Source organism: Peromyscus eremicus, chromosome 23 (assembly GCF_949786415.1).
Source record: "Peromyscus eremicus chromosome 23, PerEre_H2_v1, whole genome shotgun sequence".
NCBI lineage: Eukaryota > Metazoa > Chordata > Mammalia > Rodentia > Cricetidae > Peromyscus > Peromyscus eremicus.
In genome coordinates, this window is record NC_081438.1 from 34049850 (window position 1) to 34167268 (window position 117419).

The window sequence follows — 117419 nt, forward strand, 5'->3', positions numbered from 1 at the left end:
CCTCCTGTCCATGCTTCTTCCAACACCAGAATTGTAGGAATTCGAGTGGTTGCTTGTTACACGAGTCTTGGGGATTTGAACTCAGGTTCTCACGTTTGTGTTTTGACCTGCTGAGCCAGCTCTCCAGCCCTTCTGTCTCATTTGCAACTTATTTTTTATGTGTATGTGTGCATGGTCTGAGTGTTTATGCACGTTTGCGTGGGGCTGTTCACAGAGGCCCAAAGAGACGTCAGATCCCCTGAAAGTGGAATTACATGAAGTGTGAGCTACATGATGTGGATGCTGGGAATCAAACTCAGGTCCTTTGCAAGAGCAACAAGCACTCTCACCACTGTGTGTGTGTGTGTGTAGGTGTGTGTGTAGGTGTGTGTGTGTGTGTGTATGTGTGTAGGGGTGTGTGTGTGTAGGTATGTGTGTGTGTGTAGGGGTGTGTGTGTAGGTGTATGATGTGTATGTATGAGTGTTGACCCATGTGTGGTGGTTAGAAGACAACCTGTGGGAATTGGTTCACATCATCTACCAGGGGTTGAACTCAGTTTGTCAGACTTAACAAGTGCTTTCCTATTGAGAAACCCTGCTGGCATTCCACCTTCCTTCCTTCCTTCCTTCCTTCCTTCCTTCCTTCCTTCCTTCCTTCCTTCCTCTGTTTTTTTTTTTTCCAGAGCTGAGGACCAAACCCAGGGCCTTGCCCTTGCTAGGCAAGTGCTGTACCACTGAGCAAAATCCCCAACCCCCCTTTTTTGTTTTGTTTTGTTTTGTTTTGAGACAGGGTTTCTCTGTGTAGCTTTGCACCTTTTCTGGAACTCGCTTTGGAGACCAAGCAGCCCTCGAACTCACAGAGATCTACCTGCCTCTGCCTCCCAAGTGCTGGGATTAAAGGAGTGCGCCACCACCACCTGTTTTTTTGTTTTGTTTGTTTGTTTGAGACACGGTTTCTCTGTGTAGCTTTGGAGCCTGTCCTGGAACTCACTCTGTAGACCAGGCTGGCCTTGAACTCACAGAGATCCGCCTGCTTCTGCCTCCCTATGGGATGGAAAGTGTGCACCACTACCACCTGGCAGAAGTTCTTGTCTCAAAGAATGAAGAAATCTGGGGATGTAGCACAGTTAGGAGAGTGCCTGGAGTGCAGGAAGCCCTGGGTTTGATCCCCAGTCATGCATACACAGGGTGTGGTGGATCAGGATTGTAATCCAAGTGCTTGGGAGGTGGTGACAGATGGAGCTGGGTTGAAGGTTATCTATGGCTACATAGGGAGTTTGAGGCCGGCCTGGGATACTGTGAGACCTTGTCAAAAAAACAAACCAACCTGGAGGAGGAGGAGAGTGCTGGGTTGTAGCTTGCAAAGGTTGAGTTGACTGAGGAAGGAAAGGAACGGGGCATGTTTCTGGAAAAGGAAAAGTCCTAAGTGTGACCATTGAGACCATTTAGCAGGTACACACACTTCACTGTGCAAGCCCGAGGACCTGAATTCAATCCCTGGAACCCATGTGAAAAAGCTGGATACAGTGGACCCACATCTGGAAATCAAGCACTCCTACAGCAAGATTGGAGGCAGAGACAAGACAATGCCTGAAAGTTCAAGGCCCAACCAGTCTTGAGTACACTGCATGGTGGCAATAACAAGAAAGAGCCCACCTCAACAAGGTGGAAGTCAAGAACTGACCCCTGAAATTTACCCTCTACCCCCACATGTGATGTGTGTGCATGTGCACTTGCAAATCTTACACACACAATTAAAAAAAAAAAAACTACCAAGCAACACTTTCCAACTTGACTCTTTTTAAGATTCATTTATTTTTATTTTATATGCATTGGTGTTTTGGGTGAATGTATGTCTGTGTGAAGGTGTCGGATCCCCTGGAACTGGAGTTACAGATAGTTGTGAGCTGCCATATGGGTGCTGGGACTTGAACTTGGGTCCTTTGGAAGAGCATCCAGTGCTCTTAACGCTGAACCATCTCTCCAGTCCCCCACCTGACTCTTACCAAGGCTCCCAGGATGGGTAAGTAGGTGGATATTAGAAGACAGCTTCATCATGCCATGGAACACCTCCCTGTTGCCTCCTTTCTCTATTTCTTCTTTCTTTTTGGGAGAGAGCAGGCAGTACTGAGGATCAAATCCACAGCTGTGTGCATGCTAGACAGGTACCCTACCACTGAGCTATACCCCCAGCCCCTCATTCAAGGATTCTAGGCAAGCATTCTACTTTTGAGCCACGTCTCAATCTCTAACTGGTAGATCCTAGGTAGGTGCTCTACCACTGAGCCACACCCCAGCCCCTCAGTGGGGATTCTAGGCAGGTGCTCTACCACTGAGCCACACCCCAGCCCCTCAGTGGGGATTCTAGGCAGGTGCTCTACCACTGAGCCACACCCCAGCCCCTCACTGGGGGATTCTAGGCAAATGCTCTACCACTGAGCCACACCCCAGCCCCTCACTGGGGGATTCTAGACAGGTGCTGTATCACTGAGCCACACTCCAGCCCCTCACTGGGGGATTCTAGGCAGGTGCTCTACCACCAAGCTACATCCTCAGCCCTCTCCATTTCCTCAGTATGTGGTGGTGGGTGGCTACATTTCCTAGTCCAATAGGCACAGTGCCTTCATTCTCCTTGTCTTGCGTTTCATAAGAGTAATCTTTTTTTTTTTCCATTGTTTTCCATCCTCCAGGACAGGCGAGGTCAACATGTATAATTAAATGTGTCACTTATTAAATTTCACACCTAAATGAGTAGTTCTTGCTGAGATGTGAGGAGTGCAGTATACCTCAGAATCAATGAAGATGCAGCCTTGCCCGGTGGGATGGAAATGAAACCTCCTCCAGGGGCTGGGTTGCAGACCATGTCCTCTCCGTGGGATTTCTCATTGTGGTAATATGCCACTCTTTGCTCTGAGGGAAGAATGTTGGGGATTTTAAATGGATAACTGAACATCAGGTTTTAGTTGTCCACAGTGGCTGGGGATGGGATGATAAGTAAATAAACATATCATAATCAAATTGCATTGCATTTCTCCCCTCCTTGTTCTCTCCCTCCCCCTGCCCTCTCTTGATGGGCTGTCTTCAAACTCTCTGTATAGCCCTGGACAACACTGAACCCAGGTCCTCCTGCCTTCACCTTCCAAGTGCTGGGGTGACATGTGTGTACTATCATGCCTGTCTTGCCCTTCCTGCCTCTTTTTTTTTTTCAGACAAGGTCTCATGTAGTCCAGACTGGCCTTAACTTTCTGTGTGGCCCAAGTCACCATGTAACTCATGATCCTCTTGCCTCAGCCTCCTGAGTGGTAAGATTACAAGTGTGTACTATTAGCTGGGTGTAGTGGCACACACCTTTAATCCCAGCACTTGAGAGGCAGAGGCAGGTGGATTTCTGGGATTTCAAGTCCAACTTGGTCTATATAATGAGCTACATAGTGAGACCCTGTCTCCAAACAAACAAACAAACAAACAAACAAACACATCAACAACAAAACACAAGTGTGCACTATCACATCACATTTTGATATGGTACTGGTGATTTGATGCAGGGTCTTGTACCACACCCCAGGCCCCTCTTTTCCCTTCTATTACTTTTTATTCTTCCGTGATAAACTTGTAGGGTCATGTGGTAGAGCTCCTGCCTAGAATCCCCCAGTGAGGGCTTGGGGTGTGGCTCAGTGGTAGAGCACCTGCCTAGAATCCCCCAGTGAGGGCTTGGGGTGTGGCTCAGTGGTAGAGCACCTGCCTAGAATCCCCCAGTGAGGGCTTGGGGTGTGGCTCAGTGACAGCAAGTGTTCTAGAATGCACAACTTCTAGTACTACAATAAATAAGCCTAAGATGTCACATGTGTGATCTTCTGAAAAGTGGAAATTCAGTTTGTTTTATGTACCACCCACCTTCCTTAGCTCTGGAATTTTTCATGGGAGGGAGGCTCATACTATCGTGTATTCAGAATTAACACCTAATCTGTTTCATATCGTGTAGGTGACTTGTTGGCCAGCTCCTCTCAGTTTCTGGTTGAAGGAGGTTTAGATAGGAGCCAGAGAGTGTGAAGGCTTCAGAGGGGAAACAGTGTTCCCTCTGATTCCCTCTTCTTCCCCATATTTTGGTTATGAGCAATTGTTTTATTCTTTTTAAAAAAAGACATACTTATCTTTTATTTTATGTGTATATGTGTGTACATATATGTGTGTGTGTCTTGTGGGTGTAGGTGCCCGTGGAGGCCAGAAGAGAGCACCTGGTTGTGAGCTTCCTACAGAGTGTTCTGGGAGCTGGACCCAGGTCCTCTGCAAGAATGACAAGTGCTCTTAGTCACTGAGCCATCTCTCCAGCCAGCCCCTCACTTTCTTCTTTAATTCTCAGTATGTTGGCTAATTGGAGGGCACTGTGTGTGTGTGTGTGTGTGACATAGTGTCAACTTACGGGAGTCAGTTCTCGTCTTCCACATGGGGCCTGGGATTGAACTAAGGTCCTCAGGGTGACAGCAGTATCCTTTATTCACTGAGCCATCTTGCTAGTCGACACCCTTTCGCCCTGCCCCTCCCCCAACATGCTTGTTTATTTGACACAGAGCCTGATTATATAGCCCTGGCTGGCCTGACACTAGTTATATAGACAGACTGGCCTTGAACTCAGAGATCCACCTGCCTCTGTTTCCTGGGTGCTAGGATTAAGGGTGTGTACCACCACTAGCCTCACTTCACTTTTTGAACAAAAATATTTTTATTAATTCTTTGTGTGTTTTATACAATGTATTTTGATTGCATTCTCTCTTAACTCCACAGTAAGAATGCATTATACAGATATACCGTTTTTCCTACCTACTCTCCAACTGATGGATGTTTTGGGGTTCTCTATAATCTGGTGTTATTAATAATGTTTGATGAAGTGGGGTGGGGTGGCACAAGCCTTTAAATCCAGCACTGGCGAGGCAGAGGCAGTGGCAGATCTCTGAGTTCAAAGCCAGCCTGGTCTACAAAGCAAGTTCCAAGACAGCTAAGACTACACAGAGAAACCTTGTCTTGAAAACAACAAGAACAATGGAAATAATGCTTGATGTGCATGGATGTGGGTGGTGCAAGCCCTGAGCAGGTGGTCCTGGGTTCTATAAGAAAGCAGCCTGAGTGAGCCATGAGAAGTAAGCCAGTAAGCAGTTCCCCTCCATGGCCTCTGCTTCAATTCTTGCCTCCAGGTTGCTGCTCTAAATTCTTGCCCCGGCTGCCTTCACTGAAATACATTCTTCCCTCACTTTACTGTTTGATGTTTCTTTTCCTTCTAATCCTGGAGTCCCGCTAGGCTATGCGGCTCCTTCTGAGAAGCCTGGCGATTACAAGAAGGCTGTCTGTTGCTCTCGCTTCTCTTGTAGCCTCATCATAAATAATTAACCTGAAGTCACGCCCAGGAAACTAATGGACCGGGTACCATCAGTGGTGTTACTTGGGAGGTTTTTTATTTTGTTTTGTTTTCCTCAGGGGTCTCTACCCCATTCACAAAATCCAGGAAGCGGATATGGCCCTTTCCATTAGGGGGATGACATGTCTGCACCGAACACTTAGACTAGAAACCACAACACAAGTCACATTTCCTTTTGTGCGCTTCAACTGGAGGTTTAGCCATGAAGAGATTTTTCTCAGACCCTGGACCACAGTTTTCTCCTGTGGATATCTCACAAGCCCCCTAAGGAAAGGGCCTGGCTGAATTACGTTGTTTGGTTGGTGTTTGGTTTGGTTTTCTGTTCTAAGTCAGGACCAGGGCCTTGCACACGTGTGTGCTCTACCACTTCATTGTCCCCTCAACCCTCCTTTTACTTTGTGTGCGCGCGCACAGGTGCATGCATGTCATGGCATGCACGCGGGGGTCAGAGGACAAGCTGAGCCATTGGTTTTGCCTTTCACCTCATTTGAGGAAGGGTTCCTTTGTTGTTGACCACTTTATATCCCACACCACCTGGCCAATGAGCTTCCGGGGCGGTCTGTGACTCCTCATAGGCAAACATTTCTACACCCGGCTTTTATGTGGATTTTAACTCAGGTCCTCACACTTGGATGACAAGCAAGTGCTTTACCCATTGACCCATCTCCATGACTTCCTGCCTCCTTTGAGACTGAGTAGCCCTGGCTGACCTCCAACTGGATATGTAGTTAAGCATAATTTTTAACTTCCTGTCATACTTCTGAGTGTTCGGATTGCAGGCATGTGGGCTACCATAGTGGGTTGTTTTTTTGGGGAGCGGGAGGGTGTGCTGATCCTAAGGCTTCATGCAAACTGGTGAGCATGACTGCTGAGACACTGCCCCTCTGCTCCTTTTCCTTTTTCTGTTGACACAGGAGCTTGCTAGGCTACCCAGGCCCTGTCTTGAATTCATGTATCCTGGTCTGGCCTTGAGATCCTCCTTCCTGGGAATTACAGGTGTTGGGTCAGCACATGGCTAAAATCTTAAATTTCATATTACAGCCAGTTCCCAAGTCTTTTCAACAAAGAAAACCTCATGCCCACTCCAAAGTCATTTCCTCCTTCCACCGCCCCAGTTCCTGGCAGCCACTGATTCTCTCCCTGTCTCTATGGATTTTCTTATTCCAGCTATTTCCTATAAATGGAATCACACAATCTGTGGTCTTTGTGTCTGGCACTGTCACTTAGCATGTTTTTGGAGTTCATCCATCCGGCATCATGAATCAAGCTTGGTTTTGTGTGTGTGTGTGTGTGTGTGTGTGTGTGTGTGTGTGTGTGTGTGTGTATATTCACATATATGCTTGTGCATGCACGTACCTGTGAGTGTGGAGGGTGTAAGTAGATGTCAAGTGTCTCCTAGATCACCCTCCGCCTTACGTATCCAGGCACCTGAACACAGAGCTCTCTGATAAGGCTAATCCAGCTATCTCCAGGGATTCCCTGTCTCCCCATCCTGCATGCTGGAATTACAGGTGGCCTGCCAAACCTACCTGGCATTGATATGGGTGGTGAGGGTCTGGATTCTGGTCCCTTCCATCGTTTAGAAAGTGTTTTTACCTGCTGAGTCAGGGTTTGAGCCCGAAGGCTTCCTTTCTATAGTTAATATTCCATTACACAGATAGATTACCATTTGTTCAGGCGACTATACACTCACGGGTAGATGTCTGGGTAGTTTCTTCCTTTTGCAGCTTACAAACGCTGCTGCTTTGAGCGCGTTGTGCAGCGAGGATCCGCCTCGATGCCTCTTGCTACCTTGTCTGACTGCTCTTTGCTCTCAGTTTCTGGCTTGGCCAAGAAGCTCGCTCCCAGCTATGGAGAAGGTGTGGTGGCATGTGTGTCTTATTCTAGCACTCAGGAGGCACAAGTTCAGATATAAGGAGTTCAAGGCAAACCTGAGCTACATATCAAGTACCTTCCACAAAAACAAAAACAAAAACAAAAACAAAAACAAAACAAAACAAAACAAAACAAAAACAACAAAAAAACCAGGGGGCTAAGATGCTAAAGATGCCACATAAAAGAAAGCGCAGGGGTGTTGTCACAGGCTTGTAAACCCAGTGCTGGGGAGGGGACGGGGTAAAACCCTGGGGGTTGCTGGCTAGCCTAGCCTACTTTAATAGTTCTGGGCCAGTATAGGACACCATCAAAAGAAAGAGAATAGCCGGGTGGTGGTGATGCCTCACATTGTTAATCCCAGCACTCAGGAGACAGAGGCAGGCAGATCTCTGTGAGTTTAAGGCCAGCCTGGTCTATAGAGCGAGATCCAGGACAGCCAGGGCAACACAAAGAAACCCTGTCTTGAAAAACAAACAAAAGAAAGCTATTGAAAGAGCAAAAACAAAAGGCTGGCACTTGTAGCTGGCTGATCCTGCTGTGACCTCCCAGACGGTGTGCGACAAGTAACCCTTCCTGGCAAACCTGATGGGTAACATGTCTCAGAGGGTCACAGCCCTCAGTGGCCACCCATTAATTAGCAAGCTGCCTTGTCATATGTCCTGGGAAGGGTGCCCTCGGATGTGGCTGGCGCTTCTGTCATTAGTTTTCCAGAAGCATGCAGAAGGAGAAGTGCCAGACTCTGTAGGACAGGTGTGACGAGAATCCACCGTCCTGAGTCACCTCTCAGAGAGCCCTAATTTCAAGTCTCTGGTCAATCTCTCTTACCCTGGTTAGTTTGCGTGCTAACCAGATTCTGCCCGCATGAAGACACAGGAGTGGGAGGGGCCAAGTGTGACTGAAATTCTCTCCCTGCTTGGCTCTTGGGGATTTGTTGTCATGGCTTTTCTTGGGGAGATGAGCATGAACTCACAGCTAGCTTAGCCACCAGTGAGCTTATTTGGGTTACTTACAGGAGTATGGGTGAGGGGTTTCTTACAGTAGCATGGGTGACTCAAAGGCAGCTGCCTCATTGAGAGGCCCCCTGAGAAGCATGGTGAGCATCCTCTCTCCCCAGCTGTCTTGTGAGTGTGTGCAGTGAATGTGTACAAGTGTGTGGAGGATGTCAACCTTGGGTATAGTTCCTCAGGAGACAACAACTTTTTAATTTTTATTTATTTATTTTGATTTTTTTTTGGGGGGGGACAGGGATTCTCTGTGTAACTATGGCTGTCCTGGAACTCACTCTGTAGACCAGGCTGGCCTCGGACTCAGAGATCCACCTGCCTCTGCTTCCCAAGTGCTGGGATAAGGGTGTGCACCACCACTGCCCAGCTCACTTTAAATTTTTTTAATGGGCACAGCTTCCTAAATATAACACCCGTAGCACAGACACTGAGAGCAACAATTAATCAATGGGACCTCATGAAACTGAGAAGCTTTTGTAGGGCAAAAGACATGGTCAATAAGACAAAAAGACGGCCTACAGAATGGGAAAAGATCTTCACCAACCCCACATCTGACAGAGGACTGATCTCCAAAGTGTATAAAGAACTCAAGAAACTAGACATCAAAATACTGAACAATCCAATTAAAAAGTGGGCTATAGAGCTAAACAGAAAATTCTCAAAAGAAGAATCTCACATGGCTGAAACACATTTAAGGAAATGCTCAAAGTCCTTAGTCATCAGAGAAATGAAAATCAAAACGACTCTTAGATACCACCTTACACCTGTCAGAATGGCTGTAATCAAAAACACTAATGACAGTCTATATTGGAGAGAATGTGGAGCAAGGGGAACACTCCTCCACTGTTGGTGGGAATGCAAACTTGTACAACCACTGTGGAAATCAGTATGGCGGTTTCTCAGAAAACTGGAAATTGATCTACCTCAAGACCCAGCCATACCACTCTTGGGCGTATACCCAAGGAATGCTGATTCATACCACAAAGATACATGCTCAACTATGTTCATAGCAGCATTATCGTAATAGCCAGAACCTGGAAACAACCTAGATGCCCATCAACTGAAGAATGGATTAAGAAAATGTGGTACATATACACAGTGGAGTACTACTCAGCAGAGAAAAGCAATGACATCATGAAATTTTCAGGCAAATGGATGGAACTAGAAAATATCATCCTGAGTGAGGTAACCCAAACCCAGAAGGACAGACATGGTATGTACTCACTCATAAGTGGATACTAGATATAAAGCAAAGAACAATCAGACTACAACCCACAGAACCAGGGAGGCTACATAGCAGGGGGGACCCTAGGATGACTGTGGCTTATAATAAGTTTTGGTTTTACTCAATCACTGGGCAAGCTTCAGTGAAACATTTCACTATTAGAATAAGAATTTGTACTATATCAAGCTGATAATAGAAAAAATAAAATTAAAAAAAAAGAAAATGCCAAAAAAATAAAAATAGAAAATAAAAATAAATTTTATTTTTATTTTATGCACTTTGGCATACATATGTTATTGTGAGGGTGTCGGATCCCTGGAAATTGGAGTTACAGAGAGTTGTGAGCTGCCATGTGGGTGCTGGGAATTGAACCTGGCTCCTCTAGGAGAACAACTAGTGCTCTTAACCACTGAACCATCTCCCCAACCCCTCACTTTTAAATTTTTAAAAGAGATTTATTTTTCATTAGTTCATTGTGTGTGTGTATGTGTGTGTGTGTGTGTGTGTGTGTGTGTGTGTAAGTGTTTTTCCTGCATGTCTGTAGGTGTACCATGTGGGTGCCTGGTACCCAGTGGAGGTCAGAAGATGATATAGGATCCTCTGGAATTGGAGTTAGAGATGGTTGTGAGCCGCCATGAGGATTCTGGGAAAAGAACCTGTGTCCTCTGTAAGAACAACCACTTAGTTTTTTGAGACCATATCTTGAAACCTTTCTTTCCTTTTTTCTAAGGCAGGGTTTCTCTGTGTAACAGCCCTGACTGTCCTTAAACTCACGCTGTAGACGAGGCTGGCCTTGAACTCACAGAGATCTGCCTGCCTCTGCCTCCCAAGTGCTAGAATTAAAGTGTGTGCTACCACTGTTCAGGCCCCTTTTCTTTCTTTTAGGGGTCCAGGGGATTGAACTCAGGAACTGTTTCTTTGCTTTAAAACAGTGTCTATGTAGCCCAGGCTGGCTTTGAAAGCCTGATCCCCATACCACCACCATCCAAGAGCTGGAGTCACAGGCTTGTAGCACCAGGAACCCATGATCTTTCATGTTAGGCAAGTGCTCCACCATTGAGCTGCACCCTCAGTGAGGCCACAGACTATTTCTTTTTCTTATTTTTTTTCTTCTTCTTTTTTAGACAGGGTCTCTATGGCTGTCATGGAACTGGCTGTGTAGACCCGCCTGGTCTTGAACTCACAGAGATCCACCTGCCTCTGTCTCCCAAGTGTTGGGATTAAAGGAGGGCATCAGTATGCCTGGCTGGGTCCACAAACTATTTCAAGTTCAGTTTTCAGCAGTGTGGAGGTTGACACCTGAAATCCCAGAAGCTGAGGCAAGTTGACCACTTGGGGTTCAAAGCCAGCCTGGGTTATGAAGTGAGTTCCAGGTCAGCATGGGCTATTGACAGAGAGATCCTGTCTCAAAAAAAAAAAATAAATAAATAAAAATAAACTTAAAGAGGAAAGGAATGAAAAGAAATTCAATCCTTATGTTAAAGTCCAGATCCTGGACTGGTATCTATGCCACTTGATAGTGACAAACAAAGACATGAGGGGCTGGAGAGCTGGCTCAACAGTTTAGGACACTGGCCACTCTTCCAGAGGACTAGAGGACTTGGGTTCAATTCCCAGCACCCACATGGTAGTTCACAACCATCTGTAACTACAGTTCCAGGGAAATCTGATGCCCTCTTCTGGTCTCTGTGGGCACTGCATGTCTATAGTACACAGACACACATGTTGGCAAACATCCATACACATAAAAATAAAAAATAAAGCCGGGCGGTGGTCGCGCACGCCTTTAATCCCAGCACTCGGGAGGCAGAGCCAGGTGGATCTCTGTGAGTTCGAGGCCAGCCTGGTCTACAGAGTGAGATCCAGGACAGGCACCAAAACTACACAGAGAAACTCTGTCTCAAAAAAAAAAAAGTTAAAAGGGGTTGGGAATTTAGCTCGGTGGTAGAGCACTTGCCTAGAAGGCCTTGGGTTTGGTCCTCAGCTCTGAAAAAAAAAGAGAGAAAAATAAAAAATAAAATTAAAAGTTAAAATATAAAAAACATTATTTTTAAAAAAAAGGCATGTCCTCAGCTCGGGGTGTGGGGGGGGAAAGACATGCTGAATGGTGGTGGTGCACACCTTTAATACCTGCACTTGGGAGGCAGAGGCAGGCGGATCTCTGTGAATTCAAGGCCAGCCTGGTCTACAGAGTGAGTTCTAGGACAGGCAGGACTACACACTCTACACAGCAATACTACACAGGACTTCAAAAAGAGAGACAGAGACAGAGAGACAGAGACAGAGAGAGAGAGAGAGAGAACAGAAGATGGGGAAAGAGCTGGGCCTGATGTCATAGGTCTGGAATCCCAACTCCTCTAGAGGCTGAGTAGGAGGATCACAAGTTCAAGTTCTGGGCTACAGAGTGGTTTCAGGGCCTATTTAGGTGGTTTAGTGAGACCCTGTCTGAGAATACATGGAGAAAAAAAGCAGTTGGGGCTGTGGCTCAGCAGTAGACCACCTGCCTAGAATCCCCCAGTGAGGGGCTGGGGTGTGACTCAGTGGTAGAGCACCTGCCTAGAATGCCCCAGTGAAGGGCCGGGGCGTGGCTCAGTGGTAGAGCACCTGCCTAGAATCCCCCAGTGAGGGGCTGGGGTGTGGCTCAGTGGTAGAGCACCTGCCTAGAATCCCCCAGTGAGGGGCTGGGGTGTGGCTCAGTGGTAGAGCACCTGCCTAGAATCCCCCAGTGAGGGGCTGGGGTGTGGCTCAGTGGTAGAGCACCTGCCTAGAATCACCCAGTGAGGGGCTGGGGTGTGGCTCAGTGGTAGAGCCCCTACCTAGAATCCCCCAGTGAGGGGCCGGGGCGTGGCTCAGTGGTAGAGTCTTTCAGTAAAGGCCTAAGAGCATGACTCAGCTAACATTTGTCTAGCATATGAACCACCCTGGACTCCATCTCCAACCCTGGACGCTGGAAAGGAAAGAATAAGGGGGAAAGAAAAGGTAGACAGAAAATATTTGCTGGGACGGAGCTATTTCCCTTCTCTTAGATTCCAGAGGAACAGGGCCAGTGGAAGCAATATGCTTGTTGGCTCTTCTCCTGTCATCTTGTGTGGTCTTAGTCGAGTTACTGTCTGGAACCTCACTTCCCAGGCTCTAAAAGGGACAATATATGCCTTGTTTGCTGGATGTGGAGAGGATGGGGAGGGGGGACCCGGGGAGGGGGGGCTCCAGGGAAAGTGTGAACTTCACTTAGTCTCCAGAAGGTCCTGAAAGGTAAAGGTAGCCACGGTGACGGTAACTTGGTGCTGGTGTTGGACTTGTCGGTGTGGGCAGAATCCAGCCTCCAGCTGTTTATTTTGTATACTAAATCTAAGGGAGAAAAGGGAACAGAGGCAGCTGTAGTGGTGTGTGCCTTTAGTCCTAACGTTTAAGAGGCAGACAGATGGCAAGCAACTTCAAGGCCAGTCTAGGCTATGTGGCAAGACTTGGTCTCAAAACAAACAAACAAACAACATAAAAAGAGGGGTTGGAGCAATGACTCAGTGGGTAAGAGCATTCATATATCCGAGTTTGAATCCTCAGTCCCCAAATTAAAAAAAGCCAGGTATGATGGTGTGTGTGTGTGTGTGTGTGTGTGTGTGTGTGTGTGTGTGTGTCTGTGCCTGTAACCCCAGCACTGTGGGGGAGGAGACAGGAGCCTCCCTTGGCTACCACCCTAGCCTCAGGGATAGTGAAAGACCCTGGTCTCAGGGGAATAAGACAGAACATGCTAAAGCAGGACCTACGACATCCTCCCTTGACCTCTGTGAGCATGCACACAGGTGCACATCCGTACACACATGTGTGCATATATCATACACATATATTGCACATACTAAGATACCAAAAACAATGAAAGCCTTTTCGTTTTAAAAGGTAAAAGGGAAGCTGGCTGTGGTGGTGCATGCCTTTAATCCCAGAATCCCAGAGACAGAGGTTGGAGGGTCTCTGTGAGTTCCAGGCCAGCCTGGTCTATATAGCAAACTCCAGGACAGCCAGGGCTACAGAGAGACTCTGTCTCAAAAAACAAAACACACACACACACACACACACACACAAACCAACCAACAAAACAACAACAAAAATGAAAGGGAGGAAGGGGGGAGGGGAGAGAAGGGGAGGAAGGGTTACAGACATCCTCTCACCCTGCCTCACCTGGTCCTTCCACATGTCTCCCTGAGCCTCTGCTCTACCTCCTTTGAACTTGGCCTTGTGGAGGAGGATTGAAGAGTGATGATTATTAAGCTCCCAGCCAGCAGACTTGGAGCCTTCTGACAGAGAGCAGGCTCCAGGGGAAGAATGTGCCCTGGGCACAGCATTGATGTGGTGTCGCCTCTAGAAAGTGATTTTCCTTTGCTTGTTTTCAAGGCCCTTCTTACCCACAGAAAAATGCCGCCTGATTGAGGGAGTTTCCTTCTTCTTTTTTAGAGGACAGCGCTTCAGCTGCAGATAGAATCAGGACTCGTTCTCCTCCAGAGCAAGCTCCAGTAACAGCTCCAGCACAGCCCCCTAGAAAACCTCAGTTTCTCCCTTCAGCATCCTGGTGTACTCTGTCATCCCAGCACCCAGGAGGTCAAGCGAGGCAGGGGGATCTTGAGTTGAGGTCAGCCTGGGCTACATAGTGAGACTGTCCTGAGCATTAAAATAATTAAAAAAAAAAAATAGCCAGCTGTGTGGCACATGCTTTTAATGCCAGCATTCAGGAAGCAGAGGCCGGCAGATCTCTGTGAGTTCTACGCCAGTCTGGTCTACAGAGTGAGTTCCAGGACAGCCAGAGCTATGTAGAGAGACTCTGTCTAAAAAAAAAGGAGGGGGGGGAGGAGTTTGGGGTGATAGAAATAGAGTAGGGCCAGGTGGTGGTGGCGGCTCACACCTTTAATCCCAGCACTCTGGAAGCAGAGGCAGGTGGATCACTGAGTTCGAGGCCAGCCTGGTCTACATAGTGAGTTCTGGGATGACCAGGGGCACACAGAGAAATCCTGTCTCGAAAAACCAAAAAAAAAAAAAACCGAAAAAAAAACCAAACCCAAAAACAAAAAGGTATTTCCATTGTCAGTGTGTCTATCTAGTATGGCAAAGCTCTGGGTTTGATCCCTATCACCACGGACAACCAGGTAATTCCAGCAGTTGGGAGATGGAGTCAGGAGGACCAGAAATTCAGAGTTAGTCCTCACAATAGTGAGTTCAAAGCCAGCTTGGACCACAAGAGATGCTGTCTAAAAACAAGAAGGAGAGAGAGAGAGAGAGAGAGAGAGAGAGAGAGAGAGAGAGAGAGAGAGAGAGAGAGAGAGAATGAACAGTGACTGAGCCAGAGGGTGTTAGTCCCTATGACTGTTGTAACAAACAAGGACAAATGAGGTGGATTAAAAATAACAAAGGGCTGGAGACATGGCTCAGAGGTCAAGAGCACTGGCTGTCTCCCAGAGGACCTAGATTTCCAGAACCCCAAATCCTCTGCCTCTGTTTTCCAAGTACTGAGGTTACAGGTATATACAACCATGCTAGAGTTTGGGTAAGTAATTTCTAATAAATTATGTGTTAGGAGACTCTTGGTCTTCTAGAGTTATTCTGTTAAAGTGGGCACATCTTCCTCATTTAGGACTGAGTGGGGGTGGAAGTTAAGGTTTTCCACTTGATTTCTGTTGACATACCAGCCTGGGGGCGGGTATATTATTATGTCTGAGTATGGGTGGACTTTCTGGCTACCCCAGGCCTTGGCAGGTGGGAGAGTCCTGAATTTCCCCTAGATCTTCCCTAACATCACCTCAGTGGGGAACAAGAAGAGGCTGGAATCAAATCTCTTTTCCTGTTTGGCCTTTTGGGAAGGGAGGCATGGGCTTGCCATGTGTCCTGACAGCCCAGGGAGGGTGGGAGACAGGGCTCCCTACTCAGCCTTTTGTTTATGGTGGGAGTGGGGTGGTAAGGCTTTATTATCTAAACATTCTCTGTCCTGCCCAGCTACGCCTTTCCTGGTCCTGGCTGAAGAGAACAGCCTCCCCCGCCCCCCAGAGGTCACTCCTCTCCCTCCGCCGGCCCCGACCCCTAAATGCCAGTTAGTGTTTCTGAGCATTTGAAGGTCTGGCTTCACCAGCATCCACTCTAGGATAGATGGAACAGAAAGAATATGAAGGAATTCACCGCCTGGTGTTTCTTGAGTCCCTATGTCCAGAGCCTATCTGCTGACTTCTCTCTACATTTTCCATCTTCTAATGTTGGTTTCATATATAATGTTCATCCATGTCACTCGTATTAGTGAGAGGATTAGAGATCACGTTTACTCCAGCAGGAATTAAGAGTCTGTCTAAATGACATATTTTTTTTCCCTAATGGAACTGAAGATTGAATATAGGGCCAGACACAACCCAGCTCCTCACTGGGGGATTCTAGGCAGGTGCTCTACCACTGAACCACACCCCAGCCCCTCACTGGGGGATTCTAGGCAGGTGCTCCACCACTGAGCCACACCCCAGCCCCTCACTGGGGGATTCTAGGCAGGTGCTCTACCACTGAGCCACACCCCAGCCCCTCACTGGGGATTCTAGGCAGGTGCTCTAGCACTGAGCCACACCCCAGCCCCTCACTGGAGGACTCTAGGCAGGTGCTCTACCACTGAGCCACACTCTAGATCCTCACTGGGGGATTCTAGGCAGGTGCTCTACCACTGAGCCACACCCCAGCCCCTCACTGGGGGATTCTAGGCAGGTGCTCTACCACTGAGCCACACCCCAGCCCCTCACTGGGGATTCTAGGCAGGTGCTCTACCACTGAGTCACACCCCAGCCCCTCACTGGGGGACTCTAGGCAGGTGCTCTACCACTGAGCCACACTCTAGATCCTCACTGGGGGATTCTAGGCAGGTGCTCTACCACTGAGCCACACCCCAGCCCCTCACTGGGGGATTCTAGGCAGGTGCTCTACCACTGAGCCACACCCCAGCCCCTCACTGGAGGACTCTAGGCAGGTGCTCTATCACTGAGCCACACTCCAGCCCCTCACTGAGGGATTCTAGGCAGGTGGTCTACCACTGAGCCATACCCCAGCCCCTCACTGGGGGATTCTAGGCAGATGCTCTATCACTGAGCCACACTCCAGCCCCTCACTGAGGGATTCTAGGCAGGTGCTCTACCACTGAGCCACACCCCAGCCCCTCACTGGGGGATTCTAGGCAGGTGCTCTACCACTGAGCCACACCCCAGCCCCTCACTGGGGGACTCTAGGCAGGTGCTCTACCACTGAGCCACACCCCAGCCCTCTTTTTTTTGACATAGAATCTCATGAAGTTGCCTAGGCTTAGTACTTCTGTCTAACCCACTCTAGCCTTGAACTTTTGATGCTTCTGCATCAGCCTCCTGAGTACCTGGAATTACATTCTGGGACCCTGGAAATCTTGCTGGTGATGTCTGCAGTGAGCACTAGGACATCCTGGTCATAATCTTTGAAGTCAAAAGATAGAGCAGTTCCAGAGCAACAGGATCAAGGCAAGAGCCTATGTTGGGCTACTGACCATGCAGAACAGACTACAGGGATTTTGGAACCCCAGGATGCTCTCTGGAGAGCAGAGGGGAGGACTAGGGATGGGCACAATTCAATTAGTTAATTTTTATGTGTATGGGTGATTCGCCTGTGTGTGTGTGTGTGTGTGTGTGTGTGTGTGTGTGTGTGTGTGTATGTATGTATGTATGTATGTATGTATGTATGTATGTATGTATTTGTGAACTATTTACATGCCTCCTGCCCATTTAGTTCAGTAGTGGGCATCAGATCCCCTGGAACTGGAGCTATGGATGACTGTGAGCTACCCTGTGGGTGCTAGGAATGCAACCAAGAGCAGCCAGTGCTCTTCCTGGTCCTAGCCTGAACTTGATGCTCTCACTTCAGCTTCCCAAGGGCTGGGATTACAGGCATATACCACCATGCCCAGTTTCACAGCATTGGTTTCTCGTGGCATCTTTATGAACCAGGGCTTGTTGTTAGTCCTATTTCATGGACATGAAGGCACAGAGAACTGAAACAAGGTCACACTTCTCGAAAACACAAGTGTCCTGTCCCTTTGATTTGACAGTGTGGGTTATTCAGGTACCAGTATGGCTGGGGCCCACAGGCAATCACTGGGTGTGATGTGGCCAGAACTCATGATTGGCTTCTGCCCTCCTTCAGGCCAAATTACAGAATCACATTTGCTTGGGTATAGTTAAGTCCTCTTGAGTCACAGTCGTCATAGTCCTTACAGTACAGGACCATTGAGCATCCTGTCCCTTGCTGGCAAGGAACACACTTTCTGTGTAGATGACCTTAATCACAGACAGATGCTCTATGTCTTTATATTTGTCATTTTACCCTTTATCTTTTTAATTACCTGACTGAAATATACACTCTGAACTCCAGGACAATATCTGATGACAGTTTTAAGCTGTGTACCACAGACTTGTGACTAAGTTTTTTGTGTGTGGAAATTTTTTTTTTCCAGTAGGTCAGGGACAAACTATAAAAACAAAGAATTAGGTAAAAATAATAACAACATTATTCAGTGTGGTGTGGTGGTACACATCTATGATCCTGGCGATCAGTGAGTGGAAGTAGGAGAATCATGAGTTGAAGGATTGCATGAGCCACTGCTGGGTAAGTATTCCTAGGGAGACATGAAAGAACATTATTCACCTCCTGATAAGTCAGTGATGACAGATGAAGGAAAGGATGCCACCCAAAGTCTAGCTTAGCAAACCAGTGAATTTATGGAGATTACTTACAGGAGCATGGGTGACTCAAAGGCAGCCGTGTCACCAAAAAGCCCACTCCACCATGGGTTCTGACTCATGAAAGCTGTGTTCCCTGGAGTTCCTAGGGGAATGTTCTTTCCCAGAAATTCCTGCTGCTTACATAACCTGGTTGGGGGAGGGTATCCTGGGAATCCTGTTAAATTTCAGGAACTTCCTGGGACTTGCACATTTTACTTTCTAAGTCCTGGTGGGATGATTCAGTTCAGAGGCAATAGCCACAGCAGACATCCTATCTCAAAAAATCTGGGTGTGGGGCCTGGGGACATGACTTAGCAGTTAGGGTATTTTCTGTACAATCATGATAACTGGAGTTTGGATGGCCCCCAAATCTGAATAAATAAATGCCTGATGGGTGTGGTGGTCCACCTGTAATTCCAGCCACAGAGGAACAAGATAGGGGTAGTGAGGGATATATGTCCTTAGAGGTCCTTTCTGCAAAAACAAATGACCAAACAACTGGAATAAAGAAGCAAAATAAAAAAGCATAGCATTTTATTACTGTAGAAGACAATTTAAGTTATAATTACAATAATTGGTACCACCTAGCATGCCTTTCTTCCAAGGACTAACAGCTGGGAATAGGAGTCAGTTATTCTTTCCAAGCTTACCATGAAAAAGAAATCTGGCCACCTTTGTTCCTGGAAAAAACCAAAAAGAGAGCCCGTTAGGAATCAATCTAAAACAAATTAAGCTGCCCTCAGTAATGTGAGGCCAGGGAACTGATGTCAATGCTGGATTCCAGGGGGAAATGAGACCAAGGTGGATGGCACCAAAACGGTCTGAAAGACAGAGCTTGAAGGACGGAGTGTTTGGGCTTCTGAAAATTTAATGAAGGCTATGACTTGCCACGTGAAATCCTCTGTTTGCTTGGGCAGAGTGGAGCCTGCTAATCTGTTCAAGATCCTCTCTATTCCTAGGTGAAATTAGATTTATTTATTTATTTTATTTATTTTTTGGAAAACATTACTTTCCTTTCGTGACTGTGAGCCCACAGGGAGCTAGCTGGCTGCCTGTATGTGCCTTCCTTCTCCAGACTGGACCAGACCCCTGACCACATGTAACAGATTAGTCGAGGTCTTGGTCTGCTGATTGTCACCACTATGTCTGCATTCTTTGACCGTTATCAAAGGAGCTGGGAACTGCTCTGTCCCGGATCTGGCAGCAGCTTTAGCTCAGCGGTGTGGGCGGTCTTTTCCTGGTCACGCACAGAGAAAAGGGAGAAAAGAGGAGGGCATCTGAGAGCAGTGGTGTAGGTTTGTTAATACCAGCATCCAGAAGGTTGAGGCAGGAGGATACTGAAGCCAGCCCGGGTTATATAGGAGGTGTTGTTGGGACAAGGGAGAAAGAAAGAGTAGAGGTGGAGGGAGAGAGAGGAGGGGAGAGAGGGGGGGGGGAGAGAGAGAGAGAGAGAGAGAGAGAGAGAGAGAGAGAGAGAGAGAGAGAGAGGAAGTAGATATAGCTTCATCCCAGAGGGCAGAAGGCAGGAGTTCAAGGTTATCTTCCAATGTATTGCAAGTTCAGGGCCACCCTGGACTATATAAAAGAAAGAAAAGAAGATAGGAGAGAGGGAGCGGGGAAGGAAGGGAAAGAAGAAACTGGTTCAGGCAGGCCTTGGTGGTTGTGCCCTTAGTTTCAGGAGAAGAAACTTCTGTCTGCTTCCACAGACTTCCTTGGGCAAGAGAAAGATGAACATATAAAAATGACGTCCCAGCCTCGACGGAATGCACAGTCTTGATTTCTTCAACTGTTTCCTCCACGGTTAGGAGACTGATCAATGGGTTTCAACACGTTTGCAGAATGTCTTCCACTTTTCACTTGCTGCCTGCCCCTCCAGCGATTACTGTTCTTCTCCGCCCTTTTTCATATGGCCACACCCTGCAGGAGAGGGTAGAGACAGATTGCAATCTCTGTAGGGCTGCAAAGCTAGCAAGGCATGCAACAGCAAACGAAAGAACGGTCATAAATAGGAGGGGCATTAAAATTATAATGGGTAGAGTGGGTACACCTGCCCTCGGTTCCATTCCCAGAACTGGGGAGGTGGGGGGCGGCGGCACTGGGATGGGTAACTAGTTATTTGTATAATTACTTCCTTCCATATTCTATCCCTTCTAGTCCATCAGTCCAAGGAAGACAAGAGCTGAGTCTCTTCCTTCCTTCCCTCCTTCCTTTCTTCCTTCCTTCCTTCCTTCCTTCCTTCCTTCCTGCCAGTCTCCCTCCCTCCCTCCCTCCCTTCCTCCCTGCTCCTCCTTCCCCCAGTTTTTCAAGAGGGGATTTCTTTATGTAGCTCTGGCTATCCTGGAACTCACTCTGTAGACCAGGCTGGCCTCGAACTCAGAGGTCTGCCTGCTGCTGCCTCCCCAGTGCTGGGATTAAAGACATGTGCCATCACTGCCCGGTGGAGCTGAATCGTTTTCATCTTTGTGTTCTGAGCACCCAGGCCAGAGACTGGAATGTAAGAGGTGCCTAAGGGGTCTGCCTGCAAGGTAGCTCAGTGGATAACAGTTCCTGCTGTTGAGCCTGAGGACCCAAGTTCTATCCCCAGGACAAGCCTAAGGGCTTGAGATTGATTCCCTGGGACCCACAGGGTGGAATGAGAAGGATCAATTCTTGAAAGCTGTCCTGTGATCTCCAAACGTGTACCACATGAGTGTCCCCACACATACACAATTAAGAAATGTAAAAAATAAAGTGTACCTATTTATATTTCCTACCCAGTAATTGCAAAAATGCAAGAATTTTATTCAATACAATTATCTCGGGGCATGTCTTTTTATAAGAGTCCTTTTCCTTACAAATTGACTTAGAACACTTTCAATACCTCAGCTGGATGAGTATAGAAGGCACCTGCTACCAAGCCTGACAATCTGAGTTTAATCCCAGGACTCACATGGTAGAAGGGGAAAACTGGCTCCTGTAAGCTGTCCGTTGATCTCCACACCTGTGCATGGCATGCATGCACTGCCCCCTAAAAATAAATAAATAAATAAATAAATAAATAAATAAATAAATAAATGTGATAAAAACATTGATTTAACATTTAAGAAAAGCACCCAAAACTAGCCATAACTGAGTGTCTTAATGGCTAATGACAGCTTTAATGTCCCTATATGAAGGCAGAACAGCTATCTTTGTGAGATTTATGAAATACCAGAAAACACCACTTTTCAAGAAAGAAAATGTATTTTTTTCCCTGATATTAACACCTGTGAATTTTGAAGGTCTTCATATAAAGGGCAGAAATGACGCCCTAAGCCTTTATTCTCCCATTGTTCTTTTAAAAATTTGTTTAAGATTTATTTATTTCATTTTATGTGAATTAGTGTTCATCTGGATGTACATATGTGCACCTCTGCACGTATGCCTTTTGCCTGAGGAGGTCAGAAGAAGATATTGTATCTCTTAAAACTGGAGTTAGGGATGCTTGAGACTTACCATGTAGTGCTGAACGTGGCCCTTTGTAAGAACAAGTGCTCTTAACCGCAGAGCGGTCTCTCCAGCCCCATCTCCCAACATCCTTGTGTGTTGTGTGATACCCATGAGGAGGCCGGAGAAGAATGTTATGTTAGATGCTTTCATCTTTTTTTTTTTTTTTTTTTTTTTTGGTTTTTCGAGACAGGGGTTCTCTATGCAGCACTGGCCGTCCTGGAACTCGCTCTGTAGACCAGGCTGGCCTTGAACTTATAGAGACCCACCTACCTCTGCCTCCTGAGTGTTGGGATGAAAGGGGTGCACTACCACCACCCAGCCAGGTGCCTTCCTCTTATCACTCTCCTCCTTAATGCCTCGAGAAGGGGTGTCTCCCTGAACTGGAAGCTTGCCAGTTTGGCTAAGCTGGAGGCCTGTGAGCTCTTGGGATCAACCCGTTTCTATTATGCTTTCACAGTCATGCCTGGCTTTCCACGTGGGTGCTGGGATTTAAGTTCACATCCTCATGCTTGCCGGACAAACACTTTTGCACACTGAACTGTCTTTTCTCCCAACATTCTTTCAGGCTTTGTCAAAATGGGGTCTTAGGCTGACCCACGGGGATAATACTCATTGTTTACAAATAACTTCTGTGTGCTTTATGCTAATGCGTTGGACTCCATGGATATCAGAAGCAGTTTTTTAGATTCAGACTCTGAGAGAAGTGCCTGTAGACCACGCTTTAAGAAAATGGAAGCATTAGGAATGAGTATTAGTATATATTAAATTGCATTATTACTCGGTGTGCATGTATATGTGTGTTATGGCGTGTGTGTGTGTGTGTGTGTGTGTGTGTGTGTGTGTGTGTGTGTGTGTGTAGGTCAGAGGACAGCTTGCTGGAGTCAGGCCTCTTCTTTTACCACGTGGGTCCTGGGGATTGAACTCAGGTACAAGTGCCTTTACCCACTGAGCCATTCCGCCAGCCCAGGGATTAATATTGAAAAGCATTTATAATTGATGATATCTGAGTTCAAAGCTCCACCCTAGCACATTATCATTTTCAAAGAGTGCTGGTTTTTTTTTCTTTTTTTCTTTCTCAGATAGGAAGCTGTTATCTTGAGATAACAAAACTGGCAGGAACAGGATCAGGAAGTCACATTTTCATTCATCAGGACTTGAACATACCTCTCTTGACTCCCAGATCGCTTCTCTATGCATCTCTGTCACAAGCTGCTAAACAGCTTATCAACTCGCAGAAGCATACCTTCTGGTCTAGGAAGCAGCAGAATGTCCGGGGTTATAATTCTTGAGGTTATCAGGAAATTGGAGTCTTTGAAATCACCCCATAACCTTGAGCAGAAAGGTGAAGCCTGTCTGCTTTGATAGATAGAGGATGGGGGAAATATCCTTTGATTCAATGGGCAATTTGTAAATATAAAACAGCTGCTGGAAAATTTTATTACAGATGAACTATCTCCTCCCTTACAATGTTTGCTTTTCTTTAATGCAATTTAACTCGCGCAGAAAGGCTCGGGAGGGCCACATTCAATGCTAAGGAGAGGTTGCTGGAATCGAGACACACGGCATGAGAAAAGCAAGCCATAGATTTGGAACAGAGGCGAACTGAGGCCGTCTGCTCAGCCCTGGGCTGTGCCCACGGGAAATTGAATTCAGAGCTTCTACTGCATCATAAATCCAGGGCAGCTGGCAGCAATCCAAGGGAGACTAAAGCTCAACTCCAAGGGCATCTGACGCCAGACTGGCCAACCCCTATAATAATGCTTTCTGAGAGCCGGGCCCCAGCTGTGCTGGACTGGGATTAGGGCTCAGCATCTTGACTACATTCATTTACAAGCCTTATACTTCGTTAATTTTAAAATGCAACCAATCCGCAGGAAAAATGAGACTCCATTGCTATTATACACCGGAAGGATAAACGGCTGGAATTATCCTCTCCTAACATCCTGAGGATGAAGAAGGGTGGGGGTGGGGGTGGGGAGAGGCTGCATTCTCAGTGGGCTCATTTTCAGGTTATTATTATTATTATTATTATTATTATTATTATTATTATTATTTCAGACAGAGTCTCTTTAGGTAGCGCTGACTGACCTGGAACTGACTATGTAGCCCAAGCCCACTTTGAATTCGTAGAGATCTTCCTGCTGGAATCAAAGTTATTCACTACCACACCCAACTTTTATTATTTTTAAAAATAGGCACTTAAAAAAAAGATTTATTTAGCTGGGCATCGTGATACACCTTTTTTTTTTTTTTTTTTTGGTTTTTCGAGACAGGGTTTCTCTGTGTAGCTTTGTGCCTTTCCTGGGACTCACTTGGTAGCCCAGGCTGGCCTCCAACTCACAGAGATCCGCCTGGCTCTGCCTCCTGAGTGCTGGGATTAAAGGCGAGCGCCACCACCGCCCGGCATCGAGATACACCCTTTTAATCCCAGCATTCGGGAGGCAGAGGCAGGTGGATCTCTGAGTTCGAGGCCAGGGTAGTCTACAAAGAGAGTTCCAGGACAGAGAAACCCTGTCTCAATTTTTAAATTTTATTTTATGTGTATCTGTGTTTTGCCTGTATGTATATATGTGCACCACAAGCATGTCTGGTGTTTGTGGAGGCAAGAAAGTGTGTCAGATACCCTGGAACTGGAGTTACAGATGTTTGTGTGTCCCCATGTAGGTGCTAGGAATCAAACCAAAGTGATCCCGAAAAGCAGCCAGTGCTCTTAATCGCTGATCCGAGCCGTCTCTCTAGCTTCTCATTCTCTCTCTCTCTCTCTCTCTCTCTCTCTCTCTCTCTCTCTCTCTCTCTCTCTCTCTTTTTCGAGTCAGGGTTTCTCTGTGTAGCTTTGTGCCTTTCCTGGAACTCACTTTGTAGACCAGGCTGGCCTCGAACTCACAGAGATCCGCCTGGCTCTGCCTCCCGAGTGCTGGGATTAAAGGCGTGCGCCACCACTGCCCGGCTTTCTTATTCTTTTTAAAACTTTTATTTTCTTTTTAATTAGGTATATGTGTGTGGATTATATGCATGTGAGTGCAGGTGCCATTGGAGGCCAGAGTATTGGATCCTTTTTGGAGCTGGAGTTACAGGGAGTTCTGAGCTTCCCTATGTGGGTGCTGGGAACCAAACTCTGGTCCTCTTCAAGAGCAGCAAATGCTCTTAACAGCAAAACTATGTCCCCACACGATCATCTGTGTGTATGTAATATGTGGACGCTCACGCGTGCTGAGGTCACAGTAAAACTTTATAGTCCGGTCTCTCCTTCTACCTTTATACGTGGGAGTGGGGGCAGTTGAGCCAATTATCAGCTGTCACTTCTATATCTTTTCCCATTCACCTACTCCGTGCACGCGCGAGTCGCAACCCTAGCCGCCCAGTTTTGTAGAGTGGGGCGTTCCCGTGCCCCTGATTGACACATCTTCGTCTCCGGGATGCCCTGGAATGAGAGAATGGAGGTTTGAGGGAGGGTGCTGCTCTGCAGGATCCAGGTCTCTCGGCCAGCAGTTACAGCAGCTACTGCAGTTACAGCAGCTACTGCAAGGCCGGGCTGGAGTTGGAGGGCGGGGACCGCTCGGCGTCGAGGCTCCGCCCACACCGGCCAGAGGGGCGTGGCTTCGTGTCACGTGACCGCGCTCGAGCAGTGGGGCCCCGCCCGGCCCTCGGAGGAGGCCCGGCTGCGACCCGGGCCGCGCGCGCCGAGGAGCTCCTCGGATCTCCTCGCGGCCGCGTCTCCTGGTCCCGGCTTTCAGCCCAGTCGCTCCCGGCGGCTCCGGGCTCGCCGGCTGGCGGGGAGTGGCCTCAAGATGGACGAAGGCGGTGGCGGCGAGGGCGGCAGCGGTGAGTGATGGAGGTGTGGCCCGCTCGCTGGGCGGCCCCGAGGCCGGGGGTCGCGCTGTGGAGAGCCCAGGCTTGGAGGCGTGTAGCCGGGTGTCGGGGAGGGTGGCGGCGACCGCAGGGAGGTGTGCGGGGTGAGGCCGGGGCGCAGGCTTCGCAGCCCTGGTGAGAGGACAGGTCGGAGACCGCGGGGTCGTCTCCCGGAGCGGTCGCGGGTCGCGGGTTCGAGGCCGGGGTCTCCGCGGCGCAGCTCCAGGTCACCTTTCCGAGATAGGGGCACACTGCGGGGCGACCTTCCCAGTGTCTCATCGCCAAGGGCGTCCACGCCCTCCGGAGCCCAGCTGTTTCGGAGGGCCCCGCTCCTTTTCGGCTCTCCTCAGGTGTCTGGAGCCAGGGAGCTCGTGGGAAATAATGGGGAGGGGAAAGTTTTCAATTTGGGTGTCTCGGGGGTCCATCGAGAGAAGAGGGGAAGGTTGGAAATCATGACCACGTCTCTGGTTTTTAGATCAGAAGTGTTCACTGCGAATAGCTTAAACGACAAGAGGGGCAGGCAGCTCGAGTCCGGGTCTGAGCATGCATTTTTATCAAATTGAAAAAAAAAAAAATGCTACGGGGAAGGGAGAGGTGTAAAAATAAAGAGGGGGATAAATAGCTCAGCGATAGAATCCATGGCTAGCTTGCCCAAGGCCCGAGGTTTGATCTCCAACACTACCAAAAGCAAAATATAATTAAGAAATTAAGGGATCAGGTGGGATCCCTTTAAAGCCGAGGGTGGGACTCAGGAGCCATAGCCAATGGCTCTAAGACTCCAGGACAGGTGCGTGTGACATACACCTTTTCACAAGTGGGTTATCAGTTCTCGGTGTTGCTGAGGCTGTTTGTGCCTTAAGTTCCATCCTGCTGCAAATGTGCTGTTGGTTGTAAACTACTCAGTGGAATACGAATTATTGTTGTGTCATCTTGTGAATTTGGAGTTTCAAAACAGCAAGAGTCTCCGTATGTGGAGTGGATCGTTGGTTGAGAAAGCGAAGGGTTAAGTACTCCTCATTTTTAGCCAAATACCCCAAGTTGAAGCTGTCTGGACTTTGAGTAACGATCTTCCTTTTTGCTGACAGAATGATCAGAATCCCATGTAATAAGGGAGTGTTTAGGGAAAAAAAAAAGTCTTAATTACAGGCTGCTGGAGCAGCTGCCCGTAAGAATCAGCAGTATTGAAGGCTTCCCCGTGAAGTGGGTAATCAAGGTGCCTTATAGAATTCCAGAGCTTATCAGATTTTTTTCCTCCCCTGGAAGAAATGAGGTGGCTGGGCTGGTAGGAAGTTGGCACCCCTCGTGGCATTTGCCAAGTTCAGTTCTCATAGTAAAAGCCAGGGGTAGCACAGTGGCACCGAGTGGGTGTTTTGTTTATGAAAAGAAGGAACCCAGTTACAAACCCTCCTACATACCGGCTGCCGGTCTGGAGATATTAGATCTCTGTGGATTCCTTGCCTTTCGCCTATATCACACTTTGACATAGTAGTTTGGACAAGACAGTGGCAGTATTTAGACATTTGATATGGAATCCAGGAAGCCAGCTGGTTTGACGATTGCGCTGTGGTGCTCCAGATTCTGTGAGTGCACAAATGCAAATATTTGAAGGTAAAAGCCAGCTACAAAGGGGAAAAACTTACAAACCAATGTGTTTTTAGCAGTTTATAGGATTTGGGAATTATAATAAAGGACGATATTTATATCAAAAGGGCTTAAAACTATCCCTGGGCTATTGAGATCTCTTCTGGGACTATATCCCAGAGAAACACTCTTAAAATTAAAAAAGATGTTACATTCAATGACACTGCATTCCATGGTAAAAAGTAAAAAAATGAGAAACAGTGATGCCCGTCAGGTAAGATGACTTTGATGAGACGTTAAAAATAAGTAATTAAGGGGCCTGCTGTCAAGACAGCCTGACAGCCCGGCACATGGTGGAAGGAGAGAACCCACGCCCACAAGTTGTCTTCTGACCTCTGTAGGCAAGCAGCAACAAGCTTGCACAGACACACAATTTTAAAAAGTTACCAAGAACAAGTAGTTATTTTGTAAATTCCCGTCTAGACAATGTATACACTGATAGCATTCTGGATTTTTCTTTTATATTTCCCAGGTTTCCTGAATAAGAATACATGCATTACTTTCAAATTTGGAAGAAAAAAAAACCCTCAGCTTATGAAATATGTGGATATTTTAAATGTACAGTATCATTTAATTTACCTTCCTGGAATATTCGACAATGAAAAGATTTACTGATTTTTCTATTGAAATGCCAGACAGCATGCTAGGTGATAGAAAACAACTTTTTAGCTTTCATTGATTCGACTTATCAAAATCTTTCCTCCTCATAGTGTGGAAACACAGAAGTAGTTTTGGCAATCTTAGAGTGTTTAATTTTGAACCAAGTGAAAATCTTTCACAATTTTGAAATGTGAGTCATTATATACTTATTGTATGAACTTGATAGGCTTCTATGTAACTCTTGAGCTATGGAGGTTTGAAGTTAGCATACAGTTCCTTGTAGTAATCTCATTTCCATTTTCAAAAACTGCTTCGCTTTGAAAAAAATTTGATTTTTTTTTTAAATCAGCCCTTTGATAAAACTGTTTCAGTTACCAGGGAGTTACAAAGCATAGCATTATTTGGCATATTATTAGAGTATAGGAGAGACCTTTAATCTGCATCTGAGAACTCTGTTTCAGCTTGCTTAGAAGATAAAAGTTAAATTTATTCAAATAGTAGTTATAGTGGAGGCTGAGGATAATTTAAAAGATCTTTTTATTATTCGTGTGTTGGTCAGGTAAAAAGGACTTCAGAAATTGATTCCCACTTGAGTTTTTATAATTGAACTTTTTGTCCAGGCTTTAATTATTTGTTCTTTGCAATGCAAGATAAGGAAAGGATGGCGTATGAATGGCTGGATGGCCGTTACAAGAAGGAGCCAGTGGGTACAAGATTACAAGAACACATTGTTCCCTGTGACGTGTGCAGAGTGTAGTTAACGGGTTTTTACTTCCTTTGGCACTTGGTGCCTTTCAGATGTTCTAGAACAGTTCTTGAACTAGGCCTCTGCTTAGAAAGTAACTGCCTAGTTTGGCTCCTTGCCGCCACTTGACCCATGTTTCTGAATGTGCCATTGGGGCAGATGAAGTGGTGGGTGCGAGTTGTACCCACTGCATTCCCATCTGTGTGGGTGCTGATGCAGCCTGTGCTCAAGCGTTCTGAAGCCCAGGATACTCAAATAGGAAAGTAAAGGTAGCGGGAGATCCCAACTTTCACCTGTTTAGCCCGTGCTAAGCCTGAAGTTTGAAAACGGAGTGTTGGTAAGGCCATTTTAGCCTTTGCTGGCCACTGCACGTTACTCAGAGCTCTCAAAAAGGCTTACTGTACTCTGGGTCCTGGTGGCTCAGCTCTGTTTCTTGCCCTTCCCTCCTGCAGCAGGTGCATTTCCTAGACTCTTGGGGAGTGGTCTTGCAGGGCTGGGTTTGGTAGGTGAGAGCTTTTGGGGGAGACTAGGGGCAGAAAGAAGAAACGGTTTTCTTGTAACCGTTCTGCCTCAGGCAGTTTCTCTGCAGCTGCTCTTCCTTTAGATTTCAGCTCCTGCCATAGGGTCTCTGCTCTTCTAGCTCCTGTCCTTCCTAGCCCCCAAGCTCTGGAAATGCCTTCTGCCTTCATCCTTCCAACAGAAGGGAGAGCTTGTGGCTCCTCCTGGTCTCTGGGTTGTCTTACTGTTTCCTGTTTTTCTATCACATGTGTAACAAATTCCCTACACCAATTTCCCTCTGCTTTAGATCCCTAAAGAGATGCCTGTTTCCCTGTTTAGACCCTGATGTCAACAGGAGTAATGGGGAGTAGCTTTTAAAATCACCTTAAGTCCTCAGACTCAATAATGGAGTTCCAGGATTTAACGTGGAGATACATTACATTTGTACCTTTTTTCCAAGACAGATTTTCTCTGTGTAGCCCTGGCTGTCCTGGAACTCACTCTGTAGACCAGGCTGGCCTCGAACTCATAGAGATTCACCTGCCTCTGCCTTCTGAGTGCTGGGAGTAAAGGCGTGCGCCGCCGCCGCCGCCGCCGCCGCCGCCGCCGCCGCCACCGCCACCACCACCGGGTATATTTGTACTTGCTTAGCATGGGGATACATTTGTACTTGTGTGAGGCAATAAAGGCAGAAGATTATTCATTGCCCTAAATGTCCATCAGCAGGAGACTTGGGAGAGTAACCCTTACTAGAGGGGATGGTGACTGAGGTTACAAAGTTGAGGAAAGAGGCAAATGAGTTGATACAGAAAGACCTCCATGACGTTTTATTAAGTTACAAAAGCACAGTAGGAAAATATGCATTGTGTGCTAGTTTCTGGTTTTGTGTTTTTTTTTTTAAGGAAGTTCTTGAATACGAATGAACATTTTCTGGAAGGTTAAACAAGGAACTGAGAACAATGATCACCTGTTCAGAGAGGTTGATGAATTGAAGTGGGGAGGAAATGCTTCTTATTTCTTGAAATTGGATAAAGTTGAAATAAGTCTGTCTTCACCTTTGCTAAAATTAGAAAACAAGTTTCAGGGAACAATATGCTGTGCTGGTCAGAAAACACCCTTTTTTGTTTGGCACAGTGGATGCCTGTAATCCTTGCACTTGAAGACTGGAGTGGGGGTGGGGTGGGGCTTGCAGTGAGTTTTAAGTCCAGCCTGAACTACACAGTGGGTTCTAGGGACAGCCTGGGCTACAGAATAAAGCCTTCTTTAAAAATTTTTTTTAAAGATCTATTTATTTTATTTATGAGTGCTCTATCTGCATGTACACCTTTATGCCAGAAAAGGGCATCAGATCTTATTACAGGTGGTTGTGAGTCACAATGTGGTTGCTGGGAATTGAACTCAGGACCTTTGGAAGAGCAGCCAGTGCTCTTAAGCTCTGAGCCATCTCTCCAGCCCTATAAAGCCTTCTTAAAACAAAAACAAATCATCCCTACAAAGCCGAGTGTGATGCAGCACACCTTTAATCCTAGTACAGAAGGCAGAGGCAAGTGGATTTCTGTGAGTGCGTTTGAGGTCAGCTTCATCTATATAGTGAGTTCCAGGACAGCCAGGGCTATGTAGAGAGACCCTGTCTCAAAAACAAAACAAATCAAAAAACCCCAAAAAAACTAAATGCCAAAACAAATAAAATACAAACCTACCCCTACAATAGAAAGGAAAACACCCCCTTTACAAAGAGATATCTCAAAAACACTTTTTTTTTTTTGAGGAAATTTACTTAAGATATTTGTTAAAGCCGGGCGGTGGTGGCGCACGCCTTTAATCCCAGCACTCGGGAGGCAGAGCCAGGCGGATCTCTGTGAGTTCGAGGCCAACCTGGGCTACCAAGTGAGTTCCAGGAAAGGCTCAAAGCTACACAGAGAAACCCTGTCTCGAAAAAACCAAAAAAAAAAAAAAAAAAAGATATTTGTTAAGTATAGTATGTTCTCTCCATGCATTCATTGTATTTATAGGAGACTAGTAACCGCTCTACTTCTGAGAGCTTAAGAAGTAGATGGGATAGATGCTTTTAGAGTATCCATAGAGCATGCTCCAGCAGTAATTGAGATATTGATATGGTCCCTATCAAGTGGCAGTCCCTAGGCTTGGCACAAGGGTTGTCATCATGCGTAAGGCAGGTGAATTTCCTGTGTTCATGGAGCTTATGTTTGCATGGGGAGACAGATTTAAAAGGAAAATAGATCTCTAAAATAACCACAAATTATCCTAAACGTGTGGAAAGAGATCAAGAGGCGACAAGGAGGGTGTTGGAGGTGGGGCATGGAAGTGGTGGGGAAGATGGAAGAAAGCTCTTGGCCTGGACAGCCCCTTGGAGGAAGGACTCCTTCAGGTACAGTCTGTAGGGCTGGTGATTCAGGCAGAGCCTTGTGTGTGGCTTGGAGCAACTGGCAGCAGATTTCACTCGCAGTGCAGGAAGCCGTTTCAAACAAGATACCAACATTAGATTTATCTTTCAATAATTTTAGCTAATGTTTATATAATGCTCTTTGTCAGGTCCTGTCTCCTGTGGTTTACATATCTCATTTACTCTTCCAAGAATTACCAGTTACAGATAGAAAAATGGAGGGAGAGGGGAAGCTAAGTAGTTTGCTTAAATTTCACAGCGCGTAAGTGGTAGAGCCATGACTGTCTTGTATCTGTGTTCTTGTCAGAGTCTATAGTCTTTGGTTGGTTTTCTGGGACAAGCTCTCCTTATGTAGTTTTGGCTGACTTGGAATTCCCTGTGTAGACCATGCTGGTCTTGATCCCCCTGCCTCTGTCCCTCAGCTGCTGGGATTAAAGACATGTGCTACCACACCTGCCTTGAGTCTATAGTCTTAGCCATTGCTCACTTTAAATTTAAGAAAGGTATTCCTGGGTCCCTAGTGAAGAATGGGTTAGAGGAAGAGTAGAGGGTATGGGGACAACAATGAGGAAGTTGTAGTGGTCCAGGTGATAGTTACAGGAGCTTGCAGGATTGGGAAGTAGTGGTCAAAGGGGATGGAATGACATATGTGACTTGTCTCCATTAAAACTTCCAGTGTAGTGGTGCTCTGGAAGCAGAGGCAGGCAGACCTTTGTGAGTTCCGGCCAGCTTGGTCCACATAGTGAGACTCTGACTCAAAACAGACAAACTAGTAAGCACTATGCATAGTGTCCCGTTGGTCAGAATTAGTATAATAGCTGTTGACAGTGTGCAGTATGATTTTAGGTATTATTGCAAATAAGTCCTTCCATCTCAGTCTGTAGCAGAGGCTTGTCCTCTATCTCAGTTTACAGCAGTGTCGTTCTCGTGGTTGCTCCAGCCCAACTTAAGGTGCTATCTTCACTTCTCTGCCTTAGCCTTCTAACACCCTCCCCCACCCAACTCCTCCTCATCCTTGTTTACAGTACAGCCAGAGTGTGTTCCACTAGTCACAGTCTGCCCCGCCCTCGTCTTAATGGGACTCCTGCCCTCAGACCTTGCCATGGCCCACATCCCCCAGAGGGCTACAAGCTGTGTCTGTCAAAGGTTCAGGTTCAGAAAGGATGCTCTGTAGGCTTTGTGGGCCACATGCAGTCTGTCAGAATCTTCCTCCTCCCTCCCTTTTAACAATTCTTTAGTATATACCAAATATATATATATACATGTACATATATATACACACACACATATATACTAGTTTATATACTTTGATATATGCTACATTAAAAAAATCCATTTGTTCTCCTTGATCCCTTTGTAGGTTGTGTTTTGTTGTTTTTTTTTTTTTCTTTTCTTTTGGCAAGTTCTTACTGTATATGCCTGGCAGCCTGGCTGTCTTGGAACAGAGACCCTTCTGCTACCTCCCAGATGCTGGGATTAAAGGCACTTGCCACCACATCTGGCCCTTGTATGGTTCATTGCCTTTAAAAAAAAAAAGTTGTTTTTTGTTTGTTTGTTTTGTTTTTAACTTATGTGGATATGTGTCTGTCGAGGCAAGAAGAGAGTGTTAGAGTCTTCGGAAGTGGAGTTACAGGTGGTTGTGAGCCTCTCGACACGGGTTCTGGAAACTGGACTGGAGTCTTCTGCAAGAGCGGCCAGTGCTCTTAGCAGCCTTGCCATCATCTTCCCATTTCACTCCAGTTTCACTTACTGATCTCTGCTAGGTACACCCCTGCCTCAGGACCTTGTACCCTAGCTGCCTTCCTGATCTCATTCAGGATTTTGTGGTTGCACTGTCTCCTTACCCTGAGGCCCCCCAGACAGCCTGTTTGAAGCAGCACCCCATGTCCTCTTCCCTCTCCTCAGCTTCCTTTTTCCAGCTCCCTTTCTCTCAGCACCCAGCACCCCTTGCCACTGTGTATTGGTTTATTGTCCACTTCTTCTCCCATGTATAAGTTCCAGCCAGGCGTGGTGGCCTGTGCCTTTAATCTGAGCCCTTGGGAGTTTCAGGCAGAAAGATTGCTGTCAGTTTGAAGACAGTCAGGGCTGCATAGTGAGATCCTGTCTCAAAAAAAAAAGTTGTATGAATGCAGAGATATTATCTGCTGCTATGCCTTTAAGATCTAAAATACAGCTCTGTGTGTCTGTGCACATCAGGTCCTTGGTAAAAATTATTTTGGTATGGTCTGTGTGTCTATATGCATGTCTGTGTAGAGGCCAGAAGTTGATGTCAGATGTTTTTCACTCATACACATAAACAGACACATGCACATTTAAAAAAAGATAGAACTATACGAGGGCTCTCCACCTTATCTGTTAAAAATTTATTTTTATTTTATGTTTGTGTTTGAATGTTTATCTGTGTACCATATACATGCAGTGCCCACAGAGGCCAGAAGGGGGCGCAATTTCACCTGGGATTGGAGTTACAGATGGTTGTGAGCCATGTGAGTGCTGGGATTTGAACTCAGGTCTTCTGGAAGAGCAGCCAGTGCTTTTAACTGCTGAGCCACCTCTTCAGCCCCTCACATTATCTTTTGAGAAAATTGCTCACTGAACACAGGGCTCACCAGTTGGCTGTGGAGCTCCTGCAATTTGCCTGCCTCTAACTTCCCAGCACTGGGCCTGCAGATGTACAGGATCATGCCCAGCTTTTATATGGGTGCCTGGCATCTGAACTGGAGGTGTTCACTCTTCTGCAGCAGGCACTTCAGCGCTGAACCCTCTCCTAGTTCTCAGTAAATACTTTCAAGTCAGTTGTGGTTACAGGTATGTAGCAAGCTCTGGTCCTATTCTCTATCATTTTCTGTGGGTTGGAAACAGTGGTTAAAATTTGCTGTGGGGCCCTGTGGTGTGTTTTTCATGCTTAGACATTGGTGTGTATTTATGTAAGTCTCTCCTTTTTAAAGATAAAACTGGTGTCAACTGTATGGATGTTTGGCAGCTTGCATGTAAATGTAAGATGACCCACATAATGGTATATAGACTCATAGATCTTGTTTCCTTTAACTTCTCTCACATGTCCTGTGCTGAACTCTGACGTGTTGATTCTCCACTGATGTGGTTACAGACAACACTGAGATGAGCTCTGCAGACTTGTCTGTCCATAAACGTGTGAGGGAGGCTTCCTGGGTCTGTTGTTGGCGTGGCTGGCACCGCTTATAGGCCTGCTTTCAGTTTTCCTAGATTCCAACAGATTGTCTTCTCATTAGGAGCTGGTGAGTACTACTCTGATTCCCAGCGGCCTCAGCATTTTGATCCACATTCTGTTAGGCTGTTAAATGTCTACCTGTCTCAGGAGTAAGATACGTTGTTGTACCTTTTTTATTCTTTTTAAGTATATGGGTGTTTTGTCTGAATGTATGTCTGCACACCAGAAGAGGGAATTGGGTCCCATTACAGATGGTTATGAGCCTCTGTGTGAGTGCTGGAATTGAACTCTGGACCTCTGGAAGAGCAGCTGGTGCTCCCAACCTCTGAGCCGTCTCTCCAGCACCATAGCTGTAACTCTTGTGCTTTTCTAGAAGTGAAACGTGTTTTGGAGGCAGACAGATACACTGACAGCTTGGGGTTAGCAGTGCAGGAACCTCAGACTGAAGATGACTTTGGGTGTTTAGCTTATTGTGAGTAGGCTTAGAGAGCAGAAGAGAGAGATCCTGTGTATGTGTAGCTAGCTAGCGTTTTCTGGTCCTGCCTGGCCCAGGGTCAGGACAATCTCTCTCACCCGCCAGTCCCGCAGTTGCTCAAACCCAACCAAGTAAACACATAGAGACTTATATTGCTTACAAACTGTATGGGTGTAGCAGGCTTCTTGTTATCTAGTTCTTCTATCTTAAATTAACCCATTTCTATTAGTCTATAAGTTGCCATGTGGTTCGTGGCTTACCGGTACCTTACATCTCGCTTTTCATGGCGGCGGCTGGCGGTGTCTCTCAGACCCAGACTTCCACTTCCCAGAATTCTCCTTTCTCCTTGTCCTGCCTATACTTCCTGCCTGGCTACTGGTCAATCAGTATTTTATTTATTAACCAATCAGAGCATCACATTTAACATATAGAACATCCCACAGCATGTGTGTTTTGTCAAAAATGTCTTTGCCTTCTCCTCCTTCAAAGGCTCTTTTATTATTATTATTATTATTATTATTATTATTATTATTATTATTTTTACCAAGTGTACAGTTGTAGGTTACCAAGTTCATTCCCAAGATGTTGGAAGGGACCTTTCATCCACTGCCATGGGCTGGTGCAGTGCCTCTGTGGAGGAACCAGCTGAGTCTTACTGCTCCTTTGAGGCTAGAATGTCTCTCTCCCACCTCACCTTTGGCCATCTTTTTCACTTCGTAGCTGTGCTGGGCCCAGAGGTAGTTTTCCTCTAATCTGTCCTGCCTGGGATTAGTTGCTGTTGTTTTTCTTTTTGGAAGGACCATGCCAAGACTTGATCTTACATGAGATGTGCAGAATTCATGGTCATTGTCTCTTCATTGATTCCTTTTCCTGGAACTCTGATTACATGTAATTAGACTTGTCTTCTGTGTTGTCATGTGTGAATCTGAGACTAGTTTCTGTGCTTTTCAATATTTAAAATTCTGTGTGTGTGTGTGTGTGTGTGTGTGTGTGTGTGTGTATGTGTGTGTATGTGTATAGTCATGGTAGGGAGGTCTCTTTCCACCATGTGTGTCCTGGAAATCAGTTCAGGTTATCAGACAGGCAGCTTTTGGCTGTTTGGATCTGTTGCTGAAATGGAAGCCTGGCCTGTGATAAGTAAGATAGAGGGGGAGGCAGAGATGTTAGAACTCAGGGAGGGGAAGGGGTGTGTGTGTGTGTGTGTGTGTGTGTGTGTGTGTAAGAAGAAATCAGTTTGCAAGGACCCACAGTGATCCCTTATGCTGAGGGTATAGGTGTGCACACTGTGCTGTTTACGTCAACAAAACTGGTAGGAGTCAGCCCTTCGAAAAAGGTAGATGAGTTTAAAGAAATCAATGGATGTGGGTTTATATCAGTTTCTAAACAGGACAATTGTAAATTTTAAAGTGCCTCCCCCCCACACCCCGAGTGCTTTTTTGAGACAGTTCTCACTGTGTAATCTTGTTTTCCTGGAATTTGCTGTGTAGACCAGGCTGGCCTCAGACTCCTGTCTCTGTTTCCGGAATGCTGGGATTAAAGGCACGCATCACCACATTTGTTAGAGATTTTCTTTCTTTAACCCCAGCACTCTGGAGGTAGACACAAGTGGACCTCAGAGTTCTAGACCAACCTGGTCTATAGAGCAAGTTCCAGGACTAAACAGAGAAACCCTGTCTTGAAAAACAAAAAACAAAAACAAACAAACAAATTTTTTTTTTTTTTTGTGTGTGTGTGTGTGTGTGTGTGTTGGCATAGGCCAAAAGAGGGTATTAGCTATCCAGGAGCTAGAGTCAAAAGGCTACTGTGAGCCACTGATAGATATTAGGAACTGAACTTTGGTCCTTTGCAAGAGCAGTAAGTGTACTTAACTGCTGTGCCGTCATCTCTCCAGCTCTTTGAAGTGAATTGTCTTGTCGGACATCCCATGTCCATGTCTGGGTCTCCCCTGCCCCGCCGCCGCCATCACCACCATCATTACCACCACCACCACCATTAGATTTTATCAACTTATCCTAAAATCTGCTGAAGATACATAAAATATCTTGACCTTTTGGGAAAACAGTAAATGATTTAAGTAAGGCTGGAAAATGGTTCTTGTCTCCATCTGACTTTTGAAATTAACTGCCTTTAAAGTTGATGTCTGGCTCTCAAATGATGTGATAGGATAGACTCTGGGATTCAGAACTGTTGTATACTCTGCCTAGAGACAGTCCAGTAAGCTATTTATTTCAGATAAATGTCTTTCAGCCCTATGTAAATATTAGGAGAGACTCACTCAAGTCAACCCAGTTGGCTAAGATGATTCTGTAATTTACTTTCACAGAGAAAATTGACTTTCTCGGCTGTCTCAGTTGTAGTAAGTCACCAGGAGCACTGTTCAGTAGGGGATGGTAAAGCCCCTGCTGTAAGCTCTCAGCAGGGCTGTAGTCAGTGGCTAGGCTCCTTTCTCCCCTCCTTTAACAAACTTATTTCTGTAATTGATAAATAAAAGCAGCAATTTACTATAAAACTAAGCATTTTGATGATGACTGAAAGGTAATTACTGATTACCCCTCCCCTGTTTTCATCCAGATGTTTGGCAACATGGAGAAAACAGACTTATGCAGTTTCTAATTCACTTACATGAGAACATATAATATTCTCCTTTTACTTTGGACAGTGGCATTTCCTATTTCTGTGGACAGATGCATATGAAACACATGCTCTTGGAGTGGCGCTTGTGGTCCCCCGAGGATTCTCAGAAGGAGGAAATGGGTTGACCTATTTGGTTGCTATGAAGTAAAAACAATCTTGTTTTCTTTCTTTTTTTTTTTTTTGTGAACATCTGGGTTGCATTTATTATTTTCACATTCTGGAGGTTCTTTAAAAACCACAATTTGATAGTATGAGAGTTCATTAAAGCAGTAATGGTTTAGCTGTTTCTAAAATTGATTTAAATAATAGGGTGGCTTATGGAGCTAAATAATTTTTTTCTTTTTTATAAAGCAGTACTTAAATAATGCTTTGTGGTTTGAAACCATAAAAATGGGACCTAGGTATTTGCTGGGGAGGAGAGCATGAGAGAAGGATTGGTCTACCTGTTGATTCCTCTGTTCTCTATTCTGTGTGGTTTGTGATCATTATTGTGTTTGATCCCCTATCACAAGTCCACCCTGTTTTCTTCTTTGTGCACAGAACCATGTACAGAAGATACCTCCCCATCAGGACAGGGTCCTGGTCACCCAGTATGGGTAATCCCACTTTCCTATCACCAGTCCCGGAGGAGGGCCAGCATGAGGGCCCCTTGTAGAGGGGTTTCTTGGAGGAGTTTTCTCATCTTAACTATCCAGAGGATATGATTCTTTTCCTTACATTGGACTTTATTGAGCCTTGGTGGCTAGCCCATTGAGCTCTAAGCCCACACACTCTTCCGGATGATGGGTTTTGCTGAATTAACCCTGCTTGTAGCATCACTGTCTCTATACTTCCTGTCATATCGGGCAATAAAACCCTTCTTATTAGAATGGCCAGGAAGAGGTGTTGTCATTTAGAGCCAGAGGCGACTGGCCTGAGGCTGTGGGGCAGCAAGCACATTTCCTTTTCTCTCGCTCAGCAAGGATCACATCGCTATAGATTACAGAGAGAGAAGCATTTTCCTTTCTTGTAAGTATTCATTAACCATATATATTTGTCTTTTTAAGAATTGAGGTAGGGCAGGGCAGTGGTAGCACATGCTTTTAATCCCAGCACTTAGGAGGCAGAGGCAGGTGGATCTCTGTGAGTTCCCAGCCTGGTCTACAGAGTGAGTTCTAGCCAAAGCTGTTACACAGAGAAACCTGTCTCGAAAAACAAACAAAAAACCCTGAGGTAGGTTATATTTTCTTTTTGAGATTAACACTTTGTTCTTCTGCATAAAATGTGTAAACAAAATTATATTTTCATATGCTTAGGATATTTTTATAGTTGCATTTGGCAGACTTTTATGATTACAATTCTTTCAGCATAAATATTTTTTTAAGCACAGTAAGTAAGAGTGATGCAGACATTGGCAACTTAACATTCTATTAGAAGACAGGACTCCCTTGTAGTTCTCAGTAGAGAGGAAATAAAAGAAAATGATCAAGAATGCCCTTTGCCAAGTTTCACTAATTAGATTAAAATTTTTTTGAGTTGAGAAAAGATCAGACAAATGAATTCATTTTTGTTTGTGTTAGAGTATGGGAAAATAGAGGATTTTAGCATCTTTTAAATGTTTGGCCTGTTCATGTGACAAGGCTGTATATCCCAAATGTGGGAGGTTGAGTGATTGCAGACTTTAATTCAATACGTGACTGCATTTCTGAGCATGAAAGCTTTGAGAAGAAAATGATGCCTTTCACTGCCATATAGAAAGAGAATCTTCATAGGGGACAAACTTCTACAGCACTGCATTTTCTCAGGAATCATAGGCTATCTGTGATTCCCAAAGGAGCATAATTTTAAAGCTTTGCTTTCTTCTTTTTTAGAGACTGACTCTTGCCCTATCGCCCTGGCTGAACCTTTGTTTTTTCATCTAAAATAGGGGCTAGGCTCTATGCTAGTCTTCACTTCAAACTGGTCTTTGCATACTCTGCCTCTTGCTCCCCAGACCTTGTCCCATGGCCTTCACTCCTGGTGACAGCATTAGAGGAGGACATATGTGTCCCACCCTCAGTTAGCTGTTGGGGTGGTAGTTCTGTTTCATAAAATGCCTTATAATGTGGCTGGACATGCAGAACATGACTAATTTTTCTTTTTAAATCTGGAAAGAACATAAGCTATTTCCCCTGGGATTCTGCCACTATTAATGCTTTGACATTTAGTTTTTAGATTTTAAGTTTCTGTTAACCTTCACATTGCCTCTACCTCTCTCCTTCATAATAAAGGATAGTTGGACTTGCTTGTCGTCCTGTCAATTATTATGGGTTATTTTGGTCTTGCATTTGAAGAGGGGTGGAGGCCATCTATTTTAGAATTGTTTTCATGAATTCCACATCAAAACTTTTATTTGACTTTCCCAATTTACCTATAAAGTATTTGTTTTTGGTTCTGGTTTTTCAAGACAGGGTTTTGTTTTGTAGCCTTGGCTGTCCTGGGATTCATTCTGTAGATCAGGCTGGCCTCTAATTCATAGAGATCTGCTTGCCTCTGCCTCCTGAGTGCTGGCATTAAAGGCCTGTGCCACCACTGCCACCCAGCCAAGGTTTCTGATAGTGTAGGAAAAAACTTTAGTCTGGCTAGGGATGTAGCTCAGTGATGTGAAGCTCTGGGTTCCGTCCTCAGCACCACCACAGTGAAGTTTGCTGCTGGCTGCCCAGGAGTTGAGAATTCAGAAGTTTGCTCTTGGGGCCACTGCTTTAGCAGAACATTTCTTAGAGGAGCCCTCCAGTTTCAGGAATTTGGTGTGGCTGGTTACTGGTCAAGAAACATAGCTGGTTGGATTAGTGCCTGGAGATTTCAAGAACAGATTTTTACAGGTGTGCCTTTTCCTTAACGAAAGAGTTGTAAAGTTGTTGGTGGCACTGATTAAAAGGGAAGAAGGCTGACCTGCCTGGGCTTCACTGCTAACCACCTGAGCATTATCCCACATGTAAGCTAGAGAGGGTGGCCTTTACTTTATGAGAATTGAACCTGATGTTCTTAGTTCCTGATGTCCCAAACATGTCTCTTTCTTATCTCCATGTGGAAATAGTTTCTTCCATACATTAACTGGATTTTGGAAGTGTAGGATTGCCACAGCACTTGGTAGGCAGCCTTTTCCATTACCAGCTCTCATTTTGGCTGACATGTTGACATGGTGTCATGTTGCTGGAGATAGCCATGCAACCATTTTTTTCCTAAATAGGGTCTGGACAGGCACCTACCACCTCTTGTTGTCTGTAACTTTACAGTTTTTGCCTGTTTCCTGTATTCTAGGTCAGCCATTGAGAATAATTCCTCCTTCATGGCAGAAGAGTCAACTGTCTAGGCTGAGAGTTTGTTCTGAGTCTTTGTGCTTAGATACATAGAGAGACATTTTGAACCCAGTTGTTAAACTTGGCATTGACATGTATATTGTTTCTAGTTTCCTGATTTGCATAAGTTATGCTCCCTGAACTTCAAACTTCTCATTTGTGAAATAAATGTTTAAAAGTCTAAGTGAAATTGTCAGATAGTGGGCACTCAGATCTACTAGCCCTCAGTGTACTGAGCCCCTTGCCTGCCCCAGTTCACAGAGCCAGCAGAGTGAGCTTCTGTTTTTGGGGTGCAGGAAAAATTTGTGATTGGCAAGACAATTAATGTAATTTTTCTCTCCAAACTTGGTATTTTGAAAGTATTCAAATATATAACTTTTTTTTTCAAAGAATGGTACAATAAATAGTCCCATACATTTACCATTGGACATCTAAGTTCAGAGTCAGCGGTTCAAATTTCATTTGTATGTTTTCTTCATCCTAATAGCTGGAAACCCTCTGTCTTTTTACATTAATGAATTGCTAACGTTTTGTTCATTTTCTGCCTCTTCATATAATTTAAATGGTGTGTGTTTGTGTAGGATCTATTTGAAAGTTGGTTACAAGTGTCATTACATTTTCTCCTTAAATACTTTAGTGTTTGGTTTGCTGTGGACAGTCTTCTGTAGAACCACAACTCTAGTTCCACTTAAAGAGTAACAGCAGTTCCTGTCGGACACTGGGTCTCAGCACTTGGGAGGCTGAAGCAGGATGCTGCCTGTGCTACTCTAGTGAGTTTTAGATCAGCCTGGCAGTCAGACCTTGTTTTAAACACACACACACACACACACACACACACACACACACACACACACACACACACAGAGCAATTTCATAGTATTTCACATATAGTGCAAATTCAGTTTTCCCTGATTATTCTCAAGGAGTCTTTTCAAACTGTTTTTCTTTTTAAACATTATTTATTTTATGTGTATGGGTGTTGTGTCTGATACCACATCTATTTACCACCTGTGCCTGGATACCACATGTATACCGGATACCCATGAAGGCCAGGAAAGGATGTCAGATCTCCTGGGACTGGCATTACAGAAAGTTGTGAGTTGCCATGTGGGTGCTAGGACTCTAACCTTGGTCCTCGGAAGAGTGAGCTAATGCTTTTAACTGCTGAGCGATCTGTCCAGCCTCACTATTTTTCTTACATATTTAGCCTCTAATGAAGATTTACATCATATCGTTAGTCTCTTTCAGTTTTCCACTTTTTTTGATGAATATAGTCCTAGTGTCTGTTATTCTTTGCAAACTATAGACTAGATTATGCACATGAGCAAGAGAGAGGTGTGTGTTAGTTTCTTCTTTAATGCTACTTTCATTATAAATACCTTAAAGTCATCTTCTTAATTCGAGGTCAAAGTTGTATTCATTTCTTGTGTTTTTTGGTAAGTGTGGCCTAAGTTGGTAACCAAAAGAAGTGACTAAAAGGCTCAGATGTTGATGAACTGTGTGTGGGTGAATTGGGAACCAGCATGCACAATGGTTTTTTAGACCCACACCCATATGGAGGTGATTAGTTGTCTGGCTTAACATAGTAAAGATTTTATTTGAATATTTGGCCAGGGTTTTATAATGAAATGAACTTTAGGATTGGAGAATTTTGACAAACTGTAGTTACATAACACAAAAAAGATGCTTTGCTGTTGCATCCTTGGATATAGAGCAAACTGGAACTCCCTTGGGAATGAATCTGTCTTTTTTCCCTCTCTCCCTCCCTCCTTCCCTCCCTCCCTCCCTCCCTCAGTGCTTTCCTGAAGGCTTTAAAAATAAATTAGCTTTAGTTGCAGCTGAAGCCAATACAGGATCCAGCTGTAACTTTTTGTTGTTGTTCTTACATCCGGTGATGGTCATAGCAAACTCATTGTATGAAAATTCAATAAAGGAAAAGGGCAGGGTGGGAAAAAAATGACACCCTATAAAAGCATTCAAGAAATAGCAACAGGATCTAGGAGTCTCTTGTTCAGATGACTGGCTTAAATTCCATTCTGAAGTACTAATTCTGTTTGTGACTAGTCTAGTAGGCGTTTTAGTTTTTTTTCCCTTTTAATATTATGCACACACCATGTAACCAGAGAGTGTACGTGAGGCTGACACATTTTCAGTGGGAGGCAGAAAATAGTAATGTGTGAGAACCCAGAGGGCCCAACCCGTTCTTCATGCAAAACAGAGTGAGAATTCTTCAACATACTGTTTTTGCTTAAGGTGGGATAGAGACAGTATTACTCCATTGAAGAAAGCCAGGTTCTGTATTTTTTTCCTGGAATGCTCCTGTGTGTGCATTTAAGCCATTAAGTTCCAAATCAGCAGTTCAATCAAAATTTTAATTTGCATCTATTTCAGTCTACTTACTAGAAAGCTGTTGCATCTTGGCATCTTTTAAGGACCAACTATATATTATTACCCTGTAACTGAAGGTGAGTTTCATCTTTTAAAACAGTTTTTGTGATTAGTGGACTGACTGTAAGGCTAGTGGTTTTCACACACTTGTGCGTCTCAGATATTTTGTTTTTCTTTGTGTGTGTGTGTGGGCGTCACATTTCTCATATTTCTTCTAATTGTAGCCAGACATCCTGTTTGGGGGCTATTTGAGACCAGTTTTGCCTGTGAAGAAATCCTGCAGTCTGTGGAAGCCTTCTTAGTTGTTCTTCTTAGATTTGATTTTATAGGCAGGTTTTCTTGAAAACCCTCGCACACTATTTTTAGATGTACATTTCTATGGTTGGGGCATTAGTAATATATACCTGTTAGCACAGAAATGTTCACTGTCTGAAGGTTATGTAGACTTTACAGAAAAACAAGCTACCAGAGCTTTCCGTGGATGTAAAGGATTAGCTAGCAACGTTGGGCAAATTGAAGGGAAAAGAGTCTGCTTTGTAGAGTGTTGCTGGGTCTGTGCCATCTTGGGCATAATTTTGAAGTACCCTTCCCTATTTTACAGTAAGAAGGATCCTGTTTCCTTGGTCCTCACTAGTTCGTTTTCTGCCTCCCACTGAAAGATGTTGTTTTCATAAATGAGACACTTCCTGCATGTCTTCCCCACTTCTTTCCCTATTAATGGTTCCTACCTTTTTTTTTTTTTTTTTTTTTTTGGTTTTGGTTTTTCGAGACAGGGTTTCTCTGTGTAGCTTTGCGCCTTTCCTGGGACTCACTTGGTAGCCCAGGCTGGCCTCGAACTCGCAGAGATCCGCCTGGCCCTAGCTCCCGAGTGCTGGGATTAAAGGCATGTGCCACCACCGCCTGGCCCTTTTTTTTTTTTTTTTTAAATTTAGAATGGTATAGTAGCTTACTTTTCTTATTTATAACTTATTGATTTTCTGTTTTTTAATAGCATCAAAGATCTGTTAGAAGTTTTAGATCTTAAAACCTAACAGGAATTGGGATTGTATCCCTTCAGTCTCTTTGGCAGTAAAATGCCTTTTTTTTTCTTTTTTTTTCTTTTTTTTTCCGAAACAGGGTTTCTCTGTGTAGCTTTGGTGCCTTTCCTGGATCTTACTCTGTAGACCAGGCTGGCCTCAAACTCACAAAGATCTGCCTGCCTCTGCCTCCCAAGTGCTGGGATTAAAGGCGTGCGCCACCACTGCCCAGCTATTTTTTTTTTTTTTAAAGAACTAAAATTCACATCATAACAGTAACATTTGGTGGGGGGCACAGTGTGAGGATTGACCCGGGGCCTGGCCTTGCACATGTTAGGCATACCACCACTGAACTATATCCTCAACCCATAAATGCCCCTTCCTCCCTTTCTTTGTTTTTGTATTTTTGAGACAGGATTTCGCTGTGTTAACAGCCCTTGCTGTCCTGGAACTCATTCTGTAGACCAGGCTGGCCTCTAACACAGAGATCAGCCTGCCTCTGCCTCCTAAATGCTGGGATTAAAGGCCTGTGCCACCACCGCTACGCAAATGTTACCCTTTTAAAGTGTGCAGTTGAGGGCTCAGTTGGTGCAGAATGCTTGCATAGCATGAATGAATTCCTGTATTCCATCCCTAGTACTACATAAACTGGGTGTGGTGGTGCAGGCCTATAATCCTAGTATGGGGCAGGATCGGGGTGTAGGGGTGGGGTAGAGGTCAGAAGATTGGGAGTTTAAGGTCATCAAACTACAGAGAGGTCAAGTCTAGTCTGGATTACATGAGACAGCTGTCTCAATTTTTGAAAAAGTTGAACAGATTTTAGTATATTCACTAGATTGTGTAACTATCACCACTTTCTTATTTTTGAACATTTTTATCACTTCACAAGCCCTGTCCTTGTTTCCAGTCTCCCCATTTGGCAACCACTTACCTACATGCATCCATGTTTCGGGACTCGGGGATGGAGATGGGTGGGGGGTCCTTGGGAACTTGATGTCTAGCCAGTCTAGTGAAAAGGCAAGCTCTGGGTTCAGTCAAAGCTTGTGTTAAAAGACGGGTGTTGGTGGCGCACGCCTTTAATCCCAGCACTTGGGAGGCAGAGGCAGGCAGATCTTTGTGAGTTCGAGGCCAGCCTGGTCTACAGAGTGAGATCCAGGAAAGGCACAAAGCTACACAGAGAAACCCTGTCTCGAAAAAACAAACAAAACAACAACAACAACAAAAATAAGGCAAGGGGCTGGCGAGAGGGCTGGCAGTATGGCTTAGTGAGTAACAGGGCTTGCTGCATAAACCTGAGAACCTGAGTTTGGTTTCTGGAACCCACATAAGAAAGCTGATGTGGTGGCCAGCAGGCGTCTTTATCTCCAGCACTGCTGCGGTGGGATGGGAGGCAGAGGTAGTGGATTGCCTAGAAATTCTGCAGCAGCTACCATGCAGAGACAAGAGAGCCTGCCTCAACAAGGTGGGGAGTGAGAGGCAGTCCTCAAAAGGTGTCCTCTGACCGCCACAGACAGGTCACGGTACCTACCCCTTTCCTTCTACCCCTTTCCTTCCACCTCCCACAATAATATAAAAAATGAGGCAGAGAATGATAGAGCAAGGCGCACTGGACCTGAGAGCACGTGGACAGATGAGAGGGCACATTCACACAAAGTGTGCCCTTCCACCACATGCGGAAGGGAGAGATGGAGCTACAGTTTAAGTACCTCTCCATGGAGCAGGACTCTTGTGGTCTCTCAGTGTATGTGAACAGTTGCATGAGAGGCAGAAGTGTTGTCTGGAAAATGTTTACTCTGAAGACCAGTGCAATGGTAAAAGGAGCTGTGATAAATCCTTAACTTCTGAGAGACTCCAGCATGATCACAGTAGAGGACATAGGACACCAAACTTTCATCCCCCATTCACTCTGAAATCCTGACAGACAGGAAAATTAGAAACTGCTCACAATGAAAAGGACTAGGAAAAGGGGGCGGGGCAAGCAAAGAGGTAGTGGCATTACAAGATAAGTAGTAAGTTCTGTGTGTCTAATGTGTAGATGGTGACTGTGGCTAGTACTTTGTCATACACTGGAAATTTACCAGCCTTAGTTTCCTCACATTGGTAACTGTTTGAGGTGTTTATCAGCTTGAATGGCAGTCAACTCAGTATATGTGTATGTTAGACAGCTCTTTGAAACAGGGTATCATTTTTGGTAGAGTAGGACAGGCTTGAACTCACTTAGAGGGGTGTGCCACCACACCTCTCAGATACATATGGTGAATTTGTCAGTTGTGCTGTGATTTTAAGTGGAGAGAGACAAATACAAGGAAAGACCCTTTTGCAGAAGGGAGAGCTAAGCTGTTCGAAGGAACAGATATTACATACAAACAGATGAGCAGAATGGAGATTTCTTTTTTTGAGATAGTTCCTTTGTAGCCAAGATGGGCTTTGAACTGATCCTCATGCCTCCACCTCCATAGTGGACAAGGTGACAAGCTTGTGCCACCGTGATGGGTGTGAGAATAGGGATTTAGAGGAAGCAGGAAAGGCTCCTGGCAGCCCCTTGTGAGGCTGTGCTTGGGCAAGGGTGGTGAGTGTGGAATGGTGTCACACACACTGATTCAAAAGGCCATCTGAAGCCATTGTGCTAGAATGTTCCCACATTCTTCCCTCTGTTTGTTCATTTTCCTCTTTAGTAAGGGCATAGCTGATACAGATATTTATTTATTTATTTATTTATTTATTTATTTATTTATTTATTTATTTTATTTTATTTTATTTTATTTTACTTTATTTTATTTTATTTTATTTTTTTTTTGGAGACAGGGTTTCTCTGTGTAGCTTTGCGCCTTTCCTGGAACTCACTCTGTAGCCCAGGCTGGCCTCGAACTCACAGAGATCCGCCTGGCTCTGCCTCCCGAGTGCTTGGGATTAAAGGCGTGCGCCACCACCGCCCGGCCAGATATTTATTTTTAGACAAACATTTCTCTATAAAAATTAAATTCCCTGTCTGGAGGGAAATTGGGGCTTTCTGGGCAATATACCCACAACCCAAATGAAGTTGTTTATTTTTATTTTTGCCTTCTGAGCCTGTCAGCTCTTTATTTGACCTTTTACCATGATGGAAGGCAGTGGCTAGGCTTTGCTTATGAACCCCAAAGGTAATGTACTTTCTCACTCAAAATGCAAACTCAAGAAGGAAATCTACTGAGAGAAGATACTTGACTACAACACTGAAGGATGCCACGTAGTTAACTCCATCTCACTTTTAAATGTGTGCAGACAGCAAGGATATCCAGATGGGTGGAAAAACCCAACAGCGTGAAAGAGAATTTAATCCAAAATATTTTTAGAAAGAATAGCTCACTCCAAAAGAAAGAGAATTGAGAAGATGGAAGAACACTTAGAAAAAATGATCATTGGCAACTTGGAGGGAATATGTGAATAGGTACTAGAATTCCCCTAACTTCCTGTCTTCCTTCCTCTTGAATCAGCAGCTTCTGATAGAATTGATTGAGGGAAAAAAAGGTGAAAAGCTGAATCATAATAGGTGGGATCAGGGTGAAGAAATATGAGGGCCTGACTCATTCACTGTGTTTCCTAAGAATTAGTACAGGGCTACAAGAAACAATGTAAATTTTGATAAGGGTTCTGCTAATTTGGGAAGTAGGGAAAAAAGTCTGGATGATGGATCCCAAATGACTCCAGGCAGCCAGGGGTAGATTTGTTCCTGTGCAGCAATTAGATTCAGGAGCCCTTGGGCCAGGAGGCCATAGGACACATGTGGGTTCCATATGCTCAGAACTATCAAGGCTGCTTCCTTCACGCTGCAGTCTTTCCCCTGGAGCAGTGGGCAGCATTCCAGCCACCTGGAGTGGAAACCAGGTCAGAGTTAGATACAGACACCAGAATCCAGAATCAACAGGATGGTTTACCCAAGGAGACTTTGTGGGTGCTGGGAATTGAACCCGGGTCTCCTGGAAGAGCAGTCAGTGTTCTTATGCATTTTTTAAAAATTTATTATGTATACAGTGTTCTGTTTGCATGTATCCATGCAGGCCAGAAGAGGGAGCTGAATCTCATTACAGAAGGTTGTGAGCCACCATGTGGGTGCCGGGAATTGAACTCAGGACCTCTGGAAGAACAGCCAGTGCTCTTAACCTCTGAGCCATCTATCTCTCCAGCCAGTCAGTGTTCTTAACCTGAGCCATCTCTCCAGCCCATGAAATCTTTTTTTTTAAGATGAAAAAGGCCATAGGCCAAGCTGAAAACTAGTTGATTGAGAGACAGAATTATGAAGTGAAATGAATATGCCAAGAGAAAGAAAATAATACTACTAAATGCAATTGCAGATTTTTTTTTTTTTTTTTTTTTTTTGGTTTTTGAGACAAGGTTTCTCTGTGTAGTTTTGGTGCCTGTCATGGAACTTGTTCTGTAGACCAGGCTGGCCTCAAACTCACAGAGATCCGCCTGCCTCTGCCCCTCCAGTGCTGGGATTAAAGGTGTGCACCACCGCCCAGTGCGTTTGCAGAATTTTAAACTCTGTTAGGATCCATGAGGAAGAAAATTGGCCATGTAGGAAGTTAAATGAGTGCTTGTTCCTGAGAAGATACTAAAACAAAACAGAAACAGTAATCAGAGGTACAATGGAAAAGTATCTTTGAGTTTAAAGAAAAACAGCAGATGCTTTTGTATATTCAATAGGCTTATTCTGCATTAGGTGAAATTAGTGGAAAGACATAGCCTGATGAAAATTTTAAGTTTTAAGGATAAAACACTCTAAAACAGCCTTACTGAAGCAAATATGTGTAGGGGAGTGACTTAGGAAGGGGACATCAGGATGCTTTTAGACTTTGCTGCAACGTTGTTGGATGGAGTAAGGCTGAGAGTTTTGAGGGGAAAGGATTGTATTCAAGAGTTAATCACCTTAATTGTTAATTTGTGAAGGCAACAGAAAAGTGCTCCCTGCAAATGCAGAGAAGATTGAGCCAGTGGAGTGCGGACATGGCTCAGTTCATAAAATACTTGCTTTGTAAACATGAGGACCTGAATTTGGATCCCAGCACTGATGCAGAAAGCCAGGTGTGGAGGTAGGTATACGTCAGTAGCTCAGTGCCGGGGTAGAGATAAGCCCGGGAGTTCCTCTAGTCTGTGAGAGCCTGTCTCAAAAGTAAGATGGAAGACTGAGAAGAAAGCACCCTCTTACTGACCCCATCCTACATTGACCTCTGGCTTCTGAGTGCATGCACACATATGCACATGTACATGCAAAGGGTGGAACTAGCATGTGGGCTTCAGTGGGAGCTCACCCATTCTTGGACTGAAGTTACAGGCACCAGCATGTCCTTTCTGTTCAAGGACGTGGGGTCTTCTCTGCAATCTTTCTGATGCCATCTGGAAGTTTTTCTGTAAAAAGAAACAACTTTTTCATAAATGCAGACACTCAACTAAAGACTTAATTGGTGTGCCTGAAATCAGCTTTCCAAATCAGAAAGCTGAAACGGGAGGATTACTTGTATCCAGCATTCAAGGTCAGCCTGGGTGACATAGTAAGAGAATGCTTATTAACGGCAAAAAAAGCCATTAATAACTTAAAAATGATAAATAACTTAAAAATGAGAAAGTTGTGATATTAAAAACAAAAAACCAGAACACTGTTATTGAAATTTAAACATAAAATTGTTTAATTATAAACTTAATCATTAGAATGAATTCAATGAGAATATAAAACAATTTAAGTGGGGGGCTGGTTATCTAAAGCAATTCTATAAAATGACTCTGGGACCCAGAGAAGCTGGCTAGTTTTGGTGGTGGGGTGGATCAGGAAATTTTGGAAGAAGGTAAGGACCAGACTTGGTTTTACTTTTGACATTACTAATTACAGAAATGCACTCGGGAGGCAGAGGCAGGCAGATCTCTATGAGTTCAAGGCCAGCCTGGTCTACAGAATGAGTTCCAGGACAGCCAGGACTACACAGAGAAACCCTGTCGTGAAAAACAATATTAAAGGTAACCACTAGAAGATTCAAAGTAAGATGAAGGCATTTCACATCAGAGGAAATAAAAAGCAATTTTGATTATGGGATCAGGTCATACCAGGCAAAAGTAGCGTGGTCTTGCCCCCCACCCCCAATTGGTTGGGAGTATAGTTAGATGCTTTGGCTGTATTTTAGAAATTTTGTGTACATACATACGTGTTGTGTGTTCATGGCTTTGCTTATGAAGACCAGTGGTCAGCATCAGACCTCTTCCTCTTTTGCTTTTCACTTTTTTCATTTTTCTTTTTTTCTTCTCCCTTCCTCCCTCCCTCCCCCTTCTTCTTCTTCTTCTTCTTCTTCTTCTTCTTCTTCTTCTTCTTCTTCTTCTTCTTCTTTTTTTTTTTTTTGAGACAGGGTTTCTCTGTGTAGCCCTGGCTGTCCTGGAACTTGTGTGAGACAGGGTCTTGCTGAACCTGGAGCTCTTGGCTAGACTGCCTGGCTTGCTAATCCTGGGATGTTCCTGTCTCCAGTTCTCACCTCTGCCCCCACCTCTTGCCTTGCACTGGGATAATGGAGGTGTGTGGCTGCTCCTTAAAAAAAAAAAAAATGGGTGCTGGAGATCCGGACTTGGGTCCTGCTTGTGCAACAAGTGCTTTTCCTAGTGCCATCATCTCCCCAGCCCTACTTTAGGGTGTCTTTAAGCAGGTACCTTTGTGTGCAGGTTTTTAATAGGAGACATGGAACATATTTGTTTAGAATTTTGATCTAAGATCCATTCCAAAATTCTTGTGACATATTTTTAATAGATCTTTATTAATTTCTTAGAGGTTGGAGATGGTTTAGGGTATGAACACATTCTCTCAAAGGCATACTTTCTCCAGGGTCTTTAATTCTGTAATAAAAAGAAATAAAGAGTAGTGTGAGAGGCCCGAGGCCCCACTGCAGCATCTGAGGACAAGGGGTGGGGTGGGGATGTGGGGGGTGTGTGGAGTGTGGGGGTGAGGATTTATGGGGCCTGAAACTTAATTGGAAGCCCTACTTTAAGAGAGAATCTAACCAGCATGGTAGTATACATCTTTAATCCCAGCACTCTGGAGGCAGAGGTAGGGGGATCTTGAGTTTGAGGCCAGCCTGGTCTACACATCCAGTTCCAGGACAGTCAGAGCTACACAGAGAGACCCTGTCTTGGGGAAAAGAATACAGATGTGGGTTTCAGGCATTGAGTTGTAGTGGAAGAAGTCATTGTAATTTAACACGTTTTAAGAAGTGTGTAAAAGTAGTAACAACTCGCCGGGCGGTGGTGGCGCATGCCTTTAATCCCAGCACTCGGGAGGCAGAGGCAGGCGGATCTCTGTGAGTTCGAGGCCAGCCTGGACTACCAAGTGAGTCCCAGGAAAGGCGCAAAGCTACACAGAGAAACCCTGTCTTGAAAAACCAAAAAAAAAAAAAAAAAAAAAAAAAAAAAAAAAGTAGTAACAACTCAAAACTTAGTTAATTTAACAAATTAATAACAGCTATTTTATGTCTTGGTACTTTCTCATACTTTCTACAGCTTTTGTTGCCCGCTCTAGCTAATTGATAATCTCCAAGCATGAAAGTCTTGTGGCGTTTTACTACAAAGAGATGAAAAAGATAACCCCATATTTTCTGTAAGATGTTGTCTGAGAGGCCACTGGGTACTCCAGTTCAGAGGCAATAGGTTAGAACTAGTGGTCTTCATTACTTTTCTCACTGCAGTGATAAAGTACCTCCCAAAAACAACCTAGGAAAAAGGAGTTTGGATTCACAGTTTGAGGCCCAGTCTGTCTTTGCAGCAGGAGTGTCCGGCAGCTCTTTACGTAGTATCCGCAGTCAGGAAGCAGAGAGGTGGATGCTGGTGCTCAGTTACCTTTCTCGTTTTTGTGCAGTTCACAGGATAGTGTCATCCATATTTAGGATGAGTCTTTCTGGTTCAGTTAATTAGTTAACCTAATCTAGAAAGTCCCTCATGGATATGCCCCAGAGGTTTGTTTCCATGCTTAGATATGTTTCCATTTTAGATACTGTCAAGTTGACAGTGTTAGCTATCACATCAACTTTGGAGGTCATTAACTTGTAGGTAGTGATTAAAACACTGGGGACTTGGGTTTGGTAAAGAGAAAGAGGACAGAGCTGAGGGCCCAGTAACCCTGGGCATTGTGGGTGGTGATGTGTAGAGACCAGAGAGGATGGGAAAGAAGCCTCTTCCCCTTTTTTGAGACTAGACTTAACCTTTTTATTAACAGACTTTATTTTAGAGCAATTTTAGGCGACAACAAAACTGGGCAGACTGTAGAGTTCCCTTATTCAGTAGTCACCCCCATCCTTTGTCTGTGGTTTTCTTTTCTTTTCTGTAGTTTCATTTTCTTATGGTTCACTTTGCTCTCAAAATACTGAATGGACAGTTCTAGAACTATTCAATAGTTTTAAGCAACTTTCATTATAATATGTTACAGTAGTCAGCTGTTTTAAATCTCCTAAAGTTCCTAAATAGTAAATTAATTTTATTATTTAGCTACCTATGTAGGAAAATATGTATATGTACAGATTGGTAGTATATGCAGTTTTAGTTGTCTCCTAGAGGTCTTGGAACATGTTCCAAAAGATAAGCAGGGAGTTCTGTACTTTCTGCCCACCCACTCTTTCCCCCACTGTTAACACCCCCTGCTGCAGCAATACATGTGTGAAGTTCATGTGGCAGTCACCTGCTAGTTGCTTTGACAAAAATAAGGGAAAACGGAATTATTTTGCCTTGAAGTTTGAGAAGTTTCAGCCTGTGACCGACCACCTGGCCTGGTGTTTCTAGGACCGTAGTGAGGCAGGAACATCAGGATGGAAGAGCATTGGTGGAGGAAGGCTGCTCACCTCACAAGAGCCATGTCTTTCAGCCACCAACTTCTTCCAGCCAGGTCCTAGCATGAACTGTTGATAAAACTGTTAGTCTGTTGATAAAGTTAGAATCCTCATGATTCATTCACCCTTCAAAAGCCTGTCTGCTGACAACCAAGTCCTTCACACACAATGGGGACATTATGGAAATCTACATTATGGAAATCTACACTGGTACATCACTATTTATTGCCCAAGGTCCAAGGTATATATTGGATATCATCTTAATGGATGTATTCTACAAATCTGAAAGTGAACAGTGTGCATTTTTTCATTGTGTCACAGAGTGGTTGCACTGAAGGTCTCCCTCCCATTTCCTAATCCTTCCTCCTTCCCCACTCCTGTCTTTGGTCCTGGGAGAGGAACCCAAAATCTACACTACTTTGATATACATCCCCAGTGTACAGGACTTTAAAACATTTTTTATTTTTGCACAGTATACTTCTCTGTGTGTATAGGTTATTTACATTCCACTGCACATTGCAGTCCTTTTTTTTCCTTTTGGTTTTTCGAGAAACGGTTTCTCTGTGGAGTAGTCCTGGCTGTCCTGGAACTCACTCTGTAGACCAGGCTGGCTACTCACAGAGATCCATTTGCCTCTGCTTCTCGAGTGCTGGGATTAAAGGTGTATGCCACCACTGCCCGGCACATTGCATTTCTTTACAAGGCATACTCTCTAGTATACTTTATTAAACATACTGCTTTTTGTCTTCACTGAACTTCATCTTGGGTATTAGCAGTCGCTTCTTTAATCTGACCATTTTTTTTTTTCTCCTTTTCTTTTTAAAAGTAAGGAATTTCCTTTAATGGGAACTGTTAAGCAGTTACCTGTAAGGGGAGGGTTATGCTTAATTGTGAACCCCAGGGTTATTTCTTTTGACCACAAATGAAACAACTAGATACCAAGTTTCATAATGCTTAAAATTTTTAATGGACATGTACTTAAGAAGCAGTTAATTTAAAGGAGAACATATCTGACTCTTCATATTAGTATTAATAGTTAATCATGTCCTTGTTGCTATAGTCCATTTCCTGAGTTTGAATGGCAACCATTTGTAAGGGTGCTTGAGAAGACATAACAGTTGCCCTAGACAGTTACGATGTTTTCTTCTGTAAATTAGAATGTTTGCACAGAGCCAGCTCCACTAATTGTACATCTCAGACAAATTGGCGTGCACACTGTGCTCTAGCAACAGAGAGCAAATACTTCCTGAGTGTCATGAAATTCCTTTTTTCTTTTGTGTTTTGCCTTTCTTTTCTTCTCTGGAAATTAGATGAATTTGAGACTTCCAGGAGGAAGTGAAGACACATTAGTAACCAATTCCCACGGATTATGTGGATGTATACATAGACTCATGTAATTAGCAATGACTCCTAGGTGAACAAGCGCTTCATGCTTGTGTGTGTCTGCGTGTGCACATATGTGTGTGAAGGCTAGAGGCTGATGTCTAGTGCTTTCCCCTACCAGTCTCCACCTTTTTATTCTTGAGACAGGGTCTCTCACTAGATCTGGAGCTTTCCAGTTGGCTCGGCTGATTGGCCAGTGAGTTCCAGGGATCTCCTGCCTCTAGCTTCTCAGTGCTTGGGTTACATATATGTGAATTTTAGAACACCTGGCTTTTTATGTAGGTGCTATGGATCCAAACTCAGTCCTCCTTCTGTCTACTGAGTCATCTCTCTAGTCCCTGCACATGTTTTAAAGTAGAAATCAGAACAGAATGGATGAAGAGCTAGTGCTTGGTCTCAGTTAGTGATGGCATTTATTCCTGAGATTCATTGTCCTGTGAAAACTAATGGAGCCCAGGTTGTCCTCTAGGCTACTGTGCCTAGTCCTTTCTTCATTCCCATGTGCCTTGAGGGCCTGGCCCCAACCGTTCTACTCTCCGCTGCTTGACTATTAAGGTGGTTTGTGTGTATATATAGAGCTGTGAGAGGACTGATGCAAGGTCCTGAGGTGCTGGAGTCAGATAAATTTCTGTACCTCATGTACTGTTGTTTTATTATGTGTATGGGCATTTTGCCTGCATGTTTGTATGTCCATCATATGCATGTCTGGTGCCCATGGAAAACAAGAAGGTGGCATTGGATTCCCTGAAACTAGGATTATGGATGGTTGTGAACCACCACATGGGTGCTGGGAATTGAACCTGTGTCCTCTGCTAGAGGAGCAAGTGCTCTTAACCACTGAGCCATTTCTCTAGACCCTCCACCTTTTAAAACATCTTTATGTTTTAAATCGAGTTTTTATTTTATGTGTTTTGCTGCATGTATGTAGTTTACTCTACGCATGCCTGGTCCCCATGAAGGCCAGAAGAGGGCACAGGATCCCCTGACACTGGAGTTAAGGACAGTTGTAAGCTACCATGTGGGTGCTAGGAGCAGAATTCAGGTCCTCTAAAAGAGCAACAAGTACTCTTAACCACTGAGCCATCTCTCTGACCCCTAAAATGTTATGTGTGTGTCTGTGTATATGTATACACAGCCTGGATGCTGCAGGAGGCCAGAAGAGAAGAGAGCATTAGATCTCCTGAAGCTAGAGTCATAGGTTGTTGTGAATGGCTTGATTTGGGTGCTGGTAACTGACCTCAGGGCCTTGTTTAGACAGCTGCTCTTAACCACTGAGCCAGCTTTTCAACTTGTTTTTTAAGACAAAATCTCTCCCTAAACCTGCAACTCATTGTTTGAGCTAGGCTAGTTAGCCAGCAAGATTCAGGGAGCCTCCCGTCTCAGTCTCCCCAGCACTATAGTTACAGATATAATGTTGCCCTGCCTGTCTTTTTATATGGATGCTAGGGTTCTGAATTCAATTTCTCATGTTTGTATGGCAGGCAATTCACAGATGGAGCTCTCTCTGTAGGCCTCAGCTTGGAGCTCTTAAGAGAAGTACTCCCTAGCAGGTAGATAGATACACATGTTGTAGATTGTTGAGAGAATAGGAGACTCTGCTTACATTGGAATTGGATTTCTGTCTTTGAGGGCTTTATAATGTGCTTGACTTTCAGATTTCCAGAAACAGTGTAAATGAGAGTTGCAAGGTGCTGTCTGCTGTGGTATTTCTTGACTTGTCATTTAGTTTATCATTTCAATGTAACATGTATTAAGTGATTTCCCTGTATAAGGAAGAGCCTGTGGTATGTTTCTGAAAGATAAAGTTAAACAATAGACTGTGCTTTGTGATATAAAATTGTGATACAAAACTAGCTGAGGTGTAGTTCTGGATTTAGCCAGTGAAAAGCACAGTCATGCACGCTGGTTTTGAAATCCTAGCTCAAGTAATCTTCTCACCTCAGCCTTTTGAATAGCTGGGGTGTACCATCTCGTTCAGCTCCAAAATTCATCTGTTGAAATGCTAGCCCCCCCGCCCCCGCCCCCAATCCCCAGCTGCATAAATGGCCTGGTAGTTAAGAGCACTTGCTGCTTTAACAGAAGGTCTAGGTTTGATTCCCAGCATCCGCATGGCATCTCACCTGTAACTTCAGTTCCAGGGGATTAAATGCTGTCTTCTGGCCTCCATGGGCACTAGGCATGCACATACATACATGCAGGCTTAAACACTCACACATATAAAATAAATCTTAAAAAAAAAAATCCTAGCCCCCAAGGTTATGGTGTTAGGAGTTGGGGGGGGTGTCTTTGATGGTGATTAGGTCATGAATGGGGATTAGTGCCCTCATAAAAGAGACCCCAGAGAGTTGCCTTGCATCTTCCACCCCATGAGGCCACAGCGAAAAGATGGCCACCTTGAGAGCAGCCCTCACCAGGCACTGATGTTCCTCCTGGATGCCATTCGTGGACTCTAACCTCCAGAACCGTGAGATATACATTTCTGTAGTTTCTAAGCAGCTCAGTCTAGGGCATCCTGTTAGAGCAGCCCAGGCAGACAGAAGATGTAAAGGCTGGAGAAAGGGTAAGGGCACGAAATGGGTAGAAGCTGCAACTGCAGAGACTACGCTTGAAGGTGCAATTGACAGGACTTGATGGTCTTCACTCTGGGTGAAAGCCAGGGCTTGTCTGCTGTGGTAAATAGTAGTAGACGTGAGTACAGGGTAGAGACAGACTGCACAGGATAAGGCAACAAGTGACTCTGCCAGCACTTTGGTGTATGTACTGCTATTCCTTGTGCAGATGTATGCTTTGTAGTTGACTGTTGATAGTACTCAGATGATAGGGGAAGTTGTGACAGCGTTGAGGGTAACCAGGAGAAAGTTTAGAATGAAGAATGTGGATGACTGAAGAATGAACTTTGCTGGGAGTAATATTGAAGGTGTTGACAGCGGGGCACAGTAGGCAAAGAGCTCTGGGTTACCTGAGCTAGAAAGAATTTATGAAGTCAGTAGAAGGATGGGAGAGTGGCCTTGAGTGACCAGAGTAGTAGAAGACTTCAGGGAGGTAGGATGTCAAGAGTGCCATGTACCACGTCTAGCACTTGAAAATTGATGTCTGTGCCCACCAGAGTTGGTTACAAATTACAGAAGATGATGTTAGTTAAGTATGTAAGGAAGTCACTGGAAGTTGCAGAAACTACAGGAAGTCTAGAAAGCCATATCCAGAAAATTGACCAAAGGTAAGGGAAGTGGCATTTAGAGCTAGAACCAGAACTACAGCCATAGCCAGGCCTCATGAACAGTCTGGCTTAGTGCCTGCTGCTGCAGTTCCCACCACAGAGTCCTAGTTGGTGGTGGTGCTGGCAAAGGTTTTTAAGTTACTTGTTTGTTTGTTTTTGTTTTTTTGTTGTTGGATTCTTTTTTATCCAGGCTTTGGGCACAAGTTTATGATTGGTCAGCCTCACAACAAGAGGGCTCAGAAGCCATGGCACAGATCTTTTCCTTCTGTGATGGCAGCTTGCCCATCATGACAGACCTTGTAATCCATCTGTCACTGTGCTTTTGATAATTTCCACAGGAGCAAAGGAATAGCAGCTGGGGAGAAGAACAGTTGGAGGATGAGATATGGGAACACCAAGTAGAGATCCTTAGGAGCTCTTGATGGCAGACCTAACTAGCAATAGGCGTGGAGTTGGTCAATCTGTGTGTACAGAGTTCTCATGCATGTGTATGTGTGTGGCTACTTATTTATGTTGGGGGATATGGAGACCAGAGGTCAACCGTGGGTGTTACTCCTCGTTGTCTATCTTATTATTTTTTTTAAATAGTATTTTATCAAGACTTGGACTGCCAATTAGGCTACTTGCTTATCAGCAAGCCCAGGATTGGCCGGTCTCTATTTCCCCAGAGCTGGGTTTACAAGCACATGCTACCAGTGGCCCCCCTCCCCCCTTTTTTTAACATGGATTCTGGGTGTCAAACTCATGTCCTCATGCTTGTGGTACAAGCACTTGCTGGCTGAGTCAACTGTACAGTCTTAGTAGGTGCTTCTTGTAGGTATAGCCAAGGTTAGAGGCCCATTTGTTTCCTGGTTCGTTTCAATAATAACCAGATTGTGAATTTGCCTGGAATGGCATTAAGGGTTGTGTTTATCAAAAAATCCAAAGATCTCTCCAGGGTGATGAACGGTTCCTGGGAGGTGTTTGGGAAATGTCTTAGTGAGGTAAGTGCCCCAGGCCAGCATTAAGCCCCTCCCCACTTTGAGGAGTTTTCTAATTCTCAGTGGGCCCCATTCTTGGAAGCTAACCTCCTGGTCACATTAATTTCTAGTATTCTCTTGCCTGTGACAGGTTTATCTTTATGAATTGATTAGTTAGCATTGAGAGAATGCTGGTGTGACCCACCCTTTTTTTGTCTAGCAGTTGCCACTTAAAAAAATATGTGTATGAATGCATTGCCTGCATGAGTTTATGTGCACCATGTACATGCAGGAGCCTTTGGAGGTCAGAAGATCCTCTGGAACTGAAGTTAAAGATGGTTGTGAGCCGCATGTGGACCTGCAGATCTTTTTTTATTTAAATTGATATCCTTTCAATCATCAAGTCAGTCCCCCAAGGCACAGAATTTTCTCTAAGTCTGGTTGCACATTGGAATCCTGTTTATTTATTTTATTTTTTATTGAGATAGGGTCTTACACAGACTAGGCTGGCCTTGAACTCCTTATCCCCCTGCTTCTAGCTTCTGAGTGCTGGGGTTACAGACATTCACTCTCATTTGCTTGTGTTTTTATTTTTGACTAGTTCTGTTTCTGGCATTTGCATTAGTCATTCGGCATTCTCATTCACTTCAAGCTCGCCTTTCCTCCTCCTAGAACAATGATAGTACTTTAGCTTTAGAGGATCCATGGCTCCTTGTGAGTTTATAGTTTATAGATATTATAGAGCAGTGGTTCTCAACCTTCCTAATGCTGCGATCCTTCAATATAGTTCTTCATGTTTTGGTGACCCCCAACCATAAAATTATTTTTGTTGCTACTTCATATCTGTAATTTTGCTACAATTATGAATGACAATTTAAATATCTGTTTTCTGATGATGTTAGGTGACCCCTGTGAAAGGATCATTTGACCCCAAAGGGGTTGTGACCCATAGATTGAGAACACTGTTACAGTGTTTAATGTGGTTATAAGTAATAGCAATAAAAATGGTGTCGATTTCTATTTGAACTGTGAGCTCACTTGTAATCCTCACTATGGTTTTTGAGATGGTTGCTCCTGTTGTATATGATTTTTCTTGGGAGATGTTTCTCTTCCACTCTAATGAAGTGAGATTATAGGGCTTTCTAGAGGAGTTTGAATGACATAGGCAGCTGCATCACCTAAATGTCCACTCTAGTATGAGTGAGCATTTAGGCCTCTTGGCAGGCCACAGAATCTCTCTCTAGCAGTCAGTACAGCTTCTGTAATCTCAGGGAGGGACCTTGTGAATCTTGTAGGATTCAGGAGCTTCCTGAGAGCTGTGAGATTTTGTTTACTTCCTAAGCCTTGGAAATTTACTGAGTCTTAATGAGCCCCTCTCTAGTAGGGAATGGTTTGATTAGGAGGAATAGCTATAAGACTATAAACCCCAGTCACTAGACCAGAAAACTGGAATGTAACCAGATTAAATGACCTGTGTAAATAACCTTCATGACATTCCTAAGGTCCATGATTGCTGGTTCTGGGCCTTGCCTTAACAAGCAAACCTGCTCTCTGAGCTAAAGCACAGCTGGTAGTAGTGAGATACTACATCTTTAGAAGGCTATAAAGAGGCCCTATATTTTTAAACTAGCAGCAGATTTAACCACCTTTGGGCACTTAAAAGCAGTATGGCTACTTTCCTTTCTCTAGCTGTAGCTGAATAGCCAATGGGAGAAACAAGTCAGTAGGGCACCGGGCTCCCCAGCCAACTTGAATATAACTGTTTCCTCCTTGGATTTCCCTCTGCACTTCATTTGGCTAGCTCAAGTTTTACCTTCTGTTCTACTGTTTCAGACTGTCACCGGACAGCTGTTAAACATCTGTTCCTCTGTTCAGAGAGCTTGCAGTTGTTTGTGTCTCTACAGTGGCTTGATGTATCCTGTTGGCGTGCACTCAGTGCTTTCAGAACGAAGCAGTTGCAAAGGCTTTATGTCCTCCTTGTCACTGCAACCTCTAACTCATGAGCCACCGATAAAAATGTCTAACAAAATTAGACACCGTGTCCCGTTAGATAAATGGAGGGAAAGGAAGATAAGACCAATGGGAAGAGGAAGTCCTCTATAAAAAGGGGCACTTTTTACAGTCTTAAAAATGAGCCAGAGTGCCTGAGTTGAGGGAATCCTTTTGTGGAGGGAACTGTGGGAGGCATGGGTAGAAAATGTGGGAGGGCACTGAGCTCAGAGAGGAAGCCTGATTTCCAGAAGCTAAATGTTAAAGTTGAGCATTGGTTTGGCTGTAGATAAGTCCCTTTGCCTCCACTTTTCGGTTTAAAATGGTTCTTTTTTTTTTTTTTTTTTAAATAAGGTCATGGGGGGTGGGGTTCTTTGCTCCCAACCTAGTGTGGCCTGACCCCTAAATCCTACCCTCCCACACAAATCGAGGACTTGATCCTTAGCTCACAAAGACTTTTCTTTTCCTGCCCCTCTCCTCCCCCAAAACCTCCACATTTGGAGTTGAGTATTTAGAACAGAGGCCTAGCCAGAGGGCATGCTGAGTGTGTTCTTCTGTCCCGTGGACATGGAAAAGCATGTGCTTTGGATCTAGGAAACAGTATTATCTCTCATGATACACTGTACACATGTGATCTTTCTTTTTAACATGCCTCTGACACTGGAATGTCAGCAAAGGTTTGAGATAGTTTGATAGAATAAAGGATCAAGAAGATAACTTCTGGGGTGGATTGTAATTCAGTGCCAGAATGCTTGCCTAGTGTGTGCATGTCTCTGGTTTAATCCCACCACCGAAAGCAAGCTTCTTAGACCATTTTTATATGATCCCCGAGTTAGCAGTAAAAAGTAAGCATTTTAGAATGTAAAAGAAGGGAAAAGTTCATGTTTCCACAGTCATTGCTCGTGTGTGTGTGTGTGTGTGGGGGGCGCACAGGAGCTCACTGTGTAGTGTTGGCTGGCTTGGAACTCCCGATGTAGCCCAAGTTGGCTTCAAAATTCAGATCTCCCTCTGTCTGCCTTTGCTTCCCAAGTATTGGGGTTAAAGGCATATGCCACCACAGAGGGCACTGCTAGTTAAAAAAGTACTGATTTTTATGTAGGTGTGTGTGTGTGTGTGTATATGTTTGTAGGAGGGTTCCCACGTGCCACAGTGCAGTGTGGGGGTCAGAGGGCAGCTTTGGTTGTTTAGCAGGGGTCTGTTGTTGCTGTGCTTCCTGCTTGGGGCCAGTTGGCCTCTGCCTCCCAGCTCAGTGTAGGGCTGTTGGGATGACAAATATGTAGCTCTTGGATTTTTTCGTGGGTTCTGGGGATCCAAACTAAAATTGTTAGGGTTGTGTGGTGAGCCCTTTTAACCTGCTCAGACCCTAATTATTGAAATATTAATTGGTGGGAATGTTGCTAAACTGATACCCTAAGCAAAGGCTTCTCATCTTTGGAAAACTTGTTGCAAATCTTCTGCATGGAAAGGCAGGACATAGAGCCTCCCCTTTTTGGTTCTGACTTGTGTGGGAGTGAAACATTCCCACTGACTCCAGACTTCAAACTCTACAATACGAACTTCACCAGTCTGCTGCGATTGTTTCCTGCAATCTTTTCTTCAGTTTCTCTCTCTCTCTCTCTCTCTCTCTCTCTCTCTCTCTCTCTCTCTCTCTCTCTCTCTCTCTCTCTCTCTCTCTCTCTCTCTCTCTCTCTCTCTCATAGCATTTCTGAGCTGTGAATGATTTTTCTGTAAAAAGCCTCTTCTGCCACTTGGGGTTTAGAGAAGAGGGAGAGCCCACCCATGTGGCAGCCCTGCGCTCTCCAGCAGGTCCCTGCAATTCAGACTGCCAACCTTTCTGGTTCACTTTCTTCTCCATAGGAACCTTGGTGTTCTGACCACCCTTGAGATGTTGCATTAGTAGCTTTCCTTCGAGGCCCTGGTGGAGAGTGAGGGTTTTGAATTGAAGTATTGAGAGGTGACCACAGGCTCCTTGAGGACTTTGTCCTGGAGTGGCTGGAGAATCCTTGCGGCATTTTCAGCTTAGACTGCTCACTTTACTTTCTTTCCTGGGTTGTGAGATGCAAACCAGATGGGCTACACCCCTCTTTGCCTGCTGTGTCCTAAAATAGCACTCTCCTACCCCCACCACAACATTAAATTCCTCAAGTGTTCTACCTTCTAGATGTTTGTGAGTGGGAAATGGAATGCCAGATGTTCTGCAGCTGTATCCAGTCTGCCTCAGAGGGAATTGTGGTTCAGGCTTTCCCAGCAAGAAGGGAGGAAGCATCTCCAAGGCTGTTTAAGCCAACTTACTGGGAAACATGGTTTGTGCTTGTGTGTGGATGTGTGATGGGTACAGGAAGACAGCTCAGTTTGTGTGGAGACTGCTTGGATTTTAGTTTCAGAAAGAAGCTGGTGGACTGCCGAGTTGGCTCAGTGGTTAAGAGTACATAACTGTTCTTCCTGAGGACCCAGGGCTTGAACCAGCTGCTGCGTGGTGGCTCACATCTGTAACTCCAGCTCTAGAGGACCCAACACTCTCTTCTCACCTTCTCAGGCAAAATATCCATGCACATAAAACTATAAAATCAGTTCAACATAAACAGAAAGAAAGAGGCGGCGGTGGCACTGCAAGATGGCTCAGTGGGTAAAGACATTTACTGCCAGCTCTTAAGACCTGAGTTCAAAACCCACCTGCTGGAGGGAGAGTACTGATTCCCACAAGTTGTCCTCTGATCTCCATATGCATGCAACACACATGCATTCAAAAGATGGGGTGGGGGGACCCAGTCACAGGTACATTATGAGTTTGTGACTTGTACAGTCACTCCCACTTTCTCTAACATTTTATTCTCCCGCCCCATCCTCTCTCATACACTCTGCCTGAGGTACATTTTGTTAGACTTAATGACTTACTTTATTAGGCATATGCCAAAGGCCACATTATTAACAAATATTTAAGATTGATTTCTTCTTTGTTTAAAGATAAAACCTATTATGTATGTATGTATGTATGTATTTATTTATTTTTTGAGACAGAATTTCTCTGTATAGTTTTGGTGCCTGTCCTGGATCTCCCTCTGTAGACCAGGCTGGCCTTGAACTCACAGAGATCCACCTGCCTCTGCCTCCCGAGTGCTGGGATTAAAGGTGTGTGCCGCCACTGCCCGGCCATTAAAACCTATTATATTTTGTCATGATAATCTGCAGATTAATTTTTTTTATGAGCTTCATCAGTGTTTATTTTATAGTTTGCTCTTTGTGTGCAAAATAGTTTCTGCCACACTTAGTTGGTATGTAGTAGAGAATGTGTAAATATCTTACTGACATGACAGATTGTACTGGCTTGATTTGTTTTATTTATAGATTTTATTATAAGAAATTTTATTCAGTAATGATGGACTAGCTGTTGGTCTAGACTTCTAGGAGTGCTTTTGGTATTTCTATGTGTTCTAGGTAGGTGTGTGTAAACCTGGAACTGGTAGAGTTCCTCTGGCTGGTTTTTTAACTCTTAACTTCAGTGATTGTCCTGTTTCAGATTCCCACATGGCCAGCATTGCAGGGGCTTAGTTCCCTGTGTCCAGTGCTGCATTGACTAGTTTTTCTGACATTTGAATGCACAATGTGAAAATGGAACAGGCACTAAAGGACAGAGTAGGAAACTCGGGATTTTAGATTCTAGGAATCCAAAGCAAAAAGACTAAAACCACAACCTGTATTTATTTATTTACTTATTTTGTCGTATGCATATGAGTGTTCTGCCTGCATGTCTGACTAAAAGTGCTCAGACTCTTTTCATGTGTTTGTTGGTATGTGTACCATGTGTTGTATGACTGCACCATGTGCATACCTGATGCCTGCAGAGGCCCAGAAGAGAGTGTTGGATCCTCTGGAACTGAAGTTATAGATGATTATGGGCCTCCATATGGGTTCTGGGAATTGAACTCGAGTTCTCTGGAAGAGCAGCCAGTGCTCTTAACTGTTGAACCATGTCTCCAGCCCCCTACAACCTGTATTTTTAGGTACAATATACATACTATAACATTTACCATTTTGAGTGCACAATTCAATGACAGTTACCACCTGTTTAGCTTTAGAATATTTTTATATCCTCAAAAGATAGCTTATTCCTGTTTGTGGTAAATTCCCAGCCAGTCCTCTTTAACATAGCATAATCTTTTCCTGATTTAGTTATACTATAGCCTGTATTGGTGGTTTTTCTTTTTACTTGAATAGCATTCTAGTATAAGTAAGGATGTGCAAAAACTTTTCAAAAGGATTTATTTTTATTTTTAAAATTGAGTGTGTGTGTGTGTGTGTGTGTGTGTGTGTGTGTGTGTGTTGGGCAGCTGTGACTATGTGAGTGCAAATGCCTGAAGCAATCAGAATGGGCATGAGATCTCCTGGAGCTGGAGTTACTGGGGGGAGAGGGAGTGGTGAGATGCCTCACATGGGTGCTGGGAACCAAATTTGGATCCTCTGGGAGAGCAGCACACAGTCTAAACTGTTGAGCCACCCCTCCAGCCCCTCCCACAACTGTTACCCACTCATGGATTGGTGGATGTTTCGGTTGTTTCCACCTTTGGCTATTGTGAATGGTGCTTCTGAATGTTGGTTGAAGTGTTAGTTCTCAGGTATATATAGAGAGAAGCAAAATTGTTGGGTGTTTCACTTTCTGAAGATGCCAACAAACTTTCCCACAGTGACTAGTCCATTTTATGTTGCCACTAGCAATGTAGGACAGTTAATTTCTTTACATGCTTGCCAGCATTTGTTCCTATGTTTTAAAAACATTACAGCCATTCTCACGCCTATGAAATGGAATGTCATTGTGGTTTTGATTTGCATTTCTCTGTGACTAGCAGTACCCAGCCTCTTTTCATGTGTTTGTTGGCATTTGAACATACTAATTTTTTAAATTTGATTTTGTTTTATGTGAACGAGTGTTTTGCCTGCCTGTATGTATGTGTATCATGTGCATGCCTGGTGCTTTTGGAAGTCAGAGGAGGGTGTGAGATCCCCTGGAACTTGGGTTCCAAATGATTGTGAGCCACCATGTAGTGCTGGAACTGAACCCAGGTCCTCTGCAGTAGCAGTTAGTGCTCTTAACCACTGAGCTGTTTTTTTGTTTTGTTTTGTTTTGTTTTGTTTTGAGCTGAGGATCGAACCCAGGGCCTTGCTAGGCAAGCACTCTACCACTGACTAAATCCCCAACCCAACCACTGAGCTGTTAATTCTAGACACCAGCTACTCTTCTGTCAGTGGTTTTCATATGGTCTTACTGTGTAGCTCAGGTTAGCCTGGAACTTGTCATCTTCCCACTTTAATTTCTCGAGAGTTGGAGTTCCTGGAGTGTGCCACCAGGCCCAGCTGTGTTTCTTTCATTGCTCCTGCTTTTACTGTCATATGTAATACTGCACTGATGGATCCAAGGTCATGTAGGTTTACCTCTACCTTTCCTCCAGGAGTTTTTGCTCTTACGCTGAGCTTAAGTGACCCATTTTGAGTGAATTTGAACATTATATGAAGGGTAAAAGTATAACCTGACATTTTTCATGTCGATATTTCATTATCCCAGCATGATTTACTGAAGAGACTATTGAAAATAGATTTTCCCTCACATAATATATCCTGATTACAGTTTCCCCTCCCTCTACTCCTCTCAGTTCCTACCCACTTCCCCTCTCATCCAGATCCATTTTCTTTCTCTCTTTGATTAGAAAACAGGTTTCCAAGGGATAATAATAAACTATAATAAAATAAGATAAAACAAAACCCAAATATCGGAATTGGACAAGACAAACAAACAGAAAGAAAAGAGCCCAAGAGAAGGACAAGAATCAAAGACCCAAGGGACTGAAGAGATGGCTCAGCAGTTAAGAGCACTGAGCACTCTTCTTCCAGAAGAGCCAGGTTCGATTCCCAGCACCCATGTGGCAGCTCACAACTGTCTGTAACTCCAAGATCTGACACCCTTACACAGACATACATGCAGGCAAAACACCAATGTACATAAAATAAAAATAAATTTCATAAAAAGGAAAGGAAGAATCAGAGAAGTACTTGTTGCACGTTCGTGAATCCCATAAAAACACTAAATTAGAATCCATAATATATATGCATAATATATACGGTGCAGCCTGGCGCAGGACCTGTGCATGCTGCCTCAGTCTCTGTGAGTTCATTTAAGCTTTGATAATGTTGATTTAGGGGGTTTTCTTGGTGTCCTCCATCCCCTCTGGCTCTTACGTTCTTTCTGCCTCCTTTTCTGCAGGGTTCCCTAAGCCCTGAGGGGAGAGATAGAGACGTCTCATTTAGGGCTGAGTGTTCCAAGGTCTCTTCTTCACTTTCTGCATAATGTCTGGCTGTGAGTCTCTGTATTTGTTCCCATCTACTACAAGAGGAACCTTCTTTGATGATGGCTGAGCAAGACACTGATCTATGAGTTTAGCAAAATGTCATTAGGAGTCATTTTATTGCTATTTTTTGTTTGTTTGTTTTCAGAACAGTAAGTAGTATTTGGTTTTATCCTAGGTCCCTGGGTTATCTAGCCTCTGGTTCTTACTCAGTCAAACAGTGTCTGGTTTGGGTTCCGTCTTGTGGAGAAGACCTTAAGTCAAACCAGATATTGGTTAGTTACTCCTGCAAGCTTTGTGCCACAAACTTTATTGCCCTGGCATATCTTACAGGCAATATACCATTTAGATCAAAGGGTTTGTGGCTCGCTTGGTCTTTATATATTTCTTTTGGTAGTGTGCAGAGTACCTTCCTGTACCAAAGACACCAGAACATAGAGGTGAAGGTTCTGTGTAGGCACCAGCTCAACTTCTCCCTGTTCAATGAGTTGTGTAGGTGTTGTCTTCAGCAATGGGGCCATGCCGTCAGATTGTGGAAAGCAACCTATAGTCTTGGCAACAACCTGGGTTGTTTGGGGATTCCCATGGGACCCCTATGTTTTTTTTTTTTTTTGTTTTTTGTTTTTTTTACTTGCATATGAGTCTGGTGCTCATGGAGGCTAGAAGAAGGCACTTGATCCCCTAGAACTGGAGTTATAGATGGTTGTGAGTCACCATGTGGATTCTGGGAACTGAACCCAGGTCCTTTGCAAGAGCAACAAGGGCTCTCAACTGCTGAGCCATCTTTCTAGCCCCTTACTTTTGATTTTTAAAGGAATGCTAGGATTTTTTGTTTTGTTTTGAGACACGGTTTCTTTGTGTAGCCTTGACCGTCCTGGATCTCGCTCTGTAGACCAGGCTGACTTCGAACTCACAGAGCTCCACCTGCCTCTGCTCCTGAAGTGCTGGGATTAAAGGTGTGCACCACCACTGCCTATCTAATGCTAGGATTTTTTAAAAAAATATTTTCCTCAAAACTCTTTTACCTTTTGCCACTGATGATTCAAAAGTCATGAGTCAGAAGTGATGGTACATACTTGTAATCTCAGCACTTAGGAGGCTCCAGGCTGAGGCAGGAGGGTTGTGAGTTCAAGGCCAGCTACAAAATGAGTTCAAAGTCAGCCGAGGCAGCTTAATGAGACCCTATTTCAAAATAAAGTAAAAAGAGCGCTGGGACGATAGGTGAGTGATAGAGTGCTTGCCTTCATGTTCTAGGACTCAAGCTTGCTGTATACTGTTTTCTTCTCTCTTTTTTTCTTTGTCTCATGCATTAATTAAATATTTTTGCAAACCTGAATTTTATGAATATGCATTGTTTTTGATTGTGTTGTCTTTCCCCCCTTACCTCTCCTCCATTTCAGCAACAGGATTTCATACAGTCCAGGATGGCTTGAGATTTAGGATCCTCATGCTTCTGCCTCCTAGCACTTAGATTGTATGTATGTGCCATCATGTCCAACTTGTATAACTTTTTTTTTTAGCTGCTATAAGTGTGTCTGTGCATACATGTATATATCTGCTGCATACAATGCGTAATTATATGTTCATATGATTACTCTATTAAATGTTGCTGTTTTACCAGTTCAGACGAAGTTTAGAAACTTCTCACTGGGTCCCTTAACCATCCCTAAGTTATGGTACATCTGTTAAAATGCTAGCAGACAGTGCTGGAGTTCCCCTCAGCGCCGTCCCTGACAGAAGTTCAGGTAGAAAATCAGTGTAGTTATGCCTCCCCTGCTCTTTCTAATACTCAGAGTCCTTCCTGCATTGTGTCCTTTCGACTGGCCTTCTTGGGGAGTTCCACCCCTGGCAAATGATTCTTGCTTTTCCTTTGTTTTAGAATGTTTCAGTTTCCCCTTGATTCCTGAAGGTAATTTTATCAGATCTGTAGTTGAGGGTTGATAGCTCTTTTCTTCTTGACTTGAACAAAGTTGTGCTACTTCCTTGGGCCAGGAAGGCTTCTGTGAGAACACACTGTTGAGTGATGTCTGTTTCCTCTAGGTAAGGCATTCTGCTCTCTCGCTGGAAATGTTCATTTTCCCCCTTCTCTTTTAGAAGTGTATTTATGATGTGTCTTGGCATAGATCTATGGGTTTGTCCTGTTTGGAGTTTGTTCAGCTTTTTGAATGTATAGGTTTGTGGGGGAGTTTGTGCCACATTTGGGAAGTTTTTAGTCATGGAAAAATGTTTTTCCAGCTTGCAGTCTTTGTCTGCATTTGTGTTGGGGAGATTCTCCATAGCTCTGTGGAGTGTCAGTGTTCCCTTTAGCTGTGGAATATCTCCTTTTGGCTCCTTGAAGCTGAGTGTACCATCAGGAACCTTCAGACCCTGATCACTGGGCCTTTCTTCATTGACTTGTTCTCCCGTTGGAAACTGGCGTCCTCTGTCTGGCAGCACCCCGCAGCATGTATGGAGAGGCACACATAATGAGCTGAAAGTTACTGGCTGAGGATGGCTCAGAGGGTGAAGTGCTTGCTGCTCTATTCTCAGCATCCATGTAAAAATATGTATGTGGCACTACATATTTACATATGTGATGAGATTGGAGACAGACCAATCCCTGGGGGCTTGCTGGTCATTAAGTTTAGCCTAATAATTGAGACTCAGATTCCACTGAATGACTCCGTATCAAAAGTTAAGTGGGGAGTGATTAAAGAAAATAGCTGATGTTGACTTTTGGTCATGTTATCCACCCCTACCCCAACTCACACACATACATTCTCAAAGAGAGAGACCTCCCCTCCATGTCTGTTATCTTCACGTGTAAAATAACTCTGTGTTGGGTGCATTTGGTTGAAATTTTCTCTTTCTTATGAAAAGAACATTCCTCTTTTGTCTAAAGCTGATTGAAACCAGGGCACTATTGTCTCTGCCTGACTGTGTGACTGCAGTGGGAAAGAAGCCCAGCCTTCTTTAGGGGATGCTCTCACCGGCAGCAACCCACCTCTTAAGTCTGCTTCTATCACAGGTGGAGATTTTAAATTGCTGTGCGAAGTCCAGGCAATTCTGGGTGTCCTTCAGGGTAGAGGAGAAGAACATAGTGGATCTTAGGGATTCTTGCTGCTGCTGCTGCTGCTGCTGCTGCTGCTGCTGCTTCCTCCTCCTCCTCTTCCTCCTCTTCCTCCTCTTCCCCTTCCCCTTCCTCTTCTCTTTTCATTTTTATTTTTTGAGACAAAGTCTCTATGTAGCCCTGGCTAGCCTGGAACTTAATAGGTACACCACGCTAGATGTAAACTTATAGATATTTATCCTGCCCTGTCTCCAGAGCGTGGGCATTAAAGGTGTGCACCACCATACCTGGCCTACCATGCTTGATTCCTGAGCTAGCAGGTTATCCATGCTTGATGCTTTTTAACTTCTTAATTCTTTCATACAGTTTGGTGAGGGTATACTCAATTTATTTAATTTCTGAGGTCATTTGGTACCCTTAGCATGCTAGGGAACTGTGATCCTAGTGGGTACTTGAGGGCTAAAAATGACTACTTTTCTTTGGAAACAACACTAGTCTGGATGTCTTGAGGAGTTAAAGATAGGCTATTAAGGAATACTTGGTGATATTTGAGGATAAATAAAACTAATCTTTTTGCAGAGGATTCCTTATATAGGATGTTAAGAGAGAATTTCATTAAAACAATTAAAAAGTTAATGGTTTCCTTATAGTCAAGAAGCCTTTAAAAACTTAATTTTCTGTGTGTGTGTGTGTGTGTGTCTGTCTGTCTGTCTGTCTGTCTGCCTGCCTATCTGTCTACCTCTCTGCCTGTCTATCTAGGTGCTTATGGAAGCCAGAGTGGGGAATATCAGATCCTTTAGAGCTAGTTACAGGTGGTTGTGAACTGGCCAGTGTGGGTGCTGGGAACTGAATTTGGGTCCTCTGCAGAGCAGTAAGCACTTTTAACTGTTGAGTCCTGAATCTCTCCAACCTTGAAAACTTATCTAAATGTTTTTCAATGTTTTATAATGAAAAATTTCAAATATACTCAAAAGTTGAAAAAAATTTCATAAACTGGGCTGAGGGCTTGGGATGTGGCCCAGCTGGTAGAGTGGCTTGCCTAGTGTGCACGAAGCCCTGGGTTCAGTTCACAGCACTGCATAAACCAGGCATGGTGGTGTGTGCCTGCAATCCCCATACTCAGAAGGTGGAAACAGGAAGATCAGAAGTTTAAGGTCTCATCTTTGGATATATGATGAGTTCAAGGTCAGTCTGGACTGCCTGAGACCCTGTTACAAACAAATGCAACTACTGTCTAGAATCTGTAATTAGCCTTTTGCTAAGTGTGCTTTCTCATGTATCTATTTATCCATCCCGTTTATGTCTATTAGTCCATCTTTGGGGCCATTTCACAGTTGCAGTTATCAATATACTTTATCATTTTGGCCTGTTTTTATCTTATGCAGTCCATGGTGGGCCCATCAAAGCTATGTTCTCTTAACAAGTTAGAGTGACTATTAAAGGCACAGGGAATATTTCACTCCTGTCCTTCCTTGCTGCATCCACAGCCTTGCTACAAGACCATGAAGAAGAGTGCCTTGCCCAGATGAACACTTAACTGTGGTGCTTAGAACTGTGTGGAGTGGAGCTCTGTCAGGTGACCCAGGAGAACATCCCTGGAGTGATAGGCTTGTGCTTTATCAGCTCCTAGGGAACAGTGCCTATCCTGTTTTTGGGTATACTCTTACATTTACATGAGGAATCTAGAACAGGTTGGATTTTGTTCTTAGGGGCTAGAAGAACACACAGAGGCAGTGAGGGAGTCACACCGAGGAACTGCACCTGTCTAGATCATTGGTTCTCAAGGGCCCTGGGGGTTGAGCGCCAAGAGAATTAAAATTTGCTTTCGCTGGTTATTTAAAGACTAGGAGGAGAAGGAAGAGGGATGCTTTGCCAAGATTGATGTTGTATTTCACAAACCAGGATCACATTGCCTCAATGTGTTGTAGATCTTAAAATGCTGGACTCTGGTGTCATTAAAAGTGTCCTGACTTTAAAATTATTTGACAAAAAATAGTTAAAATATTTTTGACACATTGTTATAATTATTTTTCTCCTCTCCAAATTTTGTTTTATGGATCATCTGACACAGCAGTCAGTGCTGGTACTGATTTCAGGAATTCACTAGAATCATGAAATAATATTGAAACAACTCTTTTTTTTAAGAAAAGATTTATTTTTATTATGTTTTAATTATGTGTATATGTGTGTGGGTATGTTCATATGTATGCAGGTACCCAGAGGCCAGATTGGGGCATCAGATCACCTGGAGCTGGAGTTAACAGGCAGTTGTGAGTGGACCGACATGGATGCTGGGAATGATCTTAGATATTCTGCAAGAGCAGCATGTGCTCTTAACCCCCGTGCCACTTCTCCAGCCCTATGAAACAGCTCTTTATATTGTAATATATTAACAGGCAATGTAGTTAGAAGTTTTCCTGTGTCCTGCCCAGTCATGTGGCTGCTTGGTCCCAAGTAAACACACAGAGGCTTATACTAATTACAATCTGTATGCCCTATGGCTCAGGCTCATTATTAGCTAGCTCTTGTAACTTAATTCAACCCATTTCTATTAATCTGTGTTTGCCACGTGGATTCATGGCCTTACCTGTTCTCTCACATCTTGCTTCTCTTGGTGGTGGCTTGCAGCTTCGGCTGTGACTCCACCCTTCTTCATCTCCATCTTTAGTTTGAACATACTGCCTAACCTTATTCTGCCTTGCCATTGGCCAAACAGCTTTATTTATCAACCAATGAGAGCAACACATAATTCACAGCATACAGAAAAACATCCCATAGCAAGCAAATGCCTCCAATCCCTGGAGCAAGTTTTTGGAAAGAAAAAAACCTGTATGTTATGTATTCTGAAAATTCTGTTCCTGTCTGTCTGTCTCTTTCAGTAGTTTAAATATTCTCCAAGAGAATACTGCCTGCATCCAATTCAGCAGATAATTTCTGAACATAAACTATGTGCTGTTATAGACCTAACTAAACAATAATTTAGCATGATGCTACTAATGATACTATTTCATAGTATTCCATTGTATGATAGAATGGAGAAATAGGGGCTTGTGGTGATCTGAATAAAAATGGCCCCCATAGGGAGTGGCACTATTAGGAGGTGTGGCCTTATTAGAGTAGGTGTGGCTTTGTTGGAGGAAATGTGTCGCTAGGGGGAGGACTTTGAGGTCTCAGATGTTCAAGCCAGGCCAGTGGCTCAGTCTCTTCCTGTAGCCTGCTGATCTGGATGTAGAACTCTCAGCTACTCTCAGGGAATGTAAAAAGGCATAATTGTTTGTAGTACAGAAATTCCTTGAAAAACTAAAAGTAAAATAACACATGACCCTTGATCATAGATAAGAAGTGGAAACCAGGGCTAGGGAGATGGCTTAGTCGTTAAGAGCACTTGTTCCTTTTGCAGAGGACCCAGCTTTTATTTCCAGCACCCACAAGGTAGTTCACAACTATCTGTAACTCCAGTCCCAGGGAATCCAATACCCTCTTGATCTCCACAGGAACCACACACACATGTGGTGTACATACATATATGCTGGCAAAACACACATAAAATAAAATAAATGAATCTAATAAAAATTTCTTTTGACAAATGAGTAAACAAGATGTGGTAGGTCCATAAGTGGAATATTACTCAGCCTTTACAAGGAAGAACTTGCTTTTTTTTTGTAGACTTGTTATATGTTATAATCCCAGTACTATGGGTAAACTGAAGCAGGAGGATCACCTTGAATTCCTAGCTAGCCTGGGCTTAACAAAATGAGACCCTGTCTTTAAAAAAAAAGAAATCTTGTCACATGCTAGAACCTAGATAAACCTAAAGAGCACCATAGTGCTGAGTGTAGTAAGCTACTCACTGAAAAGCCCCCTGCATGAAGGTCTGCAGATAGTCAAATTCTTAATGATGGAAGGTTGATGGTGGTTCTCAAGGGTGAAGAAAAACAATGGAGGTTAGGTTAGTATTTAATGGGGACAGGGCTGTATATTATTTGCAAGATGAGAGAGTTCTAAGGATGAATAGGTATGATGATTACACACAGTGAATGTAGTTAACACTACCAAACTGTAGTTAGTTTGTAGTTCTTTTTTCATTTATTTATTTATTATGTGTATATGTATGTGCTGTGAACTCGCACACATCATAACATGTGTGGAGGTCAGAAGACAATTTTCAGGAATCAGTTCTCTCCTTCCATCGTGTGGATTCTAGGATTGGAACTAGCTTGGTGGCAAGAGTCTTTACTGTGTGCCCTTATTTGTTAAGCCATCTTGCCAGCCCCCTGAACTGTACTTTTAAAATGGTTATAAAAAGGACTGGAGAGATGGCTCAGTGGTTGAGAGCACTAACTGCTCTTACAGAGGACCCAGATTCTGCTCCCAACACCCACATGGCAGCTTGCCAGTCTGTGACTCCAACTCTGGGGATCTGACTCATTCACACAGACATGCATGCAGGCAAAACACCAATGCATATAAAATAAAAATAAATAAGTCATTAAAAATGGTAACAAAGTAGCTGGGAATGTAACTTAATTGGGAAAATGCTTCTTCTGTATGAATCAGGTCCTGGCTTCAGTTCCCAGGTACACACATGTGCACCTGTGCACACTCACCCCAACAAATGATTATAATAGTTTATTTTGGTGTCTCAAAAGGCAAGGTATTACTATGTATCCCTGCTGGACTCCTCCTGCCTATTCCCTCCAAGTGGTGGAATTATAGGCATATATATATGACGGTAAATTGTGTTTTGTGTAATAACTTTAAAATTTTCAGTTTTCTTAAGTGGGGAAAAAAGAAACACAAATTCTAGTCCTACAGTTCAGCCAAGGGGCAAGACCGGAGTGAGACCCAGGGTGTGACCTGGGCCATTGAGTCTTCAGTCAGGTTCTGACTGTTAACAATATGTGCTCCAAAATGATGTCTCCTAGGAAGTAGTTGGGGGTCCTTTAAATAGTGTGGGGCAGGCCAGGCTGGAGCTCAAGTCTGAAGGGGAAGGAGGCTGAGGGGAGCTGGTGCTCAGGGAATTGAGGTGGGTAAGATCTGAGACTGACCTAGAGGCTGAGGGGAGGAGTTTGAATGTCATTTGAGCTTTTCTGTGAAGCTATTGTGACATGATTTGATTTGTTTTAGTCAGTACCAAAGTTCCACTGGAAAGCAAGTTGAGAACATGTTCTGGAATATTTGTCCATTTTGTAATCAGATATTGTATTACTCAGGGTTTTCTAGATCAGTGGTTCTCAACCTTCTAATGCCAAGACCCTTTAATATAGTTCCTCATGTTGTGACCCCATCCATAAAATTATTTTCGTTGATACTTCATAACTGTAATTTTGCTACTGTTATGAATTGTAATGTAAATATCTGTGTTTTCCAATGGCCTTAGGTGACCCCTGTGAAAGGTCATTCAGCCCCCAAAAGGATCGCAAACCACAGGTTGAGAACTACTGCTCTAGTGTAACAGAACTTAAACAATATAGAAAGGGTATTTCTTAGAATGGCTTACAGACTGTGGTGGTTAGAATAGGAATGGCCCCCGTAGACCCACGTGTTTGAATGCTTGGCCCATAGGGAGTGGCACTGTTGGGTATGGCCTTGTTGGAGGAAGTATGTCAGTGTGGGGGCGGGCTTTGAGGTCTCATGTGCTCAAGCTAAGCCCCGTGTGTCACACAGTTTCCTTCTGCTGCCTGTGGATCAAGATGGAGAACTCTCAGCTCCTTCTCCAGCCCATGTCTACCTGCATGCTGCCATGTTTCCCACCTCATGGTGGGACTTAACCTCTGAAACTGTAAGCCAGCCCCAATTAAATGTTTTCCTTTATAAGAGTTGCTGTGGTCATGGTGTCTCTTCACAGCAATAGAAACCTTAACTAAGATACATTCTGTAGCTTGAGTTTTCCTGCCTGGCCCACAGTCAGGACAAATCTCTCTCACCTGCCAGACCCACTGCCGCTCAGACCCGACCAAGTAAACACAGAGACTTATATTGGTTACAAACTGTATGGCTGTGGCAGGCTTCTTGTTAACTGTTCTTACAGCTTAAATTAATCCATTTCTATTAATCTATACCTTGCCACATGGCTCGTGGCTTACCGGCATCTTCACATGTGGCTTGTCATGATGGCGGCTGGCAGTGTCTCCCTTACCCAGCTTCCTGTTCTCTCAGTTCTCCTCTCTGTTAGTCCCACCTATACTTCCTGCCTAGCCAATGGCCAATCAGTGATTTATTGACCAATCAGCAACACATTTGACATACAGACCATCCCACAGCAACATTCTTTGATCCAACTAGTCCAACAATGGCTGTCTACCAATAGAAGGCCCAAGAATCCAGTAGTTGTTCAGTTTACAAGGCTGGAAGTCTCAGCTTGTCTTCTCTATATGCTGGAATCCAGTAGGCTCTAATGCCAGTGAAGGAGTGGACTTGCCAGTGAGATCAAGAACAAGAAGGTGGAATGAAAGCTTCTTTCTTTCATATCCTTATGTAGGCTGTCACCAGAAGGTATGACCCAACTTAAGGTGGATCTTCCAACATCAGAAGATCTGGTTTAAAAATGGGTCTTCCCACTTCAAATGATCTAATTAAGGAAAATGTCCACTGGATGTGGTGGTGAATACATTTAATCTCACCCAGCACTTGGGAGAGGCAGGGAGTTCTAAGCCAGTGTGGTCTACAGATTGAGTTCCAGGACAGCCAGGGCTACACAGAGAAACCCTGTCTAAAACAAAGCAAAAACAAACAAACAAACAAACAAACAAAGAGACTCACTCACAAGTTTACCCAGCTGCTTGGGTTTTAGTTAATTCCAGTGTTGTCAGGTTGACAACCAAGAATAGTCATCACAGATGTCTCATTTAAGACAGAGTTTTACTAAAGATTAAATTATTGTTTATCCCAACTCACATTTGGTGTTTTGTGCTATTAGCCAAGCTAGGTGTCACACGCTGTTCATGACAGCAGTTATGCATGGCCATTTGTTTGAAGGTGTACACATAAAGAAATGCTGCTTTCAGAAAAATGCACTACCAGGATGCTTGGAGAGAAGGGTGGACTTATATAAACAAAGGTTTTTTTTTGGGGGGGGACACACAATAGGATAATTATACTGATTCAGATTTCAAGTATTGTTTTGATGTGAGTTTTTGTTTTGCTAAAAATTTACCTTTGGATACTTTTTTTTCGGGGGGGGGCTTTGAGACAGGGTTTCTCTGTACAGTTTTGGTGCCTGTCCTGGATCTCTTTCTGTAGATCAGGCTGGCCTCGAACTCACAGAGATCCGCCTGGCTCTGCCTCCCGAGTGCTGGGATTAAAGGTGTGCACCACTGCTGCCTGGCCTTGGATACAATATTTAAAAAAAAAATTATAAAAGAGTTTTATCTTCTTAACTGAAGTTCTCAGAGGAGAAAGTGCCCCCCCATCTTTGAAAATAATCTAATCTCAAGTTGTAGGTTGCATTCTCCTGATAACACACTTGAAAAGCTCATCTGCATTGGATCAAGAGCCTCCCTTCATTTTCCTTCAGCTCTTCAAAGGGGCTTGGTAGAAGTTTGGTTAATTAAGCGCCAGTGGTGGCTCTCAAAGCTGTTGGAGAGCCAGAGTTACTTGGCAGTTTGGGATGTCATTATCCCTGTTTTTCAGGTAGACTGATTGACTTAATGTTTTATTCAACAGATTTAGTTTACATAAAAATGAGCCGATATGCCGGGAGGTGGTGGCACACGCCTTTAGTCCCAGCACTTGGGAGGCAGAGACAGGTGGATCTCTGTGAGTTCGAGGCCAGCCTGGTCTACAGAGTGAGATCCAGGAAAGGTGCCAAAGCTACACAGAGAAACCCTGTCTCAAAAAACGAACAAACAAACAAATGAGCTAATAGTGCAGAGGTTCTATCTGTTCCCTTCCACGTCACAGCTTCTTTCCTATACTCAGAATCATCCTTCCATGGCTTCTGTAGGAGTCAGGACTGCAGGGATGTGTCACTGTATTATTTTTTTAATATTAAAAAAAAACAAACAAACTTGCTTACCACCCCTCTTATTTCTGCTCTGGGAGCAGCTTTCCTACATAGCACCTAAAAATGGATGCCTGCTCCAAGTTGGTCTGTACCTGCCTCTTTGTCAGGGGCACCTCTCAGCTTCTGAGTTGTGTGCTGTCTGCAAGTGGTGTTGAACCAACCAGAGACACTGACAGATGAGAGCCTCAGCAGCTTGGCAGCCATGTCCCCTGACCTCACTCATTCCTTGCTGCCGCTTCTAAACCAGCTTCATTTCAAGGGGGCATCTACACAGTAGCCAAGCTCGTTGGGGCTGGGGCTACCACAGTTGGGGTGGCTGGCTCTAAGCTAAGGCTGGGACTGTTTGGGAGTCACATCACTGGTTAAGCCAGAAGCCATGTCTTGTCTGTCCTGTATGTTACTTTTCCTGTATTTCCCCAGGTAGTCTGGGAAAGTTGGTTGGCTTGGGATTTGACAGAGAAAAGACAAATAATACTGTATTAATAAGAAAAAATATGAGGGGTGTGTGTGTGTGAGAGAGAGAAAGACAGACAGACAGAGACAGACTGAGACTTGATTCTTTTTTGTCCACCGTGTGAATCCTGGTAATTTAACTTAGGTCATCAGGCTTAGCAAGTACTTTTACCTGCTGAGGTATTTTGCCAGCCCCTAAATTTCTCTGCTAACATGTTATCTTGGCATGACATATTTACCATTGATGAGCCAATGTTGAAACATTAGTATTAATCAGATCCATGATTGACTAGGGACTTTTGGAAAAGTGTTTTCTGGTTTGACAAATGAGTTCCCCATCACAATGTCAGAGACAGATACACTGTCCTGAAGAATTCTCTGTTCTCTGCCTGTTTATTCTTCCCTGTGTCTCCCTCAACCCTTGATCCTTGACCATTGCTGTAATTTTGTCCTTTTCAAGTTGTCTTATGGTTGAAATCATGTAGTATTGTAGCCTTTTCATATTGGCTTATATGATATGATATATACAGGTTTCCCCATGGCTTCTGTTAGGCTTTGGATGTCGAGTATTCCAAAAGGCTCATTGTTGAAGGCTTGGAATCTGGCCCATGGATCTAAAAATTGAGAGGTGATTGGATCCTGAGAACTCTGGTCTAGTCAGTGGATTAGTGTTTGTGTAGACTCATAATGGCGTTATTGTGAGGTGGGGCCTGGTTAGAAGAGTTGGGGTCACTGTGGATGTGCCCTGGAAAGATAAGACCTTATCTCCCAGCCTCTTGTCATTGCTCATTCTTTATGCTTCCTGGCCTTCAACAGCTCTACTTACTGCATGTTCCTGCATGGTGTTCTTCCTTACCTTAGGCCCAAAACAGTGGATTCATCCAAGTGTGGCTTAAACCTCTAAAACAGTGAGCCAAAATGAATCTTATCCTTAGACTATCTTTTAAGTATTTGTTATAACGAAGGAAAACTCACTAACACATTCATAGCTTATTTCTGGATAATATTCCATAGTTGGAATGTACCAATTTCTCTATCTATTCACCTATTAAAGGACATCATAGTGTTTCTAGATTTGGGCAGCAGTGAGACAGCTGCTATAAGTATTCATGGGCAGGTCTTCGTGTGGACACAGTTTTCAGCTCAGCTGGTAAGTCTCTAGGATTGTGTGCTGGCTTGTATTGCTTGCCTGTGTTTAGCTTTGTGAGAGGCTGCCACAGTGTCCTTTAAAATGTCTCTGCACAGTTCCTATTCATGTGTTTGTGAAACTTTCTCTTTCCTCTACACCTCAACTTCCGGATATGGAAAGAATCAGTCTATCAGGGTTGATAGAAAACATTTATTTCTTCTGTTATTTAGGGTAGAAAGTCTCACTGCCCACTGTTTATTTTTCAAGTATTCTTCAAAATCTTAAATTATTTCTTGTTTTCATTAAAAACAGTACTTATTTTAAAATTTCAAAATTAAGAGATTTGATTAACTTTTAAAAATAGTAGTATTGCTTATTTACAGATGAGAATATTGAGTCACATAAAGGTAAGTAGCTCAAGGTCACACAGCTAATAATGTGGTAGACATACGATTTGAGACATAGCATTTCTGTGAGATTCAGTTTTCTTCAATTTTTTTTTTTTGTTTTTTTAGCCAAGGTCTCTGGTGCACTATCACATCTGGCTTTCATTTTCCTGATTATTGTCTGCTTTATATTGCTGTTACAAAGTACTCAAGACAATGTACAGGAAGAAAAGTCTGTTCTGCTTCCCAGTTTCATCCATGCTGTAGACCTGTGGTGAGGCAGAAACATAGTGAGAAGGATGCAGTGGAGGAAAGCTGTTCACCTCAAGGCTGCCAGGAAGCAGAGAGTAAGAAAGAGGCTGGGGCCCTTTCTGGGGCCCACTCCCAGTGACCAATTACTCCAATCAGGCCCCACCCCTAAAAGGATTCACTACTTCTCAATAAGGTCATCAGATTATGAATGTGTGAGTGGATTAACCCATGGATGAGGTCAGAGCCTCCATGATCTAGTTCCCTTTCAAAAGCTCCAGCTCTGAATAGTGCGGCATTGGGGATCAAGTCCTCAACACGGGAACCACGAGAGAAACTAGTCCAGATCCAAACCACAGCACTGCTTCCAAGTATGCCCATGTTGTCCATGCGTTTGGATTTCCATGTTCCCCAGTACATCTTAGCAGTGATTCTCAATTTTTCATGTTTAATACAATCATTCCACAAGCTCTTTAAAATTCAGAATCCTTGAAATCGTGCCTGGAGGTTCTGACTTGAAAGGTCTGGAACAAGGTCTGGGAACTGTGTTTCAAACATGCACTTCTGTGTGTGAATGTGTATGTGTACGTGTGTGGGGATGCATGGAGACCAGAGGACTGTGTCAGGTGTCTTTACCTTACTTTGGGGATAGGGTCTCTCACTGTACCTGGAGCTTTTCTAGTTGACCAGGTTAGATGGCTGCTAATTCCTCAGGGATCCTCCTGCCTCTGCCTCCCCAGCCATGAGATTACAAGTGTACACAGTTGTACCTGGCTTTTTATGTAGGTGTTGGGAACCCAGACTCCAGTCATCGTACTTGTGCAGTAAGCACTTATTTACTGAGCATCTTCCAGATATGTGTTTCTGGTGGAGGTTTACAGACCACATGATAAAAAACTGCTACTGAAAATTGGCTAGAATCAGACATGTTTTGTTGCAGATTTTAGAGAGCTGGCTGAGTTCTTGTTTCTTGTGTTTAGTTTTGCTGAATGGAGCCAGGGAGTAAACTGCCCTCTATCACTGCCTTCAGTAACACATGACTATAGTGCTTCTTCTGTTCCTTGGTGGTGGTTGACTGCATCACCAAACAGGAAGAGCAATAATTGTGGGTTGGTATGCCAGTTGTCAAGAGGATGTTTATGTGGAGTCCAAAAGGCTAACTTGGGGACATTGCAATGACAGTTTTTTGTTTTTGTTTTTGTTTTTTAATATGCAACACTGTGTCTAAAGACAAGGCAGCCATTTAAAAATTATAATAATTGCTCTGATTCTCAATTTTTTGCTGTTTTTTTTTATCTATACAATGTGCTAGTTTATTTATTTATTTAAAAAATTCAAGACAGGGTTTCTTTGTTTAACACTCTTGGCTGTTCTGGAGCTTGCTTTGTAGACCAGACTGACTTAGAATTCAGAGATCCACCTGCTTTTGCTTTCCAGGTGCTGGGATTAAAGGTATGAACCACCACCGCCCAGCACTAATGTGCTAATTTTTAAACTATTTTGTCTACTGTGAAATAAAAGTAATAACTTTGGGTAGAAAAAAATGGGCTATTCCATACAAAGTTAGCATTCTTGATAGCTGCAAGTCATGATTAACACTGGTTCTTACTGTCTGGTTCTCAGATGCTATTTTAGTGCCTTTATTTTTTAGGAAACATTTTTCTGTCAAGGGTTGAAAGGAGTCAACTATTCAGGTGTAGACTTTAAAAATTTTAAGAAGTGAGTGTGTGTGTGTGTGTGTGTGTGTGTGTGTGTGTGTGTGTGTGTATGCTTGTATGTGTGATGCATGTGCCCATGTGTGCACATGTGCAGGCCAGAGTAGATTCTTAGACAGAACCTCTCTCTGAACCAGAAGTTTGCTGGTTGGGCTGGGCTGGCTGGTCATGGGCTCTTGGGATCACCCGTCTCCACAGCTCTGATGCCAGGGTTATAGGCTTACATAGCCGTGCCTGGATTCTTAGATGGGTGCCGGGGATTTGAACTCAGGCCCTCACGTTTGCAGAGCCAGCACTCTAACCCACTAGTCATGCCCTAGTCCCTAGATGGAGACTCTTAAGGGTAAGAAGGTGTATGCTATAGATTGGGTTGCAAAGACTTGCCAAAGTCTCGTATGGTAAAGACTTAGTTCCCAGTATGGCACTTTTAAGAGATGGTGAACCTTGAAGAAATGAGGCCTAGAGGGAGGCTATAGTTCATCAGAGGTGTGCTTTTGAAGGAGACTTTTAGATTCTTGTTTTTTCCTTTCTCTTGTCCATTCCTGGCCATGAAGTAGTTTCATTTTGACCATTTGTCCGTTGTCCCAAGCCCAGAAGCAACAGGGCCAAATAACTGGACTAAAACCTCCGAAACTCCAAGCCAGAATAAACCTTTTCTCTTGTAGCTGATTATCTTGGATGTTTGTCGTGGTGACAAGAATCTGACTAACACAGTACCCAAATGCTAAGTGTACCCTAGAGCTCAGCTGTCTTGTGTCTGTATGTGCTGGATACACGCACTGTGTAGTGACCACCCACGTCGAAATAGAGTACTTGGCAACACCACAGAAGCTCTGCCATGCCCTTTCTCAGGCAGCACCTTCCACCCCCAGATTAACCACTGCTCAGATTTCTATCACCATGAATTTTTTTTGTCTGTTCTTGGCCTATTCTCAATGTTCCCTATAAAAATGTGGTCTTGGGGGCTGGAGAGATGGCTCAGCAGTTAAGAGCTTGCTTCTCTTACAGAGGACCCAAGTCAGTTGCCAGCACCCACGTAGTGGCTTATAACTACGTGTAGCTCCAGTTGCAGGGGATCTGATGGCCTCTTCTTACCTCTCTCGCACATATATGGTGCACACACACAGGCACATGTGTGCGTGTGTCTCCCTCTCTGTTTTCCCTCTCCCCTAACTCTGGGAATGTGGATTCAGTCCCTCATTGAGGCTTACACCCTGAGGCATCCCTCCCTACTACTTTCTGTGCTTTCATTTTAGTTGTTAATACTATGTGTGTTGTAAATGTGCCTCTTCTACATAAAAACTTAGCTGTATTTTTTGTTCAGGTTTTAAACTTAACCTTTTTCCTTTTATACTTATTAAGTACCAGTTACACTTTACTGCATATCACATTCTCTGGAGCAGTTGTTATAAACTGCAGTAGCATGTTGTCCCCTGATTTGTTGGGTTCAGTCATCTTGCTACATTCAGCTGGCAAGTCATGTGGGGGTTGAACTCATCCCACACCTTGGTGTTTGGAGACTTAGCTGAGGCCACTGTAACAGCTGGGGTGTCTGCAGCTCTCCCTGTGGTTTCTTCCTTTGAGGCTGTGGGCTCTGTCTTCTCCAGAGTGTGGTGAGGTGTGAGGCTTTGTACAGACCTTAACCCTGCACATTGTCACATCTGTCCTCGTCTCTTGGTCAGAGGAAGTTTCTAAGATAGTCTGGAGTCACTGGTGAGAAACAGATTCCCTTTCATGACCATAAGTTATGAGAAACTGTAAGTTCCTGTGGACTTGTTTTTCTCTCTCCAACAGTAGAAAACAATACACTATTTTTTTCCTGCTTTGACTTTATATTTTGTGTTTCAAATGACACTGTGTCTCTTGTCTTTGTTTATTTTATGGTGCTGGAGGAAGAAGCCAGGGCCCCCACCTTGGCCGCTTGTCTTTTTTGTGTTGATGTTTTCCTCTCGTTCTGATCTTTATCCACCCTCCCATCACTGGGATTTGAAACTCAATTCCTTTCCTGCTTAGCCTAGACGGTTAAGTATAAAATCTTGTCAAGTCTCCAGCTTCTGGTTTATAACTCTCCAGAGCTTGAGAGAAGCCTGTTTGTGTTCCTGTCCATTGGCTGTTCTTGCCGTTTCCTAGTTCTTCATCTGTGAGATGCTGTCTGTGTAGCTGGCTTTCCCTCAGAGTGGATCGAGGAAGCCTGGGATTATTTTCTCTGGCTTCCCTCACCACCTGTCCCAGATCTTTTCTCTCAATAGTCATTCTTTCACGGTTTCCTTTAACAGTGGTGCACAGGTGGCAAATGATTCAGTCTTTGTTTGTCTTTAATTGTTGTTTTACTTAATTCAGAGAAGACTAGGCAAGTGTCCTGGAACACTAAAGAGAGAGAGAGAGAGAGAGAGTGTGGCGACTGAAGGGTGACCAGTGTCAGGAGCTGACACTGTTCCTGTATCCGCTAGGGAGTCACATGTGACCTTGAAGCTCTCAGTCCCTACCTGGCCCTGGGGCTCAGGCCAGCAGCCTGGCCAGCTGGAGCCCTCCCCACCATGCCTTCCTGCTGTAGTCATCATGTGACTGGCCAAGTGACCCACTTGGATGTGAGTGTTTGGACTGGCTTATCACCTGCTGGAGGTCAAGTGGCTCTTGGTGATGAGATCCAAAACTTAGTGCTTGCTCCTGTTGGCCCCCAGCTGTCCCTTTGTTCTTGCTGTCAAATTTCCCTGGTGGTTGTTCTGAGCCCAAGCATTTTGGAATTCAGGAAAGGTATTGCTTCTGTGTGCAGAGTTCCTATTTAGTGAATCAGCAGAGACCAGTGTCGCAGGCTCATGCCTTGCCAGTATCCTGTAGGACTGGCATATCCCTGAACAGACCAAAAAAATATAAAAAATACTACCAAATGGCAACAGGAAAGTTAGCCATGATGCATTAGTGTTGATTATTTGAAATGAGAGTAAACTTAAAAGTTACAGTGTTTTCAGTCTGCAGCTGAGAGTAAAAAACATATGGTTAAGTAATCAAGTTAAGTAATCAAATTTCTGTTCATTGAATAATTTGTTAAGTTATCATATTTGACTTCTAGTCCCTAAAACATATTGTTCCTGGTCACAGTTCATAAGTCTGGGATCTTATCTTTTCTCAGGAGAGTTGTAGAGCAGAATGTTAATTTTCTGGAAGGTGTGTGTGAGAAGACACACAGAGAGAATGTATGTGTGTGGCAGTGAGAAAATGAGTTATAAGGGTAGCCTTAGGTCAACAACAACCCAGAACCAAGAAAATCACAGCTTCTTGGTACCTATAATTTGTCACACAATGAGACTGTTCATATAATTTCATTGTTAAGAAGCCCTTTCTCATCTTTAAGATGCTCTTTATTTTCTAGTATCAGTATACATTTTAAATACCAGTACATTTTCTAAACTATGTACAAAAGTCCCCTATTTTTCATTGATTCTGAGATGTAAATATTTCTACATTTCAGTGTTTGTGAGAGATAGGATATGATTGATGAATTCTTGAATTTTATTAAATGTGGTAAACAAAGCAGTAATTCCACTTTCTCAATTCAATATTGTTATTGCAAAATTTGTTAGTTGCAGTCGGGAGATGGTGGTGTATGCCTTTTTGCCCCCCCCCCCCCAAATCCGAGCTGAGGACTGAACCCAGGGCCTTGTACTTATTAGGCAAGCGCTCTACCACTGAGCCAAATCCCCAACCCCAGTGTATGCCTTTAACCCAGCACTTGGGAGTTCGAGGGCAGCCTGATCTACAGAATGAGTTCCAGGACAGCCAGGGCTACATAGAGAAACCCTGTCTGGAAGAACAAATACAAAACAAAAAAACAAAACAAAACCTCTTAGTTGCTTCAGGGTTTGTGTGTGGGGGTTGCGGGGTAGAGGGGGTATGGGGTCTGTGTTTCTATGTGGAGGCATGTGTAGAGGACAAAGGAAGATGTTCAGTGTCCTGTCTTACTTGAGCCATGTAGGTGGCCAGTAAGCCCTAGTCACCCTCCTACCTCTGTCTTCCACAGTGCTGGGGTTGCAGGTGTGCACAGCCACACCAGCTTCTTATGTGGGTGCTAGGAATTTGCACTCAGGTCCGCATGCTGGCATAGCAAGTGCTTTTACCCACTCAGCCATCTTCCCAACCACTGTACTATATTCTGTTTTTAAAGACAGTGGTGGTTATCTGTTTAGTATATGCTCATTCTGCCTTATGTATGTCTGTCCACCATGTATGTGCTTAGTGCCTGCAGAGACCAGAAGAGGGTATCAGATCTCCTGGAGTTACATATGGTTGTGAGCTGCCAAGTGGACTCTGGGAGTTGAACCCAGGTCCTCTGCCAGTGCTCTTAACCTCCGAGCCATCTCTCCAGCCCTATAATATGTGCTTTCAACTTATCATAGTCTCCCATTTCTCATACAGGAAACGTATAACATTTCTCATACAGGAAAATAGTATTTTTTTCTCCTGTTTTTGTTGCCATTGTGCTTTTGAGGCAAGGTCTCACTGTAGCTCTAGCTGGCCTTGAACTTCACTTGGTTCTCTGACACCGTTTTCTGAGTGCTGGTGTGCACTACTATGTCTAAGTAGGTTAAGTTCATAGCTATGTGCTTTTATTTCTTCCTCCTAGTCCTCTGTTCTTTTTCTTTTACATAAGTGCTAAACCAATATCCTTTTTGCATTTGTTTTCAACAGCAGCAGTAAATCTTTTTAGGAGATTTGCATCAGGACTGGAAAACTTTTGCTCACACAGCTACCCTTTGAGCACTTGACGTTGTTTCGTATAGATTTTCATTTGATACCCCTTTGCGCACCCACCTGCAGATCTGTTAAAGATGAATTATTTTGCTGGGAGGTGGTGGCGCACACCTTTAATCCCAGCACTTGGGAGGCAGAGCCAGGTGGATCTCTTGTGAGTTCGAAGCCAGCCTGGTCTACAGAGCAAGATCCAGGACAGGCACCAAAACTACACTAAGAAACCCTGTCTCAAAAAAACAAAAAACAAACAAACAAACAAAGGAATTATTTTAAGTTTTATTGTCTGAAAAGTAGCTTGTTTCACCTTTTTTCCTGAAAGCTATTTTACAGGGTTTGGAATTTTGTTTACTTTCCCCCTCATTTTGGACAAAATTTTAAGTCCAATTTTAGTTACCCATCATGGCTGGCAGCAGATTTCACCAACTCTAAGGTGCTTTGATTTTTGCAAATCTTCGTTTGAGGCAAGGACTGGACCAGGACATGAATTTGTTCTGAATCTTCTCTGAAGCCGTGCCAGCAGCAGAAACACAGGATTTCCTGCCTTCCATTCTGTTTTTCCATTGTGAAAACATTTAAGTTTGCTATCCAGAATTCAAACCAAAATATTGAAACTATACCTGTTGTTACAACTATCATAGACTCATGTTTTGGGTCCTGTTGCTTTCCTAGAGGTCACCAAGTCTATGCAAATAAAGAACACATGTGGTCAGAATTCTATGGTAAATGCAACCTGCTTCAGGGGATTTCACAGCCAGACTAGTCATTGTAGTTAATTAGCCTTTGTTTTGTTTTGTTTTACAAGCACATATATTTTAATTATTCATGGTAAATAAGAGAGAAATTTAAATCCATTTGAGAAAAATGAAAATTACAAGAATTTCTATAGAAAATACAACCTCAGGTGTTAAAAGCTTAACATAAACCAACTGCATAAAAATCAGCATTTAGAACACTCAGAAATAGTAATATTAGTAGGGAAAAGGGAAAAAATGAGAGAGAGGGGCTGAGGCAAGACAATGAAACATGAATGGGAATCTTCAAAGGCGTTTTTAGAAACAGGAATTCATAGCAAGAAACAAACACAAACCTGACCAGGAATGAGACCTTGGATACAGCAGATTCAGAGTTGGAATAAAACAAAGAACAAATTAAAAAACTACAGCCCAAATCCCCAGATCTTAAATAGCTTAATCCAGATGTTACTATCTACCTCCATTCAGAATGAAATGTGAGAAACACAGGTCAGAGGTGTAGACTTTCAGAACTGTTCACTCTGTAAAGCCAGTGTTAGGAAAACAATTTTGTTTACAAAACATACCTGTTAACATGAAAAAGTTGTGTGTCACAAGTTTTATGTGAGGTGTACTTATACATGATCAGCAGGTCTCAAACTTTCTTAGTGAGTGGATCTTGAAATGATTGGCTTCCCAACCTCCTGGTGTTCCGAGATGGGGCAGTTGTGCCCAGTGGTTGTCAAGCTTCCCTGTTCTACTCCTGAAAACAAAACTGGTGGTTCTCTCAGTACCTCCTTCTGCAGGCCACTGTGGTTTAAAACACTGCAACCTCTGGGAAGATTCATCAAAGAATCCTCTTGCTTTAAGCCATTTTAAAAGTATAGATCCTGTCCATTCACAGTGAGAACACGCAGGATAGACCGGGTAAGCTACCAGTGTGAACATGCTCAGGGTAGTATCTTCCCTGCTTCTCTGCCTTGACTGCTCTGGTGTCATGAGGATGTGCTTCTCACCCATACCTCCATATTTACTGCTCTGGCCTTTGGTGTAGAATATGGTGAAATGTTACAAATTGAGCAGTCTCCAACTTTTGCAGCCTACCCACCAACCTAAAAAACTGGGTGAGTTCAAGGCCAACCTGGCAAACTTAGCAAGACTGTCTCAAAATAGAGAAAGGGTTGGGAGTGTAGCTCAGTTGCCTGGCATGTGCAAGGCACATGTGTTCATTTGTCCAGTGATTCAGAGTCACGGACACCTGTGAACTGCCTGATGTGGGATCAAACTCTGAGCCTCTTGATGGAGCAGTATGTGCTCTTAACTGCTGAGCATCTTTGCAGCACCATTATGTCTTCAATATCTCTTCTCTAGGGAAAATCATCTCATCTCTCTTGGCCTCAGTTATACAATAGAGATAGTAATGGCTGTCTTCATGGTGTTTTGAGGGTTCAGTTGTTTTATAGCCCTGTTTAGTTGCTCTTCCCTTTGTAATATCTTGGCAGAGAAGATCGCCTAAGGACATTGCTAAGGTGTCATTCAGTTTCAGTGCAGAGCTAGTAGAGGAAGGAGGAAGTTAGTAATATGACGTAGTCTTTGCTTCCCACCTTTATTCCACGTTCTTCCTTCTCTCCCTAAAGGCCATGCTTATTATGAGCTCTGTAATTGTTCTAATTATTTTATGACATGTATTTATATGCCTATGATGGTTAGTTTTTTCTTTTTTAAAGTTATTTTTATGTAAACTGGTGTTTTCTCTGCACGTATGTCTGTGTGAGGGTGTTGGATCCCCTGGAGCTAGAGTTACAGACAGTTGTGAGCTGCCACGTGGTTGCTGGGAATTGAACCCAGGTCCTATGGAAGAACAGCCAGTACTCTTAACCTCTAAGCCATCTCTCCATCCCTATGATGATTAGTTTTAATTATCAACTTGACATAATCCAGAATCACCTGGGAAAGACGTTTCAATGACAAATTATCTAGATTAGCTTGGTTTGTGGTCATGGCTGTGAGGGATTTTCTTTATTGGGTTGAAGTGGGAAAGACCAACTCTGAATGGGCAGCACCATTTCATGGGCTGAGTCCTAGTCCATGAAATGAGCGTGGTAACACACTCATTGCTCTCTGCTCTTGACTATAGATGGGTGTTCAAACTCCCATGGCATCCCTATGACAATACATTGGAATTGTGGGCCAAATACACAAATGTCCTGAAATCACCTGTTTGTTGCTTGTAGTTTTTCATTCTCACTTTTGTGAGATTCTAGCACATTTACCCATCCTACTGTAGATGGACATTTAACTTCTTTGCTTTTAATCTATAAAATGTGCTTCTTCAACATCATTGTACTTCTTGATGCACTGCTAGAGAGTTTTCTACTGTATATACTTAAAAGAAAGCTGCTGGGCATGACATGTGTGTCCTTGATGCTGTCTGATGTACCTGAGTGCTTCCCGAAGTGTCTGTGTCCATTTGTGCTCCTCATGTCCTGCTCCCAGTCCCAGCCCCAGGCATTCTAATGAAATGAACATGCATTTTTATACTATCAGTTAGATATGCATAAGAAAGGCTGTAGTTCTGTAAGGCTTATGGTGGGGCTTGAGTGGGAGGCTAGCATCATGCCGCTTTCCCACTTTGTTTCTCACTCTGCAAGGTGTAACCACATTGACCTTTCTTAGCTTTGTGTATCTGGTTGGGTGCATGTTTTATGTGTTACAGATATAGCACTTTGAGAGTGAAAGGCTAAGAAACAGTTGAGAGCTGAGTACAGCAGGAAGGTCTTACTTAACCAGGTGTGCTGCTTGGCCAGTATCTGTAGTGCTACACGAGGCTACAGAGAAGTACCCCAGCATGTTAACCTCTCAGCGGGGCTCCGTGGGTGGGGAAGGTTGGTGGTAAGACTCTGGGCAGGCTAATCAGCATTTTGGTGGGGTAAGGTGTGTACAGATGTATGTAGCTTCTGTTTTCCTCTAGAGAAGCTGGCAGTCTCTGCGGGGTAGGGCTGAGGGTGGGTGGGGAAGTGAGCCAAGGGTAGATGCTTCCCACCTCTAGTCTCCAGCCTTGCCAGCTTTCCCCCCAAAGTTGTTGACCTTCCTTCCTTTCTTTCATTCTTCTTCTTTCCAGTGCCTGAAGACCTGTCATTAGAAGAGCGAGAAGAGCTTTTGGACATTCGTAGAAGAAAAAAGGAGCTTATTGATGACATTGAGGTAAAACACCAACAGCAAAGTGTCTACCTTGAATTTGTGTGGAATACTGATAGGGTAGCTTCAAGAAAATGGGAAAAGTGTGAACACCATGGAGACAGAGATATGAGTTCTCTGGGCCGAGGAGGCAAAGACTCCATCCCAGACAACACAAGCTCTGGAGCAGAGACGACAGTGGTGGGACCAGCATTCCTAGTAGTTGACTTGTGGCCCCAGTTACAAGTACTTAGATAGGTGCCTGCTACATTTTTGGCAGTCCGGTGTCCTTTGAGTGAACAGACAAACATATATTGGGTTCTAGCTGTATACTAAGTGCCTACTTGGTGGTGGTAGGAGCAGAATGACAAATTTAAACAAAGATGAATAAAACAGATGGATAAACACTGCCTCCCCACATTTGTGTACTTGACTCAGAGGCCGGGGCTGAGGGGTGTCCCACAGGAGGGGAAATGAATGAAGCCACAGTTTTAGAGCTAAAGTGTCTGATGCTTCAGAGACCACTCAGAGGCCTCATGGGTCCTTTGGTGTGAGGCTTCCTCAGGAAAGTGAGTCGTGTGGCCCTTTTTTGGGAAGCTTCATAGTCACTGTCATTGCCAAAGTAAATGTTGCCTCATAGGCCACTCACTGTAGAGCAGGCCTTGTCCTAGACAATGACTCCTTTCTAGGAACTTGTTTAAGTCTGAACTTGCTGGCACACACATAATAGGGTTCTGAATAAAATGTCTTTGTACTTGAGAGGTAATTGGTGGCAACTTTGGCTCAAGGTTAGCCTGCATTCTTGGAAAATTCTGCAACCCAGATAAGTCCTTTGTCTAAAGAATTAAGAGTGCATATCATGTGGACAGTAATGATCATACTGCTCAATAATATGGACTCTTCCCTGAACACTGGCTGCTTCATCCTGTCACCAAGGATGCTGTCTGAGGCTCAGGGAGGCTGGGAAGCTAGCCAGTAGGGAGTAAATAATTTCTGTCTCCTCTGCTTCTGATGTCTCTGAGTTGGACCTTGTCCTTGGGGGCTTCATCTCTCTCTCTTTTTAAAAAAATCATAATTATCACTTTAAATTTTTATTATTACTTTAAATTACATGTATATGTGTGGGTATATGCACATTAGTGCACATGCCCACAGAGGCCAGAGGAGTAGGATCCCCTGGAGCCGGACTGAAAGGTGATTGTAAGCCACCTGATACATGTGCTGGGAATTGAACTTATGTTCTCTGGAAGAGAGTTGTAGTGCATGCTCTTAACTTCTGAGCTGTTTCTGTAGCCACATGGAGTTCCATCTCTTGTGAAGTGATAGTCATGAGACTATTGACTGGCAAACCTGATGTCAACCTAGACATACCTAGGTTTCAGCTCCCCCTGAGAATTCAGGCTGCCCATGCCTCTGGTTGTGTGTAATGACTACAGTGAAGGGAGCTAAGGACCCACTGCTTGCTTTTATGTGAGTCTATTTTTTTTTTTGCTTCTTTCTTGGTTTTTCACACAAGTACTTCAGAACCTGCCTAGTGGACCCCAGTGATGTGTCTGATGAGAGATGGACAGGGTAGGGGGAGGGAGAGAGAGAGAGAGAGAGGGGGGGGGGAAGAGGAGAGAGAGGAGAGAGTTCCCTGTTCTATGCTGCCTCTGACATTGAGTCTACCTTACTTATACAGGTGTTAGGTTTTGGCCTTGTGATGCTCATATGGGTCCTTGGGAAAGCTTGTGCCTGGAAGACCAAGATGGTTCTGAACCTCTGAGTATAGGATAGTTTAGATACCCCATGATCCAATTCCTTCTTTTTTGACAGAGGCTGAAATATGAAATTGCAGAAGTGATGACAGAGATTGATAACTTAACTTCAGTGGAGGAAAGGTAAAGTGTTCATGACTGTACTTTGAGGTTACTCATTGGATACTCTTTATTCCCGCCACCTCCCTCTAGCTGAGCTCACCAGCGGGTTCAGGGCCGGGCTGGGGAGTGGGAGACTTTGGAGACGTCCGTCTGTCCCTCCTCCCTGCCTCCTGTGTTCTCGCCAGCTTTGTAGGCTCGGGACTCTGAGTTAACCTTTCTGTACCATGAGGAAGTCCATCTTTAATTTTTTTAGAAAGGCACTGCTTTTCACCAGTATCCTTTCTGAAGACGTGTTACTGAGGGTGGTGGGCTCTGCTGGACACCGTTGTTTTCTGTCTCGGCTTGACCTGAGGTGGAAAAGGCACAGGAGGGTGTGATTCTGCTGCACTCTGTGGAAGTTCTCACTAATGATTTTTTTAAATTGTTTAAAACCAATAGCAAAACTACTCAGAGGAACAAGCAAATAGCCATGGGAAGAAAGAAATTCAACATGGACCCCAAAAAGGTGAGAGTATAGTTCCAGCCTCCCAGTATGCAAATGATTGACTGGTTTTAGTGGCTGACTCCCTTGGAGCAGAGGTGATCACATCACCCTGTGAAAGGATGGAGGTGATGTTTCATTTTGTTACAAGCATGATGAAGCAGGTGCTTCTGGTTGAATTGTTACCTGGACCTAAAGGCCTTTCTCACGGTGTGGGGTCCTGAGTGCAGGTGCAATCAATGGAAGCCCCTGGGCTCAGTTTGTGGGGAACTCCAGGTCCAGATACTCTAGTCAGCCCCATGGTGTCTGCCCACCACATTCAAGGGAGTCAGTGTTTCCTCAGGCTCTGTCAAATTGCTTAATAGGTTTCACTGTGTGTCCCTTTTGACCTGAAATGTATTTTTTATGCTAATTGCTGGTTCTATTCAATTATTTATAATTAAGTTGCTCAATAAAAGTAAAAAGCTCATTCAGTCTGCATATGGCTTTTTGCTGGGGAAAAATACCAAAATCATTTGGTTGTAGACATGGTTGTGATACTTGCCTTAGTCAGCTGAGCTGTTGCACCAAAATACCACAGACTGAAAACCATGCCCGGTGATGCACGCTGTAACCCCAGCCCTGGAAGGCAGAAACAGGAGAACAAGAGGAGCAGAAGCTCAGCATCGTCTTGACCTACAAAGCCAGCTGCAGGCCAGCCTGGGATGCATAAAAAAATGCATAGAGCCTCCAGAAGGGTGGGGAGTGCACTTAAACAACACACATTTACTTCTCACAGTTGGAGGACTTCGGGTCTGAGATCACGGTTCTCGAATGATTGTGTTCCAGTGAGGTCTCTTCTCAGTGCAGATAGCCACCTTCTTACTGAATCCTCCACGTGAGGAGGGTGTGGCGCAAACTGACTTTAGAATTTCTCTTTTCATGAAGCCATAATCCCCCAACCCAAGGGTACCCAAATAAGCTTGTCCTACCCTGATTATCCTTCAGTCTCTACTTCCACAGGCACAAACCTACAACAATGTGTGAGTTTTGAGGGACACACATATTGAGTCTAAGGACACAGCAGATAATCTCACTTTGCAGCTCAGAATCATATTTACTCCCCATGTCTTACTGCACCGTGTCACCTTGTGAAAGCACAAGGAAATGATCTTTCAGGTTAGGAGGGACTGTCAGTCTCTAGTGATGACACTCTAGGGAGCTTTGGTTTGCTCATTGTGTTGGAGTTTAGAAGTAGCACTGGGGTTTATAAATAAATCAGGAAAGGTTTGATTAGATCAAGGAAGTCTGGAGCTGCATTATCAGAGAATGCTGTGTCAGTAACATTAGCCAAACAGTGTCTTCTAAAGCTTGAGGGGAAATGATTTAAAACTGAGAACTCTGTCCAGACTGTCACTAATGAAAGGGGAAAAAAAAAAAGGCAGTGGTATTTTTAGATATGGAGGGACTCAAAAAGTTAGTTACTAAGACCTCTTACTATTTGTTAAGAAGCTGAGTAAATATACTTGAAAACAAGAAACATACCCACAAGGTACAGAAATTGTACAGAGCCAGGTGTCGTGGCTCCTGTTTGTAATCCCAAGACTGGGAAGGCTGAGGCAGGAAGGTCATAAAGTTCAGGACCAGCCTGGACCACAGAGTATGGCAGTGCCTCATAAAACAGTCACACACAAAAAGATATGCAAAGGAACCACCAAAACCTAAGTCTAAACAAGTAAAGGGTTATATGAAAAAAATGTATTTTAGGAGTCCCAAGTTAGCGCAGTACGTTCTATACTATAGCAAAGGAGAAAAGGAGAGAAAGATATAAAGACAGCTGAGATTTCCTAGGCGTTGATAGGTACATGTAAGTTTAAATAATTGTCAAGATTTTGAGTTGCCATTAAAAATAAGGATGAAATAAGGTGTAAATTACTAGGAGAGGTTGAATTAAGAAGATGGTTGCTGGGCGGTGGTGGCGCACACCTTTAATCCCAGCACTCAGGAGGCAGAGGCAGGTGGATCTCTGTGAGTTCGAGGCCATCCTGGGCTACAGAGTGAGTTCCAGGACAGGCTCCAAAGCTGCACGGAGAAACCCTGTCTCAAAAAAACCAAAACAAACAAACAAAAAAGAAGGCATGGTCATGACAGGTGTGGTGGCCTGGGCTGCATAATGGGACCTTTTTTATAAACCCCTCCTTCAGAAAGACCCCAAGAATCTCCAAGGTAAGAGATGAGAGGAGTAAGTTCTAACAACAGATCATTGCTCACTACAAACTTGACTTGGCTAAATTACTTAGGTTAAAAGTAAATACCAGCAGCGGCTGTTGAGATGGTTCTTTAGGTAAGAACACTTGCAGGTTGGAGGCCCAGCACCCACATGGTGCCTCACATCCACTGTAACTCCTGTTCCAGAGGATTTGAAGCCCTTTTCTGGCCTCTGCAGGTACTGCATATACATGGTGCACAGATATACATGGAAGCAAAGCACTTGTACACATAAAATAAAAATTAATAAATCAACTGTGTGGTGGTGGTGCACGCCTTTAATCCCAGCACTCAAGAGGCAGAGGCAGGAGGATCTCTGTGAGTTCAAGGCCAGTCTGGTCTACACAACTAGTTCCAGGACAGCCAAGGCTGTTACACAGTGAAACCCTGTTTTGAAAAACAAACAAACAAAAAATAAATAAAGCTCTATAAATAAAAATAAATAAATGCCAAGTGTCTCTTAGTTGAGATGCCCCTAGAGGAAGGCTGAAATGAAGAGCCCGGAAAAGGTACTGGGATAAAGGGCTGGATGTGCCCTTCCATTTCTACAGCTGTTTTTAAATATTAATTTAAATGCTGCTGTGATGGCACAGGCCTTTATTACAGCACTCAGGAGGCAGAGGCAGACAGATCTCTGTGAGTTCAAGGCCATCCTGGTCCACAAAGTGAGTTTCAGGCCAGCCAGGGCTGTTACACAGAGAAACACTTTGTCAAAAACAAACAAACAAACAAACAAATAAATAAATTGAATTTACTGAGACATTTGATTTCTTTTATAACTAATTGTCTAATGTGTAGTACCCTATATCTCTGTAACAGATTGCTACAACTAGATGACTTAAGACTTAGAAATAACCCTCCTACAGGAGACAAGGAATCCAAGCTGAAGATACAGGCAGAATGCTCTTTAAATATGGAGGGAGTCTGTTCCGGCCTCTCTCCTAGCTTTCAGTGGTTGTCAGCAGGTGCTCCTTAGCTGTGAACATACCCCCAGTCTCTCTCAAGGCCTTCCTTCTGTGCACCTTCTTTCACTGTGTAAGTCCAGGCTAGCTTAGAACTCGAGAGTGTCCTGCCTCAGCCTCTGCAGTGCTGGGGACTGAAGGCATGTGCCATCACACCCGGTGTAACTGTTCATTTTTGTTTATTTGTTTCAAGACAGGGTTTCTCTGCATAACAGCCCTGGCTGTTCTAGAACTCGCTCTGTAGACCAGTCTGGCCTCGGACTCACAGAGATCCACCTACCTCTGCCTCCTGAGTGCTGGGATTAAAGACATGCACCACCACTCCTGGCTTAACTGCTTCTCTTGTAAGGACACTTGTAGATGTAACCAACCGTCTAAGATCAGAGCTAAGAGCCTTACCCGCCTGCTGCAGCTAGCCTCTTCAGCCAAGAGACCTCTCCGAAAGAGACCTACTTCCTGTCTGTTTGTCTTTATATAGACTTTCTGTTCTGCCTTCTCATTGGTTGTAAAACCAACCACATGACTGCCTCGTCACTGCCTGTCTGTACAGACCTCCAGGTCTTCTATGGTTGGTATTGAGAGTAAAGGCGTGTGTCTCCATGCTGGCTGTATCCTTGAACACACAGAGATCTACCTAGCTCTGCCTACCAAGTGCTGGGATTAAAGGCGTGCACCACCAATGCCCAGCTTTTGCTATGGCTCTAATAGCTCTGACCCCCGGCAACTTTATTTATTAACATACAATTAAAATCACATTTCAGTACAAATAAAATACCACCATAGACACTCATCAGGGAACTTAAAGCAGGCCTGCTCCTATGTCCTCTGCTTGCCTGTGGCTCACTGCCACCCCCCTGGAGCCCTTTCTTACTTACAACAGCTGTCCTGGTCTCTGGCTTTTGACTAGTCTGCTTACAATCTGTCTAGACCTTTCATCACTGTGGCAGATCACTGATGGAGTTGAAAGGAGAAAATATTAATTTGGGTCTATGGTTTTCGAGTTCGTCATGGTTGTCTGGATGCATAGTTTTGGGCCTGAGGTGAGGCAGAACAACATGGGGTAGAACACATGGCAGAGGCCCTCTGCTCACCTAGACAGCAGAGAAAGCCGGAAGGGGCCAGATAGACCCTTCAGGGGCACATCACCATCAACCCACTTCCTCTAACCAGACCCTATCTTCCACAGCTCGGCTACTTTCAATCTGTCAACCTAGACGAATCTTAATTAATGAAGTCAATACTCTCCAAATCTAGTCTAGTCCAATCTAATCGTGTCTGGAAACACTCTCACAGACATACCCAGAGACGTCCTTCACTGACCTAGGTGTCTCTCAGTCCATTCAGGTTGACAAGATTAACCATCATAGGTTTTGGCCTAAACTCACCATTGACTTCCCTGTTTCTCATGACCAGGACGTATGTCTCTTGCAGAGGGAACCTTTCTTTGCTAGAGTCCTCCTTGTGTCCCTTCTGTGACTTGTAAGCCAGAAATCACCTTGTTCTATTGGACTTTCTCACATCCTTGGTGGTTTATACTCTCTGAAAACAGTTCTATGGTTAGTTCTCTCACTGTTGTGACAAAATGCCTGAGAAAAGAGACCTTAGCAAGGAGGGTTATGTCTGCTCCAGGTCAGGGTGCAGGCTGTCCTTACGAAGGAGGTTATGTCTGCTCCAGGTCAGGGTGCAGGCCCACCTTAGCAAGGAGGTTATGTCTGCTCCAGGTCAGGGTGCAGGCTGTCCTTACGAAGGAGGTTATGTCTGCTCCAGGTCAGGGTGCAGGCCCACCTTAGCAAGGAGGGTTATGTCTGCTCCAGGTCAGGGTTCAGGCTGTCCTTAGGAAGGAGGTTATGTCTGCTCCAGGTCAGGGTGCAGGCTGTCCTTAGGAAGGAGGTTATGTCTGCTCCAGGTCAGGGTGCAGGCTGTCCTTAGGAAGGAGGTTATGTCTGCTCCAGGTCAGGGTGCAGGCTGTCCTTAGGAAGGAGGTTATGTCTGCTCCAGGTCAGGGTGCAGGCTGTCCTTAGGAAGGAGGTTATGTCTGCTCCAGGTCAGGGTGCAGGCTGTCCTTAGGAAGGAGGTTTTGTCTGCTCCAGGTCAGGGTGCAGGCTGTCGTGCTGGAAAGGCATGGCGGCAGCAGGTTCAGGCAGCTGCTTACACTGCATCGACAGTCAGGAGACATGGATGCTGGTACTCTGCTAGCTCTCTTTTTATTCAGTCCAGGCACCCAGCCTGTGGAAGGGGTGCCACCCATGTTCATGGTGGGGCCTTCTGCTCTCAGTTAAAACTCCCTTGAAACTCCCTCACAGACATGGCTTTTCTCCTAGGTCTTTCTACGTGCTGTCAGGTTGACAGTCAAGGTCAGCTGTTACAGGGGGTGACCTCGTTCTTTGTGAGGGTGGAGGCTCAGAACAGGTCCTGAGCATCTAGACAGTGTGTTCCATAAGCTCACTGTGACCTGGCAGAGACCTGGAGTTCCAGGGTCTGGCACTCAGCCTTGAGACCACAGACCCTGAAGCCCCAGGTCAGCGGGGGAGCCAGGTGACAAAGATGTAAGAACTTGTTAAGGGCACTGGGAATATCTACATCTGCCTAAGGGTCATTGAGCTCTTTGGGGGGAATGGCCACAAACTCAACCTCTGGTTTCATAGTTACAGTCAAGGTAGTCTCCAGGGACCAGGCCTGGGTCAGAGCTACTTCAGTCTCTGCTTCCATGAGCCTTTTATTTCAGAATCCTGGGTTCTTTCAGATGCCCTCCTGCCTGCAAGGGTGGCAAACTAATCAGTTTACACTCACTGTTAGTCTTATGAATTCTAATAACCCTAGTAAGGGTTCTGTAATGGTGGAGTATTGACCTTTGACCCTGAGGTATTAGACAGTAAACTTCTGCCTAACCTCCTGTGATTGCTCTTCCCTCACCAACCTCAAGGGTATCCAAGTACTGTGTCCTGCTGGCTGCTGACTAACTATCTCTACTTACTCCTAGTTCTCCTCACCTGGATGGTTGGTGAACCACAACGTGAGCATAGAGCAGCAGTGCTGCTGGCTTATAGCCTATGCTCCAGGACAGACAGTATGTGTCTGTCTGTCTTTCAGTCTTTCACAGTAGCACCCAGGTAGACATGCTCTTTCCCATTCCCACCAGAAACACACAAGAGTTAATTTAGGACTGTCGGACTTAAATGACACGTTACATGGCTCACAAATTTTAGATGTAAGATTTGAAGCATCTTAACAAATTAAGAAACAAAACCCTCAAACCCAGAACAAAGTGTACTTGCAGAACATTGTAGGCCATCTTTCTGGGGCCACTGTTTCTCAAATCTATTCCCCCAGGTATCCCACACTATCACCAAAATTAGATTTGCTTTTTTTAAACTGTGCATAAGCAGAATGAAAATATACCTGCCTGGGACTGGAGAGATGCTTCAGTGGATATAGTATTTGCTGTGCAAGGTTGACAACCAGAGATTGGAAACCCCAAACGTACATAAAACCTGTAAGTGTAGTGGCTACCTGTAGTCCCTGCACTTGGGAGGCAGAGCAAAAAAGCCCTAGTTCAAGGTAGCTAAATAGATTAGCTAGAATGGTAGGTAGCTCTAGGGTTAGTGGGAGACATTGTCTTAATCAGTTAAAAATGGAGCACAGTCAAGAAGATATGATACCAACTTAGGGCCTCCATGCTTGAGCACCTACATGTGTACATCCACGTATTTGCACCATGCACCCGATAATTGCATATATTTACACACACGGACCTTTGTGTTGTCTTTTGCTGGGTACCGTTCACTTTGTTCTTTCCATCTAGTTGCAGTCTTCCATCTTCTATCTTTATCTTTTACTGGTTGTCTGTTGCTGCCTGAAGTTTTTGGAAATGCTAAATAAGGCTGCCAGATGGATTGTGGGTGTATGAGGAAGCCAAAGCAGGCTTAGGCCTGGGAGTTTCAGCTGGAAAAGCCTCTCTGAATTTGTAGAAATGCCTCTTGACACATGATAGCAGAATTATCTGTGTTCTTCCTAACCTGGTGTAAGGTAGCTGGAAACCAGCTCGTAGGGTGTGCAGAAGGGAGTGTTGTGTTGTTGTAGCAGGTCCTGGGAGTTCCCGTGAAGTGTGCAGTGCACCTGAGTCAGGCCTGGGACAGCCTTGTCTTTTGACATTGCCAGCTATGCTTTGCAGGTTCTTAAAGTGGGCATGAGTTCGGCTGGTGTAAGCTCAGTGGTAGTGTGCCTGTTAACATGCTTTTGGCCTCAGGTAACAGAAAATCCAGCCCCCCCCCCAAAAAAAAAAAAAAACCCTGGTTACACAGTGGAGTTTTATTTTATCATATAGTTGCTATGGCAGCAAGTGGCTCTCAAGTGACGGGAGCAAAATGCTTACCTCAGTCTCTCTCTCACATGAGAGATGCTGTGCTTCTGGCTACTGCACGGAGTTCAACTCAGGAAGGAAGAGGAAGGTCAGTGAAAGGCTTCCACTTATGGCTGCTTGCCCAGACCTGTGTGACAGGTCATTTGTATGTAAGGGAAGCCTGTAAAGCAATTATCTGGGGTAAGGTGGTGGAATGAAAGGGTTGGTTGGGGCAGGGTGGGAAGAGCAGATAAAAGCACTTGCCATACAAGCCTGATAACTTGAGTTCAATCCCCAGTGTCCAGGTAGAAGGAGAAAACTGATTCCTGAAGGTCCTCTGACCTCCATACATACATGTCACTCAGACATGACACACACAGTCATAATGAATAAGGAGAACTGGCCAGACGGCTCATCAGGTAAACACACTACCACACCTGAAGACCTGAGCTCCATCCCCAGGATTCCATGGTAGAAGGAGAGAACCAGCTCGTGGCAGGTTGTCCTCTGATTATGGTCAGTGATGGGCTCACACACATAAATAATTTACATTTTTAATAAGGTAAGAAATACTTCTTTTGGCTGGACATGGTGGCACACGCCTTTAATCCCAGCACTCAGGAGGTAGAGGCAGGCGGATCTCTGTGAATTCGAGGCCAGCCTGGGCTACAGAGTGAGTTCCAGGACAGGTTCCAAAGCTACACAGAGAAACCCTGTCTCAAAAAACAAACAAACAAACAAAAAACCCAAAAAAGGAATACTTCTTTTTAAAAGGTGGAGCAGGGCAGCTGGAGAGATAACTCAGCCACTCTTCCAAAGGACTAGGTTCAATTCCCAGCACCCACATGGTAGCGCATAACTTTCTGTAACTCCAGTCCCAGGGGATCTGATGCCCTCTTCTGGCTTCTGCAGGTGCTAGGCATGCATGAAGTACACAGACATACATGCAGGGAACCACTCCCATAAAATAGAAATAAATAATTGTAAAGGGGGTTGGTGGTTATTGGGTTGCCCCGTGGCAGCATCTCTCACCCACAGTAAGGTCCTGTGAGGCAGGAAAGACATGGTTTCCCCCAAGCTTTATAAATATGATGGTTTTCTAACTGCTGTGTAACATCTGACAAACACAGCAGCTCTTTCTTGAGTGGATGAAACACAGTCTGACATTCTGGAAGTTGGGCTGTGTAGGCTCCATGGTCTCTGGCATTTTCACTGTGTCCAGACCTGCCAGGTTACTGCACAAAGCTTGTTTCCAACTTTGAAATGGATCATAAACGGACCTCCTGACCAGCGCGTTCCATCTCATTTGTTCCTCAGGGCATTCAGTTCCTAATTGAGAACGACCTGCTTCAGAGCTCCCCAGAGGATGTCGCCCAGTTTCTGTACAAAGGAGAGGGCCTGAACAAGACTGTCATTGGAGACTACCTGGGTGAGAGGTAAGCTGAGGATGCTCTCACAGCTCTTGGGATGCAGACTGTAGGGACAGAGAAGTGCTGCCCCAGTGTGATTGGGGAAGGTCGTGGGACACCTGGGGCATTTGGGATCTTACCACACCAAAGGTTAAAGTGGACCAAAGACCTAAATAGAAGAATTAAAATATTACATACTTAAGAGAAAATGTAGGGGTGAACTGAATCTTGGTGATCTGGAGTGACACAGGGATTTCTTAGATGGAGCAGCAGAAACACACACAACAACAGAAAGAGAAGGTGACTGAGGGTCAGGTCGGGTCTGTGTCCCATTGGGACCCTTCTCCCAGTCACCAGTGTCACTCCTTCCTGGCCTGTAAAAGCACTGCCTTCTGCAGGTTGGCCCAGAAATATCCCAGACTTCTTGGGGTATTTCCCTGTCACTTGAGGTGACTTTACCCACCTCAGTTAAAGGTCCATCTTCTGGTGGTTTTGCTTTGCGTGGCTTTGTTGATTTTTGAGATCAGGTCTTGCTGTGTAGCCTAGGCTGGCCTCACACATAACAGCGATCTTCTCCCTTCTAAGGGCTTCTTCCTCTAAGGGCTGGGGTATAGAAGTGTGCCACCATTCCCGAAAGGCCGTCTGCTGTGCTTAGCTGAGGCTAGGCAGGAAGACTAAGTCAGCAGGTGCCAAGAAGGGAGTGCTGTTTAAAGCGGAACACTGCCCAAGCAGAGCAGTTCTGTTCCTAGCTTTTTATTAAAAATATTTGATCTAAAGTGGAACATTCTCCAGCTCATTCAGGGAGGTTAGTACTACCTGATAGCAAAACCAGACATTGGCTAGCCAAGAAAGCCACAAACAAGTATCTGTTATGACTGACTATAGAAATGAATTTTTAAAAATAAATTAGCAAATCAGACTCAGCAGTGTATGAAGATTATGTACCAAATGGTTTCACATGTGCCCTTACAGTCTCTAATGGCCATTTATTTTTGTTCAGTCACTCATTTATTTGTTGACTGCTGGCATTTCTAGCCCAGGGCAGTTATTTCAGTTTATAAGTCAGTTAAAGATCTTTAGTGATGCTTGGTGATAGAGTGCTTGCTTAGCATGCACAAGGCCCTGACAATAAACCTAGCCAGGACATGTGCTGAGCTATGAGAGTGAACAAGCAAGCTTAGTAAGGTCACAGGAGTCAAGTTCAGTATGCCACGGCCAGTTGTTTCTGTCCAGTTGTATCTCAGTGAGCAAACTGAAGTAGTTCCATCTATTGGAGCATTGAAAAGAAGTAGGAGTGAGTCCAACAGAAGACACATAGATAGCCTGCAGACTGAAACAGTGAGACCAGTGAGAAGATCTAAACAGATGGAATCTGTCCCATGCTGACTGATTGGGAAGCAGGCTTGCTGTGGGCACTACTCTCCACCTTGATAGTTAGATCTGATACACCAACAAAATCCTACTTGACCTCTTTGCAAAAGTCAGCAAGCTAATAATGGGATTCATGTGGAAGGTTCCTCTTCAAAAAACCACTTTATGGTTACAAAATAAAATTAAAATTGTACTAGTCAATACAGTGCAATACTGGCGTAAAAGATAGATGTGTAGAAGATCATAGGGGCTGGATGGAGAGGTAGCCCAGCAGGTAAAAACATTTTGATGCTCTGCTGAGGTCATTCTCAGTACCCACATCTGGTGGCTTACAACTGCCTGTAACTCCAGCTCCAGGGGGTCTGATGATGTCCTCTTCCAACTATTGCTGTGCCTGAATTCACGTGTACATTCTCCCTACCCCTGCCATATATACACATAAATAAACATAAATATAAAAAGTAGTCTAGAAGATGATAGAATGGAATTGAGAATCCAGGAATGAACACCTATATTTACTGTAAAATGATTTTTAACATATATTGCAAGACACTTGAGTGGGGAAGGAATGACCCCAGCAGTTGATGTCAGATGACATCTGTGAGAGACAACATTGGGCTCCTCCTAACCAGAGGTTAATATGGATCCAAGACATGAATGTGAAGCCATGGAAATTGTCATGATCCTGTTATTGCAAGGGTTTCTTAGATCTAGTGCCTAAAGCCCAAGCAATTGAAGAAAGTGAGGTAAACCGAACATCACAAAAATTTAAAACATTGTACATGTTTGTTTATATGTATGTATGCACATGTGTAAGTGATAGCATGTTAACCTGTGGGAGGGAGTTGGTTCTCTGTTTCCACCATATGGGTTCCAGAATCAAGCTCAGGTTGTCAAGCTTTGTATCAAGAGCCTTCACTTGCTGAGTCAATTCACCACCCCAAATTATTTTTTGCTTTAGACAATACTCTAAAGAAAGAGGGGAGAAAAAGTAAAAGAGAAAAGCTGAGCGGTGGTGGCACAGGCCTTTGATCCCAGCACTTGGGGAAGCAGAGGCAGGTGGATCTCTGTGAGTTAAAGGCCAGCTTAGTCTGCAGAGTGAGTTCCAGGACAACACAGAGAAACCTCATCTTGAAAACCAAAAAATAAAAAAAGAAAAGAAAGAGAAGCAGCCCCGCTCATTGAAGGGGACCATTTGAAAATCTTACTTGACATCTGATAAGGACACAGCTAGCATATATAAAGAAGTCTAGCAGGTTGAACAGCCCCAATCCCAAATCCTAAATGTTGTAGAGATGGGAGTCTGCCTAACATTGCCTCTGGCATCCACCACTCGCTGGGGTTCTGGCAGCTGATGTGGTCACAGGCCTTGTCCCTGGTTGTGGCCCTAACCCAGCTGCCAATGCTGCTCCTTCCACACTAACAGCAGAGGAGTGTGCATGTGTAGACACACACCTGGCCCAAGTGTGCCTGATGCTGAGCTGCTTTGCCACTTTAATGAATCATCTGATAAGTGTGGTGTTGCACAAGCATGGACTCAAGCCAGCCTCTCCTGGCTTGCATTGCCTCCTGGGAAGGTCTCATCATGCCCCCTTCTGGGGACACAGGCTAAGGAACCATCAAGGGCCCTGGAGACAACGGTACCCCGTCTTCCCCAGTGCTGTTTCTAAGCTCCCACCTTTTAACTTGAAACTTCCATGTGAGGGGAGGTGTCCTGTGGGGAGACAACACTAAGCTATGGCCACTGCTTACAATGTGTCTAGTGCTTGTGGGGGACAGATTGTGGCCTTCAGGCCAGGCCTGGTCATTCCCCAAGGATGGTGAATCCTAGCTGTACCCTGTGAGGTTGTAGGTATATTACCCTCCTGCAACCCATGATGGGTGCCAGTTCTCTGATAGGGCAAATGGACCCTGGCATTGTGCTCCAAGAGTGTCCTCAGAGCACATGGTGAGCAGGCCTGTTGCAGAATTTGAGCCAAAATCTAGTGAAACACACTGATACATCATTTTTCTTTTTATTGCTAATTAAATAAAAAACTGCCTTTTATTGTATTTTCATGCTTTACATTTAAAAACCAGTGGTTTATGCCAGTAATCCCAGCACTCATGAGGCTGAGGCAGGAGGATTTTAATGAGTTCCCTATATTGTAGTTCCTGGGTTATATTGTGAGTCCCCTGCCAGTCTGAGCTACATAATGAAACCCGATCCCCACCCCCCAAAAAACAAAACGAAACAAAAATCCCTAATATGATGTATTGTTGGCCCCCCACCCCCCAAATTTCCTTTCTCCAGTGCATTTTATGGCTACGGCCTGAGAATGTTGCTTCTTATTTTCTCACACTCAAAACCCCATTGTGACGCAGAGACTTAGTAAACCTTGCTCGGGCTATTTTGAAGGTTCCAGAATGTGTACAGGGCCCGGGCCTTATTTGTCTGTGTGAGTACTTTAGAGCTGGCCTTCAAGATGAGTTGAGGGTATTGGTCAGCTCCTTCCCAACTCATACCCATTAGGAAGTACTTTCCAGAGAGCCTCTCAGGTATCCTTTGCATTGAATCTGAAAACTGCTGGGCATGGACACATGCCTGTAATCCTGGCATTTGGGAGTGGAGGCAGGAGGATCCTGAGTTCCAGGCTTTCTGCAACTTCGTGAGACTCTGCCTCGAAGAAAAAAGACGAATAAAAATTCTAAAACAAATTTACAATGAAGAGCATGGTTGCTTGTCATCAGCTACCATTACCTGCAAAGGTCTGTTGTGGATATGTATGCCTTCTCTCCAGATAACTCAGGTGAAATGTGCTTGCCTTGTTTCTGTTCTTTCCTAGGGATGATTTTAATATCAAAGTTCTTCAGGCTTTTGTTGAGCTTCATGAGTTCGCTGATCTCAATCTTGTCCAGGCCTTAAGGTGAGTGGTTGCCTCACAGCATGTATAGACATATGGGAAGGCTGGAGTGGCAGTAGCCTTGAGTCTCTCCAAGTGACTCTGATGGGCCCCCGCCCAGCCCCCCAAACAGCCCTGTAGTTCTGGCAGGTCCACCTCTGCATTCTCTCCTCTGTGACACTCAGCAGCCCTGGGTGGAGCCAGACTTGCTCAGGGATGGACTGCATGCTTGCCTCACTATGGCCGCTACTTCTGCACCTTCTCAGTTTCTTTGCTGTCCTTCATTCTGGGGTCCCTGCACTTGCTGTTCCCTTACTTGTTCCTGTAATACAATGACCTGATGAGAAGTGACTTGAGGTTCTATCTGGATTTGAGGGTGCAGTCTGTCATGATGGGGATGGCATAACAGCTGCCTAACGTATACGTGTAGATATTGACAGGTTTGTAGAAAGAAAGCTGAAGTGAGAAATAAATAAATAATAAATAAATAAAATGAAGCTCTCTATAGAGCTTTATTAGGAGAGGTCCAGGCTCCCAGCCATGATGGGGCTTTGAAGTAGAAGAACCACCATGTATATATAGCATGATAGGATCCTAAAAGGAAAGAGACAGATCCTCCAGTCTGAGAATGGAAGGAGTTTCTTGCTCTTAAAGGTTTCGTGGAGATGGGAGGTAGGAGGGAAAGTTCTGGTCCATGGAATGCCATCTGCGTTCAGGACGGGTCTTCCCCATTTAAACCATTCTGGAAACACCCTCAGAGACAGACCCAAGGGTTTGTTTCCATGGTGATTCTATATCCAGTCAAGTTGATAATGTAGGTTAACCACCACAGCTTGTATGTGCTTTCTTCCCATGCTGTGCTTGGGGCAGCCTCAGTGTTTCCCGGGCCTCTTGTCACTAGATTTAGCCTCAGGCCCCAAGCATATGGGTATGCCAAGGAGGAGGTAGATTGAACCATCAGATGCCATTCTGTGGTCTCTGTCTTGTCTGAGGAAAGCCACCGTCACTGTCGTCATATGTGAGCGAAGGGGGATGGCCCTCAGTACTCAGTGCTGTTCTGGTGCCCGTAGTATGCTCTTGGGATTACCACTCTAGTTGCTGGGTCTGCAGTCTTGAGCAGATGGCATCTGTCTTCTGTGATGGCATGGCATTTGGACTGGGTCTTCACCCTGGTGTATAGGAAGAGGTAACAAGGACTGGCCTGGTGGAGTCACCCCAGCCTGTTCCAAGCTAAGCCTACATAGCTGGCCTTGTCTGGTCGTGTCTTCATACCTTCTCCTCCTGCCTCGGGTTGTTTACACAGCCTTACTTCAGCTGCAGACTGGAGTGTTGGCAGCCTTTGGTTGTAGCCTTTCGGACACTACTCAGCAGTTCAGCCTGGGCTGAAATGCTGTCAGAAAAGCCATACAGGAGTCTTGCAGATCTGGTTAGCTGATTTTAGGTTCAGTTTTGGAGAACTATATAGCCAGAGAAAGGATCAGACCTGATGATCCTGGAAAGCCAGTCCATGGCATAGCCGTCACCACTGTGGTTCCGTTCTTTGCCACTCTGTGTCTGCCTTACAGTCAGAGGGCAAAGTCCAAGGTGACCTCTCCACCAGACCAAGGAGAGTGAGTAGCTGCTGCCTTCCTTGGGTTTGCTCCAGTGGGTTCTGTCTTAGCTGTGCCCAGCCTGTAGCACTCTTTCCTCGCTTCCCTGGATCTAATCAGGGATGCAGGTGGGACATGCTCAGAAGGGTGCAGAGTCCACTGCTGGGGCATTGCTAATGCCTGTTTCATTGCTTGTTGGTAGGAGCTGGTTGCTATAGTAATAAAGTGTGAGGCTGGGTAAGAGGTCCTCAGACTAGGGGGTGGAAGGTGGTCATGGTGGGTTCAGAACTGAGGAGGGTGCTCTGATGGAGCAGGTGGGGGGAGGGGAAGGAGAGCATGTCTGTGGTGCTTTGCTGACCATGTTGGGCAGAGTGAGAAAGTGTCAGAGATGGGCCTGGCTCTAGTGGCTGTCTTGAAAGTGGGAATAGGACATCAGTCTGTGATGCTATTGAGCCAGGATCTGGCAGAGTGGGTGGCTGATTGTGACAGGAATCCCCCCTGGGAATGGGGGCAGTGGCAAGGAGGAGGGAGTGGTGGACAGGCCTGGAAGAAACAGTCCCACTTAATAGGCCTGCATAGGAGGAAGAGCCCAGAGAGGAGAACAAGTCCTCCCTTGTGGCACTGTTCTAGCTGTGTCTTAAGACCCCAAACAGCCCAGAAGATTTCCGGCGGCCTGTAGATCTGACACACTGAGCCATTGCTGCGTGGCTGTCCCCGAGCAGCTGTCCCTGAGCCTCACTGGCCAGGGTGACTCTAGAAGGCAGAAGAGCCATAACCTTTCCCCTGGTACTTAAGGCAGGCAGATGGGGAGTGCTGGTGGGTGCCTTGTAGAGTGTGAAAGTGAAGCAGGAAGGAGCTGGAGATAGGAGGTGGGAGCTGCAGTGTCCCATAGGACATCCAGGGGAGACTTGAGTGAGGACAGGGACATCTGTGTGCTTGGGCAGGGGTGACACAGAGCAGACTGTGGCTGTGGCCTGGAAGATGTAGGTGGGTGCTGGCTGCTGACTCTGACCTGGCCTTGTGAAGAGTTCTGAGAGGAGCGGATCCTTTATCCTGTCACAACTGTAGCAGCCTCGGGGATAGAGTGGGCCCTGGTGATCACCTGGGACATGTAGGAGGCGGTAACGGGGTGCAGAACATGCTGGGATCCTGTTGAGGTTTGAGGCATCTGCAGCAGATCTTGAAGAGTTGTTTGTAATTACACAAGAGGAGCAGTCAACAGCCTTCAGTTGTTGAATAGGAGGAAACCAGCTGACTTCATGGTAGTTCTGGGCACTCAGACTGAGCAGGCCATGTTCTTGCTGTGGTATGGGGCAGGAACTACGGGGGCCTGGTCACATCTGTTCTCCCAGGGTTACTCAGTGCAGTGTCCTCTCTCTACAGGCAGTTTCTATGGAGCTTCAGACTTCCTGGAGAGGCGCAGAAGATCGACCGCATGATGGAGGCTTTTGCATCACGATATTGCCTGTGCAACCCTGGGGTCTTCCAGTCCACAGGTCAGCAGCCTGCCATGTCCCACCCATAGCTCTCACACCCCTACTGCCCCCACAGGGCACAAGCCCTCAGTGTGAGCAGACCGTTTTGCCAGGGAGGCAGCATTGTGGGGCCCCACTGTCCATGTGGAAAAGCGGGCTGAGCCTCAAGCTTCCCCATCTGTGGCTTGTTGCAGACACGTGCTACGTGCTGTCCTTCGCCATCATCATGCTCAACACCAGCTTGCACAACCACAATGTGCGAGACAAGCCTACTGCCGAGCGCTTCATCACCATGAACCGTGGCATCAACGAGGGTGGGGACCTTCCTGAGGAACTGCTGAGGGTGAGTCCACAGGCCGCTTCCCGGTTGTATTTCTTTTCTGTTGCTCTGGTAAAATATCCTGACAAATACAACTTTAAGGGAGGAAGACTTTATTCAATTTACAAAGTCTAGGTTACAGTCTGTCATTGTGGGGAAGTCAAGGCAGGAACTTAAAGCACCTAGTCAAATCCAGTCAAGACCCAAGAGAGAAAGAATGTGTGCATGCTTAGCATCGCTCAACTCACAGCCTGTTTTTGTGCACTCAAGGACCCAAACCCAGGGAGCGGCACCACCCACTGGTAGGTTAGGCTTTCCTTCCTCACAGGTCAACCTGATCTAGACAGTCGCTCGTTGAGACTTCCTTCTCAGGTGATTCTAGATTGTGCCATGCTGACAATTAAGACTAACCATTATCGTCTCCTTCCTTGTCATCATTTGTGGGGTTTCTTATGTGCGTGCATGGCGCGTGCGCGTGCGCGTGCGCGTGTGCGTGTGCGTGTGCGTGTGCGTGTGTGTGAGAGGGGGTTCAGGTCAGTGTTGGGTTTCTCCCTCAATCATTTTTGGCATGTGGAGGTCAGAGAACACCTTTATGGAGTTGGTTCTCTCCTTTCACATGTGCGTGAGTTCTGCAAATGGAACCTAACGCTGCCAGGCTTGTGTGCCCAAGTGCCTTTACCTGCTGAGCCTTCTCACCATGTCCAGGTGTTTTTTGTTGTTGTTTTTGTTTTTTGGTGACAGGATCTCTCACTGTAAGTCCCAAGGGTCCTCCTGGCTCTATCTCTAAGATGACGGGCACAAACTACCAAACCTAGGTTCTTACGTTTATATAGACACTGGGCATCTCAAATCGGGTCTTCACGCTTGCAGGAAGCACTTCACCAACTGACCCATCTCCTAACCTCTTAAGTTATTTTTAAATCTTCAAATACTCTTAATCCAGTGAAAATCAGTAATGGCTGGTGTGTTGATTTCAAAGGTGCCTTCCAAGTGTCTCCTTAATCGCCTGGTCTCTCGGGCTGTGTGGCGATCCTGTGCAGGAGGGAGGAAGGATGGTCACTTCTCTTTATAGCGCCTGATCGGTTCTTCTCCTTCCTTACAGAACTTATATGAAAGTATCAAGAATGAGCCGTTTAAGATCCCGGAAGATGATGGGAATGATTTGACACACACATTCTTCAACCCAGACCGTGAAGGCTGGCTGCTGAAGCTGGGTGAGCCTGGTAGGGTGGGACCTGCGCCCGCACCCCTCAGCCCACAGCAGCAGCTCCCGAGGGCTTCTTGCCCTGCTCCTTCCTTGGAGCCCCAGCCCCCAACTACAAGGCAGAAAGATTAAAAAGAAAAATGCAGTCAAGCCAGAGCCCACTCTGGGCAGCCACACATCCCAGCACTAGTGGCTGTGTCACTGAGTTGTGGCCTTCCAGAGTGGACCATGCTTGCAGCATCCACTGCAAGACCCATCCCAGAAAGCTACTGAGTTAGTATCCATGTGAACCCGGGTAGTTCTCTGCCTGAGAAGCAAGTGCCTTTATCTCCAGAACCTGTGTGCTTTCTCGTGCTTTGGCGTGACTGTGATTCTGACGAGTGGTTTAAATGTGCCTTCTTGTTGTTTTCCTTCTGCCTGTGGCTCCCACCTTTCTGTTCTGTGACGGGCTGTCCCTGCTTGTCCTGCGTTAGGAGGTAGGTACCCAGTGGCTTCCTCCCCTCCCCAGCGGCTCATTCTCTCCCCCACGTTGGTCTGTGTGAAGCTCCGGTCTGTGGTTGCCATTCATCTGATCCATTTGGCTTTGGACTTGGCTGGGGCAGCATCACGCAGGTGTAGTGTGTGTGATACCCACCCATCAGGGCAGGGCCCAGAGCACCTAGGACCAGAAGCACATGGGGAAACTGTGTGAGAACAAGCTTGCCCCCCATCTTCAGGGTCCTGCAGCAGTGAGGAAGCTGGTAACCAGACTGTCCTTACAGTGCCACCCCCACACCACTACCCAACAATGTGTGTATCTGTACAAAGGCTTCCTTATTGGAAACTTAATCGTTTCCTGCATTTGGAACAATTGAGATTTTTAGGCTTCATTTTGACTCTAGGGGGGATGAAAGTATCATAGATCAACAGTAAAGCCTGTGACATGTGACAGCACCCTGTCCAGGTAATATTATTGCTGTGTAATAACAAAGACATGAGGGATAGAATTCTGATGATGTTTTTTGTTTTTTGGTTTTTTTTGGGGGGGGTTTTTTTGGAGCTGAAGACCAAACCCAAGGCCTTGCGCCTGCTAGGCAAGCGCTCTACCACTGAGCTACATCCCCAGCCCCTCTGACGATGTTTTTAGAAATATGGATCAAGGGAGGAAGGGCTGTGACATGGAGACATGTGACAGGTATAGCTTACGGGGTTCGCCTGAGGTCTGCTCTCTCCCTGTGGAACCTTGGCCTTCACCATTGCTCTCTGGCTTTGCTCTCACTGTGTCAAAGTTTAGAAATGTTCTCAATGTTAGCCTTAAAATCTAGTACCGTAACCTTGAACTTGGACACCTGAGTGACTTAGATATGCACACCGAGCCCCTCAGGTCACACTGTGCTTGTGGACTTGGACTAGAGAGAAGAGGAAGAGTGCTTCCTGAGCCACTGGCAGTTGACCAGGAGCCCCCTGAGGGATGGTGGCACTACCAGCTCCCTGGCAGTTCGTGTGGCTTCTGCCGCTAGAGAGGCCAGTCCTAGAATGAAAATAAATGAATAAAACCAAGACATAGGCCAGCTCGTGCTTTCTAACCCATGAACTAAGTGTGCAGAGCAGTTGACCTGTTGCTCTGGGCCTTGACCAGTGCAGCCAGAAGCAGGGACCTAAGGTCCACCTTGGCTGTCGGTGCTGGCACTATGGTCTCCCTCACACCAGCAGCCACTGAGTCCACTCTGCTCTAGTGGTAAAGTCTGAGGCCAAATCCATGATGACATGAGGCTCTATCCATAGGTAGCACCCCACCCAGTAAGCTGGTGCACAGAATAGCTTGCACTGGCCTTTCCCAAGTGCCTGGTGCCCGTGGGCACTTCTGCCCATTGCTTCCCTCAGTTGTGTGGAAGAGCCCAGACCTGTCATTTGCCACAGCCAGCTGGTACTTCTCCAAAAGTGTCAAGAGGGTGGAAGACATGCTGGAAGCATTCTGCTGTCGTGGTGGGGCTGTGTACAATGTTGGATTTTAGCCATTCATGTTAAAAAAACATAGGTTGTAGTTAGCGTTGAATTATCATGGGAGGAAAAATGTATGTGGGCATGCATGTATGTGTGTGTTTATGTGCATGTACAGCCATGTGTGTCCACCTGCACGTGCTTGGTGATAGCAATGGAAGTATACAAACATCAAAGTATTTGGGAGCACAGCTCCTGTGCACAGGGCTGAATGCAGGGTTCGTGAGTGGAGAGCACCCCGCCACCTTGTAGCAGAATCTGCTGTGCCTTCAGGTTTGGGGCACTACCCCTGCTAGGCCTGCATCTGAGCAGAATGGGATCCCTGCTGGGCAGCCTAGAGCCCAGCTGACCCTGCTCAGTGTAGGTGCCTGACTGTGGGAGCGGTGGGATGTCCAGGGTACAGAGCCAAGGTCCTCTGTCCTCACAAATACCCCTTCTGGGCAGTGTGACCCCATGCCTGGCAGGCCAGGGGGCTTGAGGCCGAGCAAAGCACAGAAGGGCCTGCCAGGCACAATGGGAGCACAGAGGAGGAGCAGGCACTTGGCAGGGGCTGCTGCCACAGAGACCTGGAGCAGCTCTGCCAACGGGGAGCCCATGGCTAGGGAGGGAGAGAAGGGAGGATTTGGCCAGTTACCTTCCAAGTACTCTTCAGACTTTGTTGGGAAGATGGCGGCCGGCCTGGGGCCGGAAGCACCAGTGTAGCTGGGAACACCGCAGTGGGAGTCTCTGAGGGAAGAAAGGGCAACACGCGGTGGTGGTGGGTGCCTGAGTTGCAAGCTTCCTCTTGCCTGATTCTGTCACCACCTTGGCCTGGGAGAGCAGAGTACCTGAGAGAAGCTAGTGTGGCTAGATCTTGGCGTACCTTTCTCTGTTCCTCCTCACTGGAGGTGTTTGGGAAAAGAGAGGCTAAACTGAGTTTCTTCTGGGCCCCTGCAGACATGGGGCTTCCCATAGATCCCGAGTTTCCTGTGTGTAATGACGTGAGACAGGCCCTGAGTGAGGGAAGTGAGGAAGCTGTGATTTGGGGAGTAGGGGTTCAGGTCAGCTATCAGGAAAGAGGGTGGGAGAAAGAGGTATTACTCCAGGCTGGAGAAGCCTAAGGGTAGCCCTAGGGCAAGAAGGTGTGCGGTGTGGAGAGGGGGTTGGGGCTGGCCCAACATCCCACTGTGCTTTGGTGATTCCCTCTCTACCTTGCTTACTGCCTCCTCTGTCAGGGTAAAATTCCCTCCCCTACTCCTACTGTATTTAGGTCTTTGTAACTGGAAGCCCCATTAGGAGCCTGGGAAGTTCCTCCCTCACCCGGGCACTGTCGGTGCCTCCTGCAGCCTGGCTGCACTTCCCAGCACCTGCACTGGCCTGCAGGGTGTAGGAGACTGCAACTGCAGCCCTGAGGCACACTTCCCACCTCCTGGCCTGTTGTAGAGAAAGCCAGACCAGTTCCTCTGCATTGCCATTGTTAGTTCCAGGAGCCCACAGGACAGGGAGGGCCAAATCCTACCTGGAACCCTTGGGAGCACCTGAATTTGTTACCACAAGCAGCTTTTCCTTTTTTTTTTTTTTTTTTCCTTCACATTTCTTGTCAAAAGCAAAAGCTGTCAGTAGAAATAATTTTGACTGACAGTAACAAATAAGTTAGGGCAGAAGGGTTCCTTTCCATAGAAAAGAGCAGATAGAGATAGCCGTGTGTGTGTGTGTGTGTGTGTGTGTGTGTGTGTGTGTGTGTGTGTGTGTGTGTGTGTACGTACACATGTGCTCCAGATCTTGTTAAAAGATTAATTCAATCTAATAATTCCCTGGGCCAAGAGTAATTGACTTTGATGGATCCCAGGGCTGCTCAAAGTCCCAGTAATGAGATAACTGCCCTGACGTAACGGGATTAAGCCTGAACAGACCTGGGTGAGCTGGCACTGACTTCATCGTGTTCATTTCATGGGGGAAAATTACGCTCATCCATTACAACTAACTTTTCCAGGAAGCAGATTTGAAAGTGTGTGTGACCTAGGGTGACCCTGGGTGGCCATGGAGAGAGGGCACCTGCGTGGGCCCTGGGTGGGGGGTGCATGGGGGCCCCAGCCCTGCACCCAGCCATCCTGGATGGTCAGGCCTCATGACTTGCCCTGGACTTTGTAACTGGGGTCAGTATGGGATGGTCTGAAGAGGAAGGAAGCCCAGTCTGAGCTTGGCTCCTTTGACAGGGCAGTGATGTGGTGCTAAGGGGATTCTGGGATCCTCTCTGGACCCTCGGGCTCCAGCTGCATGAACACCTGCTTCACGGGACTCTTCTGCTCCTAGGGGGACGTGTGAAGACCTGGAAACGGCGCTGGTTCATCCTCACAGATAACTGCCTCTACTACTTTGAGTACACTACGGTAAGTGAGGCTGCATTACCTTCTCCAGAGTGCTGGGAGCCTCAGTCTGTCAGGCCTTGCCTCACACATCTGTCTTCTAGGACAAGGAGCCCAGGGGGATCATCCCGCTGGAGAACCTCAGCATCAGGGAGGTGGAGGACCCTCGGAAACCGGTACGAGGTTTCCCTGTGCCTGCACCTTTCCACTCCAGGTCTTTGCAGCCTCCCCTTCCTCCCTGCCCCTGTGACGGCTCTCTTCTCTCTACCAGAACTGCTTTGAGCTGTACAACCCCAGTCACAAAGGGCAGGTCATCAAAGCCTGCAAGACAGAGGCAGATGGCCGTGTGGTGGAGGGGAACCATGTTGTATACCGGATCTCCGCCCCTAGCCCCGAGGAGAAGGAAGAGTGGATGAAGTCCATCAAGTGAGTGAGGACAGCCAGGCTGCTCAGTCCCGTGGGAAGCAGGAGTGTTGTGTGCACATATGTACATGTCGGATCCCTGTCCTCAGTGTGTCAGGATTGACCTTTGTCAGAAACTCTAAGATTAGCCTGGTCACCCCAGGCCTACATCTGCTGCTTGTTTTGTGCCTGTAGGGTGGTGGGACTGGGCACCCAGACCTTGCTGCATTCACAACCCACTTATCTTCCTTTCTTCCCCAGAGCAAGCATCAGTAGGGACCCATTCTATGACATGTTGGCCACAAGGAAAAGGAGGATTGCCAATAAGAAATAGGTAAATGCCAAGACCCAGACGCCACAGCAGATGCACCGGCTACTCACAGGCTGCAGGACGAGGGGAGTGTGCTGCCCATGGGTCCTCCAGAACAGCTAGCCAAGGCCCAAGCCCTCAAAGCCTTGTGCTGTCCTCGGGAATGTTGGTCAGCTGTGAGTGTTTCCTTCCTGCCACTGTCCTGGTGATGACCTTTGGGGACCCTTGTCAAAACAGCACCTGGTGACACAGCCTCAGGACCTGCACAGCCCACAGGGGACCCCTTTTCTGGAGCCAGAGCCTCATCCACACCATGCCACACCTGCTCTTTCGGGCAGCACTAGCTGTTCTAGAAGTCGCTGTTTTATATCAAAATGGGAAAGGAAAACCTACCATTTTTTTATCCAGAATTTTTCTCAGATATATAGGATTATAGCTTTTATATGCCTTTTTATATTCTGAAAATTATAATGAAAGATACTTAATTTCTAACAGTAGTATTTTTAGAATGGCAGCTATAAACTTAACTCCTGGACACAAGTATATACTGTGCACTGAAAACAGTCTATATATGCAGCCCCCCAGCACTTGAGTGGAAGCAGCTCGGCCTGATGTGCAGGTAGGGCACAGGCAGCCACTCTGGGTGATGAGGCACTGGGGTAACCATGAAGACCAGTATGCTTGAGAGACTCCAGGTGTGGCTAAGTGCCACTTCCCCTCACGTACTTCTGTGGAGATGAATCACTAAAATACGGTTATGGCTCGCGATGTTTAGCCTGTCAGTGTCGAGGCCTGGGAAGTAAGAGTCCTTTCTCTGGAAACAGGCTGTTGACAGTGTTTACCACACGAAACTGTTGTCTGACCTTCACACATGACAGCTCCATGTGGTCCATCTGCACATGGCTCATGTTGGCTTCGGTACTTTTTGTTGCTTGCTGTTTCAAACTTTTGGTTAAGTGCTCACCGACATAGTAATCAGAGGCGATATTTTGATATAGTGACTAGGCATAAGCAGCCAGAAGTAACTTACCAATTCTCTGGTAGTGCCAGTTCTCCAACATTTTCCCCTTTTGAGGAGGGGGGAAAACCTGAAGGTGGCACTTAGGGAAACCTATGGCAATAGAACCCTATATATACCAGGGTGTGATTTCAGGGTACTGTGTGCTTAGGCTGAGACAGGGACAGGGTAAGGTGGTAGGGCCTTTTCTGTTGCACTTCTGGGGAGGCCCGTTCATAATCTGGAGGACCCTCTTGAGGCTGCATGTGGCTTGTTTGGAAAATGGCCTTCCCTGCCAAAGTGCTTGCCTGCTCTGTCTGAACAGACACACCTGGAGCTTGCATCCCGAGGGTCCTTGAAAACCTTCAACCAAATGCACTTAGACATGACTTTCTGTGGGCTGTCTTGAGGCTCTTTGCCTCA

At 45.0% G+C, this 117419-nt stretch overlaps 1 protein-coding gene across 2 annotated transcripts; it reads left to right on the forward strand.

Moving 5' to 3' along the window:
• Window positions 1-25360: 25360 nt before the first annotated feature.
• Cyth3 (cytohesin 3) lies at window positions 25361-116409 on the forward strand. 2 transcript variants are annotated; one of them, XM_059249523.1, is made up of 13 exons: window positions 25361-25536; window positions 90770-90852; window positions 92641-92705; window positions 93123-93189; window positions 102031-102149; window positions 106319-106399; window positions 109348-109460; window positions 109634-109782; window positions 110861-110972; window positions 115235-115311; window positions 115392-115463; window positions 115559-115713; window positions 115951-116409. In XM_059249523.1, exons 1-13 carry the CDS (start codon window positions 25503-25505, stop codon window positions 116021-116023), a joined length of 1200 nt encoding a protein of 399 aa, XP_059105506.1. In that variant the 5' UTR covers window positions 25361-25502; the 3' UTR covers window positions 116024-116409. The 2 variants fall into 2 exon arrangements, with proteins under 2 accessions (XP_059105506.1, XP_059105507.1); XM_059249524.1 differs by lacking the exon at window positions 25361-25536 and adding an exon at window positions 57038-57146.
• The last annotated feature ends 1010 nt before the right edge of the window (window positions 116410-117419 follow it).

Excerpts from the sequence above, each read along its gene's own strand:
- Cyth3 (XM_059249523.1), top strand. The coding sequence starts at position 25,503 with ATGGACGAAGGCGGTGGCGGCGAGGGCGGCAGCG. Across the intron at positions 90,853-92,640 it reads AGCTTATTGATGACATTGAG|AGGCTGAAATATGAAATTGC; the intron begins GTAAAACACCAA and ends CTTTTTTGACAG. Across the intron at positions 102,150-106,318 it reads GGAGACTACCTGGGTGAGAG|GGATGATTTTAATATCAAAG; the intron begins GTAAGCTGAGGA and ends GTTCTTTCCTAG.